This window comes from Vulpes lagopus, chromosome 16 (assembly GCF_018345385.1).
Source record: "Vulpes lagopus strain Blue_001 chromosome 16, ASM1834538v1, whole genome shotgun sequence".
NCBI lineage: Eukaryota > Metazoa > Chordata > Mammalia > Carnivora > Canidae > Vulpes > Vulpes lagopus.
This window is the reverse complement of record NC_054839.1, coordinates 57,516,487-57,660,665: the sequence shown is the minus strand read 5'-3', so window position 1 is coordinate 57,660,665 and position 144,179 is coordinate 57,516,487. Positions and strand designations below refer to the sequence as shown.

General features: G+C 36.8%; 2 pseudogenes; one reads left to right on the top strand and one right to left on the bottom strand.

Annotated features, from left to right (window-relative positions):
- The first annotated feature begins 24,855 nt into the window (after positions 1–24,855).
- LOC121476925 lies at positions 24,856–141,911 on the top strand (annotated as a pseudogene).
- LOC121477188 lies at positions 26,934–27,138 on the bottom strand (annotated as a pseudogene).
- Positions 141,912–144,179: the final 2,268 nt, after the last annotated feature.

Sequence of the window (144,179 nt, the reverse complement as noted above, 5' to 3'; positions counted from 1 at the left end):
TCCTTATTGATTCCTTCAGAAACATTCAATATTAAAGAGAAATACTTCTAAACTATGAACAAATAATAATAATTGAAACCAAAGCTATAGAGTTGATTTGCAAAAGCGAAAGCTGTAACATTGATCATCATGGTTTATGAGCTTTATTTAGGTGATTTTCCAGAGAAAATGGACTGATCTCTTGAGGTGGAAATGTTGGGATACAAAAGCAGTAAAGGCCAGTTTTGTAGAAAAACACTTGCCACGATCTCCTCCCGTGCCCCTTTTCTCTTTATTCCTGTCCCATTTGCCTTTGAGTATAGTCTGCTCTTGGCTCCCCACTCCAGAATCCATATCTGGTTTTAGTCCTCCTTCTGGCCTCTTTGGAAGTTAGTGTGTCTCCTTCTAGACATAAGTTTTACAATAGGTACCACTGCCCACATGTGCCTACTTAAATTAAAATTAATTAAACGTAAAATTAACAATTCAGCTTTTCGGTTACACTAGTGACATCACAAGGGCCCCATAGCCACAAGTGGCTGGCGACTGCTATAATAGACAATACAAAATGTCATAGAACATCCCCATCATCTCAGAAAGTCCTGTTGGCCAGCACTTCTCCAGACTCTTAGGATCCCACTTCTAGAATCCTATTGATTTTTGTTTGTTTGTGTTTATTGAACATGTTCACTGTTCAGCCTTTGTCTCAGGCTACAATTCCCACTGCAGCTCCAGGCCCTGGAACTGTTACACTGGGGTAGGTCAGCCCTTAGTCTTTATAAGGTAGCGATTAGATCACAGCAAATCTGCTTTCAGATCTTCATTTACATTAAAGTTGGTGATGAACTCTCTGAAGAAAGTCCATGGTATTTTGATAGGGATTAAATGTGTTAATTGCCCTGGGTAACATTGACATTTTCACAATATTAATTCTGCCAATCTACGAGCATGGAATATTTTTCCATCTTTTTGTGTCTTCCTCAATTTCTCTCAGAAGTGTTCTATAGTTTTTAGGGTATAGATCCTTTACCTCCTTGGCTAGGTTTATCCCTAGGTATCTTATGCTTTTGGGTGCAATTGTAAATAGGATTGACTCCTTAATTTCTCCTTCTTCAGTCTCATTGTTAGTGTATAGAAATGCCACTGATTTCTGAGCATTGATTTTGTATCCTGCCACGCTACCAAATTGCTGTATGAGTTCTAGTAATCTTGGGGTGGAGTCTTTTGGGTTTTCTATGTAGAGTATCATGTCATCGGCGAAGAGGGAGTTTGACTTCTTCTTTGCCAATTTGAATGCCTTTAAGATTTGCGTGGAATCAGAAAAGACCCCGAATAGCCAGGGGAATTTTAAAAAAGAAAGCCATAGCTGGGGGCATCACAATGCCAGATTTCAGGTTGTACTACAAACCTGTGGTCATCAAGACAGTGTGGTACTGGCACAAAAACAGACACATAGATCAATGGAACAGAATAGCGAATCCAGAAGTGGACCCGCATCTTTATGGTCAACTAATATTCAATAAAGGAGGAAAGACTATCCACTGGAAGAAAGACAGTTCCTTCAATAAATGGTGCTGGGAAAATTGGACATCGACATGCAGAAGAATGAAACTAGACAACTCTTTGCACCATACACAAAGATAAACTCAAAATTGGTGAAAGATCTAAATGTGAGACAAGATTCCATCAAAATCCTAGAGGAGAACACAGGCAACACCCTTTTTGAACTCGGCCACAGTAACTTCTTGCAAGATACATCCACGAAGGCAAATGAAACAAAAGAAAAAATGAACTATTGGGACTTCATCAAGATAAGAAGCTTCTGCACAGCAAAGGATACAGTCAACAAAACTAAAAGACAACCTACAGGATGGGAGAAGGTATTTGCAAATGACATATCAGATAAAGGGCTAGTGTCCAAGATCTATAAAGAACTTATTAAACTCAAAAGCAAAGAAACAAACAATCCAATCATGAAATGGGCAAAAGACATGAAGAGAAATCTCACAGAGGAAGACATGGACATGGCCAACACGCACATGAGAAAATGCTCCGCCTCACTTGCCATCAGGGAAATGCAAATCAAAACTACAATGAGATCCCACCTCACACCAGTGAGAATCGGAAAACTAACAAAGCAGGAAACCAAAAATGTTGGAGAGGATGCGGAGAAAAGGGAACCCTCTTACACTGTTGGTGGGAATGTGACCTGGTGCAGCCACTCTGGAAAACTGTGTGGAGGTTCCTCAAAGAGTTAAAAATAGACCTGCCCTATGACCCAGCAATTGCACTGTTGGGGATTTACCCCAAAGATTCAGATGCAATGAAACGTCGGGACACCTGCACCCCGATGTTTCTAGCAGCAATGTCCACAATAGCCAAACTGTGGAAGGAGCCTCGGTGTCCATCAACAGATGATGGATAAAGAAGCTGTGGTCTATGTATACAATGGAATATTCCTCAGCCATTAGAAATGAGAAATACCCACCATTTGCTTCAACGTGATGGAACTGGAGGGTATTATGCTGAGTGAAATGAGTCAATCGGAGGAGGACAAACATTATATGTTCTCATTCATTTGGGGAATATAAATAATAGTGAAAGGGAATAGAAGGGAAGGGAGAAGAAATGGGTAGGAAATATCAGAAAGGGAGACAGAACATGAAGACTCCTAACTCTGGGAAACGAACTTGGGGTGGTGGAAGGGGAGGAGGGTGGGGGGTGGGGGTGAATGGGTGATGGGCACTGAGGGGGGCACTTGATGAGATGAGCACTGGGTGTTATTCTGTATGTTGGCAAATTGAACACCAATAAAAAATAAGTTTATTACTAAAAAATAATAATAAAAATAAAAAATAAATAAATTTGGTGATGATGTTAAAGTCACAGTTTGCTGGAGAATAGGGAGCTGTGCCGAGCAGAGGAGATTCTGCTGTAGAGGAGATAGGGCAAAGCAGCAATAGGAAACAGCAATTCAGTGGAAAATTCCAGAGAAACTAACCACAGGTGATTAAAACCTCAAGAAAGTGGAGAGACTATTCAGAACCATGGGATAGTTTGCTTCCTTGCCAACACTTAAGAGTAATGAGAATCTGACTCAGGAGAGTCAAAGGTTTTGCTTCTACTTGGACTGAGTGGAGTCCTCTATAGATGCTACGCCAGGAGGACCCTTTCTTTATGAAAGTAGTTTTATAATAAGGGGGAAAACCATAACTAAAGGCTCCACTCCTTGGATTAAGGCTTCAGTAGCAGGTTTAGATGGTTCATGGTCTCCACCAAGTGACAAAAAGGAAGAACATGGCCAAAATATAACAAGACAGCTCCTTCCAGGCCTAGAGAGAGAGCTACTGGATTGTGTTTAGACTTCCTGCTTTTACTGCTGGTGGGAACGCAAGCTGGTACAACCACTCTCGAAAACAGTATGGAGGGTCCTCATAAAGTTAAAAAATAGAGCTACCCTATGATGCAGCAATTGTACTACTAGGTAGAGACCCCAAAGATACAAATGTAGTGATTCAAAGGGGCACCTGCACCACAGTGTTTATAGCAGCAATGTCCACAATAGCCAAACGATAGAAAGAGCCCAGATGTCCATCAACAGATAGATGAATAGATGAAGATGTGATATATATGATATATATATATACACACACAATGTAATATTATTCAGCCATAAAGAATGAAATCTTACCATTTACAACAATGTGGATGGAACTAGATGGCATTATCTTGAGCGAAATAAGTCAATCAGAGATAGACAATTATCACATGATCCCATCATATGTGGAATTTAAGAAACAAAACAGGGGAGCATAGAGGAAAGGAGGGAAAAATAAAATAAGATGTACTCAGAGAGGGAGACAAACCATAAGAGACTCTTAACCATAAGAAACCAACTGAGGGTCACTGGAAGGACAAGGGTGGGGGGTGGGAGTAACTGGGTGATGGGCATTAAGGAGGGCACGTGAGGTAATGAGCACTGGGCATTATACACAACTGTTGAATCACTGACCTCTGAAACTAATAATACACTATATGTTAATTAATTGAATTTAATTGAATTTATTTATTTTTTTTTTTTAAAGGGGGAGAAAAACAAGGGAAAAAAATAATGTAAGCCTGTAGAGATGCTCAGGAGCCAGGCTGGGAGAATGCAGATTATTCCCTCTTCCAGCTAAGTGCTAACTGTGGGTTCCAAGTGGTATAGGCAGCTGCACCCTGGAATGGTCTCTATGATACTCAGTATCACCTGAGAGGGAGGGCTCGCTTGCCAGGGCCCAGGGAGAGAACGAGGTGCCCATGGGCAAGGACTTGCTTATTCATGAAGGACAAGATCTTAAGTGAAGAAATTGGGTTTTAATTATACAATGTGAGGCATCGTGGAGGATACGGAGGGGATGCCTCAGTGATTCTGACTCCCTGAAATCATATCACAAGGTCTACCTCTATGTTCTCAACTACCCATTTGGCTCACACCCCCCTCCTCCCAGGGAGAGCGCTGAGCAATTATGCTGACGCTGAAATCATTCTGCTAGTGGACAAGGTGACAGAGTCTACAAATGTTCCAGTATGCTCTCAATTCAAACAACAGATTTCAAAAAAATTAAATTTTTATATCATTTCCAGCATCAAATCAGTAGATTAAATGCTACAAATGGAATTCAAACTACTCAAAAACCTGTAGCTAAGTCTTTATATAAAGTAAATTAGAAATTTATTTCAACATAATGTATAAGCTGTTCTTGCTCTAAGCTGATATCTCTAATCTGCAGGATTTCTTTTTGAGACATAGGGATACAAAAGCAGAAAACTGAAAAAGAAAAAAAAAAAAGCCCTTAAAATCTTCAAAGTTTGGGCAGCCCGGGTGGTTCAGCAGTTTAGCGCCGCCTTGAGCCCAGGTTGTGACCCTGGAGACCCGGGATGGAGTCCCACGTCGGGCTCCCTGCATGGAGCCTGCTTCTCCCTCTGCCTGTGTCTCTGCCCCTCTCTCTTTCTCTGTGTCTCTCATGAATAAATACATAAAATCTTAAAAAAAAAAATCCTCAATGCTCTGGAAAGCTCAGTTTCCTCATTTCAGAAACCTGACAGGAAAGTATTGATTTTCGCAGAAACAAGCAAGGATCAGCTAATTCCTTGAGGCAATTAATGGTTTTGTTAGTTTTTTTTTTTTTTTGGTTTTGTTATTTAATGTAACATGTGTTATTTAACAATCCTTTAACATTGAAGGGCTTATCATGCATTTGTTGTAAAGAACCCTTCCCGTAGAGCCCTAGATCAAAGCGAAAACAGAAGGAAGGTGGAAACATTAGCATGACCTGAAGACATGTCTGTGTATGGACCTGTTTGTGGGGGGTGAGGTTAAGGATATTATCATTCCAACCCCTCTCCTTACTATATGGTCTCACAGTGGACCTCCTGAGCTTTGAGGAACCATTTGAGTGAGAATGAACAACACAAATCTACCACTAATAAAGCACTTACTTAACAAAACTGGCTTAGTTGTGCTTCTTTCATCACATGGTTTTATAAAAGCAGTAATTTGAGGGGCAGATATTATTACTTCACATTTTCAGGTAGGTGCAGAGAATTTAGGTAACTAGTCCATCTTACACAGTTTATAGAGTGGAGTTAAAGTTAAATCCAAGTTCTGAATTCTAAGTCCACATTATTTCATAGGAACTAGAATTGTCCTCATTGTAAGAAAAAAAAAAAAAAGGATACGGGAACATGTTCCTTTAACTAGAAATCTCTTGTGAATAAATCTAATTTCCCACCAAATTTTACTCAGAAGAGTTCTATAGTCAAACAACATGTTTCTAGATATTTGCTTATCACGTAAACTTTTCCCCAAAATTACCAAAAATAAAAAAAAAATCAAATAGAATGTTGTACTTAACTGAATGACGGGGACGTGCTGCATTCCTGTCCCCCTGCCAACTGGCATGTGAAAGTCACAAGAAGTCCTAGTCAGGATTGTAGACCTTCTGGAAGCTTAGGAATTCAGCTGAAGAGGAAGCTGAACATTTCTTTCTATAAAGGCCCAAAAGCAAGTGAGATTGCCAAGTTCGGGACCTGCAAGCACTAAGATAGGCTGCTCACCACTCAGAATTGCGAGAGCTCCTTTCAGGCAGGTGTTCTCTGCAAAAGCTATGCTGAAGCCATTAGTGACATACGAGAACACTAGACCTTCTGCAGGCTTAGGCTGCTAAAGTGAGACCACGGCATTACTTTCGGCCAGAGAATGCTCGCAGGGGCTCACATCAATTGCCTACCGTCCAGCAAGTTCCCTGGGAATAGCTCACAGGACTCTCGAGCAAACAGTGGGGAATCCATCATGATGTGGTGAACCATTCTCATGACTCAATAACTTTTTTATCCTTTTCCTCAAGCCAAATAGTTCAGAAGATTGCTTGCTATTATTCCTAGCTGCTGGAACATAGCTTCCTGCTCTGTGTTTTCATCACAGGTGGTGATTGCCGAAAGGAAAAGTTGTTCGAGAAAATAACTTGTCGCAAGCTAATGCATGACTTAAGCGTGGAGTCCCCTGAAGCTAAATTCTGGAAACAGAAAGTCTTCCCTTGGGAAAGGCTCAGGTGTGCAGAGCTATAACCCGATGTTACTTGAATGCCTACTGTCTGCCAGGCACTTTATCAACCCCATGTAACATCACAACCACTATGGCAGAGACTTTTTATCTTCACTCTACATGTGAGAAAGATAAGCTCAAACTTTTAAGAAATTGCTAAGATCACACAGCCAACGAGTAGTAGAAATGTTTGGTTTTCTTAAATCTATACATTTTTGTGGAGGTATACGTTCAAATCGTAATGCGCGTAAACCACACTAATCCTAAACTTGCAGTTACTGAGTTGTAACTTGTGTTTATGCCCGTGGAACCACCAGCTAGCTCAGGGCATAGAAAGTTGTCACACTGCAGGAAGTTCCTTCTCGCCTTTTCCCATTCAATATGCAACCCAGAGGTGACCTCTACACTGAACTTCTCTGAACATGGATTAATTAGGCTTGTCCTTAAACTTCATACAAATGTAGCATGAAACTAGCCATCCTAGTTTGCCTGGAACTAAGGAGTTTCTCAAATGCGGAGTTTTCAGTGCTAAATCCAGGACAGCTGGTCATCCTTTAAGTTAAATCACGTGATATGTATTCATTTCTGCTTCGTTTTGTGCAACAGAATGCCCGCGAGATGCATCCAGGCTGTTGCATGTAGCAAGGTTTTTTGTCCTTTTTAGTGTTGTGTAGTATTCCATTTTCTTACTACGCCATAACGCATTAACCCATTATCCTGTGGATGGACGTTTCTTTCTAGTTTGTGGCTTTCATAACAAAAGCCAACAACAATGTCATATGAGTCTTTTTTGTGGATATAATGACTAAATTCTCCTGTTAGAAGAAATGCTAGCTCGTAGCATAGATACGCTTTAATGGCTACTGTCAAAATTTTCTCAAATAGTTGTACCAGTTTTACTCTCTTAGCAATTTTCAAAAATTTTAGTTGTTCCACACCCTCACCAACATTTGGTAGGTCAATTTTTAGTCATTCTTGCCAAGTGATAGTCTACTATTACAAATATTCGTGCCCGTGTGCCATCTCCTTCCACACTGACTTTGGTCTTGGCCATGTGATTCACTACAGCCAATGGGGTATGAGCAAGTATGACATAAACTAAAGTTTGATAAACACTTGTACACTGGGGTTTGTTCTTTTGGGATGCTCACTCTGACAGACCTGATCCACCATATAAAGATGTCGGGCTATGCTGCTAGGGAGACTACATGGAGAGGTAGAAGGGAGGTGGAAACATTAGCATGGACTGCTCGGCTGGGCCCTAGCTGTTCCAGCCGTCTCCACTGAAGGGCCAGACCTGTGAGTGAAGAAGCCACATTGGAAGTTCCAGTTATAATTGGAACTTGTAAAGGCAACATGGAATAGAATTACCCAGATGAAGAATTGAGAAAAATATTATTGTTATTGTTCAGGTCACTAAATTTTGGGGTGGTTCCATTCATAACTATAGATGATTCTAATAGGCAAGTATATACTAATATCTCTTCTTGGATTGGATTATTTCCCTGAGGAATGATTATACTGAGAATCATTTCATTTTTTTCCTGCCTTTTTTGTGTATATATATATATATATATATATATATATATATTTACTGGAGTTTGATTTGCCAACGTTTAGCATAACACCCAGTGCTCATCCCATCAAGTGCCCCCCTCAGTGCCCATCACCCAGTCACCCCGGCCCCCCGCCCACCTCCCCTTCCACTACCCTTGTTCGTTTCCAAGAGTTAGGAGTCTCTCATGTTCCGTCACCCTCACTGATATTTCCCACTGATTTTCTCTCCTTTCCCCTTTATTCCCTTTCACTATTTTTTATATTTACCAAATGAATGAGACCATATAATGTTTGTCTTTCTCCGACTGAATTACTTCACTCAGCATAATACCCTCCAGTTCCATCACGTTGAAGCAAATGATGGGTATTTCTCATTTCTAATGGCTGAGGAATATTCCATTGTATACATAGACCACAGCTTATTTATCCATCATCTGTCGATGGACACAGAGGCTCCTTCCACAGTGTGGCTATTGTGGACATTGCTGCTATAAACATCGGGGTGCAGGTGTCCTGCTTTCACTGCAGTATCTTTGGGTAAATCCCCAGCAGTGCAATTGCTGGGTCATAGGGAAGGTCTATTTTTACCTCTTTGAGGAGACTCCACACAGTTTTCCAGAGTGGCTGCACCAGTTCATATTCCCACCAACAGTGCAAGAGGGTTCCCTTTTCTGCACATCCTCTCTAAATGTGTTGTTTCCTGTCTTGTTATTTTTCACCAAACTAAGAATCATTTCAGATATTTATTGTTACTTGGATAATAATGAAATCTTATTTTATCCCATTTTAATCTCTTAACTTTCTCATTAGATGTTTTTTCCATTTTTGGTTATGATTATACTATAAATCCATTATTTTAATCTACCACAATTTGCTTTAACTCTTCATAAACATTCCAAATACCTTAAACAGTTTAATTCCATGTAGTCCTCTAATGCTTTGTGCTATGGCTTCCATTTTAACCCATTATAAGCTCCATGGAATACAGTAGTTATATTTGCTTCAAATAGCCAGTATTCTTTTATATTTTCCTACATATTTACTCTTTGTAGTGCTCTGCAGTTCTTCCTCCAGTTTTATGCTTCCACCTAGGCTTATTATCCTCAGACTAAAGGATTCAAATTCTTTATAGAGTAGGTCTAGGAGCACTGAGTTCCCTGAGATTCTGTTTGAAAAACTTCTCAAACTTCACCTTAAATTTTTACAATGAGCTTTCTTTTATTTATTTTTCAGGAGGGAATTATACTCACTGTCATTTTTTCTTACTCCATAGAAAATACTTTTACATTATTTTTTAGTGTTTAAGAATATCAAAATTTATGTACAGTAAAATTCCATTTTATTGTGGATAGTTCTATGGTTTGTGACTCAACTGCATAGAATTTGGTAGCCATAATACAATCATGATACAGAACAGTTTCATTACTACCTAAAATTCTTTCATTCTGCCCTAATCTCTAAACACCACTGATGTGTTCTCAATCCCTAGTTTAGCCTTTTTAGGAGTGCCATATAATTGAAGGATACACTATATAGCCTTTTTTAACCTTTACATTTTTCTAATTTTATTGAGAAATAATTGACATACATCACTTTATAAGTTTAATGATGATTAGATTTGTACATGTGAAATCATTGCAACAGATTCAGCTAACATCTATAATCTCATATAGATACAATAAAAAGAAAACAATTTTTCCTTGTGATGAGAACTCTGATAAAATCTACTCTCTTAACAACTTTCCTAAAAATCACACAGCAGTGATAACTATAGCTATCATGTTGTATACTATAGTGCTAGTACTTACTCACCTTATGATGGAAAATTTGTACCTTTTGATCATCACCTCCCTCAAATTCCCACTCATTCACCCTTCATGTCTGGTAAGCACATGTCTGATTTCTTTTTCTGAGTTCTTTGTTTTGTTTTGTTTTGGGGTCTCTGTTTTTAGATTCCACATATAAATGAGATCGTATAATATTTCTCTGACTTATTTCATTTATCACAGTGCTGTATACATATGGCATCACAACTTTTTTTTATCCATTCACCAATTGATGGACTCCAGTTGTTTCCATGTTTTGGCTATATAAATAATGCCATTATGAAAATGTGGGCTTAGACAATTATATGGCCACAATTATATGGCCAATCTTCAACAAAGAGGCAAGAACGTACAATGGAAAAAAGAAAGTCTCTTCAACAAACGGTGTTAGGAAAACTGGACAGCTACATGCAAAAGAATAAGACTGGACCATTTTCTTATACCATACACAAAAATAACCATAAAATGGATTAAACCTAAATGTGAGACCTGAAGACATAAAAATCTTAGAGGAGAAAATAGGCAATAATTTCACTGACATTGGCCATTTATTACAACATTTTTCTAGGTAGGAAACAAAAGGAAAGGAAACAAAAACAAAAATAAACTATTGAGACTACATCAAAATAAAAAGGCTCTGCACAGGAAAGGAAACAACCAACAAAACTAAAAGACAACTCACTGAATGAGAGAAGATAATTGTAAAATGACAAAGCCAATAAGGGGTTAGTATTCAAAATATATAAGGAACTTATAAAACTCAATGCCCAAAAACCAAATAATCCAATTAAAAATGGGCAGAAGACATGAAGAGACATTTCTCCAAAGAAGATATTCACATGGCCAATAAACACATAAAAATGCTCATCACCATGTGTAATCAGGGAAATGCAAATCAAAACCACAATGAGGTATCATCTCACACCTGTCAAAATTGCTAAAATCAGTAACACAAGAAACAACAGGTGCTGATGAGGATATGGAGAAAGGGAAACCCTCTTGCACTGTTGGTGGGGGTGGGAATGCAAACTGGTGAAGCCACTGTGGAAATCAGGATGGAGATTCTTCAAAAAGTGAAAAATAGAACTACTCTAAGATCCAGTAATAGTACTAGTGAGTATATACCCAAAGAATACAAAAATACTAATTCAAAGGGATACACGCACCCCTATGTTTATAGCAGCATTATTTACAATTGTCAAATTATGGAAGCAACACAAGTGTCCATTGATTGATAAATGGATAAAGATGTGGTATGTCACATCTTTATGTCCACAAAAAAGAATGAAATCTTACCATTTGCAAGTTAATAGATGCACCTGGAATAATATGCTAAGTAAAATAAGTCAGAGAAAGATAAATACCATATGATTTCACATATATGTGGAATTTAAGAAACAAAACAAATAGGCAAAAGGGAAAAGAGAGAAACAAACAAGAAACAATACTCTTAACTATAGAGAACTAATGGTTACCAGAGGGGAGGGTTGGGGGAATGGGTTCAAAAGGTGATGGGAATTAAAGAGTGTACTTGTCAAGATGAGCACTGGGTGATGTACAGAATTGTGGAATCACTATATATCTGAAACTAATGTGACACCATATTAACTGGAATTTTAAAAGAAGAAAAAATATACACATGTATTTTGACTCTAAAAAATAAAATAAGGGGATCCCTGGGTGGCTCAGTGGTTTAGCACCTGCTTTTAATTTTTTTAATAATAAGTTTATTTTTTATTGGTGTTCAATTTACCAACATACAGAATAACACCCAGTAGCACCTGCTTTTGGCCCAGGGCCTGATCCTGGAGTCCCGGGATTGAATCCCGCATCAGGCTCCTTGTGTGGAGCCTGCTTTTCCCTCTGCCTGGGTCTCTGCCTCTCTCTCTCTCTGTGTCTGTCATGAATAAATAAATAAAATCTTTTTAAAAAATCAAATCAAATAAAAATAAAATAATAAAAAAATAAAATAAATCTTGGGAAATCAAATTACACTTTTCCTAAGCTTACTGTTCTTTCATTTTTCATTATTTTAATTTCTTAACTTATTATTTATTGTTTATTATTTTGCACTGTTCATTATTTTACCTTAAAACTTTGTTTTAAAATTCTTAGCCTTTGTCTGTTTGTAAACAGCTTAGCACACTTTCTAAAGCATGTACACTTTTTAAATGATAATTTTTATCAAGGGTGAATAGAATCAACTATTCCTTTCCCTCTCCCACATTTCCAAGCCATGTAGTTAAGTGTGTATCATATTACTCATTCTGTCCCATGGGCTATGAACAGAAATGATGCATTTACTTCCAAGTTAAGACAATTAGAGCAAATATTCCCCCTTCATCCTCTTCTTCCCCTCTGTAGTGACCTCAGAGGCTCCATTTAACAGAGCTACGAGATGGCATGGCCTCCATTAACTTTGGTCTCCAAAGGGCCATGTGCAGCAGATCCTCTGCCCACCAACCAGCAACAAGTAATGAGTGAGAAATAAACTTTTGTTGTGACACACCACTGAGATTTCAAAGTTGGTTAATCATAGCTCAACCTACCCTTAAACAGAAGATCCTTATAAAAGGATCTTCTATAAATTTAATGCAATTGGGATCAATCTGTAAATAGCATAAACGTATATAAATTAAAACTAATCTTTTCCTTCAGTGACTATTCTTATTTTGCCCTGGAATTCTATTCTAATGTCCTGGAAAACAATGTAAATGGACTAAAGAAGGTTTTTTTTGTTGTTTTGTTTTGTTTTGTTTTTGTTTCTTTTTTTTTTTTTTAATTAAGAAGTCTTAAGCTTAGCCCACCCTTTTCAGGTTAACTCAGTCTCACGTGATAACTCGATTCAAAGTTCAAATTCCCAATCATAGCCATTCCCCCTCTCTCAGTAGAGTTTACATCTCTGCTTTCCCTTCTGAGCTCTATGAACGGGTTCAGGATGAACCTTACTTACCCTCATGCGTTTACAAGGAATAACCTCCAAGGCAGGGCTTTCCTCCCTGCTCTCCGAGTCCCCATGGTGGTGTGGTGGGTTGGCTCTGGTCAATGTGCTGGCATCCATCAGGATGTTCCTACTCCAGCTTGGACCTCTGGGCAATCTATTGGTTCCTGATGCTGAAGTTGGCAGTGACTGGAGCTCTGCCTCCATTATGAAGTCCCTGTGTTCAGAGCCTGGCAAACATTTTTTACTAAAGGACAGAGAGGGAATATTTTAGGCTTTGCAGGCCACGTACCGTCTCTGTTGTTTATTTTTCTTCTTTTTTAAAAATTCTTGTGGTGGTTGTAGTGGTGATGATGGTTGGTATCCTTCTTGCCGCTTCTCTTTTCTTTGCCTTCTCTTCCTTCCTCTTCATTTTTATTCTCTTCTTTTTGAAATTATAAACACCATCCTTAGTTCAGGGCCATAAAACTGAAGATTGCCAGGATTTGACTCACTGGCTACAATTTGCCAACCTCTAACCTACAACCTTTTCATTCTGACCTTGGGCCTCTTCTAGTTCCCTACGCCGATTTTAACAACTGATGTCCGTGGAAGGTTGTGGACTATTTTGGGTCCATATGCTGAGAAAACTTCCTCTTCCCAGAGTGGGGTTTCTTTTTTTAAGTTACTTCTGTACCATGCTGATCCCAGAAACAGAGCAAGGGTTGGCTGGCATGCTCTTTCATTCCCTCTCAACCTGCTGGGACTCTACTGGAGTGTGATGGCCTAAGGCTCAAGAAATACGGGGTGCCGGTCTGTTTTCAGGGACCCAGTCAGCAGCCTTCCCATCCTGTGAAACTTCTTTAAATTATTCTTCTTTTCCCCTCAGCAAATAGCTTTCTACCTTTTTCTGTTTGGTGCATCACATCCTCTGATCTTCTAAACTGTGGCTTATGAAGGAAAAACTCTTTCACCGTGCTGCAGTAGTCTTGCATTTTACTATATAAAAGGGATATTTTGTAACTTAGAAAATGCCTCTTTCTCAGCTAAAGCAGACCAGTTTTTAATATATATTCCAACACACTCCTGAAATAAACATCATAAACTCCCACATTTCATAATTAAGTACTTCGTAATTTATCTGCTACTCCTACAAGTCTTTTTAAACAGAGGTACGTATGCATGTATTTCAAGTTATGAGACATCTAAACTGCTCAGCCATGGAGCATGCATTTTCCATACTTTGCAGAAGGCACTTAGCTTCAAGGGTAATGTAAAGCAAAGAATTCAAAACGTGTATATTATAATCATCTGTTTAAATATTTTAAGTGATCATTTATTCATAAGGCCCCATTTTTTCCTTCCCAAGATACTTGGCATGATGCAGCAGCAATTAAAAGACACTCATAATCATAATCACAGCAATTATTATGTTTTCTGGCAGCTCTGTGCCACCCTTCCGTAGCAAGCCTCCAGAGATCTAGTCCTGCCTCTGGAATAGAGAACTGTCCTTACCAGAGGTTTCAGCCTCTGCTTCTGCCTGGGTCGCCCGTAAGAACGTCAGCAGTGACTCAGCAGCACCCTGCGAGCCGCTGTCGGTGACTCAGTGTCACATAGCAAAAGAGAAGGCTGCTACAATACTTGGCCTTTCTCTTCCTCTTGTGCGAGTTCTTTCTGTGATAGCTGTAGGGTGAAATACAGCAGATTTAAAATTCCAAAAACATTCTGCTTTAGATGCCCTGCAATATGGTTCAGGCTTTGATTACAGAAAGGAGTGGAATGTATAAGATGGTTTTGTGACTTTAGAAAGACATAATTTTTAAAAAGATTAGTTTCATCCAGCAAGGTCCAAACTGCTTACCTATGCTTGTGTTCCATCTCCCACCCCCGACCCCCTCCTCCTCCTGTATGGGTGTTTAGGAGGGGGAAGGAGCATCTAGTCCAGTATCACACATCATATGCCTCCTTCTTCCAGGGATCCCTGGAGAATATGAAATGGGGTACCACTGGTCCAGACTGTTGAAGAACTGACCTGGCCTGGATTTCAGCATTAGAACTACCACTTCTGAGAAACTTCCTCCTACCAGTGTTCAAGTGTTTGCATCTATGCCCATAAATATCCAGTTACCTGCTCGTCACCCTTACTATATGTGAAGTCCTTAAAGGCAGAAATTATGTCAAGCATTGAAAGACTGGTTGTAGAAAGGAGAGCTTGGGAGAGTGGAGGAATGAATGAATGAATATATGAAATTAGTTTGGTAAGATTATTTGTAGTTTTCAGAGGCTCATTTATCGCTTTTTCTGAGAGGAGAGTATGGTACTCCCCATTCAGTAAATTTACTCAGATTAGTGCATCAAATCCAATCAAATGCCTGGGTTATTATGACTGAAACAATGCTGGGATCATCACCAGGAAGGGTAAATACTAATGAGATCTTTCATATGATTGCTTTCAGCTGACTGTTGAAAGGGATTAAGCCACCAGAGATAATGGCTCATGCTACACATATGTTCTTTCTAAGAGGCGAAGACAAATAATAAGGATTTTGTTCCCAACTTTTTTATTGGTAGGTGAGCCCCCTCCATACAGTCTGTGGAATAAGATCACTGGATGTCCACAGCTAAATTTAATGTATTACCTTTTCTTTCCAGTCAACTAAGTGAGTTTCAGAGCATGTATCAAAGCCTTGTGTGAAGTGCCAGAGGTGAGGGGGAAGGAATACAAAAGCAAAAAACTGGCATATAAAAAAGTGGTATGAAGTCATAATTAGTGCAAAGACCCGGAGCCAGGTGGCCTGGGCTTGAACTCTGTCACTCTTACTCTCTAATTCTGTGACCTTGGACAGGTTATGTAGCATCACTGATCCTCAATTGCCTCACCCATGAAATTAGTACCTATTTCTTAGGGTTACTGAGAAGAAAAATGACATGGGAAAAACACTTGGTTCAGTATACGACACAGAAAGTTCTCCAAAGTGGTAGTAATTGTTGTTTTGCTATTATTGCTGTTTTTAATATTATTATTATTATTATTATTATAAGATTTTATTTATTTATGTGAGATGCATGAATGGTGAGGAGGCTCAGAGGGAGAAGCAGACTACCTACCAAGCGGGGAGCTGACATGGGGCTCTTTCCCAGGATCTGAGATCATGACCTGAGCTAAAGGCAGATGCTTAACCACTTAACTGATTGAGCCACCCAGGCGCTCCTATTTTCATTATTATTAAGATAGAGTCCTTGACATGTAGGAGACATGGTTTGGCTGAGAATGATAAGTACTGTGTATTGATTTACTGACTTTCACAAAACAGCCCACAACAAATTGTAATGTAGTCTACCAAATACACAGTGACCTTAAATATTCATAATAACATATGAATTTAAAGAAGTTTTGATCATTCGCAATGTTCTCTTTATGTTTATTAAATCATACTGTTGCATTATGTGGGTAGCCACTGGATATTTCTTTAATAGGCTACATGTAAATTTAATAACAATGATAATAAATTCTTATTAGAGTTTCTCATAGAATTAATTAATCCTCTGTTAACACTCTTACTGAGGTCAAAAACAGTTTCTTGCACAGATGTAATTATAAATCCTCAGACCTATAAGAACAGATTCAATCTCAAAACAGTTCCATTAGGCCTGCAAGAACCCTACAAAAGTGATGTAATCCCAAGGACTACACAGTGGTTCAGTTCTAACGGAGATGATTGAGGATTTTCTTGCCAAATGAAGTAGTGCTCCAAAGAATGAAGCCTACTCACAATATATTGAAGTCTTCTAAATGCCAATCATCAAGCTAAGAGGTGAAGATGAATTACATGTAGAGCCTTTCTCAATAGCTCAAGCCTTCATACCATAGTGAGCCTGGAATAAAAGAAACCAGAGCAAGTAGGTTTCATCTAATCAGGCCCTTTGTCTTTGAGAGGCCTGAAAGCCTATAGTAATGAGTTGTCAAGAGAAGATGGTTGCAGCACTTAAGTTCCTTTAACATTTATGGGGGGGAAAAGCAAGCCAGACTATTACATCTCAAAGATCTGCTTCTCAATTTCATGCTATTAAAACCTCACTAGAGCATATATAAAAGATGTGCAAAAGAGTAAGCAAAGCCCCAGGGCAAACATGATGTCTTTCTAGGGCATCCATTTTTCCAGAAGCTTAGTGGGAAAGCATTATCTTTATATTTAATCAAACACAGATATCTCATGAATTCTTATAATAAATCAGGAAATCTAAAAATATATGTGCCTCTCTGGGGCTGCACCTTAGATCCTAGGAATATCATGTTTACTTTCCTCTCCTAAAACTTTGATGGGAAATTTGAATATCCAATATGATAAAATTTCCGCACTAGCCAAACACAAACAAAAGTTTCATGATTTTATGTTCTGATTTTGTATTCATGTATTTTATCTCACCAATACTTAGGCATACAGAAAAGTGTAAATTCTAGCTATAATAAATATGGGATTCACTTTGCCCTCTTCTCCAACCCAGGTTCCATACACAGGTTCCCTTTATAGCCAAAAAGAATTTTGTCCTTCGGTTTTGCTTTCCCTTGAGGATGTAGGGCTTCACAAAAATCACATACAACAGCTGGTGATACTCCTAAGATCCCTACAAGGCAATTGCAGATGGTGATGATAACCACCCACACACTGTCAGTCTGCTCAGACACTAATCTCAAGGGAAAAAATCTGTATCAGTGAAATGAGGACATTTTCATGCCAGCAAAGAGCAGCTGTTAAAAGGTACTGTGATGATCCCACCCATTCACCCAGGCTCTGAATTGAGAGTACTGTAGTCAGACAGGCCCCAGGATTAATTGCTAGACCACAGAAGCCACTCTGACTTTTCCAAAAGTGATTAATGACTTTGCAAGTCAGAGAGCAATAGTGGTCTGGGTGTTTGGGTTTCAGGTAGAGGATACTGTATGGATCATGAACTTATGGAAGAGCCAGATAGTCATCTTTATATCTCTGTACTTCTGTGGTTCCTGGCATAGGGGTCAGGGGACTGCAAATAAATGTCTGAGAAGTAAATAACTAACTAAATAGATTTCAGAAGGTTTTTAGGTCAAGGGATGTTAAGGCCAGGAAAAACTTAATATGATTAGTTTGTCACACTATCTTGGTTAGAATTCCATCTCCACCAATTAACTGTCGAATCTTGGGTGAGTTATTTAACTTTTCCAAGCTTCCAATTTCTCATGCATAAAATAATATACACATAGGGTCATTATAAGAACTAAATTATATAAAATAGCAAAGGTACAATGATTAACTGAATGATTGTCACAAGTAGACCCTGAATAATTTAACCTTCCTTAACAGGTAGCCAGAAAAGTTCAGAGCTTCTTCTGACGCTTTTTCTGTGTTACAGAGCTCTGAGTGGAAAGTGAGGTATGAAAAATAGAACTTTTATCTGGAAAATGATATAAAATGAACTTAATTGAAAAAGAGTACTGCTTGGAGCCAGAGATATTCATTCATTCATTTTGCTTGATTTTGCTGTTTAGTGGCTTTGTGATGTTGAGTGGTCATTTAAACTCTGATAGTCCAAAAAATAAATTAATTAATTAAAAATAAATTAAAAATAAATTTAAAAAATAAATTCTGATAGTCCCAGTTATACCAGCCACAAAACAGGACTTTTTTAAATTTATAAATTAATTAAAATTCATACACTTTAATATTTTTTGCTCATCCCATAATACAGGTCTATTTTGAGGCTTTGTGTAAGATATAATGATTTATAAATAGTGACATACTATATAAATATGAGGCACTATTATTAATCAATTTTTTGAGTTGGTAAGTATAGAAAACTGGACTATAAATACACTTGAAGAGCAGGCAAAGGGGCGCATAGTAAGACTTCTCTTACTATGGGAAAGAGAAAAATCATCTTTCAAGGCCAAGTTATAGGTCAGATTTCCTGACTTTAGATCTAATAGGCTCACAGGTCTCATCTTGCATGCTTGGAAAACTAAATTGAGAACTAAGAAGATGTTGTTGGGTCCAATTTTAAAAAGTACCATTGTAGTTCAATGCTGGCTGCTAAGGACCCAGGAGGTAGGTGTGTCAACATGTGTGCTGTGAATTTTCTATCTTAACATAATATGTCCTTTATGCCCAAAATATTGCTGACCACCCACTTCTTGAAACTCTCTGTTCTGTAAACTCTAACTTGTTTTGTTTGCCAGTGGCTTTGAATGTTCTTTCTCTGCTTCTAACATATCTTGCTTCCTCCCACCATTTTTGTTTTCATCCGTTTCTAACTAAATTCATTTCCTCAGGGACTTCTTTCATTCCTATGGGAATTCTCATGTGAAATCCAAAATTTAGATTTATTGCCCTAATATCTGTATATATCTTTTATGCCATCATGACCTCAACCTAATATGGCTAAAAATTTATACATCATCATTCTCCTATCCCCCTTATCCTCCTTAATTCCTCATTCCTAATGTTCCATTTATCTTAGGATGTGCAATGCTTTATATGCAGAGCTATAAAATTTAAATTCATTCTATTATACTGAAGGAAATAGTCTCTCAGTCAATTCAGAGATTTTCCTGTTTCCCTGGGGTTTCACAGAGCTATGGTATCTTGAAAAGTGGACACCATGTCTTTGCTATTATAGGTTCATGCTGGCATCTTCTGAGACTTCCAGAACCCCAATCTCTGGGCCTTCAGTAATCAGTCTATATGCTTAGCTTCTGAGCAAGCCCTCATTTCATTGGCTGGGACAGCTTGGGATATTGTGGTTGTTATGGATAGCAACTCCTTAAATGAGGAGTAAATGCTAACGGGAAAAAGTCAATACAAGCGGAAATATATTAATTCATATTACAAAAAAATAAAAATGTTTTCTGATTTCATTTCCAAACACAATGGAGTAATGAGGACTGATTTACCCTCCTACCCCAAACATACAATGGACAAAAATATTTTTTAAACTTTTCATGTTAGACACCAGGCAGTAAAGGAGACTGAAAGATAGATTTCCTGGGAGACAGAAAACAAATATGGTGAGCACTATAACAACTCCGGATTAATTCCTAGAGAGAATTTTCAGGAGGCAGAATCATGCATAGTTTGGTGGTCTCCATGAGGTAAGAAACATGGAGCTGGGCGTCTTAGGAACAGACATCCAGAACTAACAGGGCAGAGTAGCAGAGGAGAGAACTCCAAAGAGAGAGCTCCACAGATCTGCAGAGAGTCCATTTCAAGTATTTGTTAGAGAATTTACATGTATGCGAGGGAACTACCTAAAGCCAGAAAAAAACAAATACTCAATGTAATTGATTAGAAAAAAACAAATACTCAATGTAACTCACAGAGGACTGGCAATATTTCCTGTTCTAGCCAATCAGAATGGAAAGCTTCATTATTCAGAGGACATTGAGTATAGTATTCAAAAGGCAGTTGCCTCAGTGAGGAAAAATTAACCCCAGATGAAACAATGCTCTGATCTTACCTAACAAAATCTAAAAGAAACAGCTTAAATAAATGAACTTTTTCAAGTAACTTAATCACATCCTAGAATAAAGCTCAGAACATTTATAGGAATACTAGAATATCCAGAACCCAATAGGATAAAATTATACTATCTGACATCAAATTAAAAATTACCAGGTATGCAGAGAAGCAGGAAAATACAACCCATAATGAGGACAAAAAAAATAATATGAACAGATCCAAAAATAACACAGCTGACAGAATTTGTAGTGGAGGAAAAACACAATTATAACTTAACTGAATATGTCCAAGAAACTGGAGGAAAGATTAAACATGTTAAGTGGTAACATAAAAGATATAAAAGAAACCCAAAGAGGGGCACCTGGGTGGCACATTCAGGTAAGCATTTGATTCTTGGTTTCAGCTCAGGTCTTGATCTCATGGGTCAGTGCTCAGCTGGGAGTCTGCTGGAAGATTCTCTCCCTCTGCCCCTCCTCCTCTCTTTCTCTCAAATAAATAAATTTTAAGAAAGAGAGAGACCCAAAGTGAATATCTAATGATGAAAAATAGACCAGATAAAATTAATGGCATATTAGATATTGAAGAAGAAAAGATTAGTGAACTTGAAGACCAAGCAACAGACATTATACAAAACGCAGAGGGTAAAAATGACTCCATAAAAAAAATAGAGTAGCATTGAGTTTTGGGGCAGTTTAAAACTGCCAAATATACATGTAATTATAATCACCAAAGGGTAAGTGCAGGAAAAAACTGAGAAAAGTAATTTTGAAGAAACAACGCTCAAAATTTTTCTAATTCGGTGATAACTAAAACCCACAGATCTTAGAAACTCAACATACTTTCAGCATGAAAAACATCAAGAAAGCTACACTGTGACTCATCATCAAATTGATTAAAATCATCAATAAAGGGAAAAATGTCTTAAAAGTGACCAAAGAAAAAAGACAAATTACATTCAGAGAACAAAAGGTAAGAATGATCAAATATTTATGGTTGGAAACAATGCAAGCCAGAAAAAAATAGCATTTTTAATGTACTGAAAAAAAAATCAAAATCTTTATCCAGTGAAAATATCTTTCAAAAATGAAGATGAAATGAAGACTTTTTCTTATATACAAAATATGAAAGAATTTATCACCAGGAGACTTGTAGTAAAAGATAAGTTTTTAAAAATCAAGTATTTCAGGAAGAAAACCATGACACCAGGTAAAATTTTGGTTTTAGAAGAAGGAATAATAACCAGCACAGAGGATATTTATATGGAATATAAATATAAATATCCAAATGATTGTCTTCTTTTTTTTTTTTTTAACTTTTATTGGTGTTTAATTTACCAACATACAGAAAAACACCCAGTGCTCATCCCGTCAAGTGTCCACCTCAGTGCCCGTCACCCATTCCCCTCCAACACCCGCCCTCCTCCCCTTCCACCACCCCTAGTTCGTTTCCCCGAGTTAGGAGTCTTTATGTTCTGTCTCCCTTCCTGATATTTCCCAACATTTCTTTTCCCTTCCTTTATATTCCCTTTCACTATTATTCATATTCCCCAAATGAATGAGAACATACACTGTTTGTCCTTCTTCGATTGACTTATTTCACTCAGCATAATACCCTCCAGTTCCATCCACGTTGAAGCAAATGGTGGGTATTTGTCGTTTCTAATTGCTGAGTAATATCCCATTGTATACAAATGATTGTCTTCTTTATTATTGAAACCTTTGTCAAAGATAAGTGACTACTGAATGTAAATAATAACATTTTGTGGGGCTTATGCCATATGTAGTAGGCACTAATAAGAACTTTATAATATGTAAAGACTAGGTTTTCATTTACTAAAGCACAATAATGATATCGTCTTGAATAAAAAGTAAATAAAAATTGGTTATTAGTTTCCTAGGGCTGTTATAACATGTAACACAAAGTGAGCGGCTTAAAACAGTAGCAATTTAGTGCCTTACAATTCTAGAGTCTAGATGTTCAAAATCAAGGTGTAGACAGGGCCATATTCCCCCTGAGATCTGTAGAGGAATCTTTCTTGCCTCTTTGCCTCTGATGCTTTGTCAGCAATATTCGGCATTCCTTGGTTTGGAGCTGTATAACTTCATTCTCTGCTTTCATCATATGGTATTGTCCCTGTGTGTGTGTCTTCACGTGTTTTTTTTTTTTTAATGTGGTGTTTTTTTTAAGAGTATGAGCACACAAGTCAAGGGGAGGGGCAGAGGGAAAGGGAGAAGGAAAATCTTAAATAGGCTCCATGCTCAGTGCAGACCCCAACATGGAGCTTGATCTCATCACACTGAGATCATGACCTGAGCCAAAATGAAGAGTTGGACACTTAATCAACTGAGCCACACAGGCACCCCAGCATTTTTCTTATAACGGTATAGGTCAAATTGGATTAGGTGTTCACATACTGAAGTATGACCTCATTCTAACTAATTATACTTACAATGACAATATATGCTAATATGATCACATTCTGAGGTACTAGAAGTTAGGAGTTCAACATATCTTTTTCAGAGAAAAAAAATTCAACCCATAACAGCTGTTATGCCTTAAATATATTTCTGTGACAGAGTTTCTAAAGATGCTTGTAAATGTACATAGGCATTTTGTGGTGTTAATAGGCAATTGCACAACGGGAGCAGAATTATTTTTGGAACTGTTGGTTTTTCTTTCCAGCACCCTAGAGTAACAGGATTCAATAGCAACACTAACAATTAGTGCTTCTCTGGGTTTCAAGATCCTCTGTGAATAATTTTTGACAAATCACTCTCCAAAAAACATCAGCTTTACAAAAGCTGTATCCCATATAGAAATTCTCCACTCTGAGACACAATAGACCATTAATGTGTCAACTTCAAAGCTAATGATAATCTAGTAATAAACTACCATCTTTAAATATTAATTTTTATTCTGGGGAAATATAAGGAGTTTCAAGATCTAGATACTTCACATATTACTTTTCAGATAAACAGGCTTCTTATTCATAATTCACATTAGTAAAGGACACAATCACCAAATGTGTGGTAAGTCATTTCACAGAATGCTGATTGGCCAACTCCCTAGTTAAGAAATATAGCACATATTTTTCAAATAGAGTTTAAATAACAACTTCTCTGATAAAGACTCCTTTTTAATTCAAACCTCACTAAGAAAGGAGACATGAAAATTACCAGCTCATGAGACAGAAAAGTAAGAATGATAAAACAAGGAAAAAAGTGAGGCTTACATTCAGAAAACTTTCATTTCATGGAAATTAAACTACTAAGAGGACATTTTAAAGAGAATGAGATATGGGTAAAATTAGAAGAGTCAAGTGACAATGAATGGACAGAAAACATTTGGAATCTAATAAAACCAAGTTTGAATGCTGGCCAAAACATTACTAATTAGTGGAAAAATAAGAAAATTACACATTAAGTATTCAATAAATTTAAAAAGTTATTATAACAATTATAGTCATAATTATGCAAATAACAAATACTGATTAATCGGTAAAAATCATTTGCCTAATTATGTTACATAAATACATGTTAAATGCACAAATAATTTAAAAATACTAAGTTTTAATATAATTATTGTTATTATAGTGAAGACAGAGAAGTCTTTGGCTTGCAGAATATTAGGAGATATATCAGGTTCTGGTCCTCTGGTGACATAAGAGTCTCCTGAATGTACTTCCTCCCATGGACACACTAAATCTACAGCTATACATAGGGCAATTGCCTCTGAAATTAACCCAGAAACTAGCTAAGTAACTACTATACATCAAGTGAATGAGAAAATATTCTTGTCAAAATGGGTAGGTCAGTCTGAGAGACAGTCTTGCCTCAAATCCACTCATGCCGGAGTGACCTATAATCAGGTAGGAACTCACAGTTCCTGGCTTTTCTCTGAGGACTGAAGGGTTTGGACCCAACATCTAGCACCCCAACTTTTAAGACTTTCACCTGAATGATGAGCACCCAAAAAACCTAGCTTTGAAAGCCAGTGGGACACGCATTCATGAGGCCCATAAGACCACAGCAAACAAAGGAGGAGCTCTTAACAAGTATGAAAGTACTGGCTGTAGCTACTAGCCACCAACATTTCCTAAAGGCTCAGTACACAGGGAGGAGACATAAATGTCCATTTCAAAATCTTTCCTCAAAAGAGGGCTATTTGCATACTTTAAAAGCTCTGGACAAAGGTTAGGCTTCTAATTTAGCTTATGTCTAAGGGCTCACTTCAATCCTTCCTAGAGACCAGTGGGTGCCATTTCGTTCTTCCTTTAACCCATTTAACTCACTAGGTGTCTTCTTGGAAGAAGCTCATGAATTTGTCTGGTGCCCTGGCATTTGCTGGCTGCCACCTAGGAGATGTGCCCTTTGATCGACTGAATCTTGTGGTGATTAGAGCTTGCATTTGTGAGTCCTACAGAACCATAGAAAATAAAGAACAGTTCTTAACCACACAACCGCTAAGAGCTAGGTACAGAGGAAACCGACAAAAATGACCATCTCCAGTCTTGCCCTGAAAAAGGCCTATCTGCATACTTTAAAGATACTGCCAGAGAGTTTGGCTAGTAATCACCCTACATCAAGGTGATAAATAACAGTCTCTCTTTTGGACACTGATAGGTCTTGGTATACTTCAAATACTGGGGGGCCAGTAAAAACAAAGAAGGTAATTAAATCAGCACAAAGGTGTAAGAGATAACAAAAAACTTAGACTGGCTGAAAGACAAGTTTCATCACCAATACAAGACCATTTATCAAGACTGCTAGAGGTGGCTGTTTTATCTAAGACATAGAAACCAATGCAGAGAGTCAAGGAAATTGAAGAAACGGGAATGTGTTCCAAACAAAAGAATAAGATAAAATTCCAGAAACAGACCTTAATGAAACAGAGATAAGTGATTTACCTGAATAATTATTCACAGGAACAGTCAAACATGCTCAATTAAATCAGGAGAACAATGCATAATAAAAGCAAGAATTTCAACAAAGAAATGTAAAGTATTAAAAGATACCAAAAAGAAATCATGGAACTGAAGAATATGATAACTGCACTGAAAAATTCAATAGAGGGGTTTAATAACAAACTAGATCAACTGGAAGAAAGAATTAACAAACACAAAGGCAGGGCAGGAGAATTAATCTAGTCAGAGAAGAAAAAAGACAACAGAAAGAAAAAGAGGGGCCTCTGCCTCCTGCAATCACATCATCCAAGGAAACAAAAGAAACTCTAAAGGAAGAAGTGTCCTTGCTAATATTGACAGCTCATCTCAAATCACTGGGAAAGGAGTTATAGTGAAACCAGACTTTTCTGTGGATGAGTTTTCTGCCTCTGTCCTCACTGGAAAACTGACTACTTCTTTCTTTCAATTTTCTACACAATTGTATTTGTGATTGGTTTGCTAAGTAATGACATTGCTCTGTGGGTCTTTCTTTCCCAAACAAAGGGGCAGCACCCTGCTGTGGTTTACATGGCCAATATAGCCTTAGCAGACCTCCTTTCTGGGATCTGGTTCCCTCTGAAGATTGCCTATAAGTACATGGCAACTATTGGGTTTATGGGGAAGCTCTTTGCAAAGTACTCATTGGCTTTTTCTATGGCAACATGTACTATTCCATTCTCCTTATGACTTGCCTCAGGGTGCAGAGGTATTGAGTCACCACAAACCCCATAGTGCACTTGAGGAAGAAGGCAAAGACTGCCTTTGGAGTATTACTGGGGATATGGGTGCTGATTCTGCTGGTTATCATCCCCTTCTACATCACGAAGCAGGCTGGGTACATTCCAGCCCTCAATATCATAACCTGCCATGATGTCCTGCCCAAGGAAGTGTTTGTAGGGGACATGTTCATTTATTTCCTCTCTTTGGCCATTGGAGTCTATTCCCAGCCTTCCTCATGGCTTCGGCCTATATACTAATGGTTAGAACATTCCAATCTTCTACTATGGATGAACACTTAGGAAAGAAGAGGTAGAGAGCCACCAAACTCATTGTCATTTTCCTGCCATGTATTTGGTCTGCTTAACTCCTAGTGACCTTTTGCTTGTGGTACATTATTTCCTAATTAGGAACTGGAGCCAGAGTCACATCTATATCCAGTACATTGACCCCTTTGTCTGTTATCTTGTTTCACAGGACTTCAGGGATCATGCAAAGAATGTTCTCCTTTGTTGAAGTGTTCATACTGTAGGGTAGATGCAAATACCCTTCACATCAAAGAAATTCTCCAGGAAATCCAGCTCTTATTCAAGTTCAATCAGTGTTAAAACCTTTTTCTGGGTAGCCTGGGTGGCTCAGTGGTTTAGCACCGCCTTCAGCTGGGTCGTGACCCTGAGTCCCAGGTCAGGCTCCCTGCATGGCTCCAGCCTGCTTCTCCCTCTGCCTGTGTCTTTGTCTCTCTCTCCATCTCTCTGTGTCTCTCATGAATAAATAAATAAAATCTTAAAAAAAAACCCACCTCTTTCTGAGCTTTTCAGCCCCTAAGTTGATTGTTTTAAGGGGGATTTGTAGCCTGCTTAATGTTACAGGTATATTTCTGTTGTTTCCTAACCAGCTGGGTCTCACTACATACCAAGTATATGCAGTACTTCTCAGGATTGCTGGAAGCTTCCCTGTTTGCATGACAAAAGTCCCCCAAAGTAACATAGACATCAGTTTTAGAATTCCTCTACTGAGATGCTCCTGGAAATGAAACAGAAGCAAAATTTTCAGAAGGCAGTGAAAACTGATAAGAACAGATACTACACTTGATCTTAGCCAAAAGGCCGAGAAGCGATTATTAGTCATAAAAGAGAATGAAATATTGCCATTTGTGAATACATGGATGGACCTAGAGGATATTAAGTGAAATAGGTCAGATAGAGAAAAACAAATATCATTTGATTTCACTTACATGTGGAATCTCAAAAACAAAACAAACAACAAAAAATAGAAATGGACTTATACTGGTGGTTGTCAAAGGGGAAAGGTTCGGGGGTAAGCAAAATAAGTGAAAGGGATTAGAAGGTACAAACTTCTAGTTATAAAATAAAGAAGATAAAGGAATGAAAAGTACAACATAGGCAATATAGTCAATAATATAATAATAATTTTGTATGGTGACAGATATAATTATACTTATTGTGGTCAGCATTTCATAAGGTATATAATTGTTAAATCACTATGTCTGAAGCTAATATAATATCACAATATTATATGTGAATTGTACTTCAAATAAAAAATGATTGCAAACTTAAAAAAAAAGAAGGCAGTGAAAAAAAACAGAAGATCAGTGACTTGTAAAAACTAGTGGCATGAAGACACAGTTCTTAGCTGAAATTACATTTATTTTATATCTGGGCTCAATTACAGCCATGTTAGAGCTTCGGTGTCTCAGAGATGATCAAACCAATTGGCTAACTGTACAAATGAGGACAGTAAAGAGGTAAAGAAGCTATCCAGACTCAGGGTAGCTTCCATTGCAACTAATTGCAGCCAGTTAGGATTGGACCATGGAATTAGAATGTTCTATGAGATTCTCCTACCACCTCCTTGTGGATTTTGTTTAAAAATGCAGATTTGTCAGACTCAAGACTGACAGAACTCAGGGTCTGAGTCAGGCAACTGTATTTTAACAAGTCTCTGCTGCATATGCTCATGCATACCAAGGTTCCAGAATCACCAGTCTGGGTGCTGCTTCCATCTGATAAGATGCCAAGGGAGAAGCAAACTGTTTTGTGTCTTTTTTATGTACAGCTTGAAATGAGATCTGTTTGTAGTCTCATTAGGACTTTCAATTATTTATCAGTCCTTTGAGCTTCTATATACATCTTATCACTACAAGGAAAATACAATGAAGATTTTAAATGCAGAAATAAAAATTTTGTGTAACTTTATACCAACTCAATCTTCAGGGAGTCTGAGTTATAGATAGTTTCAAAGTAAGAATGGCATTTACCACTTAGTACTTTTCAAAATTATACTTAGATTATTTATTGTCAGTTTTCTTCACTTGTTACAAATATGAAATTGTAATGCCTTCACTGGATTTGAACCACATCTGTTTGAAAAAGAATGCTAAGGAGATGTGATTTACAATATATTAAGGGGGTATTTACTCTAAACTGAATTTTTTTAACTGTTGTATTTCTGATTTTTTTGAAATAATTTCATTTCAATGATTGATTTGTAAATAACACATGACCCCCTCCTTTTTTGTTACAACTTATCTTTGAGTTGTGGGGTTTTTTTTGAGGGAGGATGTAGAAGGAAAGCCCCAGCATCACTCCTAGACTCCTAGAAAAAGAAATGACGTGATGCTCATAGCATATTTCTTAGATAAATAGGGCCATGCTGTAATATTGCCTAATGATACTGTTATCACTTAACATTACAGATTTTTTTCCATTCTATCTATAGGTTGACTTCAATTTTTAATAGACACAGACTGTACTTTGGGGGTATATTCTGATATAGTCATTTCCCTAGTAATGTCTCCTGAAGTCTCTCTCTCTCTCTTTCTCTCTCTTTTTTTGTTATTAAAATAGTGCTGCATTGGAAAAGAGAAGAAAGAAAGAGAAAGAAAGAAAGAAAGAAGAAGAAAGAAAGAAAGAAAGAAAGAAAGAAAGAAAGAAAGAAGAAAGAGAAAGAAAGAAAGAAGAAGAAAGAAAGAAAGAAAGAAAGAAAGAAAGAAAGAAAGAAAAAGAAAGAAAGGAAGGAAGGAAGGAAGGAAGGAAGGAAGGAAGGAAGGAAGAAAGAAAGAAAGAAAGAAAGAAGAGAGAAGAAAGAAAATAAAGATAGCTGGAAAGACTATGACACATAATCAAGTGGTTCAATATTCTCATTACAGTTCTCCTAAAAGGGAAGAGAAAAAGGAGCAGAAAGCTTCCTCAAGAAAACAATGGCTAAAAATTCCCATAACTTAGGGAAATAAACAGATAACCAGATTCATGAATATTAAAGAATTCCAAATGAGAAAAATATAAAGGGACTCACATCAAGATACCCTGTAATTGAACTGTCAAAAATTAATTTTTTAAAATTTATTTATGATAGTCACACAGAGAGAGAGAGAGAGAGAGAGAGAGAGGCAGAGACACAGGCAGAGGGAGAAGCAGGCTCCATGCAGGGAGCCCGACGTGGGATTCGATCCCAGGTCTCCAGGATCGCGCCCTGGGCCAAAGGCAGGCGCTAAACCCTGCACCACCCAGGGATCCCCGAACTGTCAAAAATTAAAGACAAGGAGAGAATCTTAAAAGCAGCAAGAGAAAATCAATTTGTTAAGTACACGGGAATCCCCAAAAAACTATCAGCAGATTCTTCAGCAGTAACTTTGTAAGCAAGAAGAGAGTGGCATGATATACTTAGAGTGCTAAAAGAAAATAAAACTGCCTTCCAAAGCATTTTCAGCAAAGTTGTTCTTCAGAATTAGAGACATAAACAATTTTCCAGACAAGCAAAAGCTGAAGAAATTGGTTACCACTAGACCAGCCATACACAAAATGATAGAGACATCTTCAAGGTGAAATAAAAGGATTCTAATTAGTAATGGGAAATTAGGAAACCCTGAATCTCACAGGGAAAGTAAATATATAGTTAGATACATATAGCCTATGTAATGCTGGTGGGTAAATCACATATAAATCTAGTATGAAGCTTAAAAGACAAAATCATAAATATAACTCTATAATAATTTATTTAATGGGTATGCAATATATAAAGATGCAAATTGTGGTATCAAAAATAAAATATGGGGAATTGGGGGAGAATAATGTGGAGCTTTAGCATGCATTTGAAGTTAGGTAGTTATGAACTTAGATTGTTATAAATATGTTTCATGTAAGCCTCATGGTAACCACAAAGCAAAAACTTATTGTAGATACATACAAGATAAAGGAATATAAGCATATTGCTATACTAAATCATTTTATCACATGGAAGAGACAAAGAAGAAATAAATAAATAAATTATAAAACAGCCAGAAAACAATGAACAAAATGGCAATAATAAATCTAGATGTATAATCACTTTAAATGTAAATGGACTAAATTCTTCAATCATAATACAGAAAGTGCCTGAATGGATTTTTAAAAAGAAAAAAAAAAGACCCAAATATCTGCTTCCTACAGAGGCTTACTTCATATAAGGACACACAGACTGAATCAAGGGGTTAGAAAAACAAATTTCACACAAAATAGACACCAGAAGGAAGCATAGATAGCCATACTTATTTAAGACAAAATAGACTTTAAGCTGAAGACTCTAACAAGAAATAAAGACGGTATATATATAAAGATAAAGGGGTTGATCCAACAAGAAAAGTAAGTATTTATGCACCTAACATAAGAGTACCTAAATATTAACAAAACTGAAGGAAGCAATAAAGAGTAATGTGATAATAAAACATCCTATTTCAATTTGGATAGATCATTTAGGCATAAAATCAGTTAAGGAAATATTTGACCTAAAGGACACATTAGACCAAAGAGACTTAACAGACACTTATAGAACATTCCACTCAACAGCAGCAAAATATACAGTATATATATATCCTTCCCAAGGACAGCAGGGACTTTTTCCAAAATAGATCACATGTTAGGCCACAAAACAAGTCTTAATACATTAAGAACATTAACATTATGTAAAGATTCTATTATGACCATAATGGTGTAAAACTAGAAATCAATTACAATAGAAAAACTAGAAAATTCATACTTATGTGGAGATCAAACAACATGTTATTGAACAACCAATGGGTCAAAGAAGAAATCAAAAGAGAAATTGAGAAAAAAATCATTAGACCAATAAAAATGGAAATACAATATACCAAATCTTATGAAATGCAGCAAAAGCAATTCTAAAAGGGAAGTTGATAGAATAAATGCTTATATTAGGAAAAAATAAAGATCTCAAATAAACAATTTAACTTTACCCCTCAAGGAAGGAAAAGAACCCAAAATTAGTAGAAAGAAGGATATAACGAAGATCCAGTGGAAATAAATGAAGTAGAGAAAAAACAGAAAAAAAGAAAGAAGAAAGAAAGAAAGAGAGAGAGAAGAAAGAAAGAAAGAAAGAAAGAAAGAAAGAAAGAAAGAATCAATGAAAGGATTTTTTAAAAGACAAAGTAGACATACCCTAGCTATACTTAGAAAGCAAAAAAGGATTCAAATAAAATTAGAAATGAAAGAGGACACATTCAACTGATATTGACACATGTAAAGATCATAAGAGAGTATGATGAACAATTATATGCCAACAAATTGGACAACGTAGAAGAAACTGATAAATTCTGAAACATAAAATCTACCAATACTGAATCGTGAAGAAAAAGAAACCTGACCATATGCATCACTAGTAAAGAGACTGAAACAATAAATAAAAATCTCCAAAATATATGTGATGAGCAGTTAAGTGTTGGATGAAAGTATTGAAACACTATATTATACACCTGAAACTAATATCACACTGTTTGTTAACTGGAATTCAAATAAAAACTTCAGAAAAAGAAAGGTAAAAAGACAAAACAAAACAAAACAAAACATCTCCATCAAATAAAGTCTAGAACCAGACAGCTCACCAGTGAATTCTACCAAACATTCAAAGAAGAGTTAATACCAACCTTTCTTAAACTCTTCCAAAAACTGGAAGTGTTAGTGGGGGGAACATTTATTTCCAAACTCATTGGAAAGGTCGGCATTACTCTGATACCAAAATCAGACAAGGGCACTACAAGAAAAGAAAATTATAGGCTGAAACCCACAATGAACATAAACAAAAGTCCTTCACAAAATATTAGCAAGCCAAATTAAACAATATGTTAAAAAGGATCATATGCAATGATCATATGGGATTTTTTCCAGGAATGCAAATACGGTTCGACATCTGCAAACCAATAGGATATATCACATTAACAAAAAGAAGAATAAAAACTACGATCTCGATAGATGTAGAAAAATCATTTGACAGAAATCAACATCCATTCAGGATATACCCTCAGCAAACTGGGTATCTAGAAGCTCTCTCGGGGCTTGGATAGTGAAAGAAGAGGAATAGAACATGAGATTTCCAATAGTCCTTTCACAGTAGAAGTGAGCCTGACAACAAAGTAAACATGGAGAAAAGAAGAACCAAAAAATACAGAAAAGTATTGATGACTGTATGTTAAGCACCATGAAGACTGTGTAATGCTCATCAGTGCTTGATAAATCCCAGATTTTCATGTGGTTATATTGGAGCCATATGCCACTTCTAATCAATAAACATAAGTGATATATTTGTTTTACATGCCAAAGTATTTCAGAGCACATATGGATTATTCACAGTCTCTATCTTCACTGGTCATAGTAACACAAAAAAAATGACATAATAAAATGGTGGCATCACGATGATCAGCAACAATGTGAAACAATCTACTGATCTGCATTAGATGACATAAGAAATATTAAGGCTTAAAATTCTGGAGTCAGATTAAAAAAAAAAACACAACACTTGATCTCAGAAAGTAGTCATCTATATATTACCAAAAAAAGGAGGGGGTGGGTAATCTGAGCAGATTCACTCAAACATGACCAAGATGAAGAGGAATAAAATGAAATAAAATGAAAACTTCAAATTCTAGAGGTCCTAAGAGAGATAATAAATATATCACGCAAAATTCAAAGTACTCCTACTAGAAAAAAATTACCCCAAATTGGAAATTAATTTTTCATAAATGGAGGAATAGAACTACTTAGTAAGGATAGTCATTAAAGCAAGAGCTTAATTATGAGACTACTGTCAGTAAAATGAAAGCTCAAAAGTGAGATGATAAAATAAGAAAATAAAAGGTGGCTTCTAAATGTGGTGAAGTGAAACTAAAACAAATTAGAGACAGAAATGGTGTTGACAATGGAATTACTTGCATAAAGTAAAGTCTTGCAATAGCAGGATGGAAAGTGAATGCAGTTTCTTTTTTAAAGACAAAGATTATTCTAACAACAACAACAAAAAGATCCAAATTGATATAGAAAATAAAGTATCTAATATAAAGATAATGGTGCTGAAATAGAGATAGTAAATGTAATGTAATATAAATTTAAATTAAATAAGAAAAATTCTCTCCCCAAAAGAATTTTTAAAAGGGAAAAAGATTCCCTGATTTTTTGAAAAGTATTTTATTTATTTATTTGACAGAGAGAGAGAGAGAGAGAGAGAGAGAGAGCACACCAGAGAGCACAAGCAGGGAAAACAGCAAAGCGAGAGGGAGAAGCAGACTCCCCAGTGAGCAGGGAGCCTGAGACAGGGGGATCATGACCTGAGCCCAATGCAGATGGTTAACCATTTGAGTCACCCAGGTGCCTCAAAATTCCCTAACTAAAAAAAAAAAAAAAAAAAAAAAAAAAATCTTTGACTCTTGTACAGGAACACATCGTATTCAATGAAAATATGGTAACAGAGCACTTAGCACCAGACATAAACTGGATAAGCTATTGAACTTAAGGAAAAGAGAATTATTATAATTATTTTTATAATTATTCTGGTACCCAGACATAGAAGAAAAATATCAAGGAAAAAATAGTAATTTCATATTCCTATAAAGTATTATTCAGTGCCAGAAGACAGTATGAACTGCATATAAATTCTGAAGGAACAAAAGTATGACATAAGAATATTACATACAGCAAAATGTCCATCAAATACAGTGGACACTAGTTGATATTCTCAAACATGACAGAGCCTAGTTTTTCTTAAAAAAGAAAATTACTTCACCTTGGAATTTAGCCACTTGAGAACTAAATAAAAATAAAAAATAATTTAAAAATATGCTAAATTTAAGAGACATGCTAAAAAGAGTGGTTATAAGCATTGATGAGTTTAAAGATTAAATTGATTTATAGAATAGAGGAATTGTTAACATTGTTTTTAAATTTATCTTTGTATTTTGCTTCATTATTTGAATTCATTAGAATGAGCATATGTGATTTTCCCAAACAGCATTTTTTTTTTGCTTAAAAAGAGACTAAATTGGAAAATTATTAGCAATTGTTAAGACCATGGCAATATATCAACATTTATTTTTTAGTTCAGTACTATATCTTAATTTTTAAATATTGTTATTACGAAGAATCCTGAGTGCATGCAGTTACGAAGAGAAGTTGGGATAATCTGTAAAAGTGACACAGAATTAATAAAAAGCATGAAAATTAATGAGTTTTTCAGAGAATGGGGAGCAGTCTCCATAAAACTGGAATTCAGTTCTGGTGAGATATATCTACAATGTAGAAGATGAAAATACACCTGATAACCTAACTTGAAGCTACATTATAGACTCTATTAACACTTCTCAGTAGAAAGTGGGAAAGTTTTGAAACCAAAGAGAAACAAAGTCATAAGAGATGTAAAGGCAGCATAATCTCTAAGACACTAATTTTAGGAATGCACGGTGAGCTCCTTGGCTATGCTGATAAAAATCAGAGAATACTTGCAAAAAATGTTCACCTTCTGTTTTAGATAGATACCAAGTATTTATATATGATAATTAAATGAAAATATTTGAGTCATAAGAGAGTACGAACAGGAAAGAGATCCAGAAGATCCTTATGTAAATTTTATTCATTGCGCTGGGAAAGAAATAGGTATGGAAACAAAGAAGCTTCAATCATCATCATTTATCCCAAGACTTTCCAGTACATTGTTTTGAAGTACAAGTGAGAAGAAAATGAGAAGCACAGAGCTCAGACTATAACAAGTAGAGACAGTTCCAATGATCCCCCTTTATTGGGGGAATGAGCCAAAGACCACTGATATATAATGGGAGGAACACTGAAGTTAGACTCTGGAAATAAGGACTTCAATTTTGACTTATAATTCACTTATAATTCATTTTATGTTTCATAAATTCATTATTAGTAATTAAGACTGAGAAAATCAATAGCAATGGATTCCTCTATTTCCTTATTTGTAAAATCAAAATAGTACTGATCTGCTCTAAAGGATATGATTTATGTAAGGATCTAGAATGGGATGATAAAATATTTTTTCTTTTTATTTTAAAGGTTTTATTTATTTATTCATGAGAAACACAGAAGAGAGAGAGAGAGGCAGAGACACAGGTAGAGGGAGAAGCAGGCTCCATGCAGGGAACCCTGACTGTGGGACTTGATCCCAGGACTCCAGGATCATGCCCTGGGCTAAAGGCAGGTGCTAAACCACTGAGCCACCCAGGGATCCCTAAAAGACTTTTTTCAATGGCAGAGTATGGAGTACCCAAAATTTTCTTCACAAAAGAATGAAAATACTGCTCAAAATTATCAAAATTGAGTTGCTGAGAACTCTAGAAATTAATCAAAAGCTTAAAAAGAACAATCCAAGGAGTGTTTTTTTTTTATCACATTTTACACTTTATTATTTATTTATTTATTTATTTATTTTACATTTTACACTTTAAATACATGCAAATGTTTGCCAATTTTTCCTCAATCAAGCCAACAGGAAAAAAAGGCTTGAAGTTGTTGACGGTCAACTTTCTTGGCAATTCTTTTGGTGCTTAGAGTACCTCCACTAGAGATGTACCATCAAAATGTTCCAAGTTCAGTGGAGATAATTCTTTCATTTTGGATGGTCGAATCACTAACTTCATCTACAGTTAGGATAATTTATCGCCTTGTTTTCAGCTTTTTTTAAATAATAAATTTATTTTTTATTGGTGTTCAATTGCCAACATACAGAATAACACCCAGTGCCCATCCCGTCAAGTGCACCCCTAAGTGCCGGCCACCCAGTCACTCCCACCCCCGCCTTCTTCCCCTTCCACCACCCCAAATTCGTTTCCCAAAGTTAGGAGTCTTCATGTTCTGTCTCCCTTTCTGATATTTCCTACCCATTTCTTCTCCCTTCCCTTCTATTCCCTTTCACTATTATTTATATTCCCCAAATGAATGAGAACATATAATGTTTGTCCTTCTCCGATTGACTCATTTCACTCAACATCATACCCTCCAGTTCCATCCACGTGGAAGCAAATGGTGGGTATTTGTCGTTTCTAATGGCTGAGGAATATTCCATTGTATACATAAACCACATCTTCTTTATCCATCATCTTTCGATGGACACCGAGGCTCCTTCCACAGTCTGGCTATTGTGGCCATTGCTGCTAGAAACATCGGGGTGCAGGTGTCCCAGCGTTTCATTGCATCTGAATCTTTGGGGTCAATCCCCAGCAGTGCAATTGCTGGGTCGTAGGGCAGGTCTATTTTTAACCCCCTGAGGAACCTCCACACAGTTTTCCAGAGTGGCTGCACCAGTTCCCATTCCCACCAACAGTGTAAGAGGGTTCCCCTTTCTCCACATCCTCTCCAACATTTGTGGTTTCCTGCTTTGTTAGTTTTCCGATTCTCACTGGTGTGAGGTGGGATCTCATTGTGGTTTTGATTTGTATTTCCCTGATGGCAAGTGATGCGGAGCATTTTCTCATGTGCATGTTGGCCATGTCCATGTCTTCCTCTGTGAGATTTCTGTTCCTGTCTTTTGCCCATTTCATGATTGGATTGTTTGTTTCTTTGGTGTTGAGTTTAATAAGTTCTTTATAGATTTTGGAAACTAGCCCTTTATCTGATAGGTCATTTGCAAATATCTTCTCCCATTCTGTGGGTTGTCTTTGAGTTTTGTTGACTGTATCCTTTGCTGTGCAGAAGCTTCTTACCTTGATGAAGTCCCAATAGTTCATTTTTGCTTTTGTTTCACTTGCCTTCGTGGATGTATCTTGCAAGAAGTTACTGTGGCCAAGTTCAAAAAGGGCGTTGCCTGTGCTCTCTAGGATTTTGATGGAATCTTGTCTCACATTTAGATCTTTCATCCATTTTGAGTTTATCTTTGTGTCTGGTGAAAGAGAGTGGTCTAGTTTCATTCTTCTGCATGTGGATGTCCAATTTTCCCAGCACCATTTATTGAAGAGACTTTCTTCCCGTGGATAGTCTTTCCTCCTTTGTCTAATATTAGTTGAACATAAAGTTGAGGGTCCACTTCTGGATTCTCTATTCTGTTCCATTGATCTATGTGTCTGTTTTTTTGCCAGTACCACACTGTCTTGATGACCACAGGTTTGTAGTACAACCTGAAATCTGGCATTGTGATGCCCCCAGCTATGGTTTTCTTTTTTTAAAATTCCCCTGGCTATTCGGGATCTTTTCTGATTCCACACAAATCTTAAAATAATTTGTTCTAACCCTGAAGATAGTCCATGGTATTTTGATAGGAATTGCATTAAACGTGTAAATTGCCCTGGGTAACATTGATATTTTCACAATATTAATTCTGCCAGTCCATGAGCATGGAATATTCTTCCATCTCTTTGTGTCTTCCTCAAATTCTTTCAGAAGTGTTCTATAGTTTTTAGGGTATAGATCCTTTACCTCTTTGGTTAGGTTTATTCCTAGGTATCTTATGCTTTTGGGTGCAATTGTAAATGGGATTGACTCCTTAATTTCTCTTTCTTCAGTCTCATTGTTAGTGTGTAGAAATGCCACTGACTTCTGGGCATTGATTTTGTATCCTGCCACACTGCCAAATTGCTGTATGAGTTCTAGCAATCTTGGAGTGGAGTCTTTTGGGTTTTCTATGTAGAGTATCATGTCATCGGCGAAGAGGGAGAGTTTGACTTCTTCTTTGCCAGTTTGAATGCCTTTAACGTCTTTTTGTTGTCTGATTGCTGAGGCGAGGACTTCCAGTACTATGTTGAATAGCAGTGGTGAGAGTGGACATCCCTGTCTTGTTCCTGATCTTAGGGGAAAGGCTCCCAGTGCTTCCCCATTGAGAATGATATTTGCTGTGGCCTTTTCGTAGATGGCTTTTAAGATGTTGAGGAATGTTCCCTCTATCCCTACACTCTGAAGAGTTTTGATCAGGAATGGATGCTGTATTTTGTCAAATGCTTTCTCTGCATCTAATGAGAGGATCATATCGTTCTTGGTTTTTCTCTTGCTGATATGATGAATCACATTGATGGTTTTACGAGTGTTGAACCAGCCTTGTGTCCCAGGAATAAATCCTACTTGGTCATGGTGAATAATTTTCTTAATGTATTGTTGGATCCTATTGGCTAGCATCTTGTTGAGAATTTTTGCATCCATGTTCATCAGGGATATTGGTCTACAATTCTCCTTTTTGGTGGGGTCTTTGTCTGGTTTTGAAATTAAGGTGATGCTGGCTTCATAGAACGAATTCGGAAGTACTCCATCTCTTTCTATATTTCCAAACAACTTTAGTAGAATAGGTATGGTTTCTTCTTTAAATGTTTGATAGAATTCCCCTGGGAAGTCATCTGGCCCTGGACTTTTGTGTCTTGGGAGGTTTTTGATGACTGCTTCAATTTCCTCCCTGGTTATTGCCAAGGAGTGTTTAAGAGAAGTCACTGAATCTCAGTAACAGCAGTTAGATGTGTGTCATTTAAACTAACGTTACTCCCATTTCCCTGGCCTAAGCTCCATCATAGCCTTGAAAATGAAGAGTCTTGTAAGCAACTATAGCTGTGAAAACAATCAGCCTAACAGGCACTAGAGGAATAAGATAGGTTTGAAAACTTTCCAATAAGTCCCATCCCAAGGTAATTGTCATTATTTCATCTGTCTGGAAAATCCCTAGAAAACCGCATCCACAAAACTTGTCATATTTTGACTTAGAGCTGGCTCAGTGGGAAAAGCCCTATCGGAGAGCATATGTCAAAAACAATCAGGGGCATTAGATTAAATCACAGTTGCCTGAGGCAGCAATAACAGATGGAGCAACCTAGAAAAATCACCAAAATCTTAAAAGCAAAATTTGGGAATGAGATGTAGGGCCTTTGAAAAGCTCAGACATATTCCTAGGAATATAGAAAGCCATACATATGTTCAGAGCTATGCATAGGCCCAGGACAAACCTGAGAGTGGTATCATATCTCACCTCCAGCTCATCTTGAGGTCCTACATAAGTGGGATGTAAGGACTAAGCTGAGTTTTAAAGTGCTGGAGCACTGGGTCATGCCCAACACACATAGAACTCCTTACTAAAGAGTGAGAGATTTTTTTGGTTTAAGGCTTTTAAGGAAAAAAAAAAGACTATTTAATTAACTAATTACTAAACTAAGTGAGTAGAGGCATGATTAGCCATCAATAACAGAACACAGTCTTTACAGAATTACTCCAAAAAAGTCACAAAATAAACAACAGAAACAGGACACTGACCAAAAAAATAAATAAATAAAACCAACAAACAAAAATATAGTGACAGCAAACCCTAAAAGAGGGAGGAAGGATCTTATTTCCCATAGATGTCATATAATATTATTTAATTGTCCAATTTTAAGAATAACAACATCTGACTGGCTCAGTTTGTAGGGCATTTGAGTCAGGGTTTTAATTGCAGCCCCATGTTGAGTGTAGAGATTATTTAAAAAATAAATATTAATTTAAAACTACAAATAACAAAAAAAGAGATATGTGAAGAAGGAAAATATGGCCCAAACACAGGAAAAAGTATCAACTACAAATCTAGACTAGACGAAGACTATAAATTAGCTATTCTAAGTACATGCAAAGAAGAAAAAAATTGCTAAATAATTAAAGTGTGAGAATTATGTCTTGCCAAATAAAGATGTCAAGAGAAAAAAATTATAAAAAAGAATGAGCAGAAATTCTACAGGTAAAAAGATACAGTAACAAATGAAAAAATTGCATAGAGTGATTCAACAACAGATCTGAGTGGGTAAAAGGGAAAAAAATCAGTCAACTTGAAGATTGATCCATTGTGAATATCCAATTTGAGGAACTAAAAGAAATATGAGTGAAGAAAATTAACAGAGCCTTAGACATCTATAGGACAACATGAAGCATATCAATATGCACATAATGGGGATTTCAGAAAAAGAGAAGAAAGAAACAAAGGAGTAGAAAGAACGTTTGAGAAATAGTGGTTGAGGACATAACAAATTGATGAAATACAGTAATACACAAGAAATTCAATAAACTTCAAATAGGATTCCCTCAAAGATATAGGAGACAAATTGTTGAAAGACAAACACAATGTGGAAATTATGAAAGTATCCATCATCTTAGAGAATACACAAATTATCATAAACAGAATGGCACTAGAAATATAAACACCAGTGGTGCATATGGTGGTTCTCAGATAGAAGTGAGCAACAGGTTTTTCGACACTGAAGGAAAAAGAATCTGGGTTATTTTTTTTTTAAAGACTTTATTTATTTATTTATTCATGAGAGACACAGAGAGAGAGAGAGGCAGAGGGAGAAGCCGGCTCCATGCAGGGAGCCCGATGTGGGACTCGATCCCTGGACTCCAGGATCATGCCCTGGGCTGAAGGTGGTGCTAAACTGCTGAGCCACCCAGGCTGCCCTGCAATCTGGGTTATTAAGTGGCAGAGAATCTGTTTTCCTGTTCGGGTGAGATACATAGCTTGTAAGTGATAAATTTGGATGTTTAGCTGAGGAGATAAACTAAGCAAAATGTGAAAAGTGTAGCCTTGTTTCTTCTTGCTGCTTCAAATGAAATATGACAGAACAGAGATAAACAGAGAAATCAATTATTAAGCAGATAGGAACCCATTCTTGAGAATTTGGAAAATTTTAATCTAACCAGGCATAGTATTCTGGAAACAGGTCCAAGGGTGTTGTTGAACAACCGTTTGCTGAAGAGATGAGGTGTGTGACACATGGATCCAATCATCCATTTCAGCAGAAACCAGAAATAGAAATGTGGTTAACTAGGAAAGGGGTGTGGAGGACTCCCTTGTTGATATCTTGGGTCCCATCAATCACATGGAAGACTAACAAGATTTTTGAGAGTTTTATATCAGCAGAAATACTGCCAGCCTGGACTGAAAAGAACAGAGATAGGATGAAGTGAAGGAAGTAAAACCCTGTGGGCAGAGTCATGGATGCAGAGGCCTACCAACAGGACCTCCTAGGCCTAAAACCGAGCTTGAAGGGTGAGACTACTTACTTTCAGGACAAGAAGACAAAGTGTTGACCAAAGACGATAACTCTCTGATCTCTATCTAATGGAATTTGCTCTGGTGAGCTTTGGACTTGTTGGAGACCCCTGACTTCTTTCTTCCTTCCGATTTCTTCCTACTAAAATAGAAATGTCTATCCTATGCTGGTCCTACCCTTCCATTTCACAAATAGATAACTTGTCTGGTTTCACAGGCTCACAGATGGAGGATTTTGTCCCAGGATGAGTCATACCGATTCTCACTCAGAACTGATTTAAATGATTTAGATAAGAGTTGGCACTTTGAGCTGATAATACTGAGATGTGCTTTGGGACTTAAAGGTGATACTGGAATGGTTAAGATGTGGGGAATTTGGGGTTATAGTGAGTCTATTTTGCTCTTGAGAAGGACATGAATTTGGGGGTATAGGGCTAGAGTACAGGCTGTTATAGGTTGAACTGTGTACCCCCCCCCCAAAAGATATGTTGAAATCCCAACCCCCAGTCCCTTAGAATATAACTTATTTGGAATTGGGTCATTACAGATGTAATTAGTTAAGGTCATATTGGAGTATGATGGGCTTTTAATCCAACATGGCAGGTGTCCCTATAGGAAGAAGAGAGAGACATACAGGGAGAGACAGCCTTATGATGATAGAAACAGAGATTAGAGTGATGTATATACAAGACAGGAACATCGAGGATAGCCAGCAAAGATCAGTAGCTAAAACAGGCAATAAAGAATTTTCCCTTACAAATTTGAGAGAGAACATGGCCTTGCCAACATCTCATTTCAGACTTCTGGTCTCCAGCACTGTGACACATTAAGTTGCTATAGTTTTCAGCCATTCAATTTTTGGGACTTGGTTACAGCAGCCTTTGGAAACTGATTGACAATTCAATCATCAGAATATTATTTTTTCCCCCAAATTGTGTTAAGACAACCAGACATTCATTTGCAAAAAGAATAAAGCTGGACCTTACCTCCTTGTAATATAAAAACTTAACCCAAAACAGACCATAGACATAAATGTAACTGTTAAAACTATAAAATTCTCAGAAGAAAGCAAAGGTGTAAATCCTCATGACCTTAGATTAGGTAACGGTTTCTTAGATATGACTCCAAAAGCACAAGTAACAATAACAACATCAACAAAAATGAACACTGAAGGCTATTAAAATTTCAAAATTAACATCTTTCTCATTTCAAAGACACCTTTAACAATTTAAAAAAACAATCTACAAAATGGGAGAAAATATTTGTCAATAATATATTTGATAAAGAGCCTGTACTCAGTATATACAGAGAACTTCTGCCATTCAAAAAAAAAAAAGACAATACAATTATATATATATATGTAAATATATATACATATATAACGTTGCTATATGACCAAGCAATTTCATTCCTAAGTACATATCAAAGAGAACCGAAAACAGATACACATATATATGGATGTCCACAGCAGGATTACAGGAATAGGCAAAAATGGAAAGAATCCAAATGTTTAACATATAATCCGTGGAATGAATTATCATTTGGAATAAAAAACATGAAGTACTGATATATGTGACAATGTGGATCAACCTTGAAAATATTATGCTAAGTGAAAAACAAAACAAAAACTAAAACATATTGTATGATTCTACTCACAGAAAATGCACAGAATAGGGGCAACTGGGTGGCTCAGTTGGTTAAGCATCTACCTTGGACTCAGGTCATGATCCCAGGGTCCTGGAATTGAACCCCGCATGGGGCTCCCTGCTCAGCGAGGAGCCTGCTTCTCTCTCTCCCACTCCCTTGCTTGTGTTTTCTGTCAAATATATATAAAAGAATTTAAAAATACACAGAATAGGCAAATTCATAGAAAATAAAAGTAGACTAGTGCTTACCAAGAGCTTGGGCAAGGAAGGAATGGATACTGACTGCTAATTAGTGTGGGTTTCCCTTCGAAGGTAATTAAAATATCCTAAAATTAGATGATAGTGATAAATTCACAGGTGCAAATATACTAAAACCACTGAATTATGTACTTGTAAAAGGTGAATTTTATGATATACAGTCCTATCATACTGTCGCCATTATAAATATAAAGTTGGGAAAAGCTAATTAAGAAAACTCAGGATTTTTTCTATAGTACTTTTCAAATCTCACATCATGATAATGTGCCCAAGAATTTCCAATGAAGTTATATATGCTGCATATCCCTAAAATGATCATTCTGGACAACGATGCTCCATGGGATGTCTTAAATTATTCTTGATCTCTTCATTCCCTGGGATCAAGGTAGAAGTCTTGAAAACTCTGCTCCCTATAACTGAGTAGTCAAGTTTATAATGAAGCTTTCCTGAAATTAAAAATATATATGTAATGGGACGCCTGGGTGGATCAGCAGTTGAGCGTCTGCCTTTGGCTCAGGGCCTGATCCCAGGGTCCTGGGATTGAGTCCCACATCAGGTTCCTTGCATGGAGCCTGCTTTTCCCTCTGCCTGTCTCTCTCTCTCTCTCTCTTACTCTCATTTATAAGTAAATAAAATAAAATAAACATAAAATTATATATTCATTCTATCAAATGTATGAAAAAACATGTATTTTAGCACTGGCGGAATGTTAAAATGCAACGTTAAAGTAATGTCCTGGTCTTCTGGGGCAATATGTTAGGGGAATGTTTCTAGAAAGATGTCACCCAGTCTGTGTCAGTTAGAGACCATGTGAATGTGAGGGTAGTTCTTAGTCTTGTGAGCTTCAGTTCACCTGTCTTTATCGATTAAAAAGGTGCCGAATTCATTGAACTGTTGTTAGGATTTGATTAGATAATTTGTGCAAGGTTCAATGTCTTTTTGCTGTTGATATTGTTATTCTCAACTAGAAGATCCTGCAAAAAAATACCTTAATATTCAACACAGCATGTAATTCCAGTCAAATTTAAGAGAGCTTCTGAGAAAACATTAGGAAAAAAAAAAAAAAAAAACGGGAATTTTAGGGCAGTGATATTATTATTATTCTGGGTGACACTATAATGGTAGATTCATGTCATCATACATTTACCCAAACTCATAGAATGTACAAAGCAAAGAGTGAGCCCTAATATAAACCATGGACTTTGGGGATAATGACGTGCCCATGTGGATTCATCAGTTGCAACAAATGTACCACACTAGAGCAAAATACCAAAAAATAGGAGAAATGGGTGGATGAAGAAGGGTAAGGAAATATTTTGGAACTCTCTGTACTTTTCATGCTAATCTTTTCTGTAAATTAAAACTGCTAAAAAAATAGTCTATCAATCAAAAAAGAAAAAATGTGAAATTAAATATAATTCATCCATATTGCCCCAGAATAAACATCATGTCTTTTATGCTGAAAATCCAATACGGCATGTCATTCCAGCACCTTATGTGTTGATTAGTAAATGGTATTAAGCAATCGATCAATCGGACATGCTTTGGGTGGACAGCTGATTGACCCTGACAGCTAAAGGACAGGACAGTTTGTATTAGAGACAAAAGTTTTCTTTCTGCCAATAACCGAAATATAGAATTCAAAGTCTGAAATGGTTTCCTAGATCCCTTACAGAACCGTACTTCAGTGTGCCTGAGGGTAATGCTTTCAGTGGTCTGGCAAAGGTGTTTTGTCTTGCATTTATACCCACTTGCTCCACTTTCAAGAAGCCTCATGTGTCAGAGCTGCTCCTATGTCATCTTACAACGTCCATCTCTCACCTGAACCTGGGCGTGATTAAGTATTGCTTAAGTGACTCGACAAAATTATGATCACTACTGTGAACAATTTTTCTTATGATGTTGAATTTATAGTTACCATTAGGTTGTCCTAAATATTCATTAGTCACACCATTTGGTCTCAACAGCTTTGTTTTCTTAGATGTTGATTTTGTTTTCTAAATTAGGTAGATACAAAGGACTAAAACTATATACCACATCTTGGATGGTGAGAACATGCTTCTGAGTGTCTCAAGTGAAAGCAAAACTGTTGGGGAAAAGTCAAGAATCAAGGACATTTAAAGATGTCAAACATTAGAAGCCATAGCCCTGGATAAAGAAAGGGACCATATGGCCCTTGGGGGCTGCTGTTGCTCCAGGGAAACTAGCCTCCAAATGCAGACTGCTACTTTGAGTTATTTGCTAAATTTTCAAAAACTCAAATCCCTGAAGGGAGTATGTGATTTGCTAATCAAACTCCATTAGATTCTATAAAAGAGACAGTAGTGGAAGGTGACAATAAGAGGCTGACAACGAAAAAAAAAAAAAAAAAAAGAGGCTGACACCGAGAACAACTCCCATTTAAGGAAACACAAAATGGAGCATTCCCTTCAGAGGGAAATTGGCAGGCTATTAGTAAAGAGGGGAAGTGTAGAGGTGAATGCCAGACACCCCTCCCAACAAAATGAGAAAAATTTCCCGTGAGTAGTGCTCATGATACTAATAGTGATCTTTAAGATTTTATGAGTTTTAACATAACACAATCTCATCAGTCACCCCTCCAAACCTATGGTCTGCATATCGTTATGTCCATTTTATTAAGTGAGATAACAGACACTCAGGTAAGGTGTCTTTCCCACAGTTATGTGGCCTTAATATAATTAAGTCAAAACTCATCCTGTGCAAATAATGCACTCTCTTCTCCAAATACTTGTCTCGTAAACAAATGAATGAACAATAACTTTTTTTTTGTAGAATCATGTAAACATATCACCTCTTGGAAATAGGTTCACAAATGGAAGGATTCTTTTAAAATATCTAGTCCAACACTGTTTTTCTAAAACTCAGGAGCTATACTATGAATTACCAGGATTTACATAAGATCAAAGAATCAAGATGGCAATTTAGGCTGTCAAGGACCTCAGTATCTTGCTCTTATCCCCATCTCATATTGCTTTCCCCAGGTTTCCTCCTTATACTTAACTGGATATCACTGTTTTCATTCCATGAAAGAAAATGAGAAGCATAATGTAGACCACGCTTCCTGTGAGCTCATAGGAAACTTGAAAGTCAGCATTTCTTATGCATCAGACCGATCTAAAGGGACTCATGGAATGTGTCAGATCTGCTTGAGGAACCCAGGGCTCTTAAAGCTCCTGTCTGCTGTCCTTCTGGAAGCCATCCCTGGAAAGCCTTTTCTCCTACATATCTCCTTCCTCTGGAATCCATGAAAGCCACAACGGGGCAGTCACCAAAGGGCCTTTACCCAGAGGCTCTAGCCATCAGGTCAACAGAGAGTGGAAAATCCCAGCTAACTGAGACAGGTGTGGGTAGCCTTTCTCTGTTGGCAATGAGACCTGTGTGCCTACATGCAAAGAACTTCCCATATTAGCAAGCATCTAGGGTGAGTAACTCTATTCAACAAGCTGATTTATAGTTCAGTACAGATAAGCCTTGAAGTCAAGACTAGTTTATCAATTGGTAGGCTCCGAATTGCAAATACCAGAGTACCCAGCTAAACGTGGCTTAAATCTTAAGAATTTATTATGTCCAGTGGTGTGCTGTAAATGTTTAATAGCCGATTCTCCAGAGAACCCCAAATCTTTCATTTGCACCACGTGCAATTCCCATGGCATAAATACTCTTGACATGGCTGATTTCATGTGACCAACACACTAATGCAGAACTGGCAAGAGATACGCACAATCGGTTCCTACCTGGCAAGCTGGTTCTAGCCAGTCCCATGATAAAAAATCTACTGTAGAGGATGCTGGAATTACAACTCAGTGGCAAAACAATATAATTAAGGACTCAGCTCTCTTTGCTTTCCTCTTCTACCATCCTCAGCATATGTGCTGTTAATCTCAAGCTCAGCGATTCATGATTCCAAGAGGACTTTCCACCCAGATGGCAGGTTCTTGCACAACTGCAACTAAAGGCAGGAGGAGCAGATTTGTTTCCTTCCTTTCTCTTTTCTCTTCTCTTTTCTTTCTTTTTTTTTTTTTTTAAATCAGGGTGAAAACTTTTTCCAAAAGTGCCTCAGCTTATCCACCATGCCAGGAATGAATCAAAAGCTACTTCCTAAATACAGGGGAGGCTGGAAAACAGTGTATTTGGCACTTTTAGGGTCTATAGTGGGAATGGGTCCCCATCATCATAGAATCAACACACTTAGGAGAGGAAAAGGGGGTGAGGGCTATCAGTCTGACAGTAAACAGGTCTGCCACAACTGAGAAGTTTATTGCCATGCATCACACACTTTTCATTTGAAATTGAATTACCTGACTTAGAAGACAAAGTAAAAACTACATTTATCTTTGTTTTTAACTACATCTGAGAGAGGACACACGGGTTCACCTAGTGCATGACTGTTGAGGCCACTTTTTTGGCACTTGATTTTGATTTTATTAGTAATTAACACCAAGTCCAAGTGTTTTTTTTGTTTTGTTTTGTTTTGTTTTGTTTTGCTCCTAGTAGTTAGCCAGCCATTTTTCCCTTAGGGTACTGGGTACTGTTAACAGTTTCTCCTGTCAAAATTTTCTAGTTTTATAAGTTGTTAGGATTTTTGATAATTTTCTATAGTTTTCAAAATGGAGTTGTTATACTTAGAAATGGGAATTACCTGCTTTTCTAGAGAGTAGCCATGTGCCCATTACTAGGTAGCAGTGTTACCAATTAGATCTTCCCTAATACCCACTGTTCAACCTTTCCCTGATCTCTTTAAGTAAAACAGCTACCTGAAAATTCTAGACCAGGGGATTTGAATGAGTGTGTGGTAGTGTAGACAGAGCTATGTACTAAATACCTGGAGATCCCAGCTCTAACTCTAACCCTGCCACCAACTACTCATGTAACCTTGGGTAGCTCACTTAATCTGTGTGATCTTGGCTTCTTTATCTCTGAACAGAGGGAATCTTAGGGAATAATCCCCAAATCCTTTCTATGTCAAAAGTGCTGCAGTTCAAATTATTAGTAATGCCAAAATGAAGTTTTCTCGGTAATGAGACCTGTGTGCCTACATGCAAAGAACTTCCCATATTAGCAAGCATCTAGGGTGAGTAACTCTATTCAACAAGCTGATTTATAGTTCAGTACAGATAAGCCTTGAAGTCAAGACTAGTTTATCAATTGGTAGGCTATTCTGGGTGACACTTGGGCAAGCCAATTAACCTGCTGGTCTTGGGTTCTTTCTTTCTTTCTTCTTCTTTTTTTGTTCTTGGTATCTTTATTCATAAATGTGTCTAATACAGTGAGGTATATAAGTAATGAACCATAAGGACAAATTACCTAAGTGTGAGTTGACAAGAAAGCCTACATTATGCAAAAAGCAGTAACAGGTCAATAAAATACAAACTGACTGTACTGATGATGGGTAGAGGCTGCAAAGCATCTATCTTCAAAGATAGGTCTAAGCCAGGTAAGCAGGAATCAGGTGAAACAGAATGCAACCAGCAAGGACTAATCTTTTATAAATCTGCTTCCAAAAGATAATATGCTTCAGTATTAAAGGGAAGGATCCAAAGAAGTTTTAGTAAAAACAGAAAAAAATATATATAAGTTATGCATATAAAACACTTCATTGCAATTTATGGATTTTTCCAAAAGCCCAAGTATACATATGATTTTTGGAACTCAGAAATTAATGTCATACATAAGATTGATTTCCCTCGATCAACCCATAATGTGTTTTTAGCCACAATATACATATAGAAGAGTCTGGCACTTGTGCACAGAGGTCAGGGTGGCGGAACCAGACTAACGGTAGGTGGCATGGAAACTGAGCTTTGTTGCTACGCAGAAGTGAAATCAGTAACATTGCAGACAAATATGACATCTTGATTTTTTTTAATTAGTGCTCCTCTTTCTAAATCACTGTATGTTCTCATTACCAGCGTGCTGGTTATGTGCCCAAATCTGCTAACCTCAGGATCCCCTTCCATCCCCATCACTTAAGCCAAGCCTGAGTTGCCAGGTCTTCCTGGCTCTATCTTCTGTCCTGGTCCTACTCAATCATTCCTACAGGGAACACATCCAAGCTCCTGTTCCATCTTTCTACACCAGCTATAGGAGAGGAAAAAGAATTCTGCATGCAACCCATCTTACTTGTTCCCATTGGAAGTGACTGGTTTCCTTCTTCCCTCTGCTTCTATACTGTGCACTCTGTGCAACTGGGCCCTACTGCAAATGGAATTCCCTTCAGAGAGTAAGAGGAGGGATCTATGTGGTTGTCAACAAGCCTGGAGATTCTTCAGTTGGTGATAAAACCCACTGGAAATAACCAGGGTGAAAGAAAGAAAAGTAAAGAAAAGGAAAGGAAAGAGAAAGGAAAGGAAAGGAAAGGAAAAGAAAAGAAAAGAAAAGAAAAGAAAAGAAAAGAAAAGAAAAGAGGAAAAGAAAAGAAAAGAAAAGAGGAAAAGAAAAGAAAAAGAAAGGAAAGGAAAGGAAAGGATAGAAGAAAAGAAAAGAAAAGAAAAGAAAAGAAAAGAAAAGAAAAGAAAAAAGGAAAAGAAAAGAAAAAAGAAAAGAAAAGAAAGAAAGAAAGAAAAAGAAAGAAAGAAAGAGAAAGAAAGAAAGAAAGAAAGAAAGAAGAAAGAAAGAAAGAAAGAAAGAAAGAAAGAAAGAAAGAAAGAAAGAAAGAAAAACTGGAACATTGTGAATTAATTGACATTCTCTGATGAAAGCCTGTCAGGGTGTAGCCATATATAATGTTTCTGTTCACTTAGTGTCCTGTAAGGATGAAACATTCAAACAAAATCAAGAGTGGGTATATTTATTAACTAAATGTGATAGACTTAAATTTGTTTTTTTGATTTCAACACTTGTTTTGGAAAAACATCCTTGAATTTATCGGTCCACTTTCCTTAGTGGATAGAGCATAAAAAGAAAATTGAAAATGTTCTTTGTTCATGGGAGAACTTGCTGGTTCCTACGTTGTTCAAATCTTCCGTTCTTCTACTTCCCTCTACTGAGTCTTAGAAATGTGGAGAAGGTTGTGCATAATCTGTTACTTCTAGAACTTGCCTGAATACCTTCTTAAATCTCTCCTGTGAGATCACCCTGAGAGAAAGGCGCACAGGGTATTCCAACTAATCAAGACTTTATTGTGCAACTGGACTTCTCCAAACTGGAAAATAATGATACTTGACGTAGGGAATACAACTGAGCAAATCCTACGGCTCCTTCTCCAATCCCCTTAGGTGTGACCCTTTAAGCAGAAGCATTTGAGTAAAATTTTCTCTTCTGCTTTAGCGCCATATCAATATAATGCAATTCTAGGGCCGGTATGTGTTTTAGATGCTTCTGGAAACCCTCTTGCCTGATTTAGGGTTGGTAAATAAAATTCAAGGTCATGTGTGCCCTTGCTGTCCAATTAAAGTCACCAGGAGAAAATAGAATCTACCCTTGGATACCTTATTTTAGTGTTTGCCAACTACAAACCAACAGCTTAAAAATGTCACCCACTCAGTGGAGATATTTAATTTATGCTATAACTTCCTGTTTTTGATGGTAGCTTTTATGCTGCTTTTACAACTTAAACACCTAAAATGACAAGCTGGTGAGTCAGAAGTTAAACTGGATGAGTTCAGGTACCATGTGTCCTTCCCCTATTTCAGGCCACTGTTCTGTTCTCCTCATTTCCTCCTTGAGCCCGGCTCCCTTTAATTCCTCCATGGGTCTCCATTCAGTCACCCTATGACAGCACCAGCCGTCTCTCACTGCCTCCTACTTTCCACCCCTGTCCCTTACAGACTGTTCCAGCCCAGGAGTTTCCTCCGATTTCTTGTTTTAAAACCACTGTATTCAGGTATGACTGACATACGAAAAGCTGTGGAGAATATTTACATATTACATTCAATTAAAAAAAAGAACCCTCAGTGTGTTTGGAGATAACACATCCATGGAACCATCGCACATATTGTCTGCGTGGTAAGAGCACTTACCCCAGGATCCATCCTCTAAAAATTTGAACTGTGTACTATTGTTAACTATAGGCACTGGGTTGTATCTATTTCCTGAATTTATTTATCTTACATAACCTCTAGTCATCACCTCCTCCACCTCTCATCTTCCTCTCCCCCAATCCCTGGTAATCATCACTTTGTTCTCTACTTCGAGGAGTTTGACTATTTTAGATCCCACATATAAGTGACATCATACATTGTTTGCTTTTCCGCATCTGGTTTACTCCATTTAGCATCCTCTCCAGGTGCATCCATGTTGTCACAATGGCAGGTTTTGTTTTTTTCTGTAAAGTTGAAATAATATTATGTTTATGTACCCTCTTTTCTTTATCCATTTGTCTGTTGATGGACATTTAGATTGTTTCCATATCATAGCTCTTGTGAATAGTGCCATAATGTGCATGTAAGTGCGTATATTTCTTCTAGATCCTAATTTCAATTCTTTGGTGAAAATACCCAGAACTGGCACTGCTGAATCATATGATAGTTTAAATTTAAAATTTTAAAAATTTTAAGGATCTTCCGTACTGTTTCCCTTAATGGCTGTATTAATTTATATTCCCACCAACAGTGCACCAGGATTTCCTATATTTCGTATCCTCACTAATGCTTTTTTTAAATAATAGCTACCTTAACAGGTGTAGATGACATCTCATTGTCATTTTGATAACTATTTCCCTTATAATTAGTGATGTTCACCTTTTCATATACCAGTTGGCCATTTGTATGTTTTTTTTCAATACCACCTATTAGGTGTTTTGTCTATTTTTAAAATTATTTTGTCTTTGCTATTAGAAATACGGTTTACAAGTATTCCCTCCCATCCCAAAGGTTTCCTTTAACTTTGTTATTTCCATTGTAGTTTGATGTATTCCCTTTTGTTTATTTCTGCTTTTGTGGACAAAAAAAATCATTGTAAAGGCCAGTGTGAAGAAGCTTTCTCCCTGTATTTTCTTCCAGAAAGTTTATGGCTTCAGGTCTTATTTTTTTAATCCATCTTTAGATGGTTTTTGCATGTAGTATAAGAAAAGAGTCCAATTTCCTTCTCTTGCATGTAGATATGAGTGCAGTTTTCCTAAAACTACTGAAGAGTAGTATCCTTTCCATCTTGTGTATTTTTGGCACTGTTCTTGAAGACTGTGTATGTGTGAGTTTATTTCTGCACTCTCTCTTCTGCTCCATTGGTCTATGTTTTTATGCCACTTTCATACTGTTTTGATTACTATAGCCTTGCAATATCGTGTGAAATCAGGAAGTTTAATGCCTCCAGCTTTATTCTTCTTCCTTAGGATTCCTTCGGATATTCACAGTCTTGTGTTTCTATATGAATTTTAGAACTTTTCCCTATTTCTATGAAAAATGCCATTGGGATTTTGATACAGACTGCATTGAATTTGTATTGAATCACAATAGTAGCATGGATATATTAATAATATTAATTTTTCCAGTTGATGAACACAAGGTATCTTTTCATTTGTTATTTGTCTTCTTCAATTTCCTTTAACTATGTTTTATAGTTTTTTTAAAGATGTTTTATAGTTTTTAGTGTACATAGTTTTCAAGGTTAAATTTATTTTCAAGTAATTTTTGCTGATACTATTGCAAGCAATTGTTGTTTGCCTATACAGAAATACAACTAATGTTATTAGTTTTGTATTATGCAATTTTACTAAATTCATTTATTAGTTTTGACAGTTTTTTTGGTAGAGTCTTTAGGGGTTTCTACATAGAAGATCATGTCATCTGCATACAGACAGTTTTACCTCTTTTCCATTTGGATTCATTTCTTTGTATTTCCTAGTTTCTCTGGCTAGAGCTTTCTCATATGTATTCTTAACCTCCTGAAATGTTAAAGCTCAAGAGGTCAGACTGACTGAAAACACACACACTAGTATTTACTGAGCATTTTCTAGATTCTAGGTACAAAGTAAGTACTTTATCTACATTGTTTATTTTAATCCCCACCCTAATTTATGTACATTTTATAGATAAAGAAAAACTTAAAAAGCTTGCGTAATTTGCCCGAAGAGCTAGAAAGTATGAACTCATATTGAAATCCAATGCTCTTGGAGTGCCTGGGTGGCTCAGTTGGTTAAGCACCTGCCTTCAGCTTAGGTCATGATCTCAGGGTCCAGGGATGGAGCCCTGCATCTTGCTCCCTGCTCAACAGGGAGTCTGCTTCTCCCTCTGCCCTTCTCCCTTCTCCTTCTCCCTCTCTTGATCACTGTTTCTCAAATAAATAAATAAAATCTTTTTAAAAAGACACAAATCCAATGTTCTTATTTCTAAGCATATATCCTTAATTATTCTATGAAGCTACTAATAAAAAGGAACCCTCAGCTAAGGGGCAGAGTGTGTAGTCTCCAGACTGGAAAAGTTGAAGATCACACAATGGACCTGACCTAATTACAGGTTTGTGTTCAGACACATGAAAGTTAACTTTCAAACTCTCCCCATAATTCTATTTCTGACATATCTGCTCATGTCTATTGATCTAGGCAATTCCACATTTAAAGTTTTATTTCTTTTGTTAAAGTGTTGTTGCCTAAATGAAAATTTCTCTGAGAGTATCACATTCAACTCAAAAAAAAATCTATTTGCACCTGTATATGACAGGTGCAACTTCCCAAGTGAGGATTACAATGGGAAGAGTCAGAATGGAGAGAATATGAGGACACTAGTCAGTAAGTAAAAGGAGAAATTACCTGGAAAAGGATGAAGGAATGGGGAAATGAGGACTTACTGTAAAAAGAAGGGTATACCAGTAGGCATATGCTATTGCGCATTTTGGCTTTGCCCCAATTCTAAATTTGCATGCTGCACTAAAAAATAAACTGAAATACATTAATTTAGGATCCTCTCACTCAATTATTTCAATATGTAAGTGAGATATAGCTGAGGTGTCTTTGGTTTATAAAAATAACTACTTGTATATAGAAAGCAAGACAGTTATTTCAAACTGCATATGTATCATATGCGATGTATATGCATAAATTATTTAAATATTGGCTTTTCCAGATGTCCACATAACCACTGAATAAACATTCTGAAAATACTTTAAAAATATTGAGGGTTAAAATTAAGTATGTATCCAGAATGCCTGGGTTGTTTAGTAGTTGAGTGTCTGCTTTTGGCTGAGGGTTTGATCCCAGAGTCCTCGGATCAAATCCCACATCAGGCTCCCCACAGAGAGCCTGCTTCTCCCTCTGCCTGTGTCTCTGCCTCTCTCTCTGTGTTTCTCATGAATAAATAAAATCTTTAAAAAATCTTTTAAAAAATTAAGTATGTATCCAATTGATTCTTTGGGCTGCAGAATGTATTTATGAGCCAGAAGTGGATATAGCTGGTAGCTTTGCATATATGAGGAATGTGTGAAGAAGTTACCTGGTAGCTATAAGGCTGCTGTTACAGCCTTATTTTATTATTACCAACATTGTAACAGAGTACTTAGAAACTTTATTGCTCAGTTATATGTTCATTAATTCAGTCAACAAATATTTATTAACCAATTATTTTAGTGCCTTCTCAAGGAGCCCATTTGGTCATCATTAGTCTAGCAAATAGATATACTTCATGATAGTGTGACTAAGAGTACATTAGGAGGTTATTTTAGCTAAGGGACTCAGAGATATAGAAACTAATACTGAACCAATCATTTTGCAAGATGCTGGTAGAGAGGATACAAACGGGCAATGGCCAGTAAAGTATGTAAATTAATTCTCAGTTTTCATAAGATAGTTATTCCTCAACTCCCAACACAGAGTCATGGTCTAGACCACACAGAGGATTCATTTTTCCTATTGATAAGTCAGGGCAAAGAGGCAGGAGACAAGAACCTCTGAAGTAGAAGAAACCTATTTCATCTATTTTTATTCAGGGCTTTAAAGCAAGTCTTGGATCACATCATGCCAGAGCGGTGAAAGGGACTACCACCAGTGTCAGAAGAAAGGGAGTAAGAGAACCGAGTACTTGAAATAGCTCCTTTATTTATATCAGTGAATCTCTAACTGTAAAAAAGATGACCCAAACAGGGGTCAGGAGCATTCCTCTTCTTTCAAGGAAGAACACAGCACCATGCGTTGGCACATGCTTTCCCATTGTACCATGGTGTGCACTATTCACACAATGCTAGACCAGATATTCCCTGAAAGCAGAGAATATAGTAATGTCTTCAAAATACATAGATGATGTGGTTCTTACTCCAGGAACAACATTAGTGAGCAACTAAAACACAAGGAAAGGTAGAATTTGGGGTCAAAAATTCATTAATAATCATTCAATCCTACTTCAGAAAGGTGAAGAAATTTCCCAAATATCAAAGCTCTTCAGTGACAAAGATTCAGAGAAGACCAAAGATGGTGTTTCTACAGCAAGGCCCATTGCATTAGAACACAGGTTGGGCTGGACTTCCAAAGGCAGCAGGTAAGTCCCCCATGCAAGCTGATAAATGCAAGGCTTTACTCAAGCTTAGAATTTTGATGGCTTTATATGTACTACATCAACCAATCTTTGAGTTAAAAATCGGTATGAGTGGAGTGTCTGCCTTTGGCTCAGGGCGTGATCCTGGAGTTGTGGGATTCAGTACCACATCAGGCTCCCTGCATGGAGCCTGCTTCTCCCTCTGCCTGTGTCTCTGCCTCTCTTTCTCTGTCTCTCATGAATAAATAAATTTTTTAAAATCTTAAAAAAAAAGAATTTGCTACATAGCTGACTTTCAGAGACTTTGTTTCAAATAGAGATGAATCTTAGCATAAATCTTCTATAAGTGGTTGGGATGCCACTGAGATTCTCCCCATATTCAATATCCAAACCATCCTATGTCAACTATGCCTTCATGTTGAAGTCAAAATAAAGATACAATTTTGGACTACATAGTAAAATCAGTAAGAACTTCAAGGGTTTGTTAAAATTGAAGAGTTATGCTCAGTGAGGTAGAGGTAAGGAGCATTACAATCCTTGATTAGGGCTTAGTGGCAACCTCAGGGCTCTGCGTTTCTGCATCATTGATTCTGAACCTTGGCCACACAACAAAACCACCTGAGACGCTTTTGAAAATCCCAATGCCCAGGCTGTGTCCCGGATAAGGAGATCAAACTCTCTGAGGATGGGGTCCAGCTTCAGTATTTTTCAAAGGCCCTCAGGTGATTCTATGAGCAACTAACATTCAGAACCACAGTTAAAACTAGTAGTTTTAGATGATTACAGCTGCCTAAGCGCTATGACTCAAAGTGGGGGGAAATGGTCTAGGACTACTGTCACTGGTGATCATTTCTCTTACAATATTGTTTCCAATATTTGAAACTTAAGAATGCTTTAAAGGATGCTCTCAACCACAGCACATTACATAGATTATGAACTTTACTTAACCCAAGGAAAGTGGAGCAAAGTTCACATGTGAAGAAAGAAATCCTAGTTCTCATATTAAAATAATAGTATACATATTTGTAGTCAACCTCTATTTAATTTCCATGCATGATTAAACTGATCTTATTGTAGAATATTCCAGAATATCTGCAGTTAGTGGGCCCTTCTACAGAGTGGGGCACCTCTGCTCCCATCAGCTAAGATACATACTTGTAAGAAACTAGTCCTGTTTGTTCCTTCCTACTAATACCCATTATACCTATTACCCTAATTAATTTTATATTTAATAAACAAAAAACAATGTATATGTGTGCAAACGGAATATTTTTCTATGAAACTAAAATACTTAGAAAAACTTGATGAGGACAAATCACTAATATATGTTATTGATTATATATTCTAAAATATATTTAATCTCACTACCTATATTTATATATACTTATATATTTATATTATTTATATATTGCACATACACACACATATATATATGTATATATATATATATGTAAAATATGCCAGACAAATTCAAAGGCTTTTTTAAATTAATCAAATGTTAGTTGAAATCATGAATGAGAAACAAAGTCTTCTATTATAGTGGGAGAGTAAAGGATGAGTACGGGCCAAGGATTTTGTCAGAAATCATGCTTTCCTTTCTAGTGTAAGTGAAGATATTTTCACTGAAGCTCTTTCTAAACAGATAGGCAGAGGGATAAGAGCACAGTCTTGGAAATCAGACAATTTAATTTCCTATGACTACTCTGATACTGACTAGCTCTGTCATCTGGGAAAGTTATATGCCCTCCCTGCATCTCACACATCTTACTTTAACATAAGCTTAATAAATGGACAATGAGCAGTTAACTAATGAGATATATAGAGAAGAGTATATGATACAGTTAACAGGTTGGACCCTGGACTCAGATTTTAGTTTAAATCCCTGTTACGACATTTATTAGCTTTGTAACCCTGGGCAAATTTCTGAAATCTTTTGAGCCTCTTCCGTAAAGAAGGACTTCTAGAAAAACCATAATGTACCTTTAAGGTTTTTGCAGGATTAAATAAAACAATGCATATAAAGCACTTAGAGTCTCGTCAGGGACTTAGTAAGCACCAGACAAATGTTAATTATTATCACTGTCAATAACATTCGGCACCTAATAAGTGCTTAGGGTGTTACACAATTAGCAGCTACTGCAATTATTAACATTATCATTAAAATTATTCTTTTGCCCTGGTTTTAAGAAAAGACACTGGGGTAATTTGTAATATACTGTAGAAATTCCATTTGCTTTGACTCACCTCCTCCATAAAGGGAAATGCTAAGGTCCTGCACTAAATAAGAGTTTAAGCAATTAATAGTGTGGCCTTTTGAGTTCTGTGAAGACAATCCTATTACAGTATTTAAGATGAGCCTACTGAGTAATGGCTGAGGAGTTTTTATCTAGCTAAATGCTCTGTGATTAAAGCCATTATATCTTTGAGCTAAATTGACAGTAAGGAGATTCTGATTTAAAGGCACAGGTTTGTGATAACTGGATGCCAGAGTTTAGAAAAAACAATGGAAAGTAATTGCAAGGGAGGTAGCATAGAAGAGAGAACTTGAATACACCTATTTCTTTTTAGAAGTGTGACAAAAATTTGAATTCCCACCTATAACAAAATTTAAATATTACATAAATTTTCCAACTCCCTTAAATCCCCCCTTTCTCCCCCAACTTCGGTGAATTCTTACTCATCCATCAAGACCCAGCTTTCATTTTACTTGACCTCCTTTCTGTCATAGTATGAAGTAATCAAAACTCTCCTTTTTCTCCAAGAAATAAAGTCATTCAAAATTAATTAGATTTAATAATAAAATCCAACATAGCTTTGGAAATCATTTTTTAAAAGATGAATTATCAAAAAACTTGACATGGATGGAGCTAGAGAGCATACTGCTAGCAAAATAAGTCAGAGAAAGGTAAATAACATATGGCTTCACTTGTATGTGGAATTTAAAAAACAAAACAAGCAAAGAAAAAGAGAGACAGATAGACAAACCAAGAAGTGGACTTAACTATAGAGAAAACTGATATTTACCAGAGGAGTGGTGAGTAGTGGGATAGGTTAAATAAGTAATGAGGCCTAAGAGATGTTCTTGTGATAAGCACCAAATGATGTATGGAATTGTTGAATCACTATATTGTACACCTAAAAATAATATAACATGGTATTTTAACTACACTGGAAATTACAATAAAATATTTTTTTAAATGGAAAGAACAACATAATACTAAACAGCAAATGGGGTCAATGAAAGAGTCAAAGGAAAAATTTAAAAAATATGTGGAAATAAATGAAAATACAACTGCCCAAAATCTTTGGGATGCAGTGAAAGCATTGCCAAGTTAGGCCTACCCACCCCCACCCAAAACAAGAAAAAGCTCAAATAACCTAACCTGATACCTAAGGAAACTAGAAAAGAGCAAACAAATCTCAAGATAAATAGAAAGAAGGAAATAATAAATATCAGACCAGAAATAAATGGCATGATGACCAAAAAAAGAAAAGAAAAGAAAGAAAGAAAGAGAGAAGAAAGAAAGAAAGAAAGAAAGAAAGAAAGAAAGAAAGAAAGAAAGAAAGAAAGAAAGAAAGAAAGAAAGAAAAAAGAAAAACAAAAGAAAAAATCAGTAAATCCAAGAGCTGGTTATCTGAAGAAATAAACAAAATTAATAAACCCTTAGTCAGACTCATCAAGGAAAAGATCCAAATAAATAAAATCAGGAATGAGAGGAGAAGTAAAATCTGACACCACAGAAATACAAAGCAATGTGAGAAATTATTGTGAAAAATTTGTATAAATAAATTGGACAATCTAGAAGGAATAAACTACTAGAAATAGAAAATCTGAACAGACTAATTACTCATAGCAAATAGAAGTGGTAATCAAAAAATTACCAAAAAATAAAAGTCCAGGACTAGATGGATACCCATGTGAATTCTATCTATATTTTCAATTTGCTTGACTTAGAGACTTCCAAAAAGGATGGCAGAGTCAGGGGATCCTAGGCTTACTTCACCTCACAGATACACCTAGGTAACACATTAGTGTAAATAAACTAGAAAACCACCCAAAGACTAGCAGAATAGTCTCCTTATAACTAATCATAGAGAAAAGGCCACATTAAAAATGGCAGGAAGGTCAGAAACATGGTTGGGAACCAAAGTGACCTGTGAGACTATCTGCAGTGGAGAGCAATACTGTAAGCATGGAGAAGGGAGAGGAATAAACTGCACGCCAGGCACCACAGGCATGGAGGACCTTCACTGGGAAGATGAATCACCATAACATCTGGCTTTGAAACCCAGACAGACTTAACATGGTAAGTTTTTACAACCAGCAGGGCTTAACTGGAATTTTAAAAATCAGCTGGCTCTGCTCTGGAAGAGCCTGGAGGGTCATGAGAAACCGAGTCCCTGCCTTTAAAGAGATGGCATAACAAACAGCTCCACTGATATACAATTATAGAAGCAGCAGTTTGAAAAAACACCTGGGTATACAAGAAAGACATTTATTTACTAATCTCAGAATGTGTGCTAGAGGGGCAGGGATCTTTAGGAGACTTCTCCAAGAACAAAAGCTGGTAGGTACCATTTCTCTCCTTAGCCTGCCAGCCCTATACGTGCAAACACTTGCAGGAACTAGCTCAGTCTGAACACCTACCTTGTGAACAGCACAACCTGCCTCCCTTGTACTCCTGCAGAGTTGTACCTCCAACCCACCTTCAGCAAGGTGTGACATGTCTCCTCCCACAGCAGAGCAGGGCAAACTTTGTGAACACCAAGTGCCCCACCCCCATGCTCTTCTTTAGACTTCTCCCTCCAACCTGCCTTTTGACTCTGGCAGGAGTCCATCCAAAGCAGTGCCACAAGTCTGGCATTGTGCAAGCAGCCTCAGCAAGGGTCAGCACCACTCCAAAGTGACTTATGCCACAGAGAGTGAGGAGAATAACCATACATACCAGCTCAACTGCAGCCCCAGCAACAGCCTGGGAGCACACATCTGGTCTGACTGCAGGCCCCAAATTCCAACAAACCTCCATGGAGCCAGCACAGGTAGATGCCCTGCAGTTTGGTGCTACCACAGCTCTGGCCAATGCTTGGTTTGACTCAACTCAAGCCCAACGCCAGACTGGACTGATTACAAAACTGATTACAGAGAACAAATAACAAACAAATAACTCAATAAATGAAATTAAAAATACATGGGATGTAATAAGTAGTAGACTAGAGGAATGGATCAGACACCTGGAGGATAGAGTAATGGAAATCCATTAGTCTGAACAGGAGAAAGAAAAAAGTTAATAAAAAAAAATGAGAATAAACTAAGGAACCTTAGCAACAGTCAATCATAACACCATTCACACTATAGGGATCCCAGAAGGAGAAGAAAGAGAAAAGGAGCAGAAAATGTATTTGAATAAATAATAATTGAACCCTTCCCTAATCTAGGGAAGCAAATAGATAACCAGATCCAGAATGCACAAAGAGCCTCCAATAAAATCAACTTCTTTGAGGGCCATAATAAAACACATAGTAATTAAAAAGGTAAAAAAGTAGTCATAAATATAAAATTTTTAAAGCATCAAGAGAAAATAAAGCAGTTACATAAAAGGGAAACCCCATAAGGTGATCAGCTAAATTTTCAACAGAAACTGCAGGCTAGAAGAAAGTGTCAGGATATGTACAAAGTGCTGAAAGAAAAAAATCTGCAGCCAAGAGTACTCTGTACAGTAAGGCTATATTCAGAATAGGAGGAGAGAGAAAGAGATTCCCAGAAAAACAAAAGTTGAAGGAATTTAAGATGAATAATCTAGCCCTACAAGAAGTGTTAAAGGAAACTCTTTAAATAGAAAGGAAAGAACTGTAAGTAGAAATTTAAAAAGAAGGAAACACAAGAAAGGTAAAAATAAGTATATCTATAAAAATCATCAAAGGATTCATAAAATAAAAGGCTGTAAAATATTACACCATATACCTAAAATGTGGCAACAAGAGTAAAGAATGGGCTTAAATTTAAGCAATCATCAGCTTCATATAGACTAAGAGAGCAAGAGAATAAACAGAGGAGAACTACAAAACAACCATGCAACAAAATGACAATAAGCAAATCTTATCAATAAGTGCTTTGAATGTAAATAGCATTACTTTGAATGTAATCAGAATAAATGCTTCAATCAAAACACAGAGGGTAAAGGAATGGATAAAAGCAAGATCTGTCTATATGCTGCCTACAAGAAACTCACTTCAAGCCTAAAGACACAACTAGATTGAAAGTGAAGGAATGGAAAAGCATTTATCATGCAAATCAGGTGAAAAGAAAGCCAAAGTAGCAATACCTATATCAGACAAAATAGACTACAGCTACATAATCATAAAGGGAACAATTCAAGAATGATTATAACAATTGTAAATATTTATGCACCCAACATCGGAGTGGCCAAATACACAAAGCAGCTAATAACATAAAGGAAGTAATCGATAGTAATACAATAATAGTAGGGAACCCAAACACCCCACTTACATCAATGGATAGATCTTCCAAACAGAAAATCAACAAAGAAACAATGACTTTGAGTGACACATTGGGCCAGATGGATCTAACAGATATATTCAGAACATTCCATCTTCAAACAGCAGAAAACACATTCTTCTCAAGTGAACATGGAATATTCTCCAGGATAGATCACAGACTATAAAACAAGTCTCAACAAATTAAAAAAAAAAAAAATGAAGTCATGCCATACATCTTTCCTGACCACAATGCTATGAAACTAAAAATCAACCACAAGAAAAATATCTGGAAAAAAACCACAAATACATAGAGGTTAAGTAACATGCTACTAAATAATGAGTGAGTCAACCAAGAAATTGACGAGGAAATTAAAATAAAATATGGAGACAGATAGAAATGAGAACACAATAGTTCCAAATCTTTGGGATGCAGCAAAAGCAGTCCTAGGAGGAAAGTTTATTCCAATACAGAAATACCTTAAAACGCAAGAAAAATCTCACACAAACTAACCTCACACCCAAAGGCTCTAGATAGGACAAAGTCCCAAACAAGAAGGAAGGAAATAATACATTAGAAGAGAAATAAATGAAATAGAAAAAAATACAACATGGGATCCCTGGGTGGCGCAGTGGTTTGGCGCTTGCCTTTGGCCCAGGGCGCGATCCTGGAGACCCGGGATCGAATCCCACATCAGGCTCCCGGTGCATGGAGCCTGCTTCTCCCTCTGCCTATGTCTCTGCCTCTCTCTCTCTCTCTCTCTCTCTCTCTCTCTCTCTGTGACTATCATAAATAAATAAAAATTAAAAAAAAAAAGAAAAAAAAAAAAAGAAAAAATACAACAGAATAATCAAACTAGGAGCTGATTCTTTGAAAAGATAAAAAAATTGATTAACCTTTAGCCAGATTCTATCAGAGAGAAAAACAGATGGAATAGTGGGGTGACTCAAAATCAAAAATAGGAGAACATTCACACCACAGAAATACAAAGGATTATAAAAGAATATTATGAAAAAATATATGCCAACAAATTGGACAAACTAAAATAAGTAGCTAGAAACATAACCTTGCAAAACTGAATCAAGAAAGAGAACATTTGAACAAACTAATGATCAACAATGAAATTGAATCAAGCATCAAAAAATTCCCAACAAACAAAAATCCAAGACTTGACATCTTCACAAGTAAATTACACCAAACATTTAAAGAAGGATTAATCTATTCTCAAATTATCCCCAAAAATGGAAAAGGAAGGAATACTTCCAAATTCATTTGATGAGGGCAGCATAACCTAATACCAAAATCAGACAAAGGTGCAACAAAAAAAGGTAATTATAAACCAATATCCCTGATGAATATAGAAGTAAAAATCCTCAACAATATACTAGCAAACCAAATCCAAAAATACATTTAAAAAATCATTCACCATGACCAAGCGGGGCTTATTCCTGGGATGTGAGGGTGGTTCAATATTCATAAATCAGTCAACGTAATACATCATACAGATAGGAAAAATGATAAAAACCATATGATGATTCCAACAGACATAGAAATAGCATTTGATGAAATACAACTTCCATTCATGATAAAAACCCTCGACAAGGTAGGTTTAGAGGGAACATACCTCAACATAAAGACCAAAGGTGAAAACCCTGCAACTATCATCATACTCCACAGTGAAAATCTGAGAGCTTTCCCCAAAGATCAAAAGGAAGACAAGGATGTCCACGCTCACCACATTTATTCAACATAGTACTGCAATCCCAGCTACAACAATCAGATAACACAAAGAAATAAAAAGCATCCAAATTGGCAAGGAAGAAGTAATACTTCTACTATTCACAGAAGATATAATACTATATTTAAAAACCTGAAAGACTCTACCAAAAACTACTAGAACTGACAAATAAATTCAGCAAGGTCTCAGGATACAAAATCAATATGCAGAAATATGCTGCATTTCTATATACTAATAATGAACTAAAAGAAAGATAAATTAATAAAACAGCTCCATTTACTATTGCACAAAAATAAGATACCTAGGGGGAAAAAAGATACCTAGAAATAAACCCAACCACAGAGGGGAAAGACCTGTGCTCTGAAAAATATAAAACAATGATAAAAGATATTGAGGATGACACAAGCAAATGGAAAGATATTCCATGCTCATAGATTGGGAAAACATATGTTAAAATGTTAATACCCAAAGCAATCTACCAACTTAATGTAGACCCTATCAAAATTTCAAAGGTATTTTTCACAGAACTAGAACGAATAATACTAAAATTTGCATGAAACCACACACAAATTAGCCAAAGCTATCTTGAAATAGAAGAACAAAACTGAAGGTATCACAATCCGAGATTCCAAGATATACTACAAGGCTGTAATAATGGAGACATTATGGTACTGGCACAAAAATAGTCACAAAGATCAAGAGAACAGAATAGAGATCCCAGAAACAAATCCACACTTATATGGAGAATTAATCTTTGACAAAGGAGACAAAAATATGCAATGGGAAAAAAACAGTCTGTTTAACAAATGTTGTTGGGGAAACTGGACAGCTACATGCAAAAGAATGAAACTGGACCACTTTCTTACACCATATGTGAAAATAAACTCAAAATGGATTAAAGACCTAAATATGAGACCTAAAACCATAAAAATTCTTAAAGAGAGCACAAGTAGTAATTTCTCTGACATCAGCCATAGCAACATTTTTCTAGATATGTCTCTTGAAACAAAGGAAACAAAAGCAAAAATAAACTACTGGAACCACATCAAAATAAAAAGCTTCTGAACAGCAGAGGAAATAATCAACAAAACTAAAAGATAACCTGAGTGGGAGGAGATATTTACAGATGACATATCCACTAAAGAGTGTCTCAAACAACATATAAAGAGCTTATTTTTTTTTATATAAAGAGCTTATAAAACTCAACAGCCCAAACCCAAATAATCCAATTAAAAAATGGGCAGAAGACATGAACAGGCATTTCTCCAAAGAAGACATCCAGATGGCCAACAGACACATGAAAAGACGTTGCATGTTACTTATCATCAGAGAAATGCAAATCAAAACCATAATGAGATATCACCTCACACCAGTCAGAATGGCTTAAATTAAAAAAAAAAAACACAGGAAATAAGTGTGGGCAATGATGTGCAGAAAAAGGAACCCTTATGTACCATTGATGGGAATGCAAAGTGGTGCAGCCACTGTGAAAACAGTATGGAAGGTTCTCAGAAAATTAAAAATAGAATTACCACATGATCCAGTGTTTCCACTACTGACTACCCAGGAAAACACAAAAACACTGATTCAAAGAGATATATGCACCCTTGTTTTATTACAGTATTATTTACAATAGTCAAGTTACAGAAGCAACTCAGTGCTCATTGATAGATGAGTGAATAAAGAAATGGTCTATATACACAATGGAATATTACTCAGCCATAGAAAAGAATGAAATCTTGCCATTTGCAACAACGTGGGTAGATCTAGAGGATATAATGCTAAGTGAAATAAATCAGTCAAAGAAGGACAAATAACATTATTTCATTCTTGTGAACTTTAAGAAATTAAATAAATAAAAAAAACAGTTCTCAACTATAGAGAACAGATGATGATCAGAGGGATGGTGGGTAAAATAGGTGAAGTAGGTTATGAGTACATTTATCATGATGAGCACTGAGGAATAGTTGGAATTATTATATCACTGCATCATACATCTGACACTAGAATAACACTCTACATTAATTTTACTGGAATTTATGTAATACTGAAATATAAATTTGCTAGGTTTTCTTGTGTCTGGTCAATAAGAAAAAAATTTTTTTTTGTAATTTTATGTTCTTAAAGAATGTGCTCCATAATTGCATAAGTCAATTCTTATTTCCTTTAGCTTCCAGCTTATTTTTTAAATTTATCTGAGACATATGTTGAAATGTCTCACTAAGATGGGTCTGTCGGTTTCTCTATTACCACTATTTTTTCCTTCAGATATTTTGAGTATATTTATTAGGTACACAAGAAACTTTTTTATTATTTGAATTATTATATTATATATATATTATATTATATTAATTGAATCTCTCATCATCAAAACTTCACCTACCAGTGGGTTCATTTTCACCTTATAATTAATTTTGCTTGGTAATTGTATAGACGAACTAGTTTTCTTTGAGTTGGTATTTTCTTGATTCATTTTTTCCCATCAATTTATTTTTAACTAAAGATTTCATGTATCCTTATGCTTCAGAATTCATCACTTCCTAAATGCATTTGTTAGTCTCCTTTAAACAGCATATATGTGGTTATTTTTCAATCTAGTATAAATGGACAAGCTTAGCCAATTCATGTTTTACAATTCACAAAATATTTGAACATTTTCCCACTCTTTTCATTTACTATTTTGTCCTACTTTTTACATGCATTTCCTATTTTTTTCTTATCTTTATTGAGGTAAAATTCATATAAAATTCACAATCTTAAATGTTTTGTTTCTACTGGTTTGGGAGTGGCCTAGAAAAAAATACCCTTCTGACCTTAGAAATATTCTAACTAGGTAGAGAAATCACAGCAACTGTAAACGCTTTGAAGATTACTTCAAATCTACTTAACTTGGGTCATCTGTGTGATTTAAAGATCCATAGAAATAAAAATTTTCCCAGCCAGATGTTGTTTCGTGATACTCTGAGCATTTATAATACCTTATAAGAACTGTGATTCCATCAAACAAGAGTGAAGGAATATCAACCAACTAACTACCCAGTAGCAATTCAGGGAAAAACTGTGACCAAGTCATTCAAAAGGACTGGATAGAGTCATGGGGTTTTATAAAATTAAATCACTTTGGTGTGTACCTAGGTTTCTTATTATTTCCACAAATCCCTTATATGAAGTTGTGGACATGAGACAGAGAGACTTACTCATTTTAGTTAGTTTAAAGCAGTTTTAAACTATTGTTTTTGTTGAGTGCATCATACATTTCAGGCACTGTGCTAACTATTTCATTTAAATTATTTAAGTTCATTCTCCTGACAATCTTCTGAGGGAGGTGCTATTATGTCCTAGTTTTGCAGGAGAGGAAATTGAGGCTCAGAGAGATTAAGTCCAAATCCTCACAGCTAGAGACAGGGCTCAGCTTTGAACCCAAGCAGCTTAGCCATAAGGATTTTAATATTTACCACTGTACTATATCAAGAGGTAGGGCTAATTATTTATCCTCAGTTGTCACCTGTATGGCATAGTCTGAGAAGTATAAGATGTCCACCTGCCTACATATATTTTTTCCAACTACTGCCTCATCACGTCTTACATGTTAAATGTTGCCTGATTCTTGCTTTTCTATTTGTAAAAGCAAACTCTCCTAGAGCCTGAGGGTGGAGATGGAAATAACTTTCTAAACACGTTTGCTCTGAACACCTTAGTATTTATTATAGAGATATCAACCCCTTATCATTGATTGTCTCTTGGTGAGGAAGCTATAAATCCAAAGTAAAAAAAAGAGATAATATATGAAAATCTTACTGGGGATCCCTGGGTGACTCGGCAGTGCCCTGCCTTCAGCCCAGGGCGTGATTCTGGAGTTCCAGGATCAAGTCCCACATCGGGCTCCCTGCATGGAGCCTGCTTCTACCTCTGCCCATGTCTCTGCCTCTCTCTCTCTCTCTCTCTCTCCTGAATACATAAATTAAAATATATATATATATGAAAATTACTTACTTAACTGCCTAATACATAGTAGGCCTTCACTGTATGCTATTTATTATTATTACTTCTTAATCTCAACTCATTATTAGTGATATTAAGAGAAGAAGATCAATTTTCCCTCCCAGGTGATACACTTTTGTTCAGGTTCAGTTATAGAATGTGAACCACAAGTCCACTAAATCTTCCTTCCTTGAGCTTCATCAAATATCTGATAATCCTTCTTGACTCAAGTTGACTGCCTTGATTCATTGGTACATGATCTTAAGCTGTTACTTTTATTTTCTCCATGATAGGGATTTAGGAAAAGGAGGGGGTTTTTACTGGTATTTTCAACAGCCAGAATGCCAAGTAAGTCTCTAAAGGTAAGAAGTCCCCGTAGCTGATGACATTGAGTTTCTCATAGGTTTCCAAGAACGCAGCTTATTTCTTTGCCATTTTCATGCCTCCTGGCCTTTGCATAGGCTATTCCCTCTGCTTTGAAGTCTTCTGGCCCTTGGCCATGCTTCCCCAGCCCCTGCTTGTATACCTGTTAAACTCCTAGTCATTTATTGTAGATACTTCATTTCTTGTTTATGTGATCCAGCAGCTAATCCAGTAGCTCTTCCTACACTGAGAAATAGATTCTTGTGTGACTTTTGGTGTGTACAAGAACCTTTCTACAGAGGCAAAATTCTGGCAGAATGAGTTCTGGCATTTTATCTAAGACACTCCTCATGAAACTTTGAACCTGGGAAAGAGTAATTCTAATAAATGAGAGGTCCATTTAGAAAACATCTGCTGGCAGCTGCATAGTATCCAGGATGCCATGCTGGGTATACAGTCATACCATCGGAGGTGTGCTAGAGCCAGCTAGTCCTGGCTTCTGATAACCTGAGATTGCATCAGTTGTTAAACAATTATTAGGTGTCAAGTAATTTAAGGTTCTAATTAAATGTAAATGTAAATATAAATTAATTTAAAAATAAACTATATTGTAAACAAAGGTAATAAACATTCAAAACTTATCAGTCACTAATTTCATTATTTTTTTACTGTTTTTTTGTTTTGAGGTTATTTTATATTTATTATGTATGTGCATATATATATGTATATACACATACATATTGTATATATAAATATAGTATGTGTATGGGACTCCTGGGTGGCTCAGCGGTTGAACGTCCTACTTTGGCTCAGGGCATGATCCCAGGATCCTGGGATCGAGTCCCGCATTGGGCTCCCCACAGGGAGCCTGCTTCTCCCTCTGCCTGTGTCTCTGCCTCTCTCTCTCTCTCTCTGTCTCTCATGATTAAATACATAAAATCTTTAAATAAATAAATATGTGTATGTGTGCATATGTATGTATGTGTACATATATATGTAAATATGTGTATATGTGTCCTTTTACTCAGATAGTGTTTTTTTTTAAGATTTTATTTATTTATTCATGAGAGATACAGAGAGAGAGAGAGAGAGAGAGAGAGGCAGAGTATAAACTGGATTTCCAGGATACCTCGGTGGCTCAGAGGTTGAGCATCTGCCTTCAGCTCAGGGATGATCCCCGGGTCCTGGGATTAAGCCCCACCCCCCCACACCCCCCACACCCCCCTCCGCATTGGGCTCCCCACAGGGAGCCTGCTTCTCCCTCTGACTGTGCCTCTGCCTCTCTCTCTGTGTCTCTCATGAATAAATAAATCAAATCTTTAAAAAAATAAATTGGACTTCCTCAAAATTAACAACTTTGTGAATCAAAGGGCACTACTAAGAAAGTAAAAAGGCAGCCCACAGAATGGGAGACAATGTTTGCTGATCCTATATCTGATAAAGGCCTAGCATCCAGAATACAGATAAATCCATATAAAGTAACAAAGAGACAAACAATGCTATCAAAAAATGGATAAAAATTTGACTTTTCTCTGAAGCAAGTTATACAAGTGAACTATTTTTTTTTTTTTTTTTTTATGATAGTCACAGAGAGAGAGAGAGAGGCAGAGACACAGGCAGAGGGAGAAGCAGGCTCCATGCACCGGGAGCCTGATGTGGGATTCGATCCCGGGTCTCCAGGATCGCGCCCTGGGCCAAAGGCAGGCGCCAAACCGCTGCGCCACCCAGGGATCCCAAGTGAACTATTTTTAATAGAATTATTTGTCTCTGTTAATTTGTATGAGTTTATATGCATTGTGGATACTAAATCTTTGTCAGGTATATGGTTAGCAAGTATTTTCTCCCCTTCTGTGGGTTGTCTTACTTTCTTGACTGTGCCCTTTGATCGACACAAAAAATGCTCATCCATTACAGTCAGGGAAATTCAAATTAAAACTACATTGAGATACTATTTCACACACTCTAGAATAGCTGCACTAAATATAATTAAAAGGAAAACATAAAATTATTAGTGTTGGTTAAGGATGTAGAGCATTCAGAGCTCTCATACATTGCTGATAAGAATGAAAAATGGTGTAACCGCTTTGAAAAAATAGTTGACAGTTATGCAAAACTCATTAAGATAGAATTGTCATATGACCCAGCAATTCCACTCTCAGGTTTAGAGCCAAATAAATTAAAAACAGGTGTTCAAATAAAAACTTGTTCATGAAGTGTCATAGTCACAATATTCACAACAGTGAACAGCTGGAAATAATTCAAATGTCCATCAACTGTTGCCTGGATTTTAAAAATGTGCTACACACATGAACAATGGAATATTATTCAGCCCTAAAAGGAATGAAGTACTGATAGGTACATGGTACAACATGGACAAACCTTGTAAGTATTAGGCTAAACTAAATGAACCAGACATAGAAGGCCACAAATTGTATGATTGCATTCATATGAAATACTCAAAATAGGAAAATACTCAAAATACTAAAATAAAAATAGGAAAAATCCATAGAGTCAGAAAGTGGTCTCTATGGAAATTATGAGACTTAGTAGCTGCTAGATTAGTGGTTACCAGAGCTGGGGAATGGGTGGCAGGAAGATATGACTCCCTAATGAGTATAGGGTTTGTGTGATGAAAATAATCTGGAAAGTGTTGATGGTGGCACAGCATTGTGAATATACTAAAAGCCACTTAATGTACAATTTAAAACATTAGAAACATTGGATACTAAATAGGCAGTAACATCAATGCATGGAATAACCACACCTTTGTTAGCAGTTCAAGGTAGGAGGTGGGCACTTAGGAATATAAGAATCTCCAGGAGGAGGCTGCTTTATTAGTACATGAGAAAATTCAAGTGTTAAGGTTTTTACTCTGTAAATACAGAAATCAAGAAACATTCTTGATAAGTAGAGAAGTTAGAAAGCTAAACCACCAAAATGTATTCTTCAAATACTCCAGGAGATCCAGAAACAGTCCTAATGCCTGTTATAACAGCAACCTACATTACCTCCTATCCTAATATAATTTTTTTCCTCCAACTATTATTTGTTTCCTTTCCCTGTTGACTTGATTTCCAAAAACAGTTTCTAAGAAGTCAAAATGCTAGCAGGTCCAAAAATTGGCTCTTAGGAGCTTTGGGAATTTCATCTCTCAAAGAGATTTATCTCCACAAGCAGACCCACACTGCAGATGGGGACATGAATATGAAGATTAGGGTAGAGACATCTGCCTCTGGAGGTTCTCAAAGAGTTTGCACACACAGAATCTCATTATGCCACTCTGAGTTCTACAAACCACAAAAGCTTCCAATATTGTTTGTAGGTTTTCCAGGGCTATATGGTGTTTTGAATAAACTGTGATATTAATGTAAGTTATGTTGTGCTATCATGCATCAAACATACCTTGCCTAAGCATAAATGCTATAGGCTTGGCCTTCTGGAGGAAATAAAGCATTAGAAACATGTTTATATATGGAAAGGGTAGAGAAGGACTTCTGGTTTTTGGTCTGACATCTTAAGAACTTGAAAGTTACAGACCATCCTTAAAACAGCAATAACAAAAGCTAAACCAACTGAAAATTAAACAACTATTCATAAATAATTTATGTTACAGGACAAACTGCTGCCCAAAAAACTAGAAAGACAGGTGGATACACAGCTTACTAGAAGCAGAAGCCCCACATGGAGCCAGTATTGTAGGAAAAGTAATTTTAGAGACTCAGTGTAGACTAACAAGAGTTAAATACTCCAGAAGGGCCCCCAAGTTTCATCAGTTTTACTTTTCCATTAAGTTTGCACCATGAAGATCAAAGAAAAATTATCTCTTGCTTCTAGCCAGGGGAAGGGGAAAGTAATCATTTAAAAATATACCTAGAGTATGCTGTTCTCCTTAACAAGGATCTACCCTTAAAGGAAACTATTTTCCAAAAGCTAACTGACCTAAGGGAAATACTCATCTCAGTGGCCCATTACCTTCAATGCTGGGTAAGGAAAATACCCAAATCCAGCCCCTCTAGGTTAATTCTCTTACCTAAGGGCAGGGGACATGAGAAGCACTTATGAAGGTCACAGCCCAGAGACAAGAGCTCACTAAGAAACTAAGATCTAATCATGAGATTATAAAATGCTTCCCCTACCTCAACTCCCCACCACCGGAATAAAGCTCCTATAAAGAGTATGGCTAAAAGAACTGCAAGTCTCAAACCTGAAAATGAAGAAATTTCTGGTGCAACCGAAGACAATAGGGAAGAAAATACAAGAATGTTAGAAAAAAAAATCAGTCTGTATTCTCTGATCTTATAGGTAGATCAGTAAACAGAGTCCAAACCATAGCCAGGTGAACATAAAACTTCACACTAAAGGCCTGTTTACCTCAGTTCCTTTTACTGGATAGGTCATGGCTGGGCTGCAATAAAGAATTACGAGCTACGATAATGGTACAAGCCATGTCTGAAAAGAAAGCAAGCATCAGAACAAGTTTCAACTATGGCGCAGGTACTGGAATTACCAGAATGGGAATTTTAAATAATTATGGTTAATATGCTAAGAGTGCTAATGAAAAATGTTGCATAGGTGAACAGATAGATGGACACTCCAAGAATCAAAAGGATTTTTTAAAAAATCAAAAGTTTTAAAACAAATTTAACAAATTAAAAATACCTTCAATGACCCATTGGTAAATGGAATACAGTTGAGGAAGTGATCAGTAAGCTTGAGTATATCAACAGAAACTTCAAAACTAAAAAGCAAATAGAAAAAAAATTAAAGGAAAAAAACTGCCTGTGGGATGAATACAAAAGATGGAACAAATGCATAATGGAAAGATCAGAAAGAGAAAAGAACAGGAAAAAAATATTCAAAATAATAATGTCTGAGAACTTCCTTAAATTAATACCATACACCAAACCACAAATTCAAGAAGTTCAGAGACCCCCAAACAGGATGATAATGAAGAAGAAGAGGGGGAGGAGAAGGAGCAATTTGACACTTAAGAACACCACATTCAAACTGCAGATAATCAAAAACAAAGCTAAAAAGTTGAAAGAACCCAGAGGTGGGGCACCTGGATGGCTCAGTCAGTTAAGTGTCCAACCTTGATTTCAGAAGGGATCATGATATCAGGGACATGGGATCAAGCCTAACAGTGGGCTCTGCACAGAGTCTGCTTGTCCTTCTCCCTCTGCTCCTACACTACTCCCACTTACTCTCTCTTCCTATGTCTAAAATAGAAAGAAAGAAGAAGAAAGAAAGAAAGAAAGAAAGAAAGAAAGAAAGAAAGAAAGAAAGAAAGAAAGAAGTAAATGAACTCAGAGGGAAAACAAATATCTTACCCAGAAAGAAACAAATATAAGAATTATATTGAAGATTTCTTCAGAAACCAATGAAACAAGAACATAGTGGAGTGAACTCTAGGTCAAGTGCTAAAATTTGTGTTAAAAGGTATAATTGAGGGATCCCTGGGTGGCGCAGCGGTTTGGCGCCTGCCTTTGGCCCAGGGCGCGATCCTGGAGACCCGGGATCGAATCCCACGTCAGGCTCCCGGTGCATGGAGCCTGCTTCTCCCTCTGCCTGTGTCTCTGCCTCTCTCTCTCTCTCTGTGACTATCATAAATAAATAAAAATTAAAAAAAAAAGGTATAATTGATATGTGAAGTGTTGAATTAGAATTAGAGAAGGCAGGGGGAAAAGGAAAACAACATACTAAAAACAAGGACAGTCAACAGAAAACAGTTACAAATATGTTATCTATTAAACCAACTACATCAATTTATTTTGATTCATGTTAGCACAGTCTAGCTTTTTCCATTCCTCTACTTTTAATTTGTCTTTAAATGTGAATGGGATAAGTGTGCCTATTAATAGCTTAAGTGGGTTATAAAAAAACTAGACTCAAACCACATGTTGTCTTCAAGAAATAGACTTTCAATATAATGACATAGACAACTTAAAAGCAGAGGAATGGAGAACACTATGCTATGCTAACATGAATCAAAAAAAATCTGGAGAAATAATATTAATTTCAGACAAAGCCTACTTCAAAATAAGGAAAATGATCAGAGGTAGCAGGGGGTATTACTTAATGGCAAAGGCATCAACTCTCCAGAAAGACAGTAACGTTGTATGTGAATGTGCCTAAAAACAGTGTCAAATTACAAGGGTCAAAATGATAAAACTATAAGGAGAAATAGACAAATCCACTATCACAGATGAAAAGTTTAACAGCTCTCCATCAGTAATTGACAGATCTGGCAGGCACAAAGTAAAAATGCAGCTGAATGGAATAGCATCATCAACCAACTGGATCTCATGGGCATTTACAGAATACTTGATTCAATCACAGAATACATTCTTTTTAAGCTCACATGGAACATTCACTAAGATAGGTGACATTAAGGGCTACAAAGTGTATTTTAACGGATTTTGAAAAAATCCTGCCATACATATTCTCAGGTCACAGTGGAATTAAACTAGAAATCAATAACAGAAGAAAAGGTAGTGGGGGGAGGTAATGACCATGGCAGAAGGGTAGGAGACTTTGTTTCATCTGGTCCATTGAATTTAGCTAGATAACTAGCAGAAGCATTCTGAACACCTATGAATTCAACCTGGAATATAAGTAGGGAACACCTGGAGCCCCACCAGTAGAGAAGCGACCACTTTTTGCAAGGTAGGGGTGAGGAGAAATGAATTTGAGGGGAGATATCAGAAGATTAACAGCAGAGAAAGGGAGTCTTCAAAAGCTGGCTACTAGAATGTGATAGAGCCCGGGAGGGCAAAGTGCTTTAGAAAACTGCTCCAATGAGCAATACCCCTGGCTGTAAGGTGCTCAGGTGATGAAACAAGCAGAACTGTAGGTGGGACAACACAGTCCCAAAGTCCCTGGAGTCACAGAATTAACAGGGGGGCCTCAGCTTGCAGAATTCCCAAGGAGGAGAGTGGGGAAAATGGTTGTGGTCAGCAAGCCCAGGAGGGGGCTCTCAACTTGGTTTGCCATAGACCATGAACAGGGGCCTCTCTGGTGACCACTCTCCCTAGGGAATCTGCAGAGGACTGGAATGTAGGGACCCTCCACCATACCCTGGGAGAGGTAGAGGAGAAATAGCTCTCAGGTCAGGGACCTTGTAAAAGACAATATGGGGCAACCTTCCACGTTCCCCTGGGGAGAGGCAGGCCAGGTGCCTGCACAATCTGAGGACTGCTCTCAGTGCCAGTGCCCTACAAAGCACAGTAAGGCAAGACACTCTGACTCCCCCGAGGAGGATCTGTGTGGGCACACACCGTGAGAATCTGCAGGCTGTGGCAGACACAAAAGTGAAGATTGTTGATCCCTGAGGGTTTACTGAAGAGAGGGTACCGCAATCTTTCGGCTCTGGGGATGGAGATCCCGGCAGGGGCCATTTTTATTTGGATTCTCTAGAGGCAAAGACAGCCTTCAGGGAACAAAACCACACTGAGGACCAGCTTACACTGAGCCTGGCAGATGGCAAGGGGTGGTGCAACCCCACCCAGGCAAAGACACCTAAGAAGTAGTGCAGCAGGCCCCTCCCCCAGAAGACCAACTGGAAGAACAGGTGCACAGCAAATTTACAGACCCCACAAGACAGTAAAACTTTAATGCTAGGGGAAAATAGTATATAGAATTTGAGGTTTTTTGCTCATGATTCCTTTATCTTTTAATTTAAAATTTTCCATTTCATATTTTTCTTCTTTCCCTTTTCAACTAGTTTCTTATTTTATCAGCTCTTTGTTTTTACGTCTTTCTTTAATTTTCACTTCCTACATTTACATTTTACAGATACATACTTCATTTTTGGCTTCCTTTCACTCTATTCAATTTAATTTTTGTATTTATACAAGTTTGGATTTATTCACAATTTTGGGACTTAGTGTCTTCTAACACACAGAGCAAAATACAGTCAGGAATTAGTGGAGTATCCTATTTTGTCCACCTGTAAGATTATATTCTCTCTTCTTCCCCCTTTTATTATTTTTCTTTTCTTTCACTTTTTGTTTTGTTTTTCTGTTTTGCTCTCTGACCTCATTGGATTTGTCTACTGTGTATTTTATTCAGGTAGCAGTTGATATTTTTGATTCTATTCACTAATTCAGCCATTCTTCTCTGGACAAAATGATTAGAAAGAGGAATTTACAACAAAAGAAAGAACCAGAGGTAATGCTCTCCATCACAGATCTGATCAAATTAGATTTAAGTAAAATATCAGACATGGAATTCAGGATAACAATTATAATTTGCTAGCTGGGCTTGAAAAAATCATAAAAGACACTATAAAATCTCTTAGCGTGGAAATAAGATCTAATCAGGCTAAAATTAAAAATACTCTGAGATACAATCTAAATTGGATACTCTAACAGCTGGGATAAATGAGGCAGAAGAAAGAATAAGTGACATAGAAGACCAATTGATGGAAAAGAAAAGGTGAGGAAGAGAATGAAAAACAACGAATAGCCCAAGAGGAGAGGCTTCAAAAAAATCAGTGATGCCATGGAAAGAACCAGTATCAGAATTATTGGAGTGCCTGAGGGAGAATAGAGAGGCAGCAGAGGGGCACAGAAGGTATATTTAAGCAAATCATAGCTGAGAACTCTCTTAATATAGGGAAGGAAACAGCCATTCATATCCAAGAGGTATAAAGGATCCCTCCCAAAATCAATAAAAGTAAATCAACACTCTGACATATAAAATAAAGCTTGCAAATTTCAGAGACAAAAAGAAAACCCTGAAAGAAGCTCAAGACAGGAGATAGTAATGTATAGAGGCTGGAACATTAGATTGACGGCAGACCTATCCACAGAGACCTTGCAGGTGGCATGATATATTCAAGTTATTAAATGAGGGAAACATGCATCCAAGAATACTTTATCCAGCAAAGCTGTCACTGAAAATGGAAGGAGAGATAAAGGGCTTCCCGGAGAGACAGAAATGGAAAGAATATGTGACCACTAAGCCAGCCAGAAAGAAATATTCAGGAGGATCTTGTAAGCAAAGAGGGAGTCCAAGAGTAACATAAACCAGAAAGAAACAATCTACAGAAGCAGGGAATTTACAAATAATACAATGGCACTAAATTCATGTCTTTCAATAGTTACTCTGAATGTAAACGGGCTAAATGCTCTAATCAAGAGGCACAGGGTATCAGACTGGATAAAAGCAAGACCCATCCATATGGTGTCTACGAGAGGCTCATTTAGACCTGCAGACACCTCCAGACTGAAAGTGAGGGAATGGAGAACTATGTACTATGCTAATGGACCTCAAAAGAAAGCTAGGGTAGCAATTCTCCTATCAGATTAGATTTTAAACCAAAGTCTACTAAGAAATGAAAAGGGACACTATATCATAATGAAAGGGTTTATCCAACAAGAAGATCTAAGAATTATAAACATATACGCTAATTTTGAAGCAGCCAATTATATCAACCAATTAATAACTAAAGTAAACAAACACATAGATAATACATTAAAAGTAGGGGACTTCATAATTCCACTCATACCATTGGACAGATCATCTAAGCAGAAGATCAACAAAGAAACAAGGGCTTTGAATGTTACACTGGATTAGATGGACATAATGGAGATATATATATATATATATATATATATATATATATATATATATATATGGAGCATTCCATCCTAAAGCAACAGAATACATATTCTTCTCAACTGTACATGGAACTTTCCCCAAAACAGATCATATACTAGGTGACAAATCAGGTCTTAACCAATTCCAAAAGATTGGGATTATCCGCCAATTATTAGACCAAATACTTTGAAATATTATCAGACCAAAATTCTTTGAAAGTTGAACTCAATCACAAGAGGAAATTTGGAAGGAACGCAAATACTTGGAAGTTAAATAGCATCCAATTAAAAAATGAAAGGGTCAACCAGAAGTTAGAGAAGAATTCAAAAGATTCATGAAGACTAACAAAAATGAAAGCACAACTGTTCAAAAGCATTGGGATATGGTAAATGCAGTCTTAAGAGGGAAGTACATTGCAATACGAGCCTCTCTCAAAATATTAGAAAAATCTCAAATAGTCAACCTAACCTTACACCTAAAGGAGCTGGACAAAGAACAGCAAATAAAGCCTAAATCCAGCAGAAGAAGAGAAATAAAAAAGATTCAGTTAGAAATCAATGGAATAGAAACCAGAACAGTAGAACAGATCAACAAAACTGGAAACTAGTTATTTGAAAGAATTAATAAGATTGATAAACCCGTAGCCAAGCTTATCAAAAAGAAAAGAGAAAGAACCCAAATTAATTAAACCATGAATGAGAGAGGGGAGGGGAGGTCACAACCAACACCAAGGAAATACAAATGATTTTAAGAGCGTATTATGAGCAACTGTGTACCAACAATTAGGCAACCTGGAAGAAATAGATCCATTCCTGGAAACTTATAAACTATCAAAACCGAAACAAGAAGAAGTAGAAATCTGAACAGATCAATAACTAACAAAATAGAAACAGTCATCAAAAACCTCCTGAAAAACAAAAGTCAGAGCCAGATGGTTTCCCAGGGGAATTCGACCAACATTTAAGGAAGAAATAATACCTATTCTACTGAAGTCGTTTCAAAAAATAGACATGGAAGGAAAACTTCCAAACTCATTCTATAAGGCCAGCATTACCTTGGCCCCCAAACCAAAGACCCGATCAAAAAGAACTACAGACTAATATTCCTGATGAACATAGATGTCAAAATATCACCAAGATTCTAGCCAGAAAGGTCTGACAGTACATTAAAAGGATTATTCACCACAACCAAGTGGGATTTATTCCTGGGATGCAAGGGTGGTTCAACATTTGCAAATAAATCAACATGATAGATCACATTAATAAAAGAAAAGACAAGGACAATATGATCCTATCAATTGGTGTAGAAAAAAGCATTTGAGAAAATAAAGCATTGTTTCTTGGTTAAAACTCTTCAAACTATAGGGACAGAGGGAACATACCTCAGTATCACAAAAGCCATCTATGAAAAGCCCACAGCAAACATCATTCTCAAGAGGGAAAACATGAGAGCTTTTCCCCTATGGTCAGGAACAGGACGAGGATGCCCACTCTCATCCCATTGTCCATAGTGGCAATGTCCACAATAGCCAAACTGTGGAAGAAGCCCAGATATCCTTCGATAGATGAATGGATAGAGAAGATGTGGTATATACAGGCAATGGAATATTGCTCAGCCATCAGAAAGTATGAATACCTACCATTTACATTGACATGAATGGAACTAGAGAGTATTTGCTAAGTAAAATACATTAATCGGAGAAAAACAATTATCATATGGTTTTACTCATATGTAGAATAAAAGAAATAGTGTAGAAGAATGTAAACAAAGGGAGGGAAAACTGAATGGGTAAAAATCAGAGAAAGAGACAAACCATGAGAGACCCTTAATTCTGGGAAAGAAACTGAGGGTTGATGAATGGGAGGGGGGTGGAAGGAAGGGATAATGGGGTAATAGGCATTAAGGATGCCTAACACCTATCACCTGGGTGTTACATGCAATGAGTGATCAAAAACTACATCTGAAACTAATTAGTTTCTTTCTTTCAGAAAGAAGAAACTAATAATGTACTATATGTTGGCTAATTGAATTTAATGAAAAAAAAAACCTAGAAAATAGCAAGGTATGTGGGAATCAAACAACAATGTCTAAATAACATGTGAATCAAAGATGTCTCAAAAGAAGTAGAAAAATACTTTTAACTAAATAAAAATAAACTTATCAAAATGTGTGAGATGCAGCAAAAATGATGCTTAAAGGGAAATTTATAGCATTGAATGCATTTATTAGAAATGAAGAAAGATCTAAATTGAATAATCTGTCTGTCACCTTAAGAAGCTAGAAAAATAAGGGCAATATAAATCCAAAGTAAGCAAAAGAAAAAAACAACATTAAAATGAGAACAAAAAGCTAATTGATAAGAGGAGAATCATAGAGAAGATTAATGAAAACCAAAGCTAGTTCTTTGAAGAGATCAATAAAATTGATAAACTATAGCCAGGTTAGCCAAGAAAAACTAAACGGAAGACAAAAATTACTAATGTCAGAAATTAAAGAGCGACCATCACTACTGATCCAATGGACATTAAAAGGATAATAAAGCAATATTACCAACAACTCTATACCCCTAAGTATGATAACTTAGATGAAGTAGACCTATTCCTTAAAAGACATAATGTAACAATACTGACAACAGTAGGAAGAAATAATTCATACAAGCCCAAATCTATTAAAGATATTTAATCAATAATTAACAATCTGCCCAAAACCAGAAAGCACCAGGGCCAGACAATTTCACTGTGAATTCCACCATTTAAAAAAGAAATGATACCAATTTTCTATAATTTCTTCCAGGAAATTGAAGTAGAGAGAACACCAACTAATTCACTCTGGGAGGCCAGCATGACCTAAACACCAAAACCAGACCAAGCCATTACTAAAAATAAAGGGAAATTACAGACCAGCATCCTTCATATGGAGGTAAAAATCCTCAAAAAAATATTAGCAAGTTGAATCCAACAACATAGAAAAATTTGTCAACTATACCTTATTAAAAAGGTATAATTTGTCAATTATACCTTAATAAAAAATTATACATCATGATCCAATTGGATTTATTCCAGGTACATAAAGCTTGTTCAACAACTAAAAATCAATTAATATAAACCATCACATCAACAGGCTAAAGAAAAAGAAAACATATAATGTTATTAATAAATGCAGAAAAAGCATTTGAAAAACTCATCATCCATTTAAGGTAAAACTCTTAGCAAACTAGAAGTAAAAGAGAACTAACTCAATTTGGTAAAGAATATCCACAAAAGGGGATCCCTGGGTGGCTCAGTGGTTTAGTGCCTGCCTTTAGCCCAGGGCACGATCCTGGAGACCCAGATCAAGTCCCACGTCCCGCTCCCGGCCTGGAGCCTGCTTCTCCCTCCTCCTCTCTCTCTCTCTCTCTCTCTCTCTCTCTGTCTATCATAAATAAATAAATAAATCTTAAAAAAAAAGAATATCCACAAAAAAGCATAGCTGACATCATTCTTGATACCAAGAAATTAGGTCTTAAGATGTGGAATAAGACAAGGATGGCCCTTCTCACCACACTATTTAACATTATACTAGAAGTCCTCACTAACGAAGCCAGATGATAAGAAAGTAAAAGATATACAGACTGGAAATCAAGAAATCAAATTATCTTCGTGATGAAATGGTTGTCTATGTAGCATATCTGAATCAATCAACAAGAAAATACCAGAACAAATAATTACAGTTACTTTGCTGGACACAGAGTTAATATACACAATGAAGGGCACCTGGATGGCTCAGTCAGTTAAACATCTGCCTTTGGCAAAGGTCATGATCCCAGGGTCCTGGGATCAAGCTGTGTTTGGGGCTCTCTGCTCAGTGGGGAGTCTGCTTCTCCATTTCCTGTTCCCCCTGCTTGTACTCTCTCTCTCTCTCTCTCTCTCTCTCTCTGTCAAACAAACAAATAAAATCTTTTAACAACAAAAAAACCTTACAAAATGCAATTTCTCATCTATAAACCAGCAGTGAATGATGGAATTTAAAATAAAAAAAAACACCATTTACATTAACACCAAAAAAATAAATGCTTTCATGTGAACCTAACAAAATACGTATAAAGTATATATGGGGAAAAACTACAAACACTGATGAGAAAAAAACAAAGATCTAAAATGGAGAGATATTCTATTTTCATGGATAGGAAGATGTCAGTTCTTCCCAAATTTTGATCCATAGATTCAAGGCAATCCCAGCCAAAATCCAAGCAAGACATTTGGTGGATGCTGCAAACTGATTCTAAAGTTAATACAAGTCCAAAAATACATAAATACTTAAAACACAATATAAAACAATCCAATTTAAAAATGAACAATATGTGGAACAAACCCCTCACCAAAGACATATATAGAAGGGAAATAAGTACATGAAAAGAAAATCAACATCATATGTTATTAGGGCAACAAAAATTAAAATAGTGAGATACCACTACATGTCTATTAGAATGATGAAAATCCAAAACACCAATAGCATCATGTACTCGTGCGAATGTAGAGCAAAAAGGAACTTTCACTCCTGCATATAAATGCAAAATGGTACAGTCACTTTGGAAACAGTCTGGCAAATTTTGTTAAAGATTTATTTATTTATTATTCATTCATTCATTCATTCATTCATTCATGAGAGTCACACACAGAGAGAGACAGAGGCATAGGCAGAGGGATAAGCAGGATTCCTATGGGGAGCTGGATGCAGGACTCGATCCCAGGACCCCAGGGTTACTCCCTGAGCCAAAGGCAGATAGATGCCCAACCACTTAGCCACCCAGAGGTTCCCTGGCAATTTCTTATAAAGGTGAATATGGTCTTACCTTATTCTTGCCTTTTAGATATTTAGGCAATTGAATTAAAAACATATTTCTACATAAAGACCTGCAAATAAATTTTTATGGATTCATAATTGCCCCAAATTGAACCAACCAAGATATTCTTCAATAGGTGAAAAGATAAAGAAGTCAAGTTACATCCATAAAATCTGATATAAAAAAGGCATCTCAAGCCAGAGAAAGACATGGAAAATTTAAATGTATAGTGCTAAGTGAAAAAAGTCTGCAAAGGCTACACACTGTATGGCACCAAATATATAACATGCCAGAAAAGGCAAAGCTGTAGATATAGTAAAAAAAAAAAAAAAAATTAAAAAGTGGTTTCCAGGAATTTGTACCAAGGAAGGATGAATAGGGGAGCAAAAGGATTTTAGGGTAGTGAAACTATTCTGTACAATACATGTACTATGCATTTGTCAAAACCCATAGAATTATAAAGCATAGAGATCCTTGACATAAACCATAGAATGTATTTAGTAATAATTTACCAACATTAGTTCATGAATTATAACAAATATAACATAAATTCAGGATATTATTAAAGGAAATTGTGGACATGTATAGGTACAGGGGGAGGAAGAGGAAGGGCATATGGGAAGTCTTTGTACTTTCTGCCTAACTTTTCTGTAAATCTAAAACTCTTCTAAAAAATAAAGTCCACATTAAAAAAAAAAAAGGTGGGGAGGGGAGCAGGAAAGGTTATGTAACACCTCTCCTTGCCATGGCCCAAATAGTTGCTTTGCACGTTCTATGTGGCCATTGTCAGAGCCCAAGTCAGTATGGTAGGCTGAATAGTATTTTCAGCATTATTGATTTTTGCCTCCCTATAAAACAATGTGACTGAGGACACCTTGTCACTAATTGTTGACTAATCCTGATATATCTTAAGCAGAACAGTGAATAGAGATGTGAGAAGGGAATTATAAAGAATCCTATATTTCTAATAATTCTCAACATTTGTGCAGATGTAACATATCTAGATGTAAACATTCACATTCACACATAAATGCATTCGTATAAGCTATTTATTAAGGATTGCTATGTAGTAAGATGTTGCACTGTGATATGTGCATTGTGTGCAGGATGGAGGGGAAGGAGGGCAAATTTAAATATAGCCCAGGTAGGTCACTTTGAAGAGGTGAAAGTTTAGTCAAGGGTGAGAAGTAGTTGTTGGCTTGAAGAGATCAAGATAAACATTCCAGATAGACTGCACAGCAAGTGCAAAGGCCCTGAGGGTGGGCGGAGGTTAGTGTTGTGGTGTTTTGATTTTTTTGAGGGTTTTGTTTCAAGAAAGATGCCCCATGTGACTTAACATGCATATGCTTAAATTATTCTCCATTTAACATATGTAATATAGAATTGTTACATTATGCAATACCTTTGCTTTGGTAAGTTCCTTAGCCTAGAATAGTTCTTATCTTATATACCTGTTAAAATTTAAGACCAGGGCAGCCCCAGTAGCTCAGGGGTTTGGCGTGATCCTGGAGACCTGGGATCGAGTCCCACGTCAGGCTCCCTGCATGGAGCCCGCTTCTCCCTCTGCTTGTGTCTCTGCTTCTCTCTCTCTGTGTCTCTCCTGAATAAATAAATAAGATCTTTAAAAAAATAACTAAAAAATAAAATTTAAGACCCAACTCAAATGTTTCCTACTTCATGGCATTTCTTATGGTACTGTTTTGATTTCCCAGTCAAAATGATTTACTATTATCCATTTATTATAATTAGCTATTAGCATGTTTTCTTTCTCCAATGGGCAAATAGCATATAGGATTGGATTAAAAAATGCTTATTGTATTTAATTGAATGTCCTACTCTTATTGATTAGTCAGGAAACTTTCATAAGTCCCAAAGGATCAGAAGAGACACTAGTTTTTTCTTCTTTAGTTTATTAGGAATAGTAGCATAACTAATTTATCAAGAGTTTCAAGTAGAAGAGATCTGCTATACAAAACCGTGCCATAGTCAACAATATTGTACACTAAAAAATTTGTTAAGAGGGTAGATCTCATCTGGAGTGTTTTTACCACAAAACCGTGCCATGGTCAACAATATTGTACACTAAAAATTTGCTAAGAAGGTAGATCTCATCTGGAGTGTTTTTACCACAAAACCGTGCCATGGTCAACAATATTGTACACTAAAAATTTGCTAAGAAGGTAGATCTCATCTGGAGTGTTTTTACCACAAAACCGTGCCATGGTCAACAATATTGTACACTAAAAATTTGTTAAGAGGGTAGATCTCATCTGGAGTGTTTTTACCACCATAAAGTAAAATTTAAAAAAAAAAACATTCACAGCACATGTATTAAAAAGAACAAGGATGTAACTTCTGGCAACACCCAAATAAAAAAAAAATTTCATCACAAAATGATATCTGGTCATTAATCTCTAGGAAAGTATATTTCAACTTCTCACTAAAATACAGAAAAAAGATGGGAACTCATAAGGCTATCAAATATTTCAATGGAAGAAAGCCATAGAATTTAAGAGGCCGTGGCCTTAATTTTAATTAATTGGACTGAGTTTTTAATCTAGTTTTTAGTTTATGCAGTTTTTAATTCATGGGAGATAGAGAATTTGATTATTGAAATAGAAGCTGCTGCACGGAAGTTAGGAAGACTCTCTACCTTTACAATCTAGAAAGCTCAAACAGCTTTCTCCCTTTCCCTCCTGGGTGCTTCCAAGTAAGGCAGAAAGATGTGCGCTACCTTTTTCATCCCACTCTATTTCTTATTGTCATCATTCTCTCTTTTTAAAAAATTGAAGTATAATTGACATATGAGATCGTATTAGTTTCAGGCATATATCATAATGATTTGACACTTTTTATATATTACAAAATGATCTCCACAATAAATCTAGTTATCATCTGCCACCAAAGTTATTACAGGATTACAGACTTTATTCCCTATGTGGTACATCATTCTTTAAAACTGTGTTCATTATGAAATATACATATATATATATATATATATATAAATTTGAAGAAAAATAATAAAATTAAAATATTACCACCCAGCCTAGACATCAGGTCTAAGTTCTAGGAACTCATTCACTTACTCTGCTCCACTGCCTCTGAAAGGGAGATGGAATTTCTCTTGCCTGGGGAAGTGGGATGGGGAAAGCATAGGCCATTCTGAATAGTTGGTTGAAGGATATTCCATAGGGATAACTAATTATAAGTCAGGTCTGACCTGCTGTGCCCTAGACAGAGGAGGTCTGGCAGCCTGGAAAAGTTCAGATCTTTCCAAGTCTATGGCTTTCTTTCATTTCACACACAACACTGAGCTGGGTGAAGCAGGTATTACCATTAAAAAAATAATAATAATGGAAATGAAGAAAAGAAAGACCTCTTGGTACATAGTAAGTTGTTTCACATGTGTTTGTTAAGTGAATTCATGATGGCTTGCTGTAATTTACAATGCAATTTTCTAAGAAAGGATTTTTGTGATTTTTTTACAAACGTGCTAGGAATTACTCTTTTCCCCCTGTATATAATTTCTTGAATAATAGCCACAAATGATCTTCAATTTACTTTATGCAATAATGAGCCTTTGAAAGGCAAAGTAACTTTATAGGAACTTTATCGGAAAAGGTTAATTTTCTTCTAACTATGATAAAACTAAAATATCTGGTAGTCAAATAACAGAAATTTGTTATTAAAGTTTTATAAAATTCATCCCTTTAGTTTGACTTTTAAACTTCTGTAGTCCTGCACTTTCATATGCTATCTTTTTATGAAGCTGCTTGTGTCATTATTTTATTCCACCGTGAAGTGACATTTACAAAAGATCGGGAACAGAGATACTCAGGGCTTATGATGCTGAAGAAACAATTCAGCATTTCTAAAACCTGGCTCTAGAAAGATGTTCACCTAATAAATTTTGTAACGGAAACACCCTAGAAAGATTGTTTGTAATTGATGCGATGGTATATTTTAGAAGTCTCAGCAATGACAAAGGAGAAACTTCACTCAAAAGCTCAAGTTATTCACTCCTACCCAACATGAGAGAAATAGTTTATTTAAAAAAATAACCCTACTACTTATTCAGCTTTGTAATGTTCATGCTATTCAGGAGATGTAGGGTTTATGGAGGAGACAAGATATGCACATGTAGATAACAATACAAGTATTGGTGTGTAATTAAGTGCTCAAGAGATGCATTCAGTGAATATTATAATAATCAGGGAAAAGGAGAGACATCAATGATTGAAGAGAAAACTAAGGAAGTGACGTTTCAACTGATGCTTAAGGGATGGAAATGATTGGAACAGATGGGTGGATAAGGGAGGGTAGGACAGTTTGGAGGAACAGCTTAAGTTGAATATGAACATATCAAAGCAGAGTTGTTTGAGAAAAATAAAATACAGTGATTGATAGGCAAATGGTCTTAAGTCACAAATTCAGGTTAACAGGATCTCAAAATTAGAAGACATGAGTTTTCTTCTGGTTCAATCATTACAATGTTCATTAATCCCTTCTATAGCATTCTTAGCAAATGGCCACCGAGCCTTTGCTTGGATACCTTCAACATTACTCCTCCTGTGGCAGTGCTGAACCGCCATAGATATTACAAGATTACTCTTTGCATCTGGCCAAAACCCTACCCCTGTAATTTCTACTCATTAGTTCTTATTTTGTCCTCTAGTAATAAATCTTTGCAGAATTGCTTATAAGCCCTCCAGATGCTTATAGTACACATAATCTAGTTGTGCTGATGCCACTTACTCTAATAACTAAAATTAAGTATCAGGGAGAAGGAGGTGGAGCTGACCTACAAGCCATTGCGAAGAGAACATCATAGTCTTCAGTGGAAAATAAACTTAAAGAGCCAGAGATTAACGTGTGATAGATCATAAGCCAAACAAATGGTGGGGAGTTACTGCAAAATAAACTAAAAGTGTCTGCTATCACTTCCATGAAAGGGACCAAGGGAAATAATTTAAACACTCTGGTAAGAATTCATTAACAATCAGAAATGTTTTTCTCCCTCCATCCATTTCCCTTGTCTTCATTTATGGGCAAAGCTTAGAAGGCACTAAATTCTCTGCTCATAGAATAAAAACACCAATTGCAAATGAACAAGACTCTCTCTGATCCTCAGTTCTCAATTAATACAGTTTTCACTGGACAAGTGAACTCTGCAGCTATCCCTTTTCCTACTTTGCCAGTAATTTTCACTTTCATCCTTCATAAACATTGTGTGATAGCTGCTGACAAGTAGGAAAATTGATTTATATGACTCGCATTTTCCCCTTGCTCTTTGCAACTCTTCCACCAGTGAATGTGATAAGGAGCTGGACAAAGGATAGAAGGAAGATGGCCAGAAGTTGAGGGATAGAAGGAGAGGAAGGGAAAGAAGGTCAAACAGTCACGCTTGTTGGATCTATGAGTGTGGTCATCTCCTCAGGGCCCCAGAGGCTTTCATCATTTGCCAGTCTCTGGGGTTCACCATGTGCTTGCCATTCTCACCACTGCAGTGAAACATCCTGGATGTATAATCAAATTAGTGGCTTTTAGTTTATGCAAAGCTAAATGTTAGACTAAAAGCAGTTTTCTGTAAACATAGGCCTAGGCAAAAAAAAGAAAGAAGAAAGAAAGAAAGAAAGAAAGAAAGAAAGAAAGAAAGAAAGAAAGAAAGAAAGAAAGAAAGAAAGAAAGAAAGAAAGAAAGAAAAAGAAAGAAAAAGAAAGAAAAAGAAAGAAAAAGAAAGAAAAAGAAAGAAAGGAAGGAAGGAAGGAAGGAAGGAAGGAAGGAAGGAAGAAAGGAAGAAAGGAAGAAGAAAGGAAGAAAGAAAGAAAGAAAGAAAGAAAGAAAGAAAGAAAGAAAGAAAGAAAGAAAGAAAGACTCTTTGAGGAACCTCCACACAGTTTTCCAGAGTGGCTGCACCAGTTCACATTCCCACCAACAGTGTAAGAGGGTTCCCTTTTCTCCGCATCCTCTCCAACATTTGTGGTTTCCTGCCTTGTTAGTTTTCCCCATTCTCACTGGTGTGAGGTGGGATCTCATCGTGGTTTTGATTTGTATTTCCCTGATGGCCAGTGGTGCGGAGCATTTTCTCATGTGCATGTTGGCCATGTCCATGTCTTCCTCTGTGAGATTTCTCTTCATGTCTTTTGCCCATTTCATGATTGGATTGTTTGTTTCTTTGCTGTTGAGTTTAATAAGTTCTTTATAGATCTTGGAAACTAGCCCTTTATCTGATAGCCTTTATCTTCTCCCATTCTGTAGGTTGTCTTTTAGTTTTGTTGACTGTATCCTTTGCTGTGCAAAAGCTTCTTATCTTGATGAAGTCCCAATAGGTCATTTTTGCTTTTGTTTCTTTTGCCTTCGTGGATGTATCTTGCAAGAAGTTACTGTGGCCAAGTTCAAAAAGGGTGTGGCCTGTGTTCTCCTCTAGGATTTTGATGGAATCTTGTCTCACATTTAGATCTCTCATCCATTTTGAGTTTATCTTTGTTTATGGTGAAAGAGAGTGGTCCAGTTTCATTCTTCTGCATGTGGATGTCCAATTTTCCCAACACCATTTATTGAAGAGACTGTCTTTCTTCCAATGGATAGTCTTTCCTCCTTTATCGAATATTAGATGACCATACATTTCAGGGTCCACTTCTGGGTTCTCTATTCTGTTCCATTGATCTATGTGTCTGTTTTTGTGCCCTACGACCCAGCAATTGCACTGTTGGGGATTTACCCCAAAGATTCAGATGCAATGAAACGTCGGGACACCTGCACCCCGATGTTTCTAGCAGCAATGGCCACAATAGCCAGACTGTGGAAGGAGCCTCGGTGTCCATCGAAAGATGATGGATAAAGAAGATGTGGTTTATGTACACAATGGAATATTCCTCAGCCATTAGAAACGACAAATACCCACCATTTGCTTCAACGTGGATGGAACTGGAGGGTATTATGCTGAGTGAAATAAGTCAATCGAAGAAGGACAAACAGTGTATGTTCTCATTCATTTGGGGAATATAAATAATAGTGAAAGGGAATATAAAGGAAGGGAAAAGAAATGTTGGGAAATATCAGGAAGGGAGACAGAACATAAAGACTCCTAACTCGGGGAAACGAACTAGGGGTGGTGGAAGGGGAGGAGGGCGGGTGTTGGAGGGGAATGGGTGACGGGCACTGAGGCGGACATTGACGGGATGAGCACTGGGTGTTTTTCTGTATGTTGGTAAATTGAACACCAATAAAAATTAATTTAAAAAAAAAGAAAGAAAGAAAAGAAAAGAAAAGAAAAGAAAAGAAAAGAAAAGAAAAGAAAAAAAAAAGAAACCAAAAAACCCAAACCCAAAACCAACCCTAAGACGTCTGACCATTAATTTCATTTAAGGTTCTGTAAGAATATATAACACATATTTCTTAGGGCACATGAGCAAGGGGGTATCATAAAGTCACCTTAATAGGAAGAACTCAAATGTTGCTGGGGCATTAACTCTTATCAATGTAGGATTCCAAGAGATGTTTCCCACGAACTTGCCACCTCATTTATGTCTATTTCTTCTGCTCCACTGGGCACAGTGGTCTATACTTCTCTGTACTTTTTCAGCTTATCCAGCAAAGCAGTCCCCTTCAACTACCTCCATTTCTTGACTAGAGAAGTACATTAACCATCAGACATGGGTCCAGTGAGAATAAACCTAAAAGACAAAGTTTTGTCAGAAACCAGGCTGTCTTCCAAGATGTCCATCCAAATGAGAACTAGTTCCCTGCTGCCACTCTAAAAGATTACCACAAAATTAGTATCTTAAAACAACACAAACTTATTAAGATGGTTATGGAGGTCAGAATTCTGAATTGAGACGTAGCTAAAATGAAGGTGTCCATTGGGCTGGTTCCCTGTAGAGGCTCCAGAGGAGAATCTGTTTCTCGTCCCTTCTAGTTTCTAAGGTTGCCTATGTTCCCTGGCTTGTGACCACATCATTCCAATATCTGCTTTTGTCACCACAATGCTCTTTCCTCCTCTATAGCCAAATCTCCCTCTGCCTTCCTGTAAGGACGCATGTGATTACGTTCAGGACCCCCTGAATAGCCAAGATAATCTCCTCCATCTCCAGATCCTTAACCATATCTGCAAAAGCCCTTTTGCCACAGGCTCTAGGAACTGAGGCAAAAATTAGATTTTTTGTCTAATATAAGTATATATTATCACATATCTGTAATAGTAATTCAATAAATACTTGACTAAATAGACAATTTATAAGAATCTATTAGAGAGTAATTAACAGACTATAGTATTTTTGTCCCTTTAGAATATAGACTCACTCTAATCACAGTGTGTTGGTCATTCATGACCAGAATTATACTGGTCATGAATTCTACTTCATGAAGTATACTTCTATGCTGAAGACCAGACAAAAACTATCAATGAAGACATAGTTCTCTTCTACCCAAGCTCCCTTTGGGATTTTACTGTTTCATTTTAGGAGAAACTTATTTTTCCCTAAGGCACTTACTACATGTATGCATAAGAGTGTATTAAATGTCTGGAAGAAAGACTTGAAGAGGAGAAAGATTTACCAGATGGACATCCTGGAGCTGGTATCTGAACTTTTGAGAAAGAGATGTGATGCTTTAAGGGTTAATAAATACATTCTTCAAAGAATTTCTTTTTTTAAGTATGCGCATGTGTATATGTGTATATGCATATATACATATTCTTAAATAAATGTTCCAAATTTTTAACCTTATTTATATCATGAATTACTTGAGTAATAATTATCCATGTTCACCTTCCTCAAAACTTTGAGATAATGCTTCCTTAAAATTTGCTTAGTTTTGCAAACTTTCAAATCATTCTACATATACAAGCTTTAATAATGCCCCAATCCTATACCTTGATGCTGAACAGACATTCAATAACAAAATTTAGATGACCTACAGCCTCTGTTGTGGTAGAGTAAGTTAGATTATCATCCTCGTTTTACAAATTTAGTGAGGTTCTGAAAATTGAAGGGGTTTTCCCACAAGTTTAGTTTATAGCCTGTAAATATTATCTCAACTGCTACTGGATCCATGTATTCTTGACTCCTAAAACTCTCTATAAAACAGAATATTCCCAATTTAAAAGGCTATGGATAAAATATTAAATAATATAATCAAAAAATCAAGTAATTTCCATATTATATTTTCAAACACAGCTAATTTTACATCAAAAAGGAATTTGTTTTATATAATGTAACTAAAGTAGGCGAGCTATTTGCTGAATCTGTTCTCCTATATATTGTTTGCGAAGGCATACATATGCCAGAGATTAATCTTTCTAATAATCTCTGTAACATTTGTCAAAAATAAAAATGCCAGTCTCATTCACTTATTCTTTTTATAGTGGAGTGAAATTCTTGCCTTCCTTTCTACCATATCCATCTCCTGGCTTATCAATAGCTCCCTTTAGAATATAGACTCTTCTATGCCCTGTCTTCAAGCAAAATAATGTGAGATGTAAGGTAAATTTCTCTAGCCAAATAATATCTTCATGTCTTCACTTATCCTCCTACAGAATGAGTAATACATAGAGACTTTTAAAATGTGGATATTTTGCTGAAAGTGCCCTGCTATCTAGGCATTTCCTCTCTAGTTATGAAAGCTTAAAATTAAGTTTAAAACATCTTTTGTTTTCAGTTTTCCACAAAAACAAGCAACACAACTCTTGAAATGTTATTTCTGGGTATGCAATTTTATAAGACATGAGAACAGAATGCAAACTTTTATATATACAGGTGTTCCATAGAGACTCAAACTCACAGGTTATACTCTTAAAGGAGAATTTTGTGCCTGATAATAATATACTCTCAACTCATCTGCTTATGACTATTTTAAAAAACTTCTCCATCTGTCACTTCATTTAAATGTCCATATGACAATGTTTTATGTTTTTGTTTCATTTTTTTCCTGAACCATTGCCCATGATGCTCTGTAGAGTTGTTCATGTCTCTAGAATTATGACATCATGTACAACAAGATGAATACCGATCTGATTACTGATCCTTGTTTCCTTGATCTGTAAATTGGATCACGGCCCCCAAAGTTCCATTTTATCTCTAACACTTAGGTTTGTTTTTTTTTTTTTTTTTTGCCTCCAGATTTGGGGAGGTGTCCAGGCAGGACTTTTGTGAATTACTTTCCCCTTTTATTTTGACAAACAATGGTTTGCCACCTATCAATATACCTACTTCACATCAGATAAGCCAAAATAAGATCCTGTGCACATTACCTTCACCTATAACTCTGCTTCATGGAAAAGAACCTTATGACAAGATTTCAATTAATCTAGTAATATCAACAATATTAATAATTAAAATATTAAATTGTAACCTTTATTATTTAGAAAGCACTGGGCTTGCTTTATTAGAAATAACTACAAATTAGTGATCTCACAAAACACAATAAAAGTTTCTGTTATTATGTGGTGACTAATACTGACAATATCCTTTTCAGATAATAGTGATGAATTGCCAGACACTGTGCTTAGTATTTTAAATATAATTGTCCTTAAATCCTTTAAGGAATATTATTATCTCCACTCTAAGGCTGAGAACCTGAAATCCCAAACAGTTAACAAGCATAGTTCTTAGACACTGTATAATCCTTGCTTCCTTAGAAGAGTGGAATTTATTTGAACATCCCCTGATTACTTGCTTGCAGCCTATCAAAAGCAAACCACAAAAATTGCAACTTAATGACACTGCCTCTATCCATCTCTGGTACATTCCACTGTTGGCAACAACTCAACCCAGATCCTCATTATTTCTGTGCTGGACAACTCAAAAGCTTCTTAAATGGTCTTCTGAGTGCCTATATAACTCTCTTGTAATTCATTTTATACACAACTGCCAAATTTCCTTTCCTCTGGTCCTTATTATAGTATCTCTCTACTTTAAAAAATGGCATTAAAAGCAGTACTGCAAAATTCCAACATTAAAAATGCTAATGAAAAAAATGTTAATGATTTTGCAAACATGAAACTGGTGGTATAATTTATGAAGTCAGGCAATTACTTTTTCCATGACTACATAGAATTTTTTTCAAGGCTTTTTTTTTAAGATTCTATTTATTTATTCATAAGAGACACACAGAGAGAGGCAGAGACACAGGCAGAGGGAGAAGCAGGCTCTTCACAGGGAGCCTGATGCGGGACTTCATCCTGAGATCCTGGGATCCCAGGATCACGACCTGAGCTGAAGGCAGGTGTCCAACCACTGAGCCACCCAGGCATCCCATAGACAAATATGTTTTGGATGTCATACCCAATGGTGAAAACTAGAGTTTTTACTCCAAATCAGGATTAAGACAAGGATGACTAAAAGCCCTAGCTATAGCAATCAGACAAGAAGATAAGGCATCTAAATTGCTAACGAAGAAGTAAAACTGTCACTACATGCAGATGACATAATATTATACATAGAAGACCTGGAGGACTCCACCAAAAAACTGCTAGAACTGATAAATTCAGTCAAATTGCAGGACACAAAACTAACAGAGAAATTTGTTGCATTTCTATACACTAATAATGATGTAGGAGAGAGAGAAAAAATTTTAAATCCCATTTGCAATTGTACACAAAAAATAAAATAAAATACCAAGATATAAATTTTATGAAGGACACGAAAGGCCTACACTCCATAAAATATAAAATATTGATGAAAGAAATTGAAGACGACAGAAATGGAAAGATACTCCATGTTTATGGATTCTAAGAACAAATATCAGAAAATGTCCATACTACCCAAAGCTATCTACAGATTTCATATAATCTCTATCAAAATACCAACAGCAATTTTCATGGAACTAAAATAATCCTAAAATTTGTATAGAACCACCTAAGACCCCAAACACCCAAAGCAATTTGGAAAAAGCAAAAACAAAGCTGGAGATATCACAATTCCAGATTTCAAGATAGATTTCAAAGCTATAGTAATCAAAACAGTGTAGTACTGGCACAAAAACAAATAGATCAAAGGAAAAGAAGAGAAATCCCAGAAAAAAAAATCCCACAATTATATGGCCAATTAATCTAAAGAACCTACAGTGAAGAAAAGACACTCTGTTCAACAAAGGGTGTTGGGAAAACTGATAGGACATGCAAAAGAATGAAGCTGGACCACTTTCTTACAACATACACAAAAATAAACTCAAAATGTATTAAAGACCTCAGTGAGACCGAAAGCCATAAAAGTCCTAGAAGGAAATATAGGCAGTAATCTCTTGACATCAGTTTTAGAAACAATTTTCTAGATATATTCTCTGAGGCATGGGAAACAAGACCAAAATAAAAAGGTTTTGCACAACAAGGGTAATCATCAACAAAACAGAAAACTCAACTTACTGAATGGGAGAAGATATTTGCAAATCACATATCCAATAAAGGGTTAATATCCAAAATACATAAAGAAAAACAAGTCAACATCAAAAAAGCAAATGAAATTAAAAAGTGAGCGGAGGACTTGACATCTGTCCAAAGACAACATTCAGATGGCCAAAAGACACATGAAAAAATGTCCAACATCACTAATCATTATGGAAAAGCATATCAAAATCACAAGGAGATATCACCTTGACTCTATCAGAGGATATTATCAAAAAGACAAGAAATAATAAGCATTGGTAAGGATGTGAAGAAAAAGGAATGCCTCTACACTGTTGGTGGGAACTTAAATCGGCATAGTCACGGGAGAAAGCAGTATGGAAGCTCCTTTAAAAAATTAAAAATAAAAATACCATATGACCCAGTAATTCCGCTACTGGATGTTTACAAAAAAAAAGTAAAAATACTAATTTGCAAACATGTCGCATGCCTATGTTTACTGCAACACTATTTACAATAGCTAAGATATGGGAACAACCCAAGTGTCTGTCAATAGATGAATAAAGTGGCATAGATATACCATGGAATATTACTCGGCCATAAAAAAGAATGGGATCTTGCGTTTTGCAGCAATATGGATGCATGGAGAGGGCATAATGGCGAGCACTGAGTAATGTAAAGAATTGTCCAGTTATATTGTGTACTTCAAGCTAGTACAACTCTGTTACTTACACCTTAATTAAAATAAATAAAATGTTCTGGATGTCAAATATGATTGTATTTCCACTATTAGAATACTTTACCACAGGAGAAGAAAACATACTTCTTTTTAAAAATTTTTTTTTATTTTTTTTAAGAAAACATACTTCTTAATATTTTGAGCCACTTTATTGAGGTGTGATTGATATAAAAAAAGTAATACATATTTAATGTATACAACTTGATAAGCTTTGAGACAAGTATATATTCATAAAACTATGACTACCATCTGTGTAATAAACATATTTCTAAAATTTTTCTCTAGCCCTCTTTTTTTTTTTTTTTTTTTTGGTAAGAACACAACGTAAGATCTATCCTCTTAGCAAAATTTTAAATATACAATACAGGACTGTTAACTATGCTGTACAGTTAAATCTTACTGTAGGCCTTACTTTGTACAACTGAAAATTTTTACTCTTTAATACCTTTCCAGTTTCCCATCCCTCCAGGCCCTAACGATCACCATTCTACACTCTGCTGCTATGAGTTTGAATATTTCAGATTCACCATGTAAGCGGTGTTTTACAGTATTTGTCTATCCAGCTTTTTTTCACTTAACATAATGTCCTCCAAGGTCAGCTAGGTTATTACAAATGGCTGAATTTCCTTTTTTAAAAAAAGGCAGAATAATATTCTATATTACGTTTATGTTACATCTTCTTTCTCCATTCCACTGTTATGGAAATTTAGAATATTTCCATGTGTTGGCTATTGTCGGGTATGCTGCAACTAACAGGAATTCAGAAGGACAGGACATGGACATCTCTTCAAGATTCTCATTTAAATTCCTCTGGAAATATACTCAGAATTGGGATGGCTGGATCTACTGGTCATAGTTCTACTTTCATTTTTTGAGGAACCTCCATACCGTTTTCCACAGTGGCTACATCCACTTACATTCCACACAGGGTACTGGGGTTCCTTTTTTCCACACCAACACTTGCTAGCTTTTATATATATATGTAATTATATATGTAACTCCATATATATTTAATGATATATCAGGGTATTATATAATTAAATATATATGACGCAATATATAATAATATAACTCATATTTTTTTAATATAACTCATATTTATACACACACACACACACACACACACACACACACATCACCCTAGCAGGTATGCGGTCCTATCTTGTGGTTTTAATTTGCATCCTCTCTATGATTACTGATGTTGAGCATGTTTCATACACCTGTTGGCCACTTCTCAGAAGAGAAGTATATATTTAGTCCTTTTGCCTATTTTTTGAGTTATCTGGGTGGGTTTTTTGTAGTTGTAGGTTCTTTGTTTGCTGTTGGTTTGTAAGAGCTCCTTATATATTTTGGATATTCACCCTTCAGCAGGTATATGGCTTATAAATGTGTTCTCCCATTCTTTGGGTTGTCTTTTCATTTTGTTGACTGTTTTCTTTGCACGAAGCAGCTTTATGATTTGATGTGATGCTACTTGTTTAGTTTTGCTTTCATTGCCTATGCTTTGGGTGTCATATCCAAAACTCATTGCCATGACCAATTTCAAGAAAGCTTCCCCTTATGTTTTCTTCAAAGAGTTTTCTTCAAAGAGGTTTCAGGTATCACATTTTAGTCATTTATCTATTTTGGAATTGACTTCTGTGTGTCATGGAAGAAAAGGGTCCAGTTTCATTCTCTTGCATGTGTATTCAGTCCCCACCCCCCCCACCCCCGAACCATTAATTGAAAAAACTATCTTACCCGTCCGTACTGTATTCAACCTTGTTGGAGGTCAGTTGAGTGTATATGTAGGGGATTATTTTTGAGCTTCCCATTCTATTCCATTGGTCTATGTCTATTTTTGTGCCAGTCATATTGTTTTAATTATTATAGTTTTGTAGCATAATTTGAAATTAGGAAGTATGATCCTCCAGCTTTGTTTCTCTTGTCCAAGATTGCTTTGGTTTTTTTGTTTGTTTTTGTTTGTTTGTTTGTTTGTTTGTGGCTCCTTACAGACTTCAGGATAGATTTTTTTTTCTATTAGTACTTCTTTTTTTTTTTTTTCTATTAGTACTTCTATAGGGATTTCATTGAATCTATAGATCACTTTGAGTATCATGGACATTTTAAAAGTATTGAGTTTTCCAATTTGTGAGTATAATGTCTTTCCATTTGTTTGTGTCTGCTTTAATTCATCAGCATTGTATAGCTTTTAGTGTACATCTCTTTCACCTCTGTGGTTAAGCTTATTTCTAAGTATTTCATTTTTCTTTTTGATGCTATTGTAAGTGGGATTTTTTTTGGGGGGGTGTTTTAGTTCTAAGTTTGATCACCACCATTTTTTTCTATTTCTTTTATATTCTCTATTTCATTTCTGCTCTAATCTTTTTTCTTAAGTTTTTTTTAATTAATTTTTATTGGTGTTCATTTACCAACATACAGAAAAACACCCAGTGCTCATCCCGTCAAGTGTCCACCTCAGTGCCCATCACCCATTCCCCTCCAACACCCGCCCTCCTCCCCTTCCACCACCCCTAGTTCGTTTCCCCGAGTTAGAAGTCTTTATGTTCTGTCTCCCTTCCTGATATTTCCCAACATTTCTTTTCCCTTCCTTTATATTCCCTTTCACTATTATTCATATTCCCCAAATGAATGAGAACATACACTGTTTGTCCTTCTCCAATTGACTTATTTCACTCAGCATAATACCCTCCAGTTCCATCCACGTTGAAGCAAATGGTGGGCATTTGTCGTTTCTAATTGCTGAGTAATATTCCATTGTATACATAAACCACATCTTCTTTATCCATCATCTTTCGATGGACACCGAGGCTCCTTCCACAGTTTGGCTATTGTGGCCATTGCTGATAGAAACATCGGGGTGCAGGTGTCCCGACATTTCATTGCATCTGAATCTTTGGGGTAAATCCCCAACAGTGCAATTGCTGGGTCGTAGGGCAGGTCTATTTTTAACTCTTTGAGGAACCTCCACACAGTTTTCCAGAGTGGCTGCACCAGTTCCCATTCCCACCAACAGTGTAAGAGGGTTCCCTTTTCTCCACATCCTCTCCAACATTTGTTGTTTCCTGCCTTGTTAATTTTCCCCATTCTCACTGGTGTGAGGTGGGATCTCATTGTGGTTTTGATTTGTATTTCCCTGATGGCAAGTGACGCAGAGCATTTTCTCATGTGCATGTTGGCCATGTCCATGTCTTCCTCTGTGAGATTTCTCTTCATGTCTTTTGCCCATTTCATGATTGGATTGTTTGTTTCTTTGGTGTTGCGGCCACAGTAACTTCTTGCAAGATACATCCACAAAGGCAAAAGAAACAAAAGCAAAAATGAACTATTGGGACTTCATCAAGATAAGAAGCTTTTGCACAGCAAAGGATACAGTCAACAAAACTACAAGACAACCTACAGAATGGGAGAAGATATTTGCAAATGACATATCAGATAAAGGGCTAGTTTCCAAAATCTATAAAGAACTTATTAAACTCAACACCAAAGAAACAAACAATCCAATCATGAAATGGGAAAAAGACATGAAGAGAATTTTCTTAAGTTTTTATTTAAATTCTAATTAGTTAACACAGTGTAATATTAGTTTCAAGGGGTACAGTGTGAGTCAATGGTTCTATACAACACCTGGTGCTCATCATAAGTGTACTCCTTAATCCCTATCACCTATATAACTTATCCTCTCATCCCTCAACCCCCCAGAACCATCAGTCTGTTCTTTATAGATAAGAATCTGTTTCTTGGTTTGTTTCTCTTTCTGTTTTCCCTGTTTGTTCATTTGTTTTGTTTCTTAGATTCCACATATGAATGGAATCATATGGTATTTGTCTTTCTCTGACCTATTTCGCTTAGTATTATAGCCTCTAGCTCCACCCATATTTATGCAAATGGCAAGACTTCATTCTTTTTTATGGCTGAGTAATATTCCACAATAATTTATACCACAACTTCCTTATCCATTTATCAATGGACACTTGGTCTGTTTCCATAATTTGGCTATTGCCAAAATGCATCAGTTTGCATTCCTGCCAATAGTGCAAGAGGGTTCCCCTTTCTTCACATCACCAATACCTGTGGTCTCTTGTCTTGTTGATTTTAACCATTCTGACAGATGTGAGGTGATATCACATTGTAGTTTTGATTTGTATTTCTGCTCTAATCTTTATTTCCTTTCTTCTCTAACTTTGAACTTAGTTTGTTCTTTTTCTATTTCCTTGAGGTCTAACTTTGGGTTGAGATCTTTTTTTTTTTTTTAATCATAGGCATTTTAGCTTCCCTCTTAGAACTGCTTCTGTTGTAGACCATAAAATTTAGTGATTTTCATTTTCATTTGTATCAAAATTTTCTAATTTCTCTCAGCTTTTTATTGGGGGGGGGGGTTCTTCTTTGACCTATTGGTTTTTCAAGGGCGAGTTACTCAATTTCCATTATTTTGTGAATTTTTCCATTTTCCTTTTATGAATAATTTCTAGTCTCATTCCACTATGAATTTTGAAAATTCAGAAAAAGATACTTGGAATGCTTTCAATGTCCTTAAATTTTTTAAGGCTTGTTTATGACCTAGCATATGATCTATCCTAGAGAATGTTTTGTGCGTTCAGGAGAATGTACTCTGGTGCTCTTTAGGTGGAATATTCTGTGTATGTCTTTTGGGCCTATTAGGTCTGTAACATTCCTTAAGTTTGCTTTTTCATTATTTGTTTTCTGTCTGGATGATTCATCCATTACTGAAAGAGAGATATTGAAGTCTCCTACTATTATTGTATTGCTGTCTATTTTCCCATTGAGTTCTATCAATGTTTGTTTTACATAATTCGGTGCTCTGATGTTGGATACACAGATAATTGCTATATTTCTCTGTTGAATTGACCCCTTTATCATTATGTAATGACCTTATTTGTCTTTTGTGACAGTTTTTGACTTAAAGTTTATTTTGCCTGATAAAAATACAAACACTCTTTTGGTTACCATTTGCATAGTTTTTTTTTTTCCAGCTCTTCACTTTTAGCCTATTAGTGTTCTTAAATCTAAAGTGAGTCTTGGGACGCTTGGGTGGCTCAGCAGTTGAGCCTCTGCCTTTGGCCCAGGGTGTGATCCCAGGATCTGGGATCGAGTCCCACACTGGGCTTTTTGTAGGGAGCCTGCTTCTCCCTCTGTCTCTCTCTGTCTCTCTCTCTCTCTCTCTCTGTGTATGTCTCTCATGAATAAATAAGTAAAATCTTTTTTTTTTAGATTTATTTATTTACTTATTCATGAGAGACACAGATTGAGAGAGAGAGGCAGAGACACAGGCAGAGGGAGAAGCAGGCTCCATGCAGGGAGCCTGACATGGGACTCGATCCTGGGTCTCCAGGATCACACCCTGGGCTGCATGCAGCGCTAAACCACTGCACCACCGGGGCTGCCTATAAATAAAATCTTAAAAAAATAATAAAATAAAATAAAGTGAGTCTCATGTAAACAGCATACAGTTGAATCTTGTTTATCTATTCAACCACTCTGTATCTTTTATTAGTGAGATTAATCCACTTAAAATAATTGCTGATAAGAATTTACCATTGTCATTTTGTTGTTTTTTGTCCACTTCGTAATTATTTTCTTCCCCATATCTTTTCTTGCGTCTTAATAATTTGAAGATTTTTCTGTAATGACATATTTTAACTATTTTCTTTGTATTTACTATACATTTTTCTTTAGTGGTTACCATGACACTTACATAACACTTCTTATCATGGTCTATTTTAAGCTGATGGCAATTTAACTTCAACCACATACAGACTACACTTACACATCTCTCACACTTTGTTATTGATACTAAAATTATTCATATCGTGCATTACTCCTCTTGTGGTTAGAGTTAATTCTTAATATTTTTGTCTATTTTTATACTAGGGTTAACTATGATGGATGCATCACCATATCAATAAGTTAGTCTATATGTGCCCATACTTTTTCCAGTGAGATTTAGATTTTCATATGCTTTTGTGTTGCTACTTGACATCCTTTCATTTCAACTTGAAGAACTCCTTGTAGTTTTTTTTTTCTTGGTAGTAGTGATAAATTCCCCCAGTTCTTTTTTATCTAGAAATGACCTTCTCTCCGTTTTTAAGGGATACTTTTGTCAACCATAGCATTCTTAGCTGACAGTTTCTTTTTTTCTTTCAGCACTATATATGTGTGTGTGTGTGTGTGTGTGTGTGTGTGTGTTAAAGAAGTCTATACTGAGACATTATAACTGTCAAAAGTCAGAGATTTTGAAAGTAACAATAAAAACAAAACAAAACAAAAGCTACACCTCATATACAAGGGGAATCGTTTAAGACTATCAGTGAATTTCTCAGCAGAAGCCTTATATATATATATATATATATATATATATATATATATATATAATCTCACTCTTCCCTATAAAATCTCACTCTTCCCTTACCTAAAAGGCTTCTGCTGAGAAATCCACTGATAGTCTTAAACGATTCCCCTTGTATATGAGGTGTAGCTTTTGTTTTGTTGTTTTGTTTTGTTTTAATTTTTTTTAAATTTATTTATGATAGTCACACAGAGAGAGAGAGAGAGAGAGAGGCAGAGACATAGGCAGAGGGAGAAGCAGGCTCCATGCACCAGGAGCCCGACGTGGGATTCGATCCTGGGTCTCCAGGATCGCGCCCTGGGCCAAAGGCAGGCGCCAAACCACTGCGCCACCCAGGGATCCCTGTTTTGTTTGGTTTTTATTGCTACTTTCAAAATCTCTGACTTTTGACAGTTATAATGTCTCAGTATAGACTTCTTTAACCTATTTAGTATCCCATAGGCTTCATCAATCTGGATGTTCATTTCTCACTAGGGATTTGGGCAGTTTTCAGCCATTCTTTGTTTAAATAAGCTTTCTGCCCCCTTCCCTCTCTTGAGAGTCCCATGACACGTATATTAATTCAGTTAATGGTATCCTGTATGTCCCATAAACTTTGTTCACTCTTTTTCATTCTGTTTCTTCTTTTTGTCTAACTAGGTAGTTTAAATAACCTATCTTTGCATTTACTGATTTTTTTTCTACCTGATCAAGTCTATTGAATTTTTTTTTCAGTCGTTGTATTCTTCAACTCCAGAATTTGTTTCTCATTTCTAGATCTTTGTTGAACTTCTCATTTTATTCATATATTGTTTCCATGATTTGGTTTAGTTGTCTATTTCTGTTCTCTTAGGTTAAAGACCATTATTTTAAAGTCTTTCTCAGGCATTTCATAAATCTTCATTTCTCTAGAGTCATTATTGGAGCTTTATATTTTTCCTTTGGTGGTGCTATGTTTCCCTTATTCTTCATTATCCTTGTAGCCTGTATCAGTGTCTGAACATTTGGGGAAAGAGTTACCTCTTCCAGTCTCTGCAGGCTGGCTTTCACCATTCAGCCTGGCCAGAGATTCTGAGTGGCGTCCATGGGCAGCCTGCTGCCACCCTCCACAGGCAAACGGATCTGTTACTGTGGTGTTCAGGTGGGCAGGCTTGGTACTGGGATCTGCAGGTGAGCAGACCCGCTGCTAGAGGCTACATGCAAGCCTGCTTACCAGGACTTCAGACCAGCTATTGATCTGCACACTGGTCGCTGAGAATCCCATCCCCCCTTCCTTTGTTTTTAACTCCCCTAGGTGATCTAACTGTACCAATTCCCTCAGTTTCTGAGTAAGGAAACACAGAAGCAGTCCTCTCAGGTAGTGCCCCCAAAGGCTAAGGGAACCAAATATTCACTTTATTTCTCTTTTTCCAGCAAAGGGGGACTTATAGCTAAGGGGATCTCTTTCACACTATGCTATGCTGGCCTAGGGGAGGAGAGTGATGAGGTAAAGTGAAACTGTTCTCCTTACTCTTTTGGTGTTTTTAAAAGTTGTCTCTGTGCTCCATGGGGTGTTATATTCTCTCACATGGATTCTAGAGCTCTCACAAAGGAGTTTTCATGTGTTAATAGTTGTTAGATTAGTATTTTTGTGAGGGATGAAGACTGGAACTTCCTATTTATGCCATCTTGCTGATGTCACTCTCTTCTTCACTCTTAATGACACTCTATTACGAGTGTTATTTTTTCCTATGCAATATATTTTTTATTTCTAATAAAAATACTGATAGGATAGCAAACCATTTTTAAAACACAAAATTTCAAACTAAGTATTTATGCTGAGTGATATCAATGAACAATGTCAGACTTCCTGAAAAAACAATTGAAATGGACCAATATTGTATTAGTGGACATTTCTCAACGGTAGCTTTCCTTTAGAGAGAAGGAATTTCTATAGTAATTTCTTAGAACCTTAATAATTCAGAAAGTGCTTTGTCAATATTCATACCTTTGACAAGATGGCAATTTTAACTTTAAGATATCCTCTGAAGCTTATTTTAATTTAATTTAATTTAATTTAATTTAATTTAATTTTATTTTATTTTATTTTATTTTATTTTATTTTATTTTTTGAAGCTCATTTTAACTTGGAAAGAGTTAATCACCCTTCTCCAAAGTCAGAGTGTTGACCAAACCCTTCTAGATTTAAAATCGTAGATCTAAAATGCAAAACTAAAAGTCTAAAGAAAAATATCAAAAACACCAGATGAACTGCTTATTCACAATTTTTCTAAAAGAGTTTGGGGGACATTTCAAACACTAAGATATTGAAGTAATGAAGGGAAAGAAACAAGTAACAGGAAAGATAAACCAGAACTACCAAAAATACTAAGTTGTTTCACAGACCCAGAAACTCTGATTCTGATAAGTAGAGTATTATGAGGTAAGAATACACTGAACATTCTTTTCCTCCTACCAGAGAATCAATTATAACAAGAAATATCTTTTGAAATAGCTATATTCAGGCACTACCCAGAGAGATGCTAGAGTTAAAAGCACAGAGCTGGCTTTGCAATCAAAAGTATTACCTTGTTCGGTCTCAATTTAGATCTTATAATCCTAGTAAAATGCCACTCTTGCGATAATGCCAAATCCCAAGGGAGCTTTCATTTAGACTTGTTTGTCTGAGTGATTTTTAAAAAGATTTTATTTATTTTTTTGAGAGAGACAGAGAGAGAGAGAGAAAACATGAGTGGGGGTTGAGGCAGAGGGAGCCTGATGCAGGTGATCCCGGGGATGATGGCCTGCTCTAAAAGCAGATGCTTAGCCAACTGGGCCACCCAGACACTCCTGCCTGAGTTATTATTTGATATACTTTTCACTGCCCAGAGGAAAGACAGTTATATCCCACTCCTCAAAATAACTCCTTCCTTTCAGTGCAGTAAATCAGAAAGAGCATGGGCTTCTCTATTAGATGTATGTCTGCAGGCTTCACTTCCTTCACCTATAAAATGGAAATAATGAGTCCATATATAGTTGTTGTGAGGTTTAAATGAGAAAATATAAACCAACCATGTAGGATGCAGAAGATTTTTAAATAAATATTAGTGTTCTACTTCCAATTGGTCTTGACTTTAGTGAGTAATCAATTTCTTTCACATCATTGTCAGATAAGACTTACAAATTCATCTCTCAAAAGAATATTTAGAATTTAGCAAGAGGCTCTGAGGACTTACAAGACTTATGGGCACCAAAGACAATTACAAAAGTGCAATTTTTGGCTGTTCTTCAGCTCTTTCTTTCTTTCTTTCTTTCTTTCTTTCTTTCTTTCTTTCTTTCTTGTCAGTACTGAAAACACAAAGATCAATAATATAGTATGTGTTCTCAGTGAAAGTAGAATAGCAATAGGATACTGTTGCTCAGAGGATAGCAACAGGATACTGCAAGGACAAGAATAAGAGATAAATTTTCCATAGAAGGAATGCAAAAATCATACCTTAGAAGAAGAAAAGATAAGGGAATTTCCTTCCAGTAGATCTTTTGGTTGTGGGCATTTTGGCAGGAATATTAAGCAATCTTCTGAACCCTACCCTGGTCCTTATGATCATTGGCTGTGAGGCTCCTAGGAACTTTAGCACAAGATTTTTTTTTTTTAATTTGTATAAGAACTATCTTCTGCATTGATGATATCTTTGACTTTAGAAAACTAAGTAGGGTTAAGTTAAGACACAAATAAGAGAAAGCTGACTGCTAATTCCATAGAAATAGTTTTAGCACAAGCAAAGAGATAAAGGGAATCTTCAGATATTTTATTGTTCAGTCTAATTCATCAAAATGGGAAAGGAGAGTTTCTAGTAAGAATTGCTATCCAAAGAATGTATATTTATTTAGTTGAACTATGCCTGGTTCTGTATCTGGTGGAAACCTGAGAAAGAAAATAAGAAACTTCAGCGGTAGTAAACAGATATTGGCCATTGCAATTTCTTATTGTTGCAGAAACAAATCACCACATTTGGTGGCTTAAACCATAAATTTATTAGAGTTCTTGGGGTCAAACATTGGAAATTAGTCCCACTGGGCTAAAATTAAGGTGTTAGCAGAGATATATTCCTTCTGATTATAAGGGAGACTATTTTTGTTGGTTCTCTACCACCACCACCCCCAGCTTTTAGAAGCCACCTACATTCAATCTTCAGCCCTTTAATTTTGAAAGTTAGCAAGCTAACATATTAAAATTCCTCTCTCACTTTGATGCCTACTATCAGGATCATATCTCCCTCCTGGACTCTTACCACGTATCTCTCTCTTACAAGGACCCTTGTGATTACACTGGGCTCACCTAGATAATTAAGAGTGATCTCCCTTTTCAAAATCCTTAACTTGATTAAATCTGCAAAACCCTTTTCTGTGTATTCTAAGATCACATATTCATAGGTTTCAGGGATTAGGATGTAGACATCTTTAGGAGGCCACTATTTTGCATACTATAGTTGGGATTTGAGAATGAGGATATCAGCATTAACAGAAGCACAAAAATAAACACTGTGATAAACAAAACTGGGATTTCAGCTTTGCCTTCTTACCATTATGTAAACACATTTGCCTTTCACCTGGTGAGTAAGCAGGTCTGCCACAATAAATTATTTTTAGCCCCAATGCCAAGGGGAGAGTGAGATATTTATTTTGTAAGATACCATGAGATTCTATTATTTCTTCAAACCCACCTCCACCTGCACCCCTTCCCTTACCAGTAACCTTGACTCTGCACATTTACCACTGAATGATTACTTGCCTTACTTATAATGTAATCCAGCCATTAGAAGATCATGATAAATTTCTCTGTCCATCTATTTATCCTTTGTTTTTCTTGACCCCATTTCTGATAGATCCAAGGCTGTGAGTTCAGATTTTCCTCACCTTTGGCTCTAGGTAGACCTGAGCTAGCAGCAAATTAAGCACTCTATTTCTGTTTTGCCACTCATTGGAAGAGTAACGGGAGCATCTCTCTCACTGCAGCCATTTCACTTATGTGTTTCATATAAATAATGCCACTCTTCTCATACATAAACATCTCATTGGATATAATGTGCTGGAGACAGATGTTCACAGGTTGCCCAGTTATCAGAAATCTCTCCCTAGTTTGTTGTCCTGTAGAAGAGCTGTAAATCTAGACCTCTGGTTGATAAGGAAACAAAAATATCCATAGGAGGCTATTAAAGAAATTTCCCATTACCCTCAACTCTGACCAAGACAAAGAACTGAAAACAATAGATATTAAATATCCCAAAATACAGATCTGAGAATTGTCAGTGGATAGAGCCTATTTCCCTCCTTACAAGTCTCAACTTGCCTCATGGTGAAAGTACATCCATTCAAATGTGTACTATATAATATAGATACTATTTTGAAAGTTGTGTCAACTAAGAAGTAGAACTGCTTATGTCCTATAAAACAACTGTAGGTTAGTGAGGAGATGAACAACACAAAATGTCGAATTTACATCATCAGTGAGGAGCCTGGGAAGATGGTGGAGTAAGAGGTCCTTGAGCTCATCCCATCCATATTTACAACTAGATATCATCCACATCCAAATAGATAAGCTAGAGAATGAAGTGACTACTGGCAGAAAAAAACTCTACCACTAAATGTAGAGAAGAAGCTGCATCCGAAAGATTAGGAAGGTTAGAGTCAGAGGGAAGCTGCCTGCAGGAGGGAGGGAGCGGCCCACAAAGGTCAGAGAAAGTCCTTGTGCCAGGGAACTCATGTTGGAGATGGTAGGAGACTGATCCCCATAACATTTGGCCTTGAAAACCAGAGGGGCTTTAATCCCATGAATGTGTATAACCCATGGGACTTGGAGCCTGGGTTTTTCAAAGTCAGCTGACTCAGCACTGGGCAAGCAGAGAAGGCCAGTGATAGCTGGATCACTGCTCTTAAAGAGACAGCAACCTGCATGGAGAGGTGACTTAAAAATGGTAGTTTACACAATGACAGGGGGGCAGGGGGTAAGAGGGACATAGGTCTGTTCATATTCACTTCAGAATATGTTGGGGGACTTCTCCCAAAATGAGAGACTTGTGGGTTTTCCTCCCTTAACCACAACATAAACATATAGCCTGTGGGACATGGAGCTGCACAGATACTTGCTACCTAATGTGTTAGCCATGTGTCATGCCATGAGATCTCCTGGGGACTTGCCCACTCCAAACCTGGTAGCCTCAGCCCTGAGCTCAGGGAAAATTTTATTAAAGTTGCATTTGTGCCATGCCCAGCCCTGGGCTCCTAGTCACTCCCATGCAGCCCTCAGCCACTACAGTGCTTTGAGGGACCTGGCTAGGACTAATGACCCAGCACTAGTTTGCTAACACTGCCTCCCTGCTCTCAAGTTGCTAAGCCTAAAGAGCAGACCTGCCTGGAAACTACAAACACCTCAGAGAGCAAGCACAGCCTACAACATTTAGAATCAGTGCAGACAAATTCACAGAAAGGAAAAGTGATCCAGACACAACAGCAGAGCATAAGCAACACACCTAAGATCCTCTCCTGAAGTGCCAAGTTCTGGTGAACAGGGGACACTGCCCTGCAAACTGAAACAGGAAGAAAGAAAATTTGAACAGACTGATAACCAGCGAAAATATTAAATCAGTAACCAAAAAGCTCCCAATAAACAAGTCCAGGACCATGTGGTTTCACAGGGGAAGTCTACACCAAACATCTAAGTAAGAGTTAATACCTATTTACCTCAAACTATTCCAAGAAATAGAAAAGAAAGGAAAATTTCCAAATTCATTCTATGAAGCCAGCATTACCCTGATCCCAAAACCAGATAAAGACACCACTAAAAAAAGAGAACTACAGGCCAATATCCCTGATGAACAGGAGGTGCAAAAAACCCACCCCCCCCCAAAAAAAAATACTAGCAAACTGAATTCAACAGTACCTTAAAAAAATCATTTCCCATGTTCAATTGAGATTTATTCTTGGGATATGGGTCAATATTTGCAAATCAATGAGCTAGATCACATCAATGAAAGTAAGGATAAGAACCATATGATAATTTTAATAGACACAGAAAAAACTTTAACGTAGTACAACATCCATTCAGGATAAAAGCCCTCAACAAAGTAAGTTTAGAGGGAACATATTTCAACATAATAAAGGTCATATATGAAAAACCCTTAACTAATAGCATCCTCAATTGGGAAAAACTGAGAGCTGGACCTGCTGACCAGGAACAAGAGAAGGATGTCCACTCTCACCACTTTTATTCAACAGAGTACTAGAAGTCCTAGCCACAGCAGACAGCAATAAATAAAAGACATCTCAATCAGTAAGGAAGAAGTAAAACTCTACTTGCAGATGACATGATGCTCTATATAGAAAATGCTAAAGACTATCAAAAACCTGCTAGAACTGATTTTTTAAAAGTTCAGTAAAGTTGTAGGATACAATATTGATGTACAGAAATCTGTTGCATTTTTACACACTAATAATGAAGCATCAAAAAGAGAAATTAAGGAATCAATTCCATTTACAACTGTACTCAAAATAATAATATGCCTAGGAACAAACCTAATCCTAAAACTATAAAACACTGATAAAAGAAAATTGAAGATGACACTACAAAATAGTCATGGATTGGAAGAATAAACATTATTAAAAATGTCTATATTACCTAAAGGAATCTACACATTCAATGCAATCCCTACCAAAATATCAACACCATTTTTCACAAAACTAGAACAAACAATCCTAAAATTTGTATGGAACCACAAAAGACCTGGATAGAGCGATCTTGGGAAAGAAACGCAAAACTGGAGGCATCACAAGTCTGTGCTTCAAGTTATATTACAAAGCTGTAGCGATCAAAAAGGTATGGTGCCAGCACAGAAATAGACACATTAATCAGTGGAACAGTATAGAAAATGCAGAAATGAGCCCACACCTATAGAGTAATTTAATCTTTGACAAAGCAGGAAATAATATCCAATGGGAAAAAAAATGATCTCTTCAATAAATTGTGTTTATTAAAACTGACAGCAACATACAAAAGAATGAAACCAGACCACTTTCTTACACCATACATAAACATAAATTCAATAATGGATTAAAGACCTAAAAGTGAGACCTAAAACCATAAAAATTCTCAAAGAGAACACAGGCAGTAATGTCTTGGACATTGATTGTAGCAACATTTTTCTAGATAGGTTTCCTGAGGCAAGAGAAACAAAAGCAAAAATAAACTATAAGACTACATCAAAATGCAAAGCTATTGCACAGCAAAGGAAACAATCAACTATACTAACAGGTAACCTGTGGAATGGAAAAAGATATTTGTAAATGACATATCTAATAATGAGTTAGCGTCCAAAACATGTTAAGAACTCAGGCCATTCAACACCCCAAAACCAAATAATCCAATAAAAAAAATGGGCAGAAGGCAGGAACAGACATTTTTTAAAAGAAGACATCCAGATGGCCAACAGACACATGAAAAGATGCTCATCACACTTACCATCAGGGAAATGCAAATAAAAACTACAATGAGCTATTACTTCACACCTGTCAGAATGGCTAAAATCAACAACACAAGAAACAACAGGTGTTGGTGAGCATGTGGAGAAAAAGGAACCAACCACTTGGCACTGTTGGTAGAAATGGAAACTGCTGCAGCCAGTCTGGAAAACAGCATGGAAGTTTCTCAAAAAGTTAAAAATAGAACTTCCCTACAATTCAACAATTTCACTACTGGTTATTTGTCCAAACAATACAAAAAAAAAAAAAAACCCACTAAATAAGAGATACATTGCACTCCTTTTTTTTTTTTTTTTATTAGAGCATTATTTACAATAGCCCAATTATGGAAGCAGCCCAGTGTCTACTGACTGAAAGTGGATAAAGAGATTTTATACATATAAAATAATATATATATATTATTCAGCCATAAAAGGAATGAAATCTTGCCATTTGCAACAACATACATGGAGCTAGAATGTATAATGCTAAGCAAAATAAGTCAGAGAAAGTAAAATACCATATGATTTTGCTCATATGTGGAATTTAAGAAACAAATGATCAAAGGATAAAAAGGGAGAGACAAATCAAGAATCAGACTATTAATTATTGACAACAATCTGATGATTACTAGAGGGAAGAGTGGTGGGGGATGGCTTAAGTAGGTGATGGGATTAAGGAGCAGATTTGTGATGAGCACCAGGTGAAGTATGAAATTAATGAATCCCTATATTTTACACCTGAAACTAATATAACACCATTAACTGGAGTTAAAATAAAAATGAATTTATGACAGAAGTTTCTAGAAGTCCAATTTTGTGAGGCATACTTGTACATCACACCTATGGTTTAAAACAAGATGTTGACTTTCCTAGTTGTAAGAAAAGCCAGCCTCATTGTGGTCCTTTTTTGGGTTTTAAAGACAATGCATACCCCATTTAGTCATTCTTCTGTAATCCATTTAGCAGGTTATTTAGAATGTTATCAGTTTTGAGTGGCATTGCTCCAAGTGACCTTGGAAGGTAAGGCATATGACCCAGCAGATAAAATGTTACTAAAATTATTTGTGGTGATGCTATGTGTAGTGTCTGGCATGCCCCAATAAAGCCACAGTGCAAATCCCCGGACTTCTAGAACAAAGCTGTGTCCTCTGTCACAGGAAAATAGCTCTCCTTGGAAAGCAACTCCTGATGTGCTGACTGAGCATCTGAACCTAAACCATCCTGTGATGGTACAAGTACAGAGGCCCATAATGAACTGGTATTACCAAATTCAACCAGGCATAGGGTTGGGGAACACAACACATTCATGTATGCTACAACTGGTACACTCAGGAATAGGCTTCCTCAGGGCCAAGGGACGCATGTTACATAAATTGTTTGTCAGTTCCTGTTACCTGCCTCAAATGTCTCTCCCTCCCCTCATTCCTCCTGAGGCATTCCCTATAACCAACTGACAGAAGAAAAAATCCTGCTTGAGATTCACACCTGGGTCAACTCATTGTCTTGGTGTAAGGCAACAACATACCGCTCCCACATCATAGCCCAACACAAGAGTTGCATAAAAGGAAAGTGAAGGGAATCCTTCCTAGGAGATGTGAGAGCAGTGCATTGCTTTTTCTGCTTGATGTGGAGGAAACAGTGGCCCATGACACAGATACTCATGAACTCCTAGGCTGCAGTGAACGACACAGCTGATGATATCTGGGAGGTTGTAGACATCCATGGGGACATTCATCTGAGGGAACATTAACCATAGTTTAGACTGATAGCAGTGGGCTATGAATCTTTGTATTTCAGGTGTATGCTCACCAAACAGAACCCACTACAAACCAGATTCTCAATAACCAGTCCAGCAGGATGACTCAGCCTCCCCAGTGCTTGTGAAGTGGGCCCATACATGGAACATCATGGCAGGGATGGAAGCTATGCATTTAATCGAGGCTGATCTTTTGACTTCCACTGTTGTTTAATTTGCCAACAGCCTTGCTGACATTGAACCCACAATAAGGCAATATCCCTCGAGAAGTCTAGTTAGAGCCTTAGTGTCAGGGTGACTGTACCAGGTCACTTCTATTCTAAAGAGAGTGATTTAGGCTTGCCAAAATTAATGGTTATACCAGTCTGACTTCCCCGCTTCCAATGCCTCTGTCAGAACCACCATTTTAGGATGTCACTTACATGGAAACTTGTGCAACATTACATCAGATGAAGGGGCCTATTTTACAGCAAAAGAGGTATGACAATGGGCACCTGCCAAAGGTATCCACCCAAAAGTTGATGTTCTAGTAGAATGATATACAAGGGACTATTAGAAGTTTGGCTAAGATGTCAGCTTGCGGATGATACCCTGTGGGGTTCTTTTGTCCAGAATGCAGCATATGCACAGAACAGACTGGGGAATGTATCCCTAGTATTTAGCAAGCATAGATTTACAGTATATTTAGGAACAAAGAGCCACTGCCTCCCAGCTTCACATCATATAAATGACCTGCTTGAAAAATGTGCACTTCCAGTCTCAACAAATTTGGGCTCTGCTGGATTAGAAGTCCTGGTTCTCAATTGGGGAATGTTCCAGCAGAGGAACAGAGTAATGATTCCACTGAATTTAAAGCTACAACCACTATTGTGTCATTCGAGGCTCCTCATGTCAGTGGATTGGCGAGCAAAGAAAGGAATAAGAAAGGAGTCACACATGAGAAGATGCTCAGCATCACTCCTCATCAGAGAAATACAAATCAAAATCACAATGACATACCACCTCACGCCAGTCAGAGTGGCTAAAATTAACAACACAGGAAACAACAGATGTTCCCAGGAAACACAGGATGCAGAAAAAGGGGAACCCTCTTACAAACTGGTGCAGCCACTCTGAAAAACAGTATGGCGGTTCCTCAAAACTTAAGCTCCCCTATGGCCCAGCAATTGCACTACTAGGTGTTTACCCAAAGGATGCAAAACTACTGATTTGAAGGGGCACATGCACCCCGATGTGTATAGCAGCATTATCAACAATAGCTAAACTATGGAAAGAGCCCCCAAGTATCCACCAACTGATGAAATGAATGGATAAAGATGGCATGTGCGTGTGTGTACGTGTGTGCGTATGAAATATTACTAAGGCATGAAAAGGATGGAATCTTGCCATTTGCAATGACATGGATGGAGCTACAGAGTGTTATGCCAAGTGAAATAAGTCAGAGAAAGACAAATACCATATGGTTTCACTCATGTGGAAGTTAAGAAACAAAACAAATGAACATAGGGGAAAAGAAAAAAACAAAAAAGAAGAGAGGGAGGTCAACCATAAAAGAGACTCTTATGGAGAGAGAACAAACTGAGGGTTGCTGGAGGGGAGGGGGCAAGGGGGAAAGGCTAAATGGGTGATGGGTATTAAGGAGGGCACTTGTGATGAGCCCTGGTGTTATATATAAGTGATGAATCACTAAATTCTACTCCTGAAACTAATGTTACATTATATGTTAGCTGACTAGAATTAAAAAAAAAAAAAAACTTAGGAAAAAAAAGAAAGGAGTTACTATAATTACAGAGTTAACAGACCTTAATTATCCTAACATAGTGTGGCATCTATATAACTAGGGCAGAAAAGAGATGTTTGGAACTCAAAGTATTCAACCGAATGTTTCTTGCTGATCTCATGATCAGAAATAATGGCAAAAAAGGCAATTGTAGTATTAACAGTTCAAATGGAGAAAATTAAAGGGTCACCTGTCTTGAGATGAAGATCTGAATTACCTCACCAGATAAACAACATAGACCTGATGAAACGCTTTATGAGGGTAAGGGAAATCCAGGATAGATGATTAAGTAGGAAGGTGATGCATATTAACTTCAACCTTGGAAGCAATTGTAGCCAAAAAGACTATATAACTGGTCCCATGAACTCTTTTACATCCTATTTTTGTAGCTATTGGTTGGCGCCTACCAGAGAAGTCTGCAATGGATTGCACTTAATAGAGGGCACGACCTGAGTGGTAGAAGGGGGTATATATACGATATTGTATCCCCCTTATGCGATCCTTCACATTTTCATGGTTTTAATTCTCATTTCAGTCATGGCCATGAGAATGTCCTTCCTTTCCTGGTTTACTTTCTCTGGTCCCACTCTGCTGCTTACTTTTCAGATATCTTTCCTATACACAAAACTTTGTCTAAGCCTTGCTTCTCGGTGAGCAAAGCTAAAACAATACCTAAGTCATACCATGTAACACATCTGTGCAAAAATCTCCAAAGATTTTCATCTCATTCAATAAAACACAAAGACCTAGACTTAATCTATATGCTCCTGTGTTATCTAGTTCCTACTACATTTGCGACCTCATAGGGCAGAGACTGCTAACTGCCTACTCAATATCTATTATCCCCCTTTTTTTTGCCCTACTAGAAGTACTCCAATGTTAGGAGGATAGGTAATTTTCCCAGCTAAAATACTTCATCGGTCGCATGGCCATATATAGCTCTCTTCGCATAGTGGACACTTCCATAACTATATCACACAAACACCCTTAGGTTTTAGATATAACCTTAGATATAAACAGAAGTTGCTGGGTAGTTTTCCAGAATGAAAAACTAAAACTATTTTTTTTATTAGGAACTGATAAGGAACTGATTCAGCTGGCATGTGGCCTTTGGCTCTTCATCTTTCACTCTCTTTCCACCTGAAAGCTACAAGGGAAAACAGGAGGGGTCCAGTCATCTCAAAAATCACAAATACATGCATTGAAGCTTTATACTTCGACTGGTGTAGAGAAAACCTAAAAAGAATCGGGGTTCTCGGTGGGATCATGAAGCTTCCATATTAGATTCTTTTACATGATGCAACTAAAACTTCTATTTGATTCAGCCACCGTAAATGTAGTTTTCAGTTGTGCGCAGCAGGACATAGTCCTAACTGATGACTCCACTCCAGCTCTAAGAGCTTCTTTTTAATCTTCAAACGCATCAAGCATGCCTTTGCCTCAGATTTTGCACTTACCATTTCTTCTGTCTGCAGAATTCTATCCCCAAGTGTCCACATGACTCTTGCCTTCAATTCATTCAGGTCACTTCTACATGACACCTCATCAAGATTTCCTTAATGATCCTATCTAAGCGTAATGAGATACCATTTAATACCCACTAAGATGACAGTAATAAGTACTGGCATGGATGTAGAGAAATTGGAAACTTCATATAAAGCTGGTGGGAATGTAAAAAAGATGCATCCATTTTGAAAAATAGTTTGGCAGTTCTTCGAAAGGTTAAACATAGAGTTACCATATGACCCAGCAATTCCAATGTGAGGTGGACCCAATAGAACTGAAAACACCTGTCCAAACAGGAATGTGTACAATAATGTTCATAGCAGCATTATTTGTAGTAGCCAAAAAACTGGAAACAACCCAAATGTTAATCAATTGATAAATAAACAAGATGTAGTACATACATACAATGGAATGTTGTTTAGTAATAAAAAGGAATAAAATACTGGCAAGGCTACAGTATGGATCAATCCTGAAAGCACTACCTGAAATGGAAGAAGCCAGTCACCAAAGGCCTTATAGGATTCCATTTGTATGAAATATCCAGAATATGTAAATTCATAGAGACCAAAAGTAGATCAGTAGTTACCAAAGGAAATGGCATGTGGGGAGTTAACATAACCACTAATGATTATGGTCTTTCTTTTGGTGGCAAAGAAAGTGTCCTAAAGTTAAAAAGTGATAATAATTGAACTGTGAATTAAATACTAAAACCCACTAAATGATTATCATTTTAAAAGGTGAATTTTATGGTGTATGAACTATACCTCAATATAACTCTTATTTTGTAAATGCATAGTGGTATATGTGGGTCCATCCAGTGTTTTCAATAAAACCACTTATGTGTCAATTACTTTGCTTGTTGAAAAAATGAAGCAAGTTATAGAAATATGAAGTGAATAATTTCTATGCCTTATCTAGATTTGTGTTTCCTATCTTATGTACACTTTAAATGTATAAATTGTAGGGATGCCTGGGTGGCTCAGTGGTTGAACGTCTGCCTTCTGCTCAGTGCGTGATCCTGGTCCTGGAATCGAGTCCCTCATCAGGCTCCCTGCATGGAGCCTGCTTCTCCCTCTGCCTATGTCTATTCTCTCTCTCTCTCTCTGTCACTCATGAATAAATAAATAAAATATTTTAAAAGAAATAAATGTATGAATTGTAGAGTATGTAAAGTAGCTCAATAGAATTTTTAGATGGATAAAAGCAAATGTGAAGAAAAGAACTGTATTCTTACAGAAGAATCTCCTTAGGGTAGGCTCTTGAGAGTCACTGTTTCTTTTTTTTTTATATAAATTTATTTTTTTTTGGTGTTCAATTTGCCAACATACAGAATAACACCCAGTGCTCATCCCATCAAGTGCCCCCCTCAGTGCCCATCACCCAGTCACCCCCACCCCCCATCCACCTCCCTTTCCACCACCCCTTGTTTGTTTCCCAGAGTTAGGAGTCTCTCATGTTCTGTCTCCCTGATATTTCCCACTCATTTTTTCCCTTTCCCCTTTATTCCCTTTAACTATTTTTTATATTCCCCAAATGAATGAGAGAGTCACTGTTTCTATTGGCTATGCCAACCTTGTGACTGAACTCTCGTCCTTTTGAGTAAATGAGAAAATAACATTTGTATAACTGGTAGGAATGGTTTTGAATGTCACCATATTACAGGCCTTAATATTATAAGCTAGACACCCTCTGGTCAGTACAGTTTGACCTTGGTTCCCTCAAATGAGCATCCATCTGAGGTATATGGGCTCCCTTAAAAAAAAAAAGTAAAACAAAATTCAAGTGGAATGCCACCTCTTTAAGAGGTGTGGCATAATTTGTAGATGAAGGAAACTTTTTCTAGTGCTCCCTTCCTTCTACTGGTAGGGATGGGGGAAAGGGCATAGTAGAATTTGAGTCCACCAGGGCTCTTTGGCTTAAAAAAACAGAGACTGAGTAGGAGAGCCCTTTATTTCCTTAGCACATAAGTGGGTCTTTGGATATGCCAAAGTACCTGGGAGTAGAGAAGAGGAAGAGGCTAAGTTACTCTACCCAATCAAACACAAAGAGAATGGCAATTCTTGGGAAAAAACCCTAACTCACCACTGCCACTAGAAAAGGGAACAACACAAAGTACTGAAGTAGGGTAGCTATATGGTTGAGCACAGTCTTGAGGAAGAGATGTCAGGAAGCTGGAGCCCTCAGCAAACAATGGCCAGCAAGCATTTTCTAGTCACAGGAGAGCCAAAACAATTTACGCAAAACAGAGATATCTGATATTCAATTTAAGGCTGTTATGTATTGTTGTGACATAAACCAAAAAACTTCAGTAAAGTGTGCTGCATTTATAAATGTAGCCGGGGGAATTTGGGGGATGAACTAATCGCTATAGAAAAACATCTGTGCTATTTCAGGGCTGGTGTGACATAGAGAAAAGAGAACACTCATAGGAGTAGACAGGATTTTAGAAATAGGCGTAATCAGAAAACATAAGGCACCATAATCTGCAGAAATTATGGGACTGGCATAAAATACCCCATAGGACTTGAGAAAGGAACTAAAGCCAATTTTAGTTACATTTAAATGACAGAATGACCTCAGCTAACATCTAGCCTAGAACAGCAATGTTCACTTGACAATAAAGGCATGCTGAGCACAATTTTTCATTGAGGATCTTAGACTGTATTTGGGTATTGTCATTATAGAGATTAGTCAGAGCAGTGCAGATGGGCTTGTTAGCAAAAAGATGTCCAGTTCACCGAATGCTATTCCTCTTCAAATTTTCTTACTGTTATTTCAGGTCAGGAATGAGATTGTGCTTTGTGATTTTAATCTCAGAATAGCTTCTTACGTGTTCTCTTGTTAAGAATTATTGTTGTCAAAGATATCTTTCCAGCTTTTCTATTTAATAATGCATCAGCTAGCTCTCCTTATCCTAATGTGCCACGATATTCTACCTGAGAAAATTGTAATCAAATTCTCTAATAACTTTTTAGAATCTTAACTAAAATGAATTTTGATCAGAAAAGGATTGGAAGGATACAAGTACATGCATTTATGAAATGACATTAACTCCATACTAATTATTTCTGAGATCAGAATATTTTCAATGTTATTTGCTTCCCCTGACTAGTAATTTCACAGACCTTATATAATGACCACTGCTATACAGATTTAATTTTATAAAAGAAATATCGTTTTGATTTTACTAACACATGGCAGACGAAACTCTAGAATAATCTAAATAAAACCTGGTTCATTATGGCATGAGATGATAAGATTGATATTTCACTATTGACTGTTGGCTTAGCTTTTTTTTTAAATTTTTTTTTAATTTTTATTTATTTATGATAGTCACAGAGAGAGAGAGAGGCAGAGACACAGGCAGAGGGAGAAGCAGGCTCCATGCACCGGGAGCCTGATGTGGGATTCGATCCCGGGTCCCCAGGATCGCGCCCCGGGCCAAAGGCAAGCGCCAAACCACTGCACCACCCAGGGATCCCCTGGCTTAGCTTTTTTGACCTTCCTTTGAACACTAGAAAAAATAAAAGGAATCGCCCCAAACTTAGCACTAAATTCTTCTCTGTATAGAACACACCCAACTTTTCCTTCCTCCTACAGATACAACCCAGGTAAATTACATTTCCTTGGAATCAGGAAGTAAAAAGTTTTCCTTCTCCCTCACTTGGTCACCAGAGTCCATTAATGCTACCTACTAGATACAGCCTCCTCCTACTGCCATCTCATGTAGCATCTCTTGTAGCATTGGCTTTTTGAACATGGCCATCATGACATTGATGGGTGACCTCCCATTTGGGCATAAAGAAGGGCATTTCCTCTTCTTTATTCTGATGCATGGGGTGGGTGGGCAAGGGATAGATGGGCCTGAATACAGTACAGAGACTGTACTGTTCAGTTTTGGTGTCAATTAACTGCTCTAAAAGTAGTAAAATAAATAAATAAAAACTTACAAACAAACAACTTCCAATGCCACTATACTGTTCAAAAGATACATTCCTAGATCCCCAATGTAGAAACCTACTTCCTTAGCCTTTTCCTTCCTACACTATCTCTAGGGGCCTGTCCCTCACAAACAATGAGCTCAGATCACCCGAAGCACAACGTCCTCTGATGGACGCTCCTCCTTATCTGTCACTCACAAGGCCTTTCTTGTTCATTCACTCAGAGCCAATTACTCCTTCCTGTACATCTGCTATGTTGAGTAGAGCCTTGAGCTCTACTTGATAGCAAGCATCTCATTGCATAATCAGACATTTACACATTTCACTTCCTCACTGTGCTTCTTTGAAACCAAGAGTGAGTCCTATTCACTTGCTCTTTTCAAATGCCTAATTTTAGGTGTTTTAAACTAAAAAAAAAAACAAAAAAAAAAACTAATGTTTTATGAATAAATGAGGCCTGATGAGGAACAATTTAACAAGGTCTTTAATCTTCCAAAGCCTCTCAGCTACTCAAAACCTTTGCCAGCCTCCCTGAGGCCTCCTCACCCTTTTGTTCACAGTGAGAAAAATGTTACTGAGAAAACTGTGACCCTAATGTGTGTCCTCTCTTATCATTTTTTCCCACCACTTCTCTGAATCTATTCTCACCAAAGTCAATGACTTTATATCTGCCAAATGGGAGGCCACCCCTAGATCTTTAAAGAAGGCCAACTGAGCCAAATGTAAATTAATTCCACAAAAAAAATATATTTCTATCCACCTTTGCAAAGTGCAGAGAAGGGGAAATTCCAATGTGCAGCCACTGGGAAGGTGGATTCATATAATCACTCTGAAAAAGCAGAAGAAGGACAACCTAAGTAAAATGAAGATCTGCATAGCCTCTCTGACTCAGCAGCTTCTCTTCTTGAAGTAAATCTCGGGAAAATTCTGGCACATGTACTCCAGACAACACACGCAAAGAATCCTTAAAGTAGTTTAAAACATAGGAAACAATCCAAATGTCTACTCCAGAAGAAATGATAAATGGGTTGTAGCATATTCTTCTAATGGCGTAGTATATGGTACTGTAAATGAAGAATAAAATATGACAAAAACTATTATGGTTTAAATAAGCAAAATGTTAAGCAAAAAAAACTCAGAGAAACATTTTTATGGCATAAAATTGATATACATTTCAAAAATGTGCAAAAAGAAATTGTATATGATTTAGATTTTAAATACACATGTTAAAACCCCAAAGAAAAGAGAATAAAGCCAAAAATTCAAGATAATGGTTCTATTTTAGGAGTAAGTTTAAAGAGGGGCATAGGAGCTTCAAAGGTATGGGTTTATGTCCTAAGCTCAGTGCTAAATACGTGTGTGTTCATTTTACATTTAAGTAAAACGAGTAGTGTTGTTACACATAAGCAATATCAAAACATCCTTACAGATTTCAATGTGTTTAATGTGGAAAGATGAGGGAAAAAAATTACCTCTAAAATGACCACATTATTTTTCTGGAAAATAGGAGGTTTATACAGTATCTGGGATAAAATATATTTCTTTAAATTTTTTTCAAGGTTAGTAAGAATGAGAGAGATTTTCAATAGAAACCCATCCCAAAAGAAAACAAGTAGTCTGAAATGCATCCTTTTATGGGTAAACTAGCAAAATTTGGTTCTTGGAAAAGGCCTTTTTTATTATTTTCTAATGACTCACCACTGATACCCGCTCAGTGAAGCAATAGAAGCATGGCTTTGTCTTTTCTAAGTACAGGAGGCTGAACTCAACATTTTCTTCACAGAAAAAAAAATCTTTAAAACAGTCCATTTTGTTTCAGTAGACTTCTTCCTGATTTCCACATTTATAATTGTAGTAAGCATCATGTAATATCATAGTTGGCATTAAACTAATACAAATGAAGGAGGACTGAAAATAAGAGTGGCCATTGAAATGCCACCAGCAGTTATCACCTTCTGAGGAAAAGGATTGACATATAAAAGAAATTTCACTTTTATGCTTTCTTCCCTTCCATAATATTGAAATCTTTTACAGGTATGTGCTCTTTTTGGAACTTACAAGAGCAAAAAGATACCTTGTATGTATTAATTTATCTATTTATTTTTTTTTCATCTTTCATTAACATTTTATTATGGACATTTTTCTATAGTATACACCAAGATTTACAACCTTTTTTACCCAACCATTTTACCCACTCATAGATCCACGTTATATTTAACCATGTTGCAGGGACCATTATTTAAGAATTAAATGTAGGAAGGGAGTTTCCTTTCCCTTTCCACCCAAGTTTAGATAATTAAGGCAGTGACCCAAATTTGCTTCTCTTGCCTCACATGCTTGCGCCCTATGTCTAGTTCAGGCAGGCAGAGTACTGGGACTGGTCATTTCCCAGGACCACTTGGCGTGGACAGAGGTGGTTCTCCAGGAGATAAAAGCAGTTCTTTGTAGATATGAAGGACGGAATGCTTGGCAAACAAAAGCGACATACATCCACTACAAAGTGAAATCTCTGTTAATACGTATTGAAATACATTTAAAGATAAATAATGCACTTTGAAGGAGTGTTTTAAAACCAATTATTCCAATATTGTCCCTTATAGAAAAAAAAGTATATTCCAGGGTCAAATACACACTGCACTGAGATTTCAGGTCTCTAGCCTCTTTTAAATTATTTTTTTCTTTTTTTTTTTTTTTTTTGTAAATTTATCTTTTATTGGAGTTCAATTTGCCAACATATAGTATAACACCCAGTGCTCATCCCATCAAGTGCCCCCCTCAGTGCCCATCACCCAGTCACTCCCACCCCCCACCCACCTCCCTTTCCATCACCCCTTGTTCGTTTCCCAGAGTTAGGAGTCTCTCATGGTCTGTCTCCCTTTCTGATATTTCCCACTCATTTTTTTCTCCTTTCCCCTTTATTCCCTGTCACTATTATTTAAATTCCCCAAATGAATGAGACCATATAATGTTTGCCCTTCTCCGACTGACTTACTTCACTCAGCATCATACCCTCCAGGTCCATCCATGTCGAAGCAAATGGTGGGTATTTGTCGTTTCTGATGGCTGAGGAATATTCCATCGTATACATAGACCACAGAATTCTTTATCCATTCATCTTTTGATGGACACCCAAGCTCCTTCCACAGTTTGGTATTATGGACATTGCTGCTAGAAACATCGGGGTGCAGGTGTCCCAGTGTTTCATTGCTTATTTTTAAGGACAGTTTTAACGTGTCTTCTCCAGTTCAAAAACTAGGTTTTTCTAGTAACTGTGGTATTTTTGTGTAAGGCCAAATTATGAAGCAGGTGAAGTTAGCCTGGAGTCACCTTCCAGTCTGCCTTTCTTTCTGTAAGCATGTGTCATACCCTTGACCTAATCCACCCTGTGGTCTCTCCTCATCGCTCTAACTCTCCTTAGCATTTCCCCTTCTTTTTCTAAATTCCCATGGACTCCTTACTCTGAGATTTCAGCCAGTGATCACTAGAGTATCATAGGCCCAAATGATATGATTGTATATGATCAATCATATACCTTTGCTACTGCTCTGAAAAACACAAATTTCAGATTCCATAGTAGAGTTGAATACCACCAGTCCCCTAAAAAACAAGATTCAGATTTCATTTACCACAGTATATTGACCATGAGTAACTGCATAGGGTATACACTTTGCGGCTACCTCTTCAGTCTGCAAATCACTGGGTAAGCACATGTGCATCAGGACTAGTGACTGAGCATGTTACGTCTTTCACCTTATTACAGTGATGAGTCGTTGTGCATTTGTTACCCAATCCCTCCATTGGCAGCAAATGTACCGTCACACTGCCTCCCCTCCCAGAGGCAGACCCGCTTGATGCTTTACAAACACAGCTACTCAAAAGAGGGACCTGACCAAGAAAGATAAAAGCACAGCAAAGTAGTGCCAAGTGCTAACTCTGGACATGAAAATCAAATCCAGCGTAAGTCCTGTGATGGAGGAAATAGCTGATCATGGCAACTTTAATTGTGGGGCGGTGCAGAGACTCTAGACACGCAGTGGGGGGAATTTATTGAGAGCAAAGTTACTGACATGAGTCAGAGAAGGTGAAACTGGTGAAAATCTTCAGATTAAGGGACTTCTGAGATGTTTTCTAACTTTAAAAGAGGAAAGGATTAAATGTTGGAAGCTGATCCAGACCTAGAGAGGAGTATAGCCAATGGCCACTGGCTAAGGCATAGACAAAATGCTCACTTCATATCATAGGTTATGCAACAACAAAGCAAGTACTATTCAAACTACCCTTGATACTCTTGTTTTTTACCAAAAAATTTAATTCTTGGGGCACCTGGGTGCCTCAGTGTTTGAGCATCTGCCTTTAGCTCATGTTGTGGATCCCAGGGTCCTGAGATCCAGCCCCGCATCTGGCTCCCTGCAGGGAGCCTACTTCTCCCTATACCTACGTCTCTGCCTCTCTCTGTGTGTCTCTCATGAATAAATAAAATCTTTTTTTAAAAAAAAGTTAATTCTTAAAGCCTAATGATTTAAATTACAGTGCACCAAATGTTAGTTTTATTTATTTCCCCATATAATTATAACAAAGTTTTTAATGTTGTAACAAAAAATTTTGCAAGGCACGGAACATTCTTGATTTTTTCATTGCACGCTTTCAGCCGGCGTGATCATCTTTGCAGTTCTGTGCTACCACTGTGAGGAGTGTGGATTTCCTGTATTTGACATTAAGGTCAAGTAGTCTCTGCTACTGCTCTAATTAAAACGTTAGCTGCAGAGGACAGTAGGACCAGCACAGACTGTAGATGGGAAGACCGGGGGTAAAGCTCTGTAAGACTTGTTTGCTGTGACCTTTGCTTTTCCACTTAACCTCTCAGCCTTAGTTTCCTCCCCATTTTTAGAAAAGAGATGTCAGGAATACCTCATTCGCAGCATGGTTGTATTGGCTAGATGAGGCAAGGGAATGAAAGCATTAAATTACAAAGCATAATACAAACACTAAATTCTATTAAAAAGTCTAAGATTTGCAGGTTAACGTCCTGTCCCCTTAGACGCAGCACCTTCTAAGACACAGCAATCAGTGATATATGCCCTTCCAAAAAAATTAATCTTAAATAAGAGGTTTTCAAACAGTAGTTTAGCAACTGCTAAAGACCTTTAAAAATAGAAATCATTCCTGGAACTGCAGTCCTAAGCCAACTTTTGTTTCCTATCCCTAAGTCCCTATTAATGATACTTAAACTATCTTCAGAACTAAATGTATGTCTATTATCATTTGGATTCCAAACTTCTTGAGGTCTTTACCTGTTCTTAAATAATAGCTCCCTGGGGACCCCTGGGTGACTCAGCAGTTGAGCGTCTGCCTTTGGCTCAGGGCATGATCCCGGCACCTGGGGATCGAGTCCCACATCAGGCTCCCTGCGAGGAGCCTGCTTCTCTCTCTGCCTATGTCTCTGCCTCCCTCTTTCTTATGAATAAATAAATAAATCTTAAAAAAAAAAAATAGCTCCCTGTTGCACTCCTGAATTGTTCCTTTGACTTAGTAAAGTGAGGTTCCATTTTACTAATGTTAATTATTCTCAGTACATAAAGAAATATAGAAGGGAGAAAAAGAGGAAAATGTTTAATTGCCTTGAAAAATGAGGTGTTAAGTTTAGCTCGAAACCCGTGAATTTTCCAGAAGACTCATCATTTCAGAACTGACATTGAGGGATATGGTTGCATAAAACACAAAAAGTGTCCCTTTTGGAAGGAGTGAATGAGCTAGGTTCCTAGTAAAATTTACAAATGATCCCAAATCCTATCAACTTAATTTGCAATTTTAGGACATAGCAATGATCTCAAAAGTACAGAAATGTCCTGAAACAAGGCCCAATCCTTGGCTAGGTAATAAAGTCAAATATGCCTTTAGTACTTATCACCTTTCATGTATCAAGGTCGTTAATTAGATGACTTATTTATTGGGTTGGCTCCATATAAAAGCTATCAAGGATTGGATCTCAGGAGAAAGAGAATGTGGTTAAGGTCCCAAAAACCTGAATCCTCTACCAGCTGGCTACTCTAGCCACAGCTTCAGAAAGGAAGTAAGTAATGAGTACATTCCTAATAAATGGTCTTTAATACTATCTGGAGGTCTGAACCACAAGGCCCTTGTTGAATGCTCTGTGGTCTCATCTCCTAATCTGGGTCCTAGTCCACCCCAAAGCCTAATCAGAAGCAAACCAAATGGTTTTTTTTTTTTTTTTTTTTTTTGTTTTTTTTTTTATCTAGAATTTCAATCTGATCTTGGTCTAGAGACTTTCATCTTGCAACCATGAAATTGCCTCAAGTCGAGACAAGCATAAGACAAGTCAAGGAAAATAGCTTCTTATCTAAGACCCCAAAGAAAACTCACTGATGCCACGCACACCAAGCATCCCTTCACGCCAAATCCACATTTAGCCATGTTTGGCTGGGGAATAATCCACAATTCCTACTCCCACCCCAAGCAGGGGATACACTAGCATTTTCATTACACACAAGCTTCAAAAGAACTGTAGGGTCCTTCTAAAAGGAAAATGCTGCAAATGAGGAAAAGGCCAGAAGATCAAGAAAGAAGGAAAAACCACACAGATGCAAGAGCTCACCCTATCAAAACTCCTCCCCCAGCGTCAAGGCCAAATCCTTACCATTTCACAGTCCTTCTTGCTGGTGGAACAAGAAGCAATTCTCTGACTTTCTGGAGTTTATAGCATTGCCACTCAATCCAGTGTAAAATCTAGCCCAAGAAATTAGAATTCACAATAGGTTTCTCTAAACATTTGCCTGCTTGTACATCACACTCAGGGATATCTCCAGTTAGCACCTTTATTTTCCCCAGCATGGGCTCCACTGTCTTTCCCCAAGCTTTTTAGGAAATTGTGTAGCCACAGCAAACTCCTGCAAGTCTTAGTCAAGGTCATGATCTCCTAATTTTTAAAATTATCATAATTCTTAACCACTTAAAAGTAGAGAGAAGAGTCCAATGAATTCCCATGTATCCATTGGCCAGGCTCTACAATGATCAACATTTTGTTAATCTTTCTTGGTCAATTATACCAGGGGTCAACAAACTTTTTAAAAATATTTTGAACTCGGTGGACCATATGGTCCTTGTCACAACTATTTAACTCTGCTGTTGTCTTGTGAAAGCCACCATAGACAACACATAAACAAATGAGCATATCTACGCTCCAATCGGATTTTATTTATAAAAACAGTCTAACCTCATCACTCACAGGCAACCACTATTGTGATTTCTATCTTCACAAATTATGCCTGTTCTCAAACATTATGAAAGTGTGCTCTTTTGCTTCTTTCATTGAGCAAAAATTTGAGATTTCATGTTCCTGTAGCAGTTTGTCTCTTTTACTGCTGAATACTATTCCCCTGAATGAAAATAACGTACTTGTTTTGTTTATCCCTTCTTTCACTGACGGACATTTGGGTTGTTCCCAAGGTTTTTGCTATTGGGAATAAAATCACAGTTGATATTCTTGATTAAGTGTTTTTAGAGAAATAAGATTTAATTTTCTTGGGCGTGAAATCGATGTATCATAAAGCAGATGTATGATTGACTAAAAATGAATACTACGGTGGGTATATCATCTCCAAGAATGTACAAGAGATCTCGTTGCTCTACATCCTTGCAAACATTTGGTATTACCAGTCTTTCAGAGTTTAGCATTTTTAGCGATTATTCAGTGATATTTCACTGTGATTTTTACGTGCATTTTCATGGCAAGTACTGTCATTTCTTCAAGTATTGGCCATCTAATGCATGACTTTTATGAAATGTCTAAGACTTTTAGCCATTCTTAAAGTAAGTTGCTTGCTTTTTAGTCATTGATTATAGAGTTAAGATTTATATATTTGAGTCTTTGGTCAGATGAGTATATCGGGAATATTTTCTCCAAGTCTGTAGCTTCCTATTCTTTTTTAATAGACTATCCTTTAGAGCAGTTTTAGGTTTAAAGAAAAGTTGTGCAGAAAGTAGAGCATACCCTTTGCCTGCTCCAAATGCTCAACCCCCACAGCTCCTCCTCCTAACATTATGTATTAATGCGGTACACTCTTCGGCAATAGAATATCAATATTGACACATTACGAACTAAAGACTGTAATTTAGAGTTTACTTTTTTTGTTGTTGTTCAACTCTGTGGGCTTTGACAAAAGCATGTCACGTATCCTCTTTTACCGTATTATACAGAATAGTTTCATTAACCTAAAAATAGCCAGGCTCCACTTACCCACTTATTCATTCCTACCCCTCCCTCCCCATCACCAGCTGGCAACCACTCATCTTCTTGCCGTCTGTAAACCTTTCCCTCTTCTAGAATGTCATATGGTTGGAATCATACAGACTGGCTTCTTTCATTTAGTAGCATGCATTTGAGCTTCCTTCATACCTTTTCATAGATTGAAAGCTTATTTCTTTGTATTCCTGCATTATAGTTCGTTGAATGGATGTACCCACATTTTGTAATCAACATTCATTTACTGAAGGACATCTTGGTTATTTCCATGTTCCTACTCTGTTTCTCTGGCCCAGGACCTTCACAAGTCCTCAGTTGTCTCCAATCCCTGAGGTGAGACAGAAAAGCTGGTGCCACCTGGAGTGGGATGTTTGCCTTTCCCAACATGGAAGGCTAGGAGGCAGTGGAGCTTTGTATTTATCTTTCCCTACTTCAAAAGCTAAAGGCGGCTGGAATTGGGTATTTTCTTTCCCCACATGGGTTAGGCTTTGGTAAAACACACTTTGGTTGGGTTGTGGTAAAATCGTTTCCTTTATTTTATTTTATTATTTTATTTATTTATTTGTTTGTTTCAGGAGTAGAATTCAGTGATTCATCACTTATGTACAATGTCCAGTGCTCATCACAAGTTCCCTCTTTAACATCCATCATCCAACAATCTTCAGTTTGTTCTCTATCATTAAGAATCTCTTATGATTAGTTTTTCTCTCTCTTTCTCCTCCCTCCCATATGTTCATTTGTTTTGTTTTTTTAAATTCCACATATGAGTGAGATCATGTGGTATTTGTCTTTTTCTGGATGACTTATTTCCCTTAGCATAATACACTCTAGCTCCATGTCATTACAAATGGCAAGATTTCATCCTTTTTGATGGCTGCGTAATAATCCATTATATATATGTGTGTGTGTACACCTATATGTATATATATGTATACACATATGTGTGTATACACACACACTATACATCACATCTTTTTTGTCCATTCATCAGTCAATGGACACATGGGCTCTTTCCATAGTTTGACGATTGATAATGCTGCCATAAACATCAGGGTGCATGTACCCCTTTGAACATTTTTGTAACCTTTAGGTAAACACCTGGTAATTCAATTGCTGGATCATAGGGTAGTCTAGTCTTATTTTTAACTTTTTGAGGAACCTCAATACTGCTTTCCAGAGTGGCTGCACCATTTTGCATTTTAGCCATTCTGACAGGTGTGAGGTGGTATTATATTTCACCATGGTTTTGATTTGCATTTTCCTGATGATCAGTATGTTGAGCATCTTTTCATGTGTCTGTTGGCCATCTGGATGTCTTCTTTGGAAAAATGTCTATTCATGTCTCCTGCCCATTCTTAACTGGATTTTTTTAAATTTGTTTTTATTGAAGTTCTAGTTGCCAACATATAACACCCAGTGCTCATCCCATCAAGTGCCCTCCTCAGTGCCTGTCACCCAGTTACCCCAGCCCTCCCACCCTCCTCCCCTTCCACAACCCTTTGTTTGTTTTCCACAGTTAAGAGTCTCTCATGGTTTGTCTCCCTCTCTAATTTTTCCCACTCAGTTCCCCTCCTTTCCTTTATAATTCTTTTCACTATTTCTTATATTCCTTTAAAATTTGGCCTTTTTAAGATCTGAATCCTCTGGCAGTTTTTCAAAAACTGTTGCTTTTCCTCTCCCTTTCTGGAAGCCAGAGGGGATTTTTCTCTGATTCCCATGACAACCTGGCGGGGGTCCTCGAAATAAAACACAAAAATATGGGGCCTCCTCACATGCACCCTCAGGAGGTTTAATCTCTTAAACTAGTCCACTCAGCCTCAGGCAATTAGTCAACTATCCTTTAAGTATTCCTGCCAGTTGCTGGGTACAGGGAAGTGTTTGGCTCCTCATAAATTTGATTCTCTATATCTTCTCTTCTCTCATGTTTCAGGACAGCTATTTGCTTTGGGACTTCAATTCTCTGATGCATCTAAGAAGAGTTGTTGATTTTTAGTTTGTTCAGTTTTTCCTTATTGTGACAACCTCCAGGCTCTTTACATGTTAGATTAGAAACTGGAATTTTCTTACTTTTAATTAACAGTGTCTTTTGAGAACAGAAGGTTTAAAATTTCAATTAACTCCAGTTTACTTTTTTTTCTTTCTTTTATAGTTAGAGCCTTTGAAGTTCCATACAGAAACTCTGCCTGATTTCCAGTTTGCTAAGATTTTTCCTGAATTCTCTTCTGGAAGCTTTATAATTTTGGCTTTTATATCTAGGACTATAATCATTTCATGATAATTTTTATATATCATAGGGAGTATGAATCAAGATTCACTTTATTTCCACACATATCCAGATGGTGATACAGCACTTATTGAAAAAACTATCCTTTCTTCATTGATGCCTTTTTCAAATACTTGACTCTCTCTATATTTACATGTATATGGGTATATTTTTGGACTCTTTTCTGTTGCAATGATCTATCGTTTCTCCGGAATCATAGTGTCTTCAGTACTTTATCTTAAAATCAGGTTATGTGGGGGCGCTTCGATGGCTCAGTCAGTTGGGTGTCTGACTTTTGATTTTAGCTGGGGTCATGATCTCAGGGTCACAGGACTGAGCCCTGCATCAGGCCCTATGCTTAGCAGGGAGTCTGCTTGAGGGTTCTCTCTTTCTCTCTCTCTCTCTCTTTCTCTCTCCTTCTGCCCCTCCCCCCCACTTGTGTATGTGCTCTCTCTCTAAATTAAGTATTTTTAAAAATCAAGTAACATAAGTCCTCCAACTTTATCCTTTTGCATACAGATTGTAAGATTAGCTTGATGATTTTTATTAAAAACTGTGGCTTTTTTTTACTGATATTTCATTGAACCTATAGATTAATGGGGGTGGACAATATTAAATCCTCTGAATCTACCAAAATAAATTCTATGACTTACCTCACTTATATTTATAGTTTCATTTCTATCTGTACATATAATCTTCCTTAATTTCTCTCAAATATTTTTTAGTTTTCAATGAGGTCTAAGATTTATCCCTATTTATGTTTTTTTATGGTTTTCTAAGTATTTTTAAATTTTATTTTCTAATTATTTTTGCTAGTATTTATCACATATATTACAGCTGGATTTATGTAGATTTATGTTTTCTAATAGTCTATGATGTGCAAAGGTGGGGATATCAGCATATTTATCTGGAATTTAAGTTGTGGATTTGTGTTTTTCATCAATTTTTGAAAATTTTCAGTTGACATCCTTTCACATATTTTTTTCTGTCCCACTTTCTTATTCTTTTGTTTTGAGGTTTCCAAGCATGCTAGGTCACTTGATTAATTGTTCTATTGCTATCCAACACTCTCTTTCTCCTTCAAGTGCTACACTTTATATAATTTGAATTAGGCTATTTTCCACTTTGCTTAAATGTTCTTCAGTATTTTGTTCTTAAAACCATTTATTTCTTATTTTAGATATTTGCTTTATATATCAAGGGTTTTTATATTATTTTAAAGTTTTTCTATGCTGATATTATTTCTCTTTTGACCCATTCTATGTTTGTCTAGAAATCCTTAAACATTTATAATAATTTAAAGATCTTCATTTGTTAGTTCCAATATCTGGTTCACCTATGGATTGGTTCCTTCCTCTGTGCACATCCCCAATTAAACTTGGATCCTATATTCTTCCTTTTTGTGCTGAGTGATTTTTGATTAATAAGCAGATATTATACATAGAAAAATAGTGGAAATTGGGAAATATTGTTGCATTGTTTTCTTTTTCTCAGAGCAGGAGTTCCTACATGTGGTGGCTAAAAAGATAGAAGCAGAGGGCTGCAGCCACCACAGAACTATCACTATGTGGGCCAGTCCTATCTCCACTGTATGCCAAGAACTTTTCTTTCTTGCTTTCTTGCTTCCTTTCTCTCTCTTTCTTTTCCTCCTTCTCCTCCTCTTCTTCTTCTTCTTTGTTTGAACATTCAAAAGGTTCTTCACTTGACAAAAATGAGTTCATCAAGGCTTTCTCCTGTCTCTCTTAGACAATCCTATAGAAATCCACATCTTCAGGAGTACCTGAATGGCACATTTAGTTAAGCCTATGACTCTTAGTTTTGCCTCAGGTCATGATCTCAGGGTGGTGAGATCCAGCCCCACCTTGGGCTCCACACTCAGCATGGAGTCTGATTAAGACTCTCCTTCTTTCTCTCTTCTCCCTCTCTTCCCTTGTCTCTCTCTAAAATAAATAAATGTTTAAAAAAATAATAACACATCTTGATTCTCAAAGGTTAGATTAGGTTAAATCAACCTATTTATTTAAAGGTGAAACACTAAATTTTAAGGGAAACTTTGAAAAGACTATAAATGTTAAATTACAGACTTGGAATGTTCAAACAAAAATCAAAGATAAAATGATAAGATGGTAAATCACCTAGCGTTGGGTTGTATGATTCACACTCTAGGTGCTATGGAAATTTTTCAATTATAGCTGAGATACACCGAGAACAAACCGACCTTAAGCTGAGACTTACGGAGAATGCTAGATTCGCATTTATGAAGAAGCAGTCTTTTTTAGAAGGGAAATGGGTCTAGAGACAGGAGAGTGATTGTGCTCCTAGAGGGGCTCAGTTATTGGAGTTATTGGCCACATGCATGGTTTGGGTAAGATGACGAAGGGAGGTCTGGATAAATCAGGCAAGTGAGGCCAGTTGAAAAGGGCCTTGACTTATTGAGAAAGTTATGTGAGTTTCAAACTCTCCATTAGACCATACGCTTAATGTAGGAAGGAACCATAGCTTGTTTACTATTGTTTGCCCAGTGCCTGGCCCAGTGTCAGACAGGCATTCAAATAAATAATGAATAACTGAATTGATTCAGGTCAAATGGCTAGTTCTCTTTTTCAATATGAAGCTCAAAAACTGATGCAAATGAATATTTGTTTAACCAAACCTAAAGACTATCTCATCCTAAGCTACTGTAGAGTTTTAGTCTTAGTAATAGGGGAACCGTTTCTCCCCAAAGTGCTACAACATTGTACAATAGCTTTCAAGTTATTGGAAGAATAGAAACTGTTTTAATTATATAGCATCTGCATGAATCTGGATGTGGATCTGTAACATCAATAGGAACAATTTTTATACTCAGGGATAAATTATTACCCATACGTGTGGATGTTTGTGAGCTTTGACTGTTTGGGGTGTATACTTTATTTGGGAAGCCACTGCTTTCCTCCATAAACATTTAACTCTAAGGAGGCTGATAATGATTCTATTTAATTCCTTTGCCCGGGTGTGTACATAACCCATATTCAGACTAAGCCAATCATAGTAAATTGCAGGGTAAATATTTTAGGCTTAGAGGACCAAAAATCAAGAGATTTTAAAAGACATCTAAAATTTAATCATTTTAAAATGTAAAATATCATTCTTAGCTTAAGGTTTAAAAAATTAAAAACAGATAGTAGGTCGCATGTGGCCCATGGACCACAGCATGTCAAGTCCTGGTATATTCCATTCTCCTGGTTACAGTGATTGTTTCAGAAGCAGACATGTAAGTCAGGCCAGTACAATGAAAGTTCATCTGGGACTTTTTAAGTTAGTTCTAGAAGAATCACAGAGCTAAAGTATATAAATCATTCTGCCTGTACCATGTCCTAAAGAGGAGAATAAGGTCCAAACTGAGGAAAGAGGACACACTAAGTGAAAGAAAATGAGGGATCCCTGGGTGGCTCAGTGGTTGAGCATCGGCCTTTGGCCCAGAGTGGGATCCTGGAGTCCCAGGATCGAGTCCCACATCAGGTTCCCTGCATGGAGCCTGCTTCTCCCTCTGCCTGTGTCTCTGCCTCTCTCTCTCTCTTTCTCATGAATAAATAAAATCTTAAAAAAATAAAAAAGAAAGAAAATGAGAACACAGGATAGCTGATTATTTCATTAGAGTCCCAAGATTCACTTGTGTTGAGAGCTACCCACATTTCTTATTAAATAGGCCAATTAACTTCCTTTTAGGCTTATGCTTGTTTAATTGGGTTTCTTTCAGTGATCATCAAAAAATGTACACATACACACCACACATAATATATATGGTATATAGATAGACATATATTTGAACACATACATATAAGTTTACAAATACATACATATGCATATATTCAATTAACATATATTGAAGGCCTAATATTCACCAGATAATGTGCTAGGCACTAGAGATTCAAATCTATGGGATGCCTGGGTGGCTCAGTGGTTGAGTGTCTGCCTTTGGCCCAGGGCCTGATCCTGGAATCCTAGGATTGAGTCCCATATCAGGTTCCCTGCATGGAGCCTGCTTCTCCCTCTGCCTGTGTCTCTGCGCGCCCCCTCCCCCAATGTCTATCATAAATGAATAAATAAATCTTAAAAAAGAGAGAGAGAAAAAAAAGATTCAAAGATAGAAGACATATTTATGCATGAATAAGAACATAATTTCTTAAAATTCTGAGTTAAGATGGCATTCTAAGCACATATTTTTTTCTTTCATTCTCTCCAAAAGTCCCTCTGAAACAACATTAAGATTTTTTTTTTAGGGCATAAACTTATAAGGACAAAGAGAATGATAGAAACAATAAATTCTGGTAGCTAGTAAGCAGGTGATTGAGAAAGCTCTTTTTTTGTGGCCAACAGCAGAAAAACCTAAGTGACTCAATCATGACCAATAGTGAACAAAGCTAAAAACTAACTTGATCTATACCCCAAACAAAACCCCAGAAGTTTCAGAAGTTAACAATACCAATTACCTCTGCAAGTGAGGATATAGTGGCCAAAAAAGAAGAAAAAAGATGGGTCACAGTCTGTCTGAAATTCAGATCCCCAAACCATTGTCCTCAATATTGGAATTACCTAGTACCTTGGGGAAGGCACCTCACCAAATGGGGTTGAGGATAGAAATATCACATGATCACAGAGAGGTTAAGTGAATATTTGCGTCCAGAATAAGGAGATTCACACCTTCTTCTGCCCTTCAATTCCTTCTCTAAGGATTCTAAGCAACCCAAAAGGCTAATGAAACTCTCATCATTAGACAATCCAAGGAAATGTCCCGGCTAGATACACTAAAGTGCAATCCACAGTTAAAGGGTTTCAAAGTGAAACCCATCAGCTCAGAGACATCAGATAGGTTTTTATTGTCCAAGTCTTGAACATGGATAATCAAGGATTAGCAAATATCTGAAGATAAGAATCATGTAGCTATAGTACTCCTAGCAAGGACCAATAGGATCATGTAGCAATAGTGCTGCTAGCAGAAACAGAGACTCATCTAGGGAACTATAATTTTAAAATAGCAAACACTAATGTACTCAAAGAAAAAAAAACAAAGGAAAAAAAGCCATTTAAAAAGAACATTCAGAGAACAAGGAAGGACTCTTATAAATTTAAAATATCAGAGAACTGGGGACACCTGGGTGGCTCAGTGGTTGAGCTTCTCCCTTCAGCTCAGGTCATGATCCTGGGGTCCTGGGATGGAGTCCCACATCAGGTTCCCCGCAGGGACCTACTTCTCTCTCTGCCTCTCTCTCTGTGTGTCTCTCATGAATAAATAAATAAAATATTTAAAAAATAAAATATATTACTAGAGAAATGAATAATACTATAGTATAAAAGATAAATTTATATGAAATTACCCAAAGATATGGAAAATAGGAGGGAGGGGAAGAATTTTATCACACTAAATAAGAAGTTCAATATCTAAATAATGAGAATCCAGAAATAGAAAACTGTAAAAAATAGAAATAAAAACTAATTTATGAAGAATTCTCTGTGAATAAATGACAAATATTTCTTAGATTAAAAGGATTCATTAAGAGACCAGAAGAGTAGAAGAAAATAAACACTCAACAAGGCCGATCATCATGACCTTTTAGCATTTCAGAACCCAAAGAACAAAGTGAAGATTTAAAAAAAAAAAAAAAACCGGGGGGAAGGAAGGAGAGGGGGAGAAGGAGAAGGGTGAAGAGATGGGGATATTACTTATGAATGTTAGCAATAGGAATGATTTTTGACTTCTTGACAACATGGAAGCTAAAAGGCAATGGACAGTATCAAGCAGAGTCTGAAGGAAAACAATTTCCAACTCTATCAGAAGGGTACCCAGGGCCACCCCGAGGTTCAAAGATTTGCTAGAAGAACTCCCAGGATCCAGATATAATTGTACTCACTGCTGTGGTTTTTAACAGCAAAAGGGTACAAAGCAAAAATCAGCAAAGAGAAAAGACACATCTGGTGAAGTCTTGAGGAAATCAGGCTCAAACTTCCAAGAGTTCTCTTCCAGTGAAGTCACAAATGACGTGTTGAACTCTTCAAGCAGTGCTTAACCCTTTCACATGTGACTTCACGTGTGGCAGATTGTCTACCAGAGAAGTTCATTAGAGTGGAAGTTCCCAAGTTTTATTTTTTGTTTTTTTTTTTTTTTACCAGAAGCTGGTCATGGAAGCAACTTCTGCTTCGCATGTACCAAATTCCAGACTCCCAAAAAAGAAAGCAGGTGTTCAGCATAAACCATATTATTTGCACAAACAGCTAAGACTTAGTAAAGTACTCTTATCATTCAGAGAACGTTTATATCAGAGGAAACTGTTTACAATTCCAGTTTGCAGACACCAGTCAAGGGCCATCGTTGCAAGCAGGACTTTCTAAGGTTAACATTATCAGGCCTACTATGTTAACTCTTTTTTTGTATACCAACCCATAATTCTTGATCAAACTATTGACTGAATATGAAATAAAAGAGAGTTTCAGATACTCGAGATCTTAAAAGAATTTCTATCCTACACATTCTTTCTCAGGAGAGTACAGAAGTATATAGACTTCACCAAAATGATGGGGAAAACAAATAGCAGGAAGAATGGAAAAAAACAGGGATTCCCACACAGGAGAGAAGTAATGAAATCTCCAGAATGAGGAAGGAAGATCCCAAGATGATAGCTAGCACCAGGTATTGATGACAGGCAATTTTAAAAGGAACTGATCAGAAGGCTCCAAGAGAAATTTCTTTAAGGATTATCATTAGGTTATTTGATGGCCTGAATAGATGGAGAGCCCAGTAGATAAGGTGCTTACAGTTGAACGAATAAGTTCATAGAAAGGGGAACAAATGTGAAACGAGGACAATTATTACCTCTAGTTAGACTGGAAAGGAAAGGTAATCATGGGAACAAATATATAGTTAAGTGGAAAAATGCAAAGTACATTTTAACATATGTATATTATGCCAACATTTGTGATTTTCTAAAAACAATGTACAAACACAGACATTTATTTGTGCATAGAATATCACCAGAAACTTAGTCAAGAACAGCTGTCTTGTGAGAAAAGAACTAAAGTAAAAGACTGAGTGGGAGCAGATTTTTTTTTTAGTCACTATTTGAATTTTTGAGATCATATGCCATGAACATGTATGACTTTTCAAGCAAGCAAGCAAATATAATGACCCCTCCAAGTCCAAACACAAAAGCAAGAGTATCAGAAAATACTAAGACCTATTTCTCAGTCCCTACCAGACAACCAGCTTCTCTTGACAATCATGGGACCCCTGGCTTCACATTTCCCAAATAAGCTGGGAAAAGCACCTATCCCCATGTGCAGGAAAAGGTTAAATAATTCTTATTTCCCTTTATTAAGAAATTATGAAAAAGAATCTAGCTGTTATTTGTGAATGAAACTCATATTTAATAAGTGTGGGGTCTTCCTTTGGTCTCCAATGGGCATCTAAAAAATTTACACTCACTGATAATTTCAACTTAAATTGCAAAATCAGATAATTAGGGATGATCATTTTATCATGGTCATGATAGCATGAGAGAAGGATGGAACATTATGCAATAAAATATGATTATTATTATCTATTATTCTAATGGAACAGTTTACTACACCACTAATCAGCAAAATAAATCGAATGACTTACCCTAAATCCCTCATGGAAACTCTATAAATGTCATAAAACATTTTTTTTTAATCCATCAAGCACAAAAGCTCCATAGAGATTTTTTTTTTTTAATGTGCCTACATTCAAGCTACAGATAAAAGCAGAAGAGCATTGAATTACTCTGTGGTTAGCACAGCCCAGAAGCAGAAAACTTATCAGCTTTTCTGCTTTCTCCTTCCCATTGCTGCCAGGGTAGGAACTCCTCCAGTCCCTACACACCACCCTTAAGCATCCACAGGCCTTTTCTCCTTCAAAAGCCTGACAAGCAGCAAGCAAAGCAGCAGGTATGTGTAGCTTTTAATAATGAAGACATAATGGATAATTCGGAAGCAAGAGTCTTGCAAAGGACCTAAAAACACAAGTTTCGCAAAAAAGAACCACCATCAGAAACTCAAGGTAATGCAAGAATCATGATATCCAACGAGAGGGAAGATATTTTGAGAGGCCAAGTTCTCAGTATTGTCTTTCATTGGTTAAGTGCTACATGTGTAGGAGAGGGTGAGCCGATCCATCTTTATCCTCTTTTAGGAAGAGAATTTAAGGTCCCGAATAGAAAAGTATGTATGTATGTGTATTTTTCAGGATAAAATTTAAATGACACTTTTTACTCTAAACATACTGTGAATGCACGCAGGTTGTTGGGCATTTATTGGAGTAACGCTGCAGAGCCCCCAGTATCTGGTGGCCCACGTTGTTTAAAGTTTTGATTAGACTGAGTATTAAACTCAGAAATAAACTCCGGTGCACATCTCACAGCTAAACCACATAGCAAAGATTTGTTTACACTTGCTTTCAATCACTGGATCACTGCTTGGATGATAAACTGCAATTTTCAAGGTATGCAGCAGTAATCACTTCCTTTGGAATCACTTTATCAGTTTAAAAATTGACCATGCTAAAAATCATGCCAAAAGTGGTTCAGTCCAGGGTAGTCTGGGTGGCTCAGCGGTTTAGCGCTGTCTTTAGCCCAGGGTGTGATCCTGGAGACCCGGGATCGAGTCCCACGTTGGGCTCCCTGCATGGAGCCTGCTTCTCCTTCTGCCTGTGTCTCTGCCTCTCTGTCTGTCTCTCTCTCTCTCTCTCTCTCTCTCTCTCTGTATGTGTGTCTCTCATGAATAAATAAATTAAATTTTTAACAAAAGTGGTTCCGTCCAGCCCCCAGACTTACTGACTCAGTCTCCAGAGAGTGAATCTTGAAAATCCCCCACCTCCCAATGCAGGACTTGAACTCACAACCCTGAGATCAAGACCTAGGCTGAGATTGAGAGTCAGACCTTAACTGCCTGAGACACCCAGGCGCCCCTTAGAGATTCCTTTTCAATGATTGTCAACGACAGTGAAGTTTGAGAACCAGTGGGGACTTCCAGTTCACTAACACAATCCATAGTACTTACTGGAAACTCTGAACTTGCTTTTTATCTGCACAATTAATGTTTAATGAGCAACTTTTTATTGTGCTCTATTGTACCTTGTTCTAGGCAAGAGGATATCGTATTGAGTACAACACACATGGTCCCCGCTGTCACCAAAGCACTTACGTCCTAATGCATACCAGTATTTCATGAGACTATCCTGAAAGTTTTGGCTGCCCACCCGACAAATATCACATGGAAAGCTTATTAAACATCATGTGTATCCAGCAGATCTGGGGTGGATTTTATCATTAACAAACTTCCCAAATGACTACAATCATACTTTGAGAAACTCTATTCTGGAGAGTTGGGGTATAGAATACATCATTTGTTGTATATGCTTAGGCTTAAATTAATATATTGTACAATGTTTGTAGTTTGAATTAACAAAGATATTATATATCAATATATTAATAACAATCACAGTTATATACAACATACAACATAGTTATATGTTAATATATAATACATTAATAATACAATCACTACTATAATTCTATATCACTATGCTGATATGTTACAAAATTTATAGAATTATAAATTATATTTATAATCATAAATTATGTATAATATATAATTAGAAAGTATAGGGATCCCTGGGTGGCGCAGCGGTTTAGCGCCTGCCTTTGGCCCAGGGTGCGATCCTGGAGACCCGGGATCGAATCCCACGTCAGGCTCCCGGTGCATGGAGCCTCCTTCTCCTTCTGCTTGTGTCTCTGCCTCTCTCTCTCTCTCTCTCTGTGCCTATCATAAACAAATAAAATTTTAAAAAAAAGAAAGTATATTTATTTCATATATTACATATTAATTACATATACTAATATACTACACATAATATATAATTATAAATGCATATATTTATTACCTTATGTATTTAGCAAGTACTATTGAACACCTGCTATATGTGCCTGGTTCCACAATGAGCAGAGAGGAAATAAAGATTGAAGGGACCTCTCTCTACCCTCATAGCTTATAGGGCGGGAGGCTTGTCTGCAATGAATTTCCTCAAATGCTGTAATTATTACAGACAGAAGTGATTTGAGAACACAGAGGAAAAATGATGAGCTGTGCCTGGGGAATCTGCAAAGCATTCACACAGAAAGTGACGTGAACACGGGCGTGCAGAAGAATCCTAACAGGCAAAGAAATCTAGGATTACACTAAGTGCTAGGCATTGTGCAAAGTGTCCTCTAAATATGATCTCGTTAATTTGCACAACTTCTTAGCTAAATGCTCTTCTCATCACTATTTTATAGAAAAGGAAACTGCAGCCAGAGAGGACACATGACTCATTCCAGGTCACACAGATGCAGTGGCTGAGCTGTCACCCTGATGCTTCAGGACTTTAGAGCCTGCAGGCTTTGCCACTCTACTCTGCCCCTTCACAGATGGGGGCAGTCCACGGACAAGAGCCCCAAAGCACGGGAGACCCTGCGGTGTTCAGGGATCTTAGGCTCACAGTCCAGAGCAGAACAAATGCAGAAGGAGGAGAGATAAAAGCAGACACATGAGTGGGACCTTCATTCCATAAGACACACATTAAAAATTAGTTTCACTACTTTACACTCTGACCTGGTACACTTATATTTTCAGGAGTCCATACGAGAGCCCATTCACGTAGGCAAAAATAATTATTACAGGAATCCTCATTAGCCAGAGATTCTACATTGTGAATTCAGCGACAAAATGTATTTACAATCTCCAGATCAATACTTGGAGTTTTCTCATGGTCCTTTACACACATGTGCAGAACCATGAAAATGTTGAGTCCCCCTCTCCCCAACCATGCCCAGTTCCCAGCTAAAATAAAAAAGATTTTTAGCTCTCAGAAGATAAACGAAGTTTCATCTCTCATAGTTAATGTGTTTTTCTCATTCCATTTAGGGCCACATTTTTCACATTTTTATGCTTTTTGTTGGTGATTCTGCTATTTAAAATGGCCTCCAAGTATGGTGCTGAAGTGCTGTGTGGTGTTCCTCAAAGAAGGCAATGATGGATTTTATGGAGAACATACAAGTGTTAGATAAGCTTCCTTTAGGCATGAGTTATAGTCCTGTTGGCTATGAGTTCAAGGCAATTAAATTTTATGTATACATTTTCACATATTTCATAAATATATAATTAATACTAATATCTGTATCATCATAATATGTGATGAGATATAACATGTTATAAAACTATGTTTCTTTACATATTTATAAGCTTTATATATAAATATATATAAATTTTTATGTGTATATAAAATTCATTAACACTGAGCTCATGGTGGGTAAATCCTCAGAAGTTTCCTCAGCTCTAGAAGGATAAGTCTTAAAAGGCAAGGTGGGTCATTAAAATAAATGGCCTCGGATTCTCTCCATTGTTTTTTGCAACTTCCTGTAAACTTATCATTATTTAAAAATAAAGGTTTTTTAAAGCAACCTTGAAAATCCCTTCCAAACCTGAAATTCTATACTTTCCTGAACTTACTTAATGTTGGTCCTTAGCACGACATCATAGACTTGTGGATATTAAACCACAGAGGACAAGCATAGTGACAGCATCACATCACTTCCCTGCCATGCCCAGGGAGATCAAGTTTTCAGACAGCGAGATCTCAAGGAGTCTGGAACTATTTAAAGACGATGTATCAACATCGATACTACATAAATACTGTGAGGACACTTCCAGGGGAGGCCACGTTGGTAAAGGAGCAGTTGACCATTTCTGTATTATAGAAGGTTTCAGCAGTGTTACCAGGGTGGTAACACTTGCTTTAAAAAAACTTCAGCTTTCCTTGTTGGATTAACAGAGTAACCACCCAAAGCTATTTTAAAATGATATATTTAGAAGACAATTCAAGCGCACTAAATGCTAAAAAGCAAAATAAAATACCTGACTTTTCTCCACTGAAACACTGTATAATGAGATATATATTTAGAAATTTAAACTCATCTAAAATACAATATGCACAATATGGACAAGTTTGGGATTTCCTGACTTTAGGGCCTACATTTTTGGCAAACTCATTAAAATAGATTTTTGGACTTCTGATTATGCTGTTTATAACTATAGAAAGGTTGTCACAAAAAAACTCATGAACAAAATCTAGCCTCAGAATGAGAAAAGTCAAAACGTTTGAGGCTCTCCAGTAATTCCTTATCTTGATGACTCAGAAAACTAACTGGCTCGGTATTGAAGGCAATTTTTTAAATGTTCTTTTTAAAAATCACTGAGGTAGCTGCCAGTCTACTACATGAACAGCCATAATATAATGGAATTAGTTTCCGGAAATTACATATCTAGCAGGATATGAAGGTCATTCTTATAAGGTATTAAACCATCAAGCAAAATTCTAATACCCACAGTAAGGAGACTGCATTGAATGTTAATTTGATTTTCACTCATGTTTGTGTTCCTCCTGCTGAATCTGTGATCAAGTATTCATAGACTCAAAGGATTGGAAGAAGTTTCATCTATGACAATGATATCACTGATGTCAATAATGTTGCACTGAAATTTCAAATTGTGTAAAATAAGACAAGAAATGTCACCGAGGAAGAGCCAGTAAACAAGATAAACAAGTCCCACACAGGGTGAAATATTCCCAATGATTTTTCTTTTCTTATTCACTATGGTTTTTTGTATATTCATCAATATGATTTAATCAAAAGCATTTTGCTTTTCTGTTTGAATCACATTGGCCCTTAAGGTCAAATGCATTTTTTTTTTCAAACATGCATCATCTAGACAACTGACTCTTACAGATCCAACTTACGCCTTTCCCTGGAAATTATTTGTAAGATAAATCTAAGTACAATGCTACCATGCTTAGAGATACTGAGCATATTCTCAGACCTCCAGATTTCTGTAAGAACTGCTTCATTTTAAGTGGAAGCAGAAAGCACAAACCTGCTATATTTTAGATAGAGAAACTTTCTTCGAGCAGGGCAGGCTAACAAATCTGAATTTCTTCTAAACAGCACTTAGGCCTTGTCTATAGATAACGGTACTGAACGTTTGCATGATAAATTGAAGTCTGCAACTCTGAAATAATTGATAAGCTAGACTTCATTAAAATTAAAAACTTCTGTTCCCGAAAAGACAATATCAAGAGAATGAGTAGCCACACACTGTGACAAAACAGTCACGAAAGGCATAGTTGATAAAGGACTGTTACCCAAAATGTACAAAGAACTCTTAAAATTCAACAATAAGGAAACAGCCCAATTTAAACATGAACCAAAGACCTTAACAGACTCCTCACCAGAGAAGATATGCCAATTCTATTAATAGATGCCCTACATTGTATATCATGAGAAAAATGCAAAGTAAAGAGAATACCTCATGCCTATTAGAATGGCCAAAATCCAGAACACTGACAACACCAAATGCTGTCAGGGATGTGAAACAACAGGAACTCTCATTCATTGCTGGAGGGAATGCAAGGTGGTACAGACACTTCGGAAGACGGTTTGATAGTTTTTCATAAAACTAAACACACTCTTAAAAAAAAAAAAAAAAAAAAAAACTAAACACACTCTTACCATATGATCCCGCAATCATGCTCCTTCATATTTACCCAAAGGAGCTGAAAACGTGTCCACATGAAAACCTGCATATGTTTTTGTAAGCGGGTAATATATGGAAATGTTGAATCACTATGTTGTACACTTGAAATTATTTTACACTGTATGTTAACAAATTGGAATTTTTAATCAGTACTTTTTTTTAATGATTTTATTTATTCATGAGAGACACACAGAGAGAGAGAGAGGCAGAGACTCAGGCAGAGGGAGAAGCAGGCTCCATGCAGGGAGACTGACGTGGGACTGGATCCCGGGTCTCCAGGATCATGCCTTGGGTTTAAGGTGGTGCTAAACCGCTGAGTCACCCGGACTGCCCAAATTGGAATTTAAAACTTTTAAAAGTGAAAATAAAAATAAACTGATAAATCATTCGTTCACCTCTTATTGAGTTTGTCCAACTGTATTGCATCGCAGTATGAAAAATGCCAAGCTCCAGTTCTATCACTGACATAGAATGACCTAGAGAAAGCCCACAGGTAGGGTAACCC